Raw genomic sequence first — 144179 nt, forward strand, 5'->3', positions numbered from 1 at the left:
TGATAATGTATAATATAGTTTGCCCCTTTGTTAAGTCTAATTTCTTTGGTATTGGTATGCAGACTGGCTTTGTCCAATCTGTTGGCCACTGGGTCATTCTTCAGATGTGCCGGCAGAACTTGGTTCAAATCTTTACTAACTCTTCTTTTGCTTGCTGTGTTCCTGTGGGTAGTTCCTGTAGCTTTCCAACTTGATAATGTCTGAAGTACTGATCTAATTTCGTCGTCCAGTACCAGAGGTTGTTATAAGTAAGGAATATATTCTAAGATACTTTGGACGTTGGCATCTATTATGCAGTATTTCAGTCAGTATAATCTTTCCATCTTTGATCTTTCAACCGGCAACCACTTGTTCAGTGTAATATATAAATTTAATTGAATTAATTGAACTCAATTCTAAGTTCAGAGATCTTTCAGAAGACTTTCCTCATTTTTCCATGTCTGTTTTCATCTTCAATGTCTTTACAGGTGTTGTTATACTGTTTCTTTTCCAACAGTTCTCTGACATTAAGTTCCTTCATGACATATTTGCCTTTCTCAGTTTTGGCTTCCCTTTTTTTCTTGGCAGTTTGCATGGTTTGTTCTGACATCCAGCTTGCTTTTGTCTTCTTCATTAGCTTACTTTGGATGTTGTGCTTGAGCAGTTCATGAACAGTTCCACAGCCAGCACCTGGCTATGATTTGTATAGCCTGGCTGTAGCTCTAATTGAGCTCCTCCATTTCCTTTCAGCAATAATATAAATTTGATTTCTGTGTACTCCATAGGGCGAGGTGCCCTCCAGTATTTGGAGTCCTAGATAATATGGCATGTCTATTTTGTTCCAAGTAGATAATGATTATCCTGAAGTGTCACAGGGGTCTCACGTAGCAATAATTTGACCCAGAATTTGCTCTTGTCTCAATCATATATGATCATATTTCCAATTATCAAGCTGTGTTCAGGTCACAATGCGATACCACTAAGATATCCCTTAGAAGTTTAGACTGGCTCTTTTCTTCATGCTTTAAAAATCTGTTAGTCACATAGTTAGGAGTCATAAAGCAGTCATGCCTGAAAACAAGAAAATAAATAAGAGCTCTCACTGTGCAAAAGAATTTAAGAATGGCTGATATGCAGTTGTGTGCATAACTAGTTACATCCTCTGAATCAGTATTTGCACTATATCACATATCTCAAATGGTATTTGCTACTATTTTCCAATTGTATGAATTATTGATAGATATATTATGGTTTGTCGCACAGTCAGGCAGATGTTTAGACTGGTTTTGACCTTTTTGTCCACTTATCAATGTGTGTGTGTGTGTGTGTGTGTGTGTGTGTGTGTAAAACTTATATATAACAATACTTCTTCAGGCAAGACAATTTGCCACATACAGAAAAGACACTTTAGGTCAATGTAAGACCTCATTTTGTTTTGTTAGCTTCTACTTGTGTAGGATGAGACTCTAGAGCAGAGGTATCAAACATGCGACCCGGGAGGCAAATGTGTCACGCGCTGGCCACACTCACACCCAGTTTAGCAAAGGGGGGAAAAGTTGTGATACGTCATATGATGACAATGTGTCATTACAAGTTTGACAGCCCTGCTCTAGAGGAAGTGAAGAGAAGCAATGTTGATCAAGCAGTTTTTGATAAATAGTCTGAATCAACTTTGTGAAACTGAAACACTTCTTTGAAGTTTTGTCCAACCCAACTATTAGAGGTTATCAGATTTGTTCAAAGATAAATCCTGAATTCCAGAAATTCAGACCAAGGATGTTAATGACATCCCCAATACCACAATAGAGTTGAATAATACAATTACTACTAGCAATCAGAGGGAGGAATTATAAATAGGAAGTATTCCTGTTAAATATGGCACTTAGGATACATTCATACAACATACTACAGTGGGTTAAAATGAAGTTCGGAAGCGTCTGACAATTCCTACATCATATTCTTGTCCTTGGTGTTAAAGGATAAAACATGCATTTATAGGTAAACCTTGACTTGCAACTATTCATTTAAAAATGATTCAAAGTTATGACAGCCTTAGAAAAAGTGTTTAATGACCTGTACATGTACACATGACTATTATACCAAACTGATGGTCACATGATTGCAATTTGGGCACCTGGAAACTGGCTTGCATTTGTACTGATTGCAGTATCCTGTGATCACATAATTGCAAATTGTAACTTTTTAATCCGTTTCTGGGTGGGGAAATTCATTTGGAAAACTGGATTTGCTTACTGACTATGTGGCTCACAACAACTGCAATGATTCACTTAACAACCATGGAAAAATGGTTGAAAAATCAGGTCCGGACACATGATTTGCTTTATGACTGACCTGATTTTCAATGGAAATTCTAAACCCAATTGTGATCTTAAGTGGACGAAACTACATGTATTTGTGCTACTGTGAGAATTTTATGCTTATTAACCTTACTTTGGAATGGCTTGAGGAAATGCACTTTGTTGTCAGGACTAACCTGAAACAAATTTGTACCCATGTGCTTTATATCTGATGGTAATATTCTTTGTGAAATTAAACTAAAAGTATTTCTATATGTTTTCATAAAAGCACAAGTATTGGATGAAGAATACCAGCAAGTGGCAGTATTTGACAAAAATCAAGACGAAGAGCAGGAATGTTTGAAAGGAAGTCTCATTTGTAGGTAGTATAAAGAAAGTAGCAAGAACAGATTTTTATTTGACAAAAATGCTTTTTTACTGCTCAGAGGTCTTACATTTGATTTATTTGACATTGTTTTAAAAACTAAGAGTCCAAGAGGAAGCATTCATTAGCATTAACGTGATTCTACTGTTTTGTGATACAAAGTAAGGAACATGTTCTGGTCAAGAAGCAAGCCACTCTACTTCAGAGGATTCCTATTTACAAGTCCAGATTTTTCAAAAAATATTTTGACTATAAAATAATAATTAAAAATATTTTTTCTCACCAATGCTCACATTGCAAAAGATACAACTAGCTGTTACCCTAGTTATATTAAAAATTCATCATGTGAATATATTTAACACTGTTGACTGATCATCTGCTCTGTTCCAAAGGTTGGATATTATTTGTATACTTAATGATAGGATCCAAGATTCCTGCTGCTACTTAGATAAAAATGTTGTATTTCTACTTTGTATATCTGATCTACTATGGCCACAACTTGCTTAAGTTTGAAGACAGCAGTGATAGTGATGGAAAATGATATCATAAAAGATTCTCTGAAAGCAAGAGAATCATCCCTTGTCACTCTTTTTGCCAATTTCTACCAATGTCTTTGAGTAATAGTAATAAATCTTTTTGGCCCAAAACATGTCTGCTCCATTTCTTCTAGTTCTGGATACAACTTTAGACAATTGCAACAACTTCTAGAATGTCTTGGAAAATGTCTGAAAAACAGCTATTTTCCTACTTAGTATTAAATTTTGTTCCAGAAAAATTTAGTTATTTTCGTTAACTCATTGCTTATTAGTATGGGTCAATAATTAGTGGAAAGGCAGAGTGCTTACAGTAACTCTCCAACATTTTGTCATGTCATAAATTTTATTAATTCAGGACATCCTGTTTCAGGCTCAAGATAGTATAAATACAACTCCAGTTGTAAATTAGGCCTTTCCAGTGTTATTATTTAAGATTATTCAGCATAAAAATATATCATGTTGCTTCTTACTCCCACAGGAAACAGGAGCCAACGCCTCCTTGTGCGTTGCCAGCAGATTATATATAAAGTTAATGTAAAACTATAACATCTGCTCAGATTTGTTCAGTATGCTTACAAATAGCACTATTGGCAACCCTGCTTATTGTACAATCATCAGAAGATAAAGTTCGCAATGACACAGCAACAGTATTAGACTTATGGTATTTTGTGCATAATGCAGTATTTTCTGATGAATGAATGAAATGTCACCTAAGCTGGATAAAGGCATTGTTTTGGAAGACAAATGGGACTGGAGCAGCCACAGATATACATGTACAAGCACAGCTTTCAATCTTGCCTTGCAATGGCAGCTGTAGTCTTGGTATAAATCACTGAATGTCTGTGAAAATACTCACAAACCTTCCTACTATTCTGAATGTTGATAAGCTTTGCTTACCAAACTGAATATTCAAAGATGCATCTTTGTTCTATGTGAAGGTTTCTAAAGCAACCAAGTCTATGGTGATTGTTTAAGTGGTTTCCACATTTCCCTTCTTCAGTGTATATGTGGTGCATACAACCTCTGTGTCGCCATGATTTGCATTATAGCTTCAAGTGTTTTTAAAAAAGTTGCCTGGAGTCATCGACGGTGAGTTGGTGCTATATAAATTTGTTTAATAAATAAAATAAATTCTGATAAACCACCCCCACTCCTGAAAAGCAGATACCTTTACCTCAGGGAGTGGATTTATGTTTCTCATGGGAAACTATGGATAATTTTAAGCCATTAAATGTAAATTACATAAAACATGCCATCCCTTTGCTTATGTTTTCTGCCGCCGACATCCATAATTAGATGGATAGTTGGAAGATAAGCTTTGCTATTGCCAGAGATGGGGCAAGACATTAACCATAATTAAATTATTCTGTGAGGGAAAAGTCTACTTCAGACAACTTTGGCTGTTTCAGACTTGCATGTTTTTTTTCCAAGTAATTGATCTAAAAACTGTGAAATGAGAAGTAATAACTGCATAGTATTTTATTGCTGAATGGCCAAAATCATTTCCAAAATTCCAATAAGCATCATTTTTCTTTGTATATCAGGACTTTCAGTTTCTTTGTATGCACTGATCAAAACTTATAAAATACAGGTAGTCCTCGACTTATGACCACAATTGAGTCCAGAATTTATCTTGCTAAGTGAGAAATTTGTTAAGTGAGTTTTGCCCCATTTTACGATCTTTCCTTGCCACAGTTGTTAAATGAATCACTGCAGTTGTGAAATTAGTCACATGGTTAAGTTTATCTGGCTTCCCCATTGACTTTGCTCACCAGAAGTTTGCAAAAGGAAATCACATGAGCCTGGGACACTGATCATCATAAACATGAAACAGTTGCCAAGCAACTGAATGCAAATCATGTGACCCTGAGGATGCTGCAATGGTTGTAAGTGTGAAAAACTGTCATAAGTCACTTTTTTCAGTGTCTCTGTAATTTTGAACAGTCACTAAATGAACTGTTGTAAGTCGAGGACTACCTGTGTTTTTTTTTCCAGAACAAATAATGTTGTCCAAATACTTGTGTAGAGTATACATACTGAGTAAAACATACTAACTCAACCATGTTCCTATGCATAGGAGAACTTCCAGTTCAACATTTTCTTGAAACATCACCTCTCTAATTACTTTGCCACGTACAGTATTTCATTCCCTTAAGATGAATATATGAAAGAAACTTAGCAAATGAATACGCTATGTACCTTGCAACACGTATTCCTACTCAGTTCACAGTAATAGTCTTAGCTAGAGCCAGACTTAAGAAAAATCTGGGTGAATAGTGTAGGGCAGTGATGGCTAACCTTTTTTGGAGGGCGTGCCAAGAGCAGGGGAAGTTCAGGGGAGTCTTGAGCGGGTGTGCCCACACCCATAATGCTATGTGTGCGACTCCAGCGTGCATGTGCAAGCTTCCCCCGTGTGCATGCACAGCGCGACAAGTACTCCCCCCACTCTTTTGGCATGCTTTTTTCACCCTCCCCAGGCTCTAGAGGCTTTCTAGGAGCCTGGGGAGGGCGAAAACAGCCTCCCCTGCCCCCCCCCCCCCGAGGCCCTCCAGAGGCTTCAGGAGCTTCCCTGAAGCTTCTGGAGGGCGAAAAATGGCCAAAAAAGAAGGCTGAAGTGGAGCTTACAGGCCAACGCCTGGCATGCCCTAACAAATGGCTACGGGTGCCACCTGTGGTATGCATGCCATAGTTTCGCCATCACGGGTGTAGGGAAACCAGCAGGTCCAGTTTGTTGTTGCATAAAAGTAATGCATGAATAAGCATTTTTCTTTTGCACATATGGGATTTGGAAAGCATGCAATACTTGAAAATGCTGCCACTGGAGTCTTTTCTATTTATTCCCAGAATACCTGCTTCACAGCTACCTTCAAAGACTGGGCAGCTTCAAAACTAGGATGTTTTCTATACCAATGTAGAGATATCCAACTCTCTTTCGGAAAGTAAAGCCAATGGTAGAAGCTGACACTTTGCATTTTCTGGCATATCTCAAGAGAAACATATGATCAGTTCTGCCCACACCACCTGACTGCTTATTCTTGCTCCTGAGGAATCAGGAGGAAGTTCTTCAATAGCTCAAAAGCTACCAACTTTTTCCTCAAATATGAGCTGAGAAATACATAATCCATGGGTTATGAGTGTTTCCTTAGCGAACATTCAAAGTTATGTGATAAGCGCCCCTACCGTTTGTGAACAAGGCCCGAAACTACGAATCTTGCAGCACCACAGCAGTTGTTCGCCTTATGAACAGCCACAGAGGTTCTGCAACATTTGTCCTCCACATTGCTGGCCGATACGGATCCGCCCCTCAGAAACTCAATTTGGGCATCCAGAGGCCTCCCCTGGCATGTTGCCGGCTGAAATGGGACTTCTGAGGGCCTGATCCTGCCCTTCAAGACTCTGTTCAGCCATTTGTGGACCTCCCCTGGCCCGTTATAGGCCATAATGGAGATTCTGGGGGCCGGATCCGGGCCTCAGATGCTTTGTCAGAGTGTTCAGAGCCTCCCCTGGCCTGTTGCTGACTGAAATGGAGCTTCTGAGGGCAGATCTGGCCCTCGGAGGCTCTGTTCAGCCCTCTGCAGGCCTCCCCTGGGTCTTTGCCCATTGAAATGGAGCTTCTGAGGGGCAGATCCCTGGCTCCCGGAGGCTCCATTTCGGCCTGCAATGGACTGGGGGAGGGCAAAACGGATCGTTGGCGAGCCAGATTTGCCCTTAGAAGCTCCATTTCAGCCAGCAACTTGCCGGGTGAGGCCTGTGGAATCCCGAACAGAACTGCAGAGGGGCTCATGTGACTGAGATGCTGGAGACTGCTTGCTAGATCTTCACAAGGTAAGTGACCTGGCATGGCAGGTTGGGGGAGGAAGCTATTGTGGGGAGCATAAGATAATTCAATGAGTCTGGAGCCTTGGGTGGTCTTAGGCAGGTGGCCTGTTCCATCAGTAGGACCCCATGGCTTTCACCTGAAATATATGTTGTTCACTTAATGAGCCTAACATTTGATTAGCAAATGCATGGGTGAAAGGATCCTGTTCAAGGTATGAGATTCACTCCCATGAATCCTTGAGTTCCGAACGACATGGGCAAGCTCCATTACATCGAAGATTACCTGTATTTAGTTATGATCCTCCTGAGTTTATTAACAAATCTTTGTGAACAAGAACAAACAGGGTCCCTATTTGACAAGTGGACAAATCCTAGTTTTGTTGTTTGTTAAATGGGGAACTTTCAGGTCTTTGAACAATCTATGCTATTAAAACTCTCATTGTCATTATCTTTAACAGGGTAAATCAGTGTATCAGTTTTTGAATTTAGTTATTTCAAATGGGCTAACTTATAGAATGTGTTCAAAATCTGGGATTCATGTTTCCTGATTGAAGTTTGGAAGCATGGCTGCTTCAGTGCTACTGGATGCTGCTGCTTTGTTGGATTGCTGCTGGGGTCATGTGATCTTCATTTTCAACATACTATGAGAGTTTCCCAGCCACGCTTGCAATACCTCACTTTCTCCACCACCTAGGATCAAGGAGTTGACTCCTGCAAGATTGGGCATACCAACTGGAAAAATAAAAACAACTTTGACAAGTAGACTCTTTGGTTTTCTGCAGCCACAGCTTTCCTTTTAAGTAATGGAATCATCAAGCAAGGTAGGAGGCCTCCTCAAGTTTACTTTATAAGCAGGAGCCAAAGTCTATGATGTCTGTTTGGCATCAATTTTCATTCCAAGTCCCAAGTTCCAAGAACTGATAAAAAGTTTCCCAAGGAAACCTTTGTGGTATTTACTTTACTTACTTTACTTTATTTGCGCTTATATACCGCCCCCTCTCCCAAAGGGACTCGGGGCGGTGTACAGTCCATACATAGAAATACATAACATGCATAATTAAATAATTAAATAGTTAAATAATTAAATAGTTAAATAATTATGGAGGAGGTTAAAAGAAGAGCTGTACATCTAAGTAAAGTATCTAAAATATAATTTTAAAAACCCTTAAAAATATCCCATAAGTTAAATTAAAAAACAGTTCCCCTAAAATACCAGTTAAGATATATTTGCCAGGAGGTAGAAGTTATGGATGTGCCAGGCCAGCTAATCGGAACAGGTGAGTCTTCAATTTTTGTCGGAAGGAGTGGAAGTCGGTGGTGGTTCTAATGTCGGGGGGGAGGTCATTCCAGAGGGTTGGGCCCATCACAGAGAAGGCCCTACTCCTAGGCGTCGCCCGTTGGTATTGCCTGGTGGACGGCACCAGGAGAAGTCCCTCCCTGTGAGAGCGGATTGGTCGCAGGGATGTGTGTGGCAGGATGCGATCCCGCAGGTAACTAGGTCCTGTGCCATGGAGCGCTTTAAAGATGGTAATCAAAACCTTGAAACGCACCCGAAAAACCACAGGCAGCCAGTGCAGCTCGCGCAGGAGCGGTGTTACGTGGGAGTACCTAGTACTCCCCATGATAGCCTGCGCGGCTGCGTTCTGGACTAGCTGCAGTCTTCGTGCGCGTCCCAAGGGAAGCCCCATGTAGAGAGCATTGCAGTAGTCCAGGAGAGACATCACCAGTGCGTGAGTGACCGTGCGTAGGGCATCCCGGTCCAGTAGTGGGCGCAATTGGCGCACCAGGCGAACCTGGTGGAACGCCCCCCTTGCCACGGCTGCCACATGATCGTCCATTGACAGCCGGGCATCTAGGAGGACGCCCAAATTGCGCGCCCGTTCCCCGGGGGGGCAATTGTTCACCCCCTATGGCCAGTGATGGAGTTAACTGGCTGAACCGAGATGCCGGTAACCACAGCCACTCAGTCTTGGAGGGGTTGAGTTTGAGTCTGTTGTCCCCCATCCAGACCCCGACGGCTTCCAAACATTGGGACATCACTTCGACAGCCTCGTTGGGGTGGTTTGGGGTTGAAATGTACAGCTGGGTATCATAAGCGTACAGCTGATACTCAACCCCAAAACCACGGATGATCTCCCCCAGTGGCTTCACATATGCGTTGAACAGAAGGGGCGAGAGGACCGACCCCTGTGGCACCCCACAAGTGAGTGGCCTCAGGGTCGACCTCTGCCCTCCTGTCAACACACATTGCGTCCGGTCGGAGAGGTAGGAGGCGAACCACCGCAAAACGGTGCCTCCGACTCCCATCCCCTCCAGCCGGGGCAATAAGATACCATTGTCGATGGTATCAAAAGCCGCTGAGAGATCTAATAGGACCAGGATAGAGGAACAGCCTCTATCTCTGGCCCTCCAGAGATCATCAACCAACGCGACCAAGGCCGTCTCCGTGCTGTGGCCGGGTCGAAAGCCGGACTGGCGTGGGTCTAGATATTCGGATTCGTCAAGGTGTCGCAGAAATTGCTGTGCCACCACATTCTCAACAACCTTCGCTAGAAAGGGAAGGTTGGAGACTGGACGGTAATTAGCTAGTTCTGTCGGGTCGAGTGAAGGCCTCTTGAGTAAGGGCCTCACCACCGCCTCTTTCAAGGCAGTTGGTAAGGATCCCTCGCCCAACGAGGCGTTCACCAGGCCCAGAAGCCAGCCTCGTGTCACCTCCCAGGATGCCAGTACCAGCCAGGAGGGACACGGGTCCATTGAACATGTGGTGGGGCGCAGCCGTCCACGTAACCTGTCCAAATCCTCGGGGGCAACAGAGTCAAACTCCTCCCAGAGTGGTCTCACAAGACTCACTGTTGACGGCTCCCCTGGTCCACTGAAGGGGGCCCATCCGCTCCGGATCTGAGCGACTTTGTCCTGCAGATATTCCCCAAACTCCTCTGCTCTGCCCTGCAAGGGGGCTTCCCGCGTCCTCTGCGATAAGAGGGAGTGGGTTACCCTAAACAGGGCGGCAGGGCGGTTATCCGCGGACGCAATAAGAGCGGCACAATGTCTACGTTTGGCCGCTCTTAATGCCACAAGGTAGGTCCGTAAATAGGCTCTTACCTGTGTTCGATCAGATTCGGAGCGTGAGGACCTCCACCTGCTCTCTAGACGTCTCCTATGGCGCTTCATCACCCTCAGCTCCTCGGTATACCAAGGAGCCCGGGTGGGTCGCTGCCGTCGGAGAGGTCGCAAAGGCGCAACCCGGTCCAAGGCCCCAGCCGCCGCCCTATTCCAGGAGGCCACTAGGTCCTCCGACCGAGAGCCGGTCAGGGCTACAGGTAGTGGCCCAAGCTCCGTCTGGAACCTATCCGGTTCCATCAGGTGCCTGGGGCGGTACCAACTTGGACAGTCTGGCTCCGCCTCCTCGCGGTGGGGGGTAGCGCCAGGGAAGTCCAGCCGGAGAGATGAGTGGTCTGACCATGACAGGGGAGTAATAACTAAGTCCCCTATTCCCAGATCACTCGTCCACTGCTCAGATACAAAAACAAGGTCCAGTGTGTGGCCACCTTCGTGTGTGGGGCCCTGAATTAATTGGGTCAGGTCCATGGCTGTCATGGAAACCATGAACTCCCGAGCCACTTCAGATGCTGCTCCCGTCGACGGCAGATTGAAATCCCCCATAACCAAAAGTTTGGGGATCTCAACTGCCGTCTCTGAGATCAGCTCGAGGAGCTCGGGCAGGGCCGCTGATGTATAGCGAGGAGCCAAGTATACAATCAGCAGACCCCACTGCCTCCCTGGGCCCCATTTCACACCTAGGGACTCACACCCGGGTATATGAGGGACAGTGAACTCCCTCGGCTCTAAACATTCCCGTATAACTACCGCCACCCCACCACCCTTACCCAGGGCCCGAGGCTGATGGAATGCACGGAAACCCGGTGGGCACATTTCCACGAGGGGTAAACCACCCTCGTGGCCCAACCAGGTCTCCGTTATCCCTGCAAGGTCCAGCTCCCCCTCAGAGATCAACTCACTAATGAGGGGGGCCTTGTTGGTCACGGACCTTGCATTGCAAAGCATCAGCCGCAGGCCCTGGCTCTGTAGTTCCTGGCCACCTAGACTGCGGGGGTTGGTACAAACGACCGGGCGTAGCCAGCAGCCACGGTCTCCCAACCGACCTTGTGATCTTCTCTTGTCCTCGCATCCCCCCCTCCCTGCGACCGTTGTAATAAAACAACCTCTGTTGGAATAACTTGTTCCCTCCCCCCCCCTCACTTCCCTCCTGGACTCACCTGTCCGTCTGGCACTGGCTCCCCTCCCGGCCTGGTTAACCCATCCCCCCACCCTGGAACCCCCTAACGACGATACAAAACATTTAATTAAAAATCCCCTTAGCTTCCATTTCTTCCACCTCTCGGGGTTCACAAACCCGTCATCAAGGCAGGCCCTTGAGAGAGCCAAGGGCCATGCCTGCGAGAGAGGGGCCTCCCGCAGGCGGAGCAGCTCTGACCTCGAGTAGATTGTTAAAAACCCAGTGGGGTCAGGGAGCTGGTGATGGAAAGTTAGTAGACAGTGGGTCAGGGTCTCAATAGGAAGTAGGAGGCTTCAGTGTCCAGTTAGTACTTGGATGGGGGGGGGGGCGGGAAATGATCGAATATCCCCACATGGTGAAAGATGGCAGAGATGACAAAAAGGTGGGAGGTAGTCCAAGGTGGTCCCAGGTGAGTGTGAGTTCCTTAATGGGTGGGGGGGGGCATTCGTGGCCCAGTCGTTCTTGGCCTAGGTAACCGCTCCGGCCTATCCATGGCCCTGAAACAGGGCCTCCGTTGGCCTCCGATGTTCCAGGCCACCCCCAACCCTTGTCTTGTACCTTCGCCCTCTCTCCTGGCTCCCATCCAGACAGCCCGGTGGGCACACTCCACCTTGGCCCCCACCCGGCGCTCCGAAGTTCTCCAAAGTTCTTGATAAACACTCGGCGTCCTCTGCTGGTGCTGGCAGGGCCCGGGGGCATAAGAGCCGCCAGGAGACGGCAGAAAACCACAGAGGAGTCCCTGGCAGCGGCGTCACTCTTTCCACTCGTCCCGCCGCTGCCGCCGTCCCCATCTGCCTCTCCCGACTGCTCTGATATTGTCAGCCTCGTTCTTAGCCTCGTTCTCCTCACCGGTGCCTCGTTCTTCTCATCGGTGTCTCTCTCTCCGCCAGCGCAATCCTTGCGCCGCCGCCATTACTTCCCAGCTTTCTCCCCCGCCTTCCGCTTACTGCCGTCCTTTCGTCCTTCCCCTCCGATCTCCCCCGACCACCCTGGCGGACCAAAATGAGTCCGAAACAAGCCAGGGTGGTCGAGCTGTCAAACTCTCGGCCCTCCGATGGCATGAGGGCCGGCCGCAGTCCCTTTCCCCCGTCGGGAGCTCCATGGCGTTCTCGGGAGCTCAGGAGGCGACCGCCATCACCGGAAGCTCCTCCTCTTTGTGCTGATAAATAAAGGGAGATATTTGGGCATACCAGGGGTTGTAACACACATACATACATACATACATACATACCGTATTTTTCGCCCTATAAGACGCACTTTTTTACTCCAAAAAAGAGGGTGAAAATCTGGTTGCGTCTTATAGGCCGAATGTAGCCACCTGGGCAGTGGTGGGTTTCTGCTGGTTGGTCAATGAACCTGGAAGCCCCGCCCCTGTAACTCACTCGCAAGTCCATGGCATTTTTTTGCATCGGGGCTCGTCCTTCTTTTTAAGCAGGCAGCTATCAGAGAGAAGAAGGCAGCGCTTGTGCAGCCGAATGGGAATCCTTCCATTGCTGAGTGGGGTGGGGAATCCTTGCTTTCCTCCTCTCAGGGATCTTTTGGGAAGGAAAAAGTGAGGTGGGGAATCCTCCCATTGAAAACAGCGCTGAGTGGGGTGGGGAATCCTTGCTTTCCTCCTCTCAGGGATCTTTTGGGAAGGAAAAAGTGAGGTGGGGAATCCTCCCATTGAAAACAGCACTGAGTGGGATGGGGAATCCTTGCTTTCCTCCTCTCAGGGATCTTTTGGGAAGGAAAAAGTGAGGTGGGGAATCCTCCCATTGAAAACAGCACTGAGTGGGATGGGGAATCCTTGCTTTCCTCCTCTCAGGGATCTTTTGGGAAGGAAAAAGTGAGGTGGGGAATCCTCCCATTGAAAACAAAACTGAGTGGGGTGGGGAATCCTTGCTTTCCTCCTCTCAGGGATCTTTTGGGAAGGAAAAAGTGAGGTGGGGAATCCTCCCATTGAAAACAGCACTGAGTGGGGTGGGGAATCCTTGCTTTCTTCCTCTCAGGGATCTTTTGGGAAGGAAAAAGTGAGGTGGGGAATCCTCCCATTGAAAACAGCACTGAGTGGGGTGGGGAATCCTCCAGTTCCTCCTCTCAGCGATATTTTGCTAAGGGAGGCTTCTCAAAATGGGAGGCCCCCATCTCTTTGCACCCTTCAATCCGTCTCTCTCTCCCTCTGATGTCCCCCAATGGCTCAGTGTGAAAAACTGGGAAAGAGGAAAAGGAGGAGGAAGGAAAGGGGGGAGAGAAACGGGGGGGGGGAGGGAGGGAGACAGAGAATCTCTCCCTTAAAGATCGCCTGCTTAAAGATCGCCTGCTTAAAAAGAAGCCTCGTCCTTTTTAAGCAGGCAGCTATCAGAGAGAAAAAGGGTTTTTCCGGAGCGTCTTATAGGGCGAAAAATACATACATACATCCCTGCCTGTAAGCCGCCTTGAGAGGGGGCCGGGAAAGATATATATATGTATGTATGTATGTACACACGCACATATATACACACACATATATGCACATACATACATACATACATACATACATACATCATACACACACACACACACACACACACACACACACATATATATATAATTTGTGCTGATAAATAAATAAAGGGAGAGCACAAATGCAACACAAATGTAACAAAGGCAACATAAGAAAATGGGAAGCATTATGCTCCCTTCCATATTTGGGCATAGAATGCTGGTCTTGTTGTATTCAGGTCTTTTCCCAAGATTGAGATTGTCTTGGCCTCACTCGCCATCTTCAGGCTGGTTTTTGGGCTTGAAGTGTAATCAGAGCTGCCGTCTTTCTATAAATCTTGGTGTGTGTGTGTGTGTGGAGTGCTGGCTTTGTTTCAGTAAGTGGAATGATTGGTTGTGTGGTTGTATATATATTAAATATATATCTAATAAAAGAAAATAAATAATAAAGTAAACATAAAATAAAGTCCGCCCCATCCCTGTAAGGCAGCGGTTCTCAAATAGTGGGGCGCGCCCCCCAGGGGGGGCGCGAGGCTCCATAAAGGGGGGCGCGAGGCTCCATAAAGGGGGGCGCGAAGGCTCCCTTTCCATCTGGGTGCAAACGAGGGGGCCGCGGCCGCCGGTGCACAAAGAGGTCTTTGTGGCCTCGCTCGCGTCTCCTCTGAGCTAACTGGCGGCGAAGGCGGCAACGGCGGGTCCCATCGGCTCCTCTTCCTTGCCAGGTCGGGGGGAGAGCACGAAAGCCGCCGGGAAATGGGGGTCCGCCCCTCCGCCTCCGCCCTGCTGGCCGAGCAAACAAGCCTCTCGGGGACCGCTTTGGCCACGCCCAGTGGCCGAGCCGCCCAGCGCACGCCCCGCCTTCTTGCCTGCCTGCCTCCGCCCCAGAGGAGCGCTCACTTCGGAGCTCGCAAATACAAACCCAGGAATCGCTCCGTCCAGAACATCGCGGCTGCCGCATTGGGATTTCCCTTGCCCCCCACTCCCAAACCGGGAAGCTTTGTGGGCTGCGGGGAAGCTGGGCCAAGGAGGGCTTGGAGAAGAGGCCATTAGGAAAGGCCAACCTCTTTGCTAGGGCTGGCAAGAAATGGGAAATAAATATTTTTATAATGTTTTTGTTGGAATAGGGTAGGGTGGGGGAAGGAGACAGGAAGGTAAGAGAAAGGGACCTTTGAGGTCTTCTAGTCCAGCCCCCTGCTGGAACATAATACATCTAGTGCTCCTTGTTCAGCTTATTTTCCCTACAACAACCCTGTGAGGTGAGTCGGGTTGAGAGGGGAAATCACCCAGCTGGCTTCCATGCCTCAGCCACTGGACCAGCAAAGTGGATGTTCCACCTCCATCTCAGCTCTGCCAAGAATCTACTACAAGCAGCCTATGAGCTCCAATAAGGTGGTAGTATTTCCAGGGATATTGTAATAATCCTTATTCAGCTCTCCATCCTTTTGATGGGTTGGCCTTCCTTTCTTCTGCGTAGCTTTCAAGCCCTAAAACCATATTTTCTCTTTGTAGTCCATTATCCACTTCACAAAATATGGGAGTTTGGTGGCTGGACATCATCGCAAGGGGTAACCGTCCTTATTGGGATCCATCATGGATTGACAAGGATACAGTGTTATGCAGAGGTGTACTTATAACAATTTTATAGACAAATGATACTATTTACAGTCGTGCGGGGGGGGGGGCGCGAAATGTTTTCTTCTTCCTAGGGGGGGCATGACAGAAAATAATTGAGAACCACTGCTGTAAGGACACATACCCTCCCCCAAGCATCCTTCCATTCAATCAGCGTGAACTTGAGGGACTTACGCACATCTCCACTTTCCGGTACAAAGTAGAAAGCCCAGGAGAGAAATCTTCCAGGCAAGAGCGGGGCCGGGAAAGAAAAAAGAGCCAGCCCTTTTCCACAGCTTTTTTGGGAAAGCTCAAGGGAACAGTTTCCTTCCTGGAGGTTTTGAAGAATAGCCTGGGCAACCATTTGACCGAGATAAGGTCTTCTGCCTTGAGCGAGGGGGCGGGGGGGGGATTGGACTAGAAGACCTCCAATGTCCCTTCCAGAATCTCTGTTCTTCGTCTCAGAGGTCCTCGCTTCAAGCTGCAAGCAAGGGAAAGGGGAGCTACTTTGCGCCGCCTCTCCTCCTCCCGGCGCTCGCTTCCCTCACACTGGCGGGAAAGGAGCAGCAAGGGGGGACTGGCCGGCCTCTTCCGTGCCTTCCGGAGAGACGGGACCGAAAGCAAGGCCAGATCCCCTCAAGGCAGAGAGAGAGAGGAGCGGAGGGGAATCCACGGCAGGGCCAGGCTAGACTGCGGGGCGGTCGCTTCAGCAGCCCCCCCCCCCATCTCCTCCTCCTTCCTCTCCGGGCCGAGCGCTGGGGAGGTGCTCGCTGCTGCAGCCTCTCTGTCCGCGGCTCGCCCAGCCAGCGCTGCGAGCGGGGATAGCCGGACAGCGCGAGGTTTGCCGCCGCCCCTCCTCGCCCCCTGGCAGTCTCGCTGGCGCTGGCTCTGGCTCTCGGCGGCATGGCGGAGAGCCTCCCGGGACTGTGCTGCGGGCTGCTGCTGTTGCTGCTCCTCTTGCCGCTGGCTTCCCCGCAGCAGCCCCCGGCGCCGTCGCCGCCGCTCCAGCGGGGGAGCGTGTGGTGCCCCAGCCGCTGCCTCTGCTTCCGCACCACGGTGCGCTGCATGCATCTCATGCTGGAGAGCGTCCCGGCCGTGGCCCCGCAGACCACCATCCTGTAAGTGGGAGCGGCTCTCGGGGCGGGGGAGAAGGGCGCCGCCGAAGCCGGGGTCGTCCTCGGTGCGGCCCTTTGTTTGCCGCCCGAGGGGCTCTTGCGGGTTGGGGAGGGGAGAGCTCAAAGAGGGGAGCTCAGCTATGGGCTTTCTTTTGTTTGCTCCGGCCGCAACTTTAGTCGTTTGCTCCGAAGAGTTCTTTGGCCGCCATCCACCAGCTCCAAAAGTTGGAAGGCGGGGAAGAGATCCGCGACCCGGCGACGTTAAGTGGCCTTTAAACGGAGTTTTTAGCTGTGGGAAACTCGGAAAGGATTCGAGAGTTGGCGACTTTCCGGATAAAATATAGCCTTGAAAAGTTAACCGTGTTTGTGACTTGCCTGGATTGTTCCCACTGTGTTCAATAATGGCAGGGGCTCCAATTGAATTCGTGGTGGGCTTTTCACTGCACCAGCAGAAAATGCCTTATGTGATTTCGGTTTTCATAGTTGCTTGGTGTAGTCTTTCTTTTCTGAGTGTTTGACCTGTAGCTTAAAGATCTTTTGTCTTTTTTTTTTTTTTTGCACTTACCCACTAAAGCAAGCTTGTGCATCTTTCGCAAAGTCTTTAAAAAGCCTTTGTTGTACAGTAGTGACTTTCCACTTATCTTGAATTCAGAATATGTGTGAAAAGATATGGGATATCCTAAAAATCTTACAACTAGGCACCTTGTAATTTTTATGTACATATGTATTCTCATTATGGGAATGTGACCTTTGTATATATGGTTTGTATTTGGGCCAAGGAGATGGGAGTTTCACATGTGCCTTCAGTGTTTTTGTAAACAAAACAGTCAGACATGAATATTTGTATATGAATTCTACTTTTGCCCCCTTTCCCCGTTATAACCAGTTATGAGATGTTTTAAAACATAAATTTATTTATTTTTTTATTTATTTTATTATTCATATTTATAGACCGCCCCCTCTCCCGAAAGGGACTCGGGGCGGTGTACAGTCACTAAAATACGTTATAAAATACATACAAAACAGTTAAATAATTAAATACGTAGGTGGAGGAGGTTGCAAGACTGTACATAGAATAATAAATATTAAATATAGTATATAGTGTATTAAAAACTTTTTAAAACCCCAAACCCAATTAAAATGAATAAATCCCCGGGAGGTAGAACTAAGAAAGTGCCAGGCCAGCTGATTGAAATAGGTGAGTCTTTAACTTTTGCCGGAAGGAACGGAGGTCGGTGGTAGTTCGAATGTCAGGGGGGAGGTCATTCCAGAGGGTTGGGCCCATCACAGAGAAGGATCTACTCCTAGGTGTCGCCCGCTGGCATTGACTAGCAGACGGCACCAGGAGGAGCCCCTCTCTGTGTGAGCGGATAGGTCGCAGGGACGTGTGTGGTAGGATGCGATCCTGCAGGTAACTAGGTCCACTGCCATGGAGCGCTTTAAAGATGGTGATCAATACCTTGAAACGCACCCGAAAGGCCACAGGTAGCCAGTGCAGCTCGCGCAGGAGAGGTGTTACGTGGGAGTAACGTGTACTTCCCATAATAACCCGCGCGGCTGCGTTCTGAACTAGCTGCAGTCTCCGGACGCGTCCCAAGGGAAGCCCCATGTAGAGAGCATTGCAGTAGTCCAGGCGAGACGTCACCAGCGCATGAGTGACCGTGCGCAGGGCACTCCGGTCCAGTAGGGGGCGCAATTGGCGCACCAGGCGAACCTGGTGGAACGCCCCCCTTGCCACGGCTGCCACATGGTCCTCCATTGACAGCCGGGCATCAAGGAGGACGCCCAAATTGCGCGCCCGCTCCACAGGGGACAATTGTTCGCCCCCTATGGCCAGCGATGGAGTCAGCTGGCTGAACCGAGGCGCCGGTAACCACAGCCACTCGGTCTTGGAGGGGTTGAGTTTAAGTCTGTTGTCCCCCATCCAGACCCCGACGGCTTCCAAACACCGGGACATCACTTCGACAGCCTCGTTGGGGTGGTTTGGGGTTGAAATATACAGCTGAGTATCATCAGCGTAAAGATGGTACTCAACCCCAAAACCACGGATGATCTCACCCAGCGGCTTCACATATGCGTTGAACAGGAGAGGCGAGAGGACCGACCCCTGTGGCACCCCACAAGTGAGTGGCCTCAGGGACGATCTCTGCCCCCCTGTCAACACACATTGCTTCCGGTCGGAGAGGTAGGAGCCGAACCACCGCAAAACGGTGCCTCCGACTCCCATCCCCTCCAACCGGCGCAATAGGATACCATGGTCGATGGTATCAAAAGCCGCCGAGAGGTCTAATAGGACCAGGATAGAGGAGCAACCCCTATCTCTGGCCCTCCAGAGATCATCGACCAACGCGACCAAGGCTGTCTCAGTGCTGTGCCCAGGTCGGAAGCCGGACTGGCGTGGGTCTAGATAGTCGGATTCGTCTAGGTGTCGCGGGAGCTGCTGCGCCACCACATTCTCGACAACCTTCGCCAGAAAGGGGAGGTTGGAGACTGGACGATAGTTAGCTAGCTCCATTGGGTCGAGCGCAGGCCTCTTGAGCAAGGGTCTCACCACCGCCTCTTTCAAGGCGGTTGGTAAGTATCCCTCACTCAGTGAGGCGCTCACCAGGCCCAGGAGCCAGCCTCGTGTCACCTCCCAGGCTGCCAGTACCAGCCAGGAGGGGCACGGGTCCGTTAAACACGTGGTGGGTCGCAGCCGTCCACGCAGCCTGTCCAAATCCTCGGGGGCAACAGAGTCAAACTCCTCCCAGAATGGTCCCTCAAGACTCGCTGTTGGCGGCTCGTCTGGTCCACTGACGGAGGTCCACCCGCTCCGGATCTGATCGATTTTGTCCTGAAGATATTCCCCAAACTCCTCTGCTCTACCCTGTAAGGGTGTCTCCCGCGCCCCCTGCGATAAGAGGGAGCGAGTCACCCTAAACAGGGCGGCAGGGCGGTTATCCGCGGACGCAATAAGAGCAGCACAATGTCTACGTTTGGCCGCTCTTATTGCCACAAGGTAAGTCCGCAAATAGGCTCTTACCTGTGTTCGGTCAGATTCGGAGCGCGAGGATCTCCACCTGCTCTCTAGACGTCTCCTGTGGCGCTTCATCACCCTGAGCTCCTCAGTGAACCAAGGAGCCCGGGTGGGTCGATGCCGCAGGAGAGGTCGCAACGGCGCAACCCGGTCCAAGGCCCCAGTCGTCGCCCTATTCCAGGCAGTCACTAGGTCCTCGGAGCGGGAGCGGGACAAGGCTACAGGTATTGGCCCAAGCTCCGTCAGGAATCTATCAGATTCCATCAGGTGCCTGGGGCGGTACCAGTTTATAGAGTCTGGTTCCGCCTCCTCGCGGTGGGGGATAGCGCCAGGGAAGTCCAGCCGGAGGGATGAGTGGTCTGACCATGACAGGGGCGTGATAACTAAATCCCCTATTCCCAGATCACTCGTCCACTGTTCAGATACAAAAATGAGGTCCAGTGTGTGGCCCCCTTCGTGAGTGGGGCCCTGCACTAATTGGGTCAGGTCCATGGCCGTCATGGAAGCCATGAACTCCCGAGCCACCTCGGAAGCCGCTCCCGTTGACGGCAAGTTGAAGTCCCCCATGACCAGAAGTCTGGGAGTCTCAACTGCCGTCGCTGAGATTAGCTCGAGGAGCTCGGGCAGGGCTGCTGATGCATAGCGAGGAGCCAAGTATACAATCAGCAAGCCCCACTGCCTCCCTGGGCCCCAACTCACACCAAGGGACTCACACCCGGGTATCTGAGGAACAGTGAACTCCCTCGGCTCTAAACATTCCCGCATAACCACCGCCACCCCACCACCCTTACCCAGGGCCCGAGGCTGATGGAATGCTCGAAAACCCGGTGGGCACATTTCCACGAGGGGTAAACCACCTTCGTGGCCCAACCAGGTCTCCGTTATCCCTGCAAGGTCTAGCTCCCCCTCTGAGATCAACTCATTAATGAGGGGGGCCTTGTTGATGACAGACCTTGCGTTGCAAAGCATCAGCCGCAGGCCCTGGCTCTGTAGCACCTGTCCACCTAGGCTGCAGGGGTTGGTACAAGCGACCGGGCGTAACCAGCAGCCACGGTCTCCCAACCGACCTTGGGATCTTATCCTGTCCTCGCATCCCCTCCTCCCCGCGACCGTTGTAATAGGACAACCCTCTGCTATCGTGACCTTTATATTCCCCCCCTCCACCGCATCCCCGTCCTTCCTGGACTCACCCGTCTGTCCGGCTCTGGCCGTCCTCCCGGTCTGATTAACCCTCCCCCCCACCCTGGGACCCCCTAAAAACAGTATAAAACATTTTACTAAAAAGCCCCTCAGCTTCCTCTTCTTCCACCTCTCGGGGTTCACGAACCCGTCATCAAGGCTGGCCCTTGAGAGAGCCAAGGGCCATACCTGCGAGAGAGGGGCCTCCCGCAGGCGAAACAGGTCTGTCCTCGAGTAAATTGGTAGGTTGTTGACCATCCCGATAAGGTAGGGGTGCAGATGATATAAAAGTTAATAGTTGAAAACCAGTGGGCTAGAGTCTCAATGGAGGGCAGAAGATTTTTTTCAATGTCCAGGTGGTACTCAGAACTTGGAGAGAAAGGGGGGGGAGAGCAAGCCATAATTAGATGTCCCAGATGGTAGGGGGAAAGGCGAAGATGGTAAATAGTAAATGGTGGTAAAGGATAGATGATAGTTCCATTCATCTGTTCCATGGTGGATGTAGCCCCCCCGATGGAAGGGGGGGGATTCTTGGCCCAGCTGCTTGGCTCTCAATGTTAGTCTGCTCGAGCCAGCAGGGGCCCGGGAGGGGGGGGAGAGGGAGTAGCCAGAGACAAACAGCCAGGAATAACAAGATGACAAAATATCCCAGGGGGTTCTCTGGCTGCAACTTCCTCCATTCAGCCATCGTCGCAGCCATCTCAATCTTATCAGTGGCTTTAAGTATGACATTTTTAATCAGAGAGGGAAACAATTATGGGGAATACTCCATTGACATGATGGTCTCTCTCTCCCTCTCTCTCTCTCTCTCTCTCTCTCTCTCTCTCTCTCTCTCTCTCTCTCTCTCTCTCTCTCTCTGTGTGTGTGTGTAAAAGTATCTTGTATAAAACCAAGTCTAGTTGAACAGTTAAAATGGTGCAGAATTCTGTTGTAACATCAATGCTTGACTTCATCTGTTTGTATGCAGTTATCTGGAAGTGATCCTATAGTCTCAAAATACTGAAATACATCTGTAATCCATTTCAGAAAAAGATGCATAAACCACCTTCCATTTATCTTTACACTTATATATTGTATAGATGTGAACAAGATAGTTTCACATTTGCTACAAGCCATCATCTAAGTCCTAGTGACTAGTCACTTAAGAAACACATTCATATAGTTAACTTGGCAGCAGTACAGAAATGACTGGTCACTGCCTTCTCTAAGTCTCTTTTGTTGTTTTCCTGTCTAACTTCCAGTCCTGAGATTAAAAACTAAAGACATCTGCTTTTTCATATTGTGGTAATTCTCTCACAAAAAGGCATAGCCTGAATTGACTTTCCCCAGTTCCAAATGGGATGGACTGTGACCCAACATTTTCGGCACCCAGCTATATTGGCTGGGAATTTAAGCTATGTTGTCCACGTATGTCCCAGCATATTTGGACAACAATGGAGAAGGTATTTGTGTACTCCATATGGAGAATTGCTTCAAATTCACAGGAGTAAAGTCTGCAAGAGCCAGTTCCTTAAGGCTGCTACATAAATATTTTAAATTTTCTGGCAGCCAGGTATCTGGGATTTTCCAATAATTGTCTTTTCTTTCACATATATATTGGAAAATCCCAGGTTTTATTTATACATAAATTTGTGCTGATAAATAAATTTATAGATAAATTTATTTATCAGCACAAATACAAAACATATATACATACATAGGCATACCAGGGATTGTAACACAAATACATACCTATTTTCCTGGCCTAGCTGATAAGGAAGAGAGCCTGTGGCTTAGTGGCAATTACATCGGCCTAATATGCAATACAGCCCTGGTTCGATTCCCAGTAAGGGTATGGCTAGCTGATGAGACCTAAATAGGTTGAAATAGATCTATACTAGTCTCCCTTTATTTATTTATCAGCACAAACACAACATATATATAAGTTGGGCATACCAGGGGTTGTAACACAAATACATATACATATACATACATACATACATACATACATACATACATACATACATACATATATATATATATATATGTATGTATGTATGTATGTATTTGTGTTACAACCCCTGGTATGCCTAAATATGGGAGGAAGGTCACTACTCCCTCTTTCTGTCCTTCGGCTTATCACAGAAGACCATGCAGGCAGAAAACCATATTTTTATTTTTTTAATGTTGCCTTTTTATATTTGTGTTGTATTTGTACTGATAAATAAATAAAGGGAGACTAGTATATAAATAAATAAATATGGTTTTCTGCCTGGATGGTTTTCTGTGATGAGCCGAAGGACAGAAAGAGGGAGTAGTGAGCTTCCTCCCATATTTGGGCATACCAGGGGTTGTAACACACACACACACACACACACACACACATACACATATATATACATACATACATACACACACACACACTGTATACAAAACCATTGATTCATGTTCACGTTCTTGTACAGTAACAAGCTCCAATGTTCAACTTTACTTTCAGAAAAGACAATTACTTTTTCATTCTTTATTTAGAAATAATTTGTCTATATGTTTCGGAATAACTTTTCCATATAAATATACTTGGAACTGTGTTTATTTGTGAACGTTATAATAATTAACTATACTGTAACATCTTATAAATCCTAGTTAAAAATTGCTTTTTAGTTTAAATTCCTCTAAAAATATTTTCTTCTGTTTCATAAAACCAAAAAATAAAAAGTGCTATTTTGCCATTGATTGAGCCTTGGCTTAATACATGATCTTTTCATTGGATATTCTTCAAAATTCTACAACAGTTGTTAAATAACTGACTAATGTGGAAAATGGGTGCTTAATGTTTCTTGCATTGCATTGAAAAACTACACTGACAGAGAACTTTTGTATTGCTGAAAACATTCTTTGACATTTCCTGTCATTCCCTTTTGCAAATGAACCTCAATGAGGCTTTATGTTGAAATTTTCTGTCAAGTCAGAAGATTTAAATAGATGTATGAATAATAGTTGATTGATAAAACTACTCATACAGCTAGTCCTTGACTTATGACCCCAATTGACCCTGGAGTTTTGGTTGTGAGTCTTAAGTCATATTCTGTAGATCAAGAATTGACAATCTGGTGGTATTACCTAGATGCTTTGGACAATAACCAACATAATCCTGGATTATAGATCATGCTGACTGAGATTTGTGGGAGATGTAATGCAAAATATTCAGAGGGTATCACATTGCTTACTCCTGATACATAGGACCCATTTGTTGAATAATGAATAAGCAGGATTTGTATGCATATCTGCCCAATAAATCTGAAACACCATTATTTTATCTTCTGTGTTACAATATCATAGTGTCTAAATTTTAATTATAATATGGACTTCATGATAACACGTGTTTTCAATATTAAATTATCACCAGATTTAAAATATATGAATGTCGTAAACTGGGTGTAAAATAATCAGGTTTCCTCTTGTTTCCATACTACATAGAACAGAAGAAATTTTATTTATTTTTCATTCTGTCTAAAGCTTGCTCATGATATTAGATGTCATAGTTCGAAGGCAAATCTCTATGACTGAGATAGGAATGAATCATTGTAAGCATTCCAGCAGAGTGCATCCTGTGAACAAAACCACTGTGTTTTATCTCACGGATTTACAGGATGTTTACAGCAATTTATGGCTTGTTAAGTGAAGTGTTATGTGTGGAAACAGTCTTACAAAATAAAAGTAGGAAATTCTTTGTTTTAAGTCTAGATTGGTATAAAATTGTGCCATCTGTCTTGCAATCTTGAAAATTGAAGGAGTAAAATATAAATGCATTCCTCCTCATATTTTTGTAACTTTCTGCAGTTTGAGTGAATTTTATGCTGATGACCTAAGATTCCTCCTCTTTCTATTCTTTTTTAGTCTCTATAATTGAGAATCGCCAAATCCCAAGTTTTCCCAAAGAAACATGAAGGGGTGATGCATGGGTTGAAGGTTTTCAAAATTCGGAGTTGCTTTGGTTCTCTCTGCACCTCAGATGTCAATAAAATATGGGCACCTTAACAGGAATTAAGAAAAATGCCAAAGTTGAGTTCTGGTTTAATAATTTCATTACAATTTGCAGCATTTTCATTGAGACTATATATGTATATATATATATGTGTGTGTGTGTGTGTGTGTGTGTGTGTGTGTGTGTGTATCTTTATGTATTTGGTCCTGAATATTCTCTGTAATATTATAAGTAAATTGGTCTTTCTAGTAAAGGTTGCACTTTGCTTATTATTGTCAAATCACTAGTAGGGACTTTTATCTTGTTCTGACAACATTTTTCTATTTCTTCATCTTTGGCAATGTCTTTGATATTCATCCTTGATGACTTCTTTAGGTTCATTCCACTGTTCCTCTGGTTCCTGATCAGTAAGGTTCAGGACTTCAGGGTCATTTGTGATGTTCTCTTTGAAAATGATGGTTGTGTGGTTAAGATCATATCCTGGAAACTTTAGCTTAGATTTGATTTTTCCATACTCCATCTGCTGATATCTTTATATATAAGCATCATTTTGGTTGTTTCAATTGCTAGGATAATAATATAAGCAGTACCAGTCACAGTGGTATCCTTCTGGATCAAATTAGGGGAGTAGGAGGAACATTTTTTGGTCTTCCTTTCTCCAGGATTGCTTCCAGGCTGTGTTGGTGCAGGAGGAAAAATCTTTGCTGGATTCCACACACTCCACCTTCTCCTCACTCCTGTTTAATAACTACATGAAGTTCCTGGGTGAGATTGAATGAATTTGAATAAAACGTTCAATAAAAATATGGTATGCAATCTGAAATTTTAAAAGAATGAAAATAATAGAATGAAAATAGCTGTGCATTTATATCACAAGACAAGCTACTCAGAAGAGTTTGGCTAAATTGGCCAAGTGTTCTTTCTTGCTCTTTGTAAAACAGGAATTTATTCAAATGTTGATGGAGAGCAGAAATGGGAAAAAACACCAACTCCTTTATTAAGTGAAGAGCTGTCCAAGCAAACATAAGAGCAACCAAAAAGGAGCAGCCTGTTTTCCTCATCACACAAAGAGAGTTATCTTTTTTATAGAAAAAAATATGTGTATCGGTATATGTGAAGGGATGTTCAATGGCCTATTGTACCCAGGTTGAGAGAAACCCAGGTTGAAGATAAGCAAAACAAAACAAAAAGTTAGGAAAGAAAATAGGCAAAACAATTATTGGAGGGAGCAGAATCACAACATCTTGTAATTGATTCGGAACAAGTGTAACCAGTGTTTTAATTTCTGAAAATGGAAATATTGAGGCTTTAATTTATATAGGTGTCATGCTTACATTATGTCAAGTATGTGCATTTCCATATTATATTTCCATATTAACCATCAAGTTTGTACATTTCTACATATTTGTATTATGAGTCTGCGCCCTGGATCTTTTCAGTAACTAACAATGCTGCTTCTGCATCTTTCTCTATTCTTTCTCTATTCAACCAAATCCTCGGACCGCTGAGCAAACAGATCTAAGGTACAGAGCTTGTCATGTGCTTTGCAAAACTTTTTCCTCATGCAGTTAAAAAAAGGAGTGTGCTCTTATTTATTTATTGGTCTAGAATTCACCAATACCAGATCTCATGGGAGGCATGGTAGTAAATATCAATTATGCAGACACCTCCCTGTATTCTGGAACTTGCTAACAACAGAAATTCACAGGCATGGATAAGATGCTTTATTGCCGACAAGATTTAAACCATATGTATGCAGAAGGTCTGCCTACCATAGAAATAGGAATCTAAATTTATAGGTAGGTTTCTCATTCAATTCTAAGATTTTTGTCTCACCTGTTTCAAAAATGTGGCTGTTCTTTTCCTGGTGTTGAATTGGGAGACACATTATTTAGTATTGCAGTAATATAAAGATGGATCTAATGCAGTGGTTCTCAACCTGTGGGTCGTGACCCCTTTACGGGTCAAACGACCCTTTCAGACCACCTAAGACCATCAAAAAACACATATTTTCTATGGTCTTAGGAACCAAAACACCTGACTGCCAGTGTTTGGAGCCAGGGGAGCGAAGGCAGTGAGCGGCAGCAAGTGCTGCCTTTCAAAAGGGAGGGGCTACTTGACAGGAGCGGCGGCGCGAGGACAACCGGTGCCCAGTCAATTGCAACATAAGAGGCATCGGTGGGCAGATCGGATAGCTGCGCTTGATGAGGGGAGGAGAGTGGAGGAGGGAGAATGCCTGAGTGTCGGTCTCCCAGCAGTGAGGGGAAGGGATGGGACGCCGGGAAGAAGGAGCCAAGAACCAAGGCAGGAAGGATGGCAATGATGTCTCTTCAGTCCGCAGCTGCCGCCTCCTCGGAGACTTGGAAGTTCACACAGGCGTTCTGCAACAGCTGGTTCAGTTTTCCCTTTTCTGTAAAAACTTCCGTCCATTCACAAGGAGACCCGCCTTCGTTTCCTTCCTGCAATATCTACGAATGAATGAGTGGTAGAAAACTTGGGAGCGAGAGGATTCCAGGAATTTAGGGGCGGATGGGAAAAAAGATAGCCATCACAAAACATCTTCAGCAGCCGCTTTGAAAAAAAATAACACTACATCTTTTTAGTTTTAAGTTTTAAGCTTCCATGCTTAGAATGGAATGGAATTGAATAGGAAAATGGGAATAGGAATGAAATAGGAATGGAATGGAATGGAATAGAATAGAATAGAATAGAATAGAATAGAATAGAATAGAATAGAATGAAATAGGAATAGAAATGTTTATTGGTGAAGTGATAAGACACACAAAGAATTTATCTCCAGTGCACCAACTCAGTGTACATATAAACAGCAAGTAATAGGTCATAGGTCATAATAATAGTTACAATCATTAGTTACAAACAACAATTGATCAATCATAAAGAACCAGTAGGACAAGATGAAAAATAGGAGGGGATATCCAACCTACTACTGTATTTCTCTTTGACTCATTTTTTTTTACTGACTGTCATCTCCGTTGTTTTTTTGTTTTTTTTGTTACCAACTGAAATGTTTCATGGACTTTTTGTAACAAGGTTAGAAGTTATATTATATACATTATTTTCATTAGCAAACAATTACACAATATATAATTACATATTGTTTTTGTGATTAATCACTATGCTTTAATTATGTTCAATTTGTAATAATGAAAGTAGATCCTGCATATCAGATATTTACATTGCGATTCATAACAGTAGCAAAATTACAGTTATGAAGTAGCAACGAAAATAATTTTATGGTTGGGGGTTACAACAACATGAGGAACTGTATTAAAGGGTCGCGGCATGGGAAGGTTGAGAACCACTGATCTAATGCTATATCACAATTTCTTTTCAGCATTGTAAATGCTATTTTCTAGATGCTGCTATTTTATCAGTAGGATTTTGCTATTTTTCCTGATTCTTATTCTTCATGTTACATGTATGTCTGATTTCTCAGGGAGCTTATTGTGTAAATCAAATAAATTCCTGGATGAAAAATGGGGTATAAATTTAATAGTGAATAAAAATCTAATTTACATGAATACTATTCATTATATCTACGTATGTACATGGATAGATCCAAACTCAGAGATGTTAGTAGTAGAATCCATTTTACATCCATGTTACACACACACACTTGTATGTGTCTGTGCGTATATTATATATTAATAAAGTACACTCATTAATTCATACACTTTGATTGTCTGCAGAGGAATTTCTAACCTTAACATATATTTAAATAAAATTTGATTTTGTGTCTGCATTGATTGTTTTAATTGTAAATTTTCAAAAAATTATTTTTTGACATAATTTTTGATTCCGCCCCCCACCTCCACCCTGGTTCTACATCGGAGCACTTGGACAGATAGGAGCTGGAATTGATCATGCCTCACATATAGGGGTGGTGCTACTCATAAGCATTACAGACCTAAAGTTAAGTACCGTATTTTCCGGCGTATAAGGCGACTGGGTGTATAAGACAACCCCCTACTTTTCCTGTTAAAATATAGGGTTTGGTCTATACTCGCCGTATAAGACTACCCTTCTGAGGCACACCAAATAAAAATAAAAAACAGATAATAAGATAATTTTAATTCAAGTGTTTATGACATATAGGTATTTAGCAGGAAAACTGTCACTTGTAAAGGCAGTTTGTCATCAAACATGTAATATAAAACATTGCAAGTGGATTAAACTTTTCCTAATTCACTCTAAAGTTGAAAGAAAGGATAAGATGATAAACCCAGGTGGTTGCCATGCGGTTTGTTTTCTAAGCTGTCAACCAAACTGGAACTGATGATGATAGGGGGAAGATGAGAAACAATAGAGACGGACTTCCGGCGGATGCCACCAGGGCAAAGGACGCTCCCTTTAGAGCGTCCGATCTACAGCTGATTGTTTCGCCGATTCCCAGGGGCGAAAATCCTCTGCTTCGGGCAAAGAGGCGGAGGAGAGCTTTTTCGGGCTGGGTTGAGCCCGTTTGGACCCTCCAGGAAGGAATTCCTGGAGGTAGAAGCGGTGCTCCCCAGGTAGCCCGAGAGGAAGCTCCAACAGCTGGATCCCCCTGCTTTGCAGGGCAAGCTCTGGAAGGCACGTCTCCGTTTATATTGTTGATTGGTGCTGAATTGTAACGGACAGACTGAGACTGAAGCGGTGGCTGCAAGTATTTTTGGGGTTTTTTTTTCTGCTTTCTCTTATTATTCTACAGCTTTATAACAAAGACTTTCACTTTGAGGGAAAAAAACGGAGAACTTTTTCCTTTTAAAATGGCTACTTTTCTTTCTCTGCTTGTTCTCCTTAATTGACTCTTACTGAAACCTTATACAACAGTGCCATCTGGTGGTTGGAATTGAAAAAGAGGGGGGGAAAAAAGAAAAGAGGATTTTCCTTTTTTTTTTTTTTTTTTGACTTGCTTGGCGCCTTGGCAAGTTATGGCTGCACAGAGAGGTACCAAGCCTAAGGGCACTTCCTCTCCTTTACAACAATCTCAGCTGTCCTTGTTGGCACAACCTCAATCTCAATCCCAAAATCCACCACCTGCAGCAATTACCAATAAAGAAATATTGGATACTTTGAACATTAAGTTTGGTAATATGGAGAAAAATATGTTGGATTTGAAACAACAAATGAGAAGCCAACAGGACCAAATGGATCAAATGAACCAAACTATGGAAGAGATGAGGGATCAGGCAGCTCGGGCTAATCAAGATATTAGAAATGATGTTGTTTCTGCCCTTTCTGGACTGGCTGTAAATTTGGAATTCCTGGATGATGCGGTTAAAGAGACTCAGAAGGATGTTGGAAAATTGGAATACCGGGCAGACAAGTTGGAAGAGAGGGCGGATAGAATTGAGCTTGAGCAGTTGCTATTCCAGTACAAGCAGTTAGAGGCTGTTTTGCGGGTAAGGGGTTTGCCAGAGGATAAAGACAGCGGGAAAGGAGAAGATTTGAGGGTGATTTGCGCGGAGGCTTTTGCCTCCCTTCTACAAGTGGATCCAAAAGAGATTCTCCAACAGATTGAGAAAGCCTACAGAGTTAACTCCTGGTATGCAAGACAGCGAAATTTGCCAAGAGACGTGGTGGTTCATCTGGAAAGGAGATACCTGCGTAATGAGATTGTACAGGCTGCATATCATCAGAGATGTACTGTGCGAGATCAGGAGGTGAAAGTTTTGAAAGAAATACCATTGAAAATGCTTAGGCTGCGCAAAGAGTTTAAATTTTTGACGGATGAGCTGAAGAAACGTAACCTGCAATTTAGATGGGAGTTGCCAATTGGCGTTACTTTGATTTACTCTGGGAAAAGATATCGATTGGATTCTACTCAGAAGGCCAGAGACTTTTATTCCAAGGTTCTGAATGCTGGCGAGCCAGGATGGGAATCGGAAAAGATCCAGTCTGTTCAGCAGGAGCCAATAGAGATAGCAGCCTCGGCACTTGCGTCAGTTGATAAACAGCTTGTGGAGAGACTGGAAGAAGCAGTAGGCTTGGGATTGGAATTTAAAGAACAGAGAATTACTAGAGCAACGGCAAAGAAAATGGAGAAGACTATACAGCAAACTTCGAGTATCTCTGTTGATGTACCTACACAATCTGAAGCCATGGGAGGAGCAAGGCCTAAGAGATTTCCTACTGATATGAGGGCTATGCTTCAGAAGCTTCAAACTAAGCTTGACGATGGTCAGGCTGCTGACCTGGAATGTTAATGGACTTAATTCCCCACAAAAAAGAAGAAAGGTTTTTTATTATTTGAAACAGCATAAAAATGATGTAATTTGCCTTCAGGAGACGCATATTAAGTCTAGTGATCAAAAATTTTTGGACAATTGGAAATTGGGACAATGCTTTGTAGCCTCAGCTCCTGAAAAAAAGAATGGTTTGGTGCTGTATGTTAATAAAAACTTGTCAGCTAATTTATTGGAAGCAGATCTGCAAGGGAGATATATTTTAGTGGAACTTATGGTACTGGATCAGAAAATATTACTTGTTGGGATTTATGCCCCTAATCAACAGCAGATGAAGTACTTTAAGGATTTGCAGAGGAGAATATCGGATTTGGACTACAAATCATTTGTTTTTATGGGGGATTGGAATGGGGTTATAGACACACAGATGGATAGATCTGGAGCTTCAACCTCAACTTGTAGAGGGCGGTTGCCTTCAGCTTTTTTTGATCTGAAGGATGAATTGGAATTAATGGATGTCTGGAGGCTCCGCAATGAGAAGGAAAGAGACTATACGTTTTTCTCGGACAGACATCAGTCTTTTTCTAGAATTGATTTTATGTTAATATCAAATGATTTGCTTTCTAGGATTAAAGATGTTAAGATTTTCCCGAGAACTATTTCAGACCACAGCCCGGTGATGATGGAGATACAGGACTTGATGACTCAACAAAGATCTTGGAGGCTTAATGAGGGATTATTTAAATATGATGTGAATGTGTTGGAGTGTAAGAAACAATTGAAAGAATTTTTTGTGCTTAACATGGATAAAGACACCTCAACAGAGATGGTTTGGGACGCTAGTAAGGCTTATATGAGGGGCATATTGATCTATTTGAATAATAAGATTAAAAGGGATAGAGAAGCTAAATTGAAAGAATTGGAGAAGGAGATTAAGATTAAAGAGAAATTGCTGATATCAAGCCCTCAAGATAGGTCAATTTATACTACTATTAAATTGTTGAAAGGGCAGCTGAACATGTTAGTGGCAGAACGGACTACAATACAGTTGAGATACCTTAAGCATAATACATTCTGTAATGCCAATAAGCCTGGGAGGTGGCTAGCTTATCATCTACGGAAAAGGAGAACTCAAAATATCATAGATAAGGTTGAGGATAAGGGTAAAATGGTTTATCTACAAAAAGATATTCAGAGGGTGTTCGTAGATTTTTATTCTAAGTTATATGCTAAGGATAAGATTACATTATCTGGTATAGTTAATTATTTAGGACGGGTTAAAGTTCCACAACTTACATTAGAACAGAAGGAAGGGTTAGACCAGCCAATAACAACTGAGGAGATAAGGGAGGCTATTACTCAATTGAAGACTGGGAAGGCACCTGGGACGGATGGTCTTACAGCTGTTTACTACAAGACCTTAATGGCAGAGATGGTGGAACCTCTTAAAAAACTTTTTATGGAAGTGATGGTCAATGGAAAGATTCCCCCATCTTGGAAAACAACTTTTATTTCTCTGATACCTAAAGAAGGTCAGGAGGGATCACAACCAAAGAATTATAGACCTATTTCTTTACTTAATGTAGACTATAAGATATTTGCAAAGGTATTGGCTAATAGATTAATGCCGATACTACAGCAAATTATTCATCCAGACCAGACTGGATTTATATCAGGTAGATTTATGAAGTATAATGTAAGATATGTACTGGACCTTATGGAATATTTAGAAAAGAATAGTCAATACCCAGCGGCTTTGATATTTTTGGATGCTGAAAAAGCTTTTGATCAAGTACACTGGCAATTTTTGATTGAGGTATTGAAGAAGATGGGTATGGGTAGGTATTTTTTACAAGCTATTAGAGCTATATATCAAGAACAGACAGCTCGGTTGATAATAAATAATACTTTAACTACAGATTGTAAAATAGAGAAAGGAACTAGACAAGGATGTCCCCTATCTCCACTTATATTTGTATTAGTATTGGAAATATTGTTGAATAGGATATGTCAATCTACAGAGATTCAAGGTGTTCGGATTAGGCATCATGAATATAAATTGAGAGCTTTTGCTGATGACTTAGTTCTTACTATCTCGAAACCTATACAATCTATTGAACCGTTATTACATGAGATTTTGGATTATGGGGCGGTTTCGGGGTTTAAGGTGAATTATTCTAAGACAAAAATGTTGCTTAAGAATATGTCTAGTACTCAAGCTGAACGACTCCAGCAGTTATCGGGTTTTGAAGTAGTTAAAAAAGTTAAATATCTGGGGGTTTATTTAACAAACTCTAATACAAAACTTTATAAAAATAATTATGAGCTGCTTTGGCATAAGGTTCAACAAGAAATGGCCTCGTGGAGGAAATTGAAGCTGTCTTTCTTAGGAAGGATAGCTGCGGTTAAGATGAATATACTACCAAGGTTTTTATTTTTGTTCCAGATGATACCAATAATTAAAAGAGAGGCTACCTTGTTAGAGTGGCAAGGGGATATAAATAAGTTTATATGGGATGGGAAAAAACCCAGAGTTAAGTTGAAGATTATACAAGATGTGCGGGAGAGAAGAGGATTGAAAATGCCTAACCTGATGTTGTATTATGATGCAGCTGTCCTGGGAGCAATTAGTAACTGGATAAATATGACGGAGGAGAGAATTCTTAATCTAGAAGGATATGATCTGCTTTATGGTTGGCATGCGTATTTAATGTATGGTAAAAAGCAGGATTTTGCTTTTAGAACGCATATATACAGGTCTGCGTTGTTAAGAGTCTGGAAGAAGTATCAGCCAAATATGCAATGTAAGATTCCTGACTGGGTAATACCAAGGCATATAATAGAAAATATTAGTATAACACAGAGGCATGATGAAACTACATATGCCCAACTGTTGGATTGGGTAGATAATCATTGGGAGCTAAAGTTGATAGATGAACTAAAAGATAAAAAGATTGTTCAGACTTGGTTTCAATATCAACAGTTACAATTTAGGTTTAAGGAAGATATGAGGATAGGTATTGAGAATACGTATGATGAGTTGACTGAGCAAATTAGGGACCAAGGACAATTTCATATTAAAAGAATATATAATATTTTGATAAAGAGAGACTCTGCTTATTAGTTAGTTAAGGATTGTATGTTAAAGTGGGCACAGAATATAGAGGAGCCTATAATCCTAGATACATGGGAGAAGATTTGGATTAGAAATGTGAAGTTTACGCAAGCCCAGAATTTAAGGGAAAATTTTTACAAGATGTTTTATAGATGGCATTTAGATCCAGCTAAGCTGTCTAAAATGTATCCAAATCACAATCCTAAGTGCTGGAGGTGTGACTGTTCAAACGCTTCTTACTTTCATATTTGGTGGTCCTGTAAGAAAGTTAAGGCTTTATGGATTAAAATATGGTGGATAATGCAGAAGAAGATTCTTAAAAGAAAAATTAAATTTGCTCCCCAATTTTTTCTATTGGGCATAGTACATGACTGCACTGTTGCTGAAACTAAATTAATATTGTATATGATTACAGCAGCTAGACTGCTGGTAGCACAATATTGGAAGAAAGCAGAATTATGCTCTATAGAAGAATGGATACTTAAGGTAGCAAATCTTGCCGAAATGGATAAAATTTCTGTATATCTAAAAGATCACTCTTACGATAAGTATATTATAGATTGGTATCCCTGGATTGATTTTGTAAAATTAAGGTACGGTTCAAAGGAAGTGTCTATGGGATTTGGTTGAGAAATGTTTCATAAATATGTAGTAATGGTTTTGGAAAGGAGGTTATGATGGTTTTTCTCCTTTTTTGTCTTTTTTGTATTATCTTGTTCTTATTCTGATATATGCATATTATTATTGGGATATTTGTTTTTCAGATTTGCTGGTAACTGTGCTTCTGTCTCTATCTGGGAAGTCAGGGGTTGGGTTAGGGAGGTTTAGGGTGGGGAAATGGGTGGGTGGGTGGGGGGAGGGGGAGGGGAGGGAGAAAATGTTTTAAAAATTTTTGTTTTGTTTTGTGTAAAACTTTTCAATAATAAAAATTTAATCGGGAAAAAAAATAAAAAATAAAAAAAAATAAAAAAAAATAATAATAACGAGAAACAATAGAGACGGAGAGCAACTCCCTGGTGAGTCAGCGACGCCATCGTAGGCCCTCCCAGGCCCCCCGCAACTCAATTGTTGCCTGCATTGAGTTCTTCCCAGCCTCTTTCAACTTGCATAGTTTGCACTGGACCTCCCAAGCCCTCTCTGGCCTTCTCAGTTGCACCCCCCCCCCCATTCTTTATCTGGAACTACCACCACTTCTCATTTAATGACTTATATGTCTTGGGGTTACAACAGCAACCTGGATTTGCTGTTGCTAAGCAATGTGGTCACATGATGCCATTTTTTTATGACCACATTCAATCCCTGTCCCAATTCCACTTATAACCCGAGGATTCTTTGCCTAAATAATAAATTTATTCTGTCATGCTTTTTGTTTCCTTTGAATTCAGTGTTAACAGTTGCTATTTAGCTATATCTGTGTCTATACAGTGGGGCAAAAAATATTTAGTCAACTACTAATTGTGCAAGTTCTCCCACTTAAAAAGATGAGAGAGGCCTGTAATTGGCATCATAGGTAGACCTCAACTATATGAGACAAAATATAAAAAAAAAGACCAAACAATCACATTGGCTGATTTGGAAAGAATTTATTTGTAAAGTATGGTGGAAAATAAGTATTTGGTCACCTACAAACAAGCAAGATTTCTGGCTCTCACAGACCTGTACCTTCTTCTTTAGAAGGCTCCTCTGTCCTGCACTCATTACCTGTATCAATGGCAACTGTTTGAACTTGTTATCAGTATAAAAGACACCTGTCCACAACCTCAAACAGTCACACTCCAAACTCCACTATGATGAAGACCAAAGAGCTGTCAAAGGACACCAGAAACAAAATTGTAGACCTGCACCAGGCTGGGAAGACTGAATCTGAATAGGCAAGCAGCTTGGTGTGAACAAATCAACTGTGGGAGCAATAATTAGAAAATGGAAGACATACAAGACCACTGATAATCTCCCTCGATCTGGGGCTCCACGCAAGATCTCACCCCGTGGGGTCAAAATGATCCCAAGAACGGTGAGCAAAAATCCCAGGATCACACGGGGGGACCTAGTGAATGACCTGCAGAGAGCTGGGACCAATGTAACAAAGGCTACCATCAGTAACACACTACGCCGCCAGGGACTCAGATCCTGCAGTGCCAGACGTGTCCCCCTGCTTAAGCCAGTCTATGTCCAGGCCCATCTGAAGTTTGCTAGAGAGCATTTGGATGATCCAGAAGAGGATTGGGAGAATGTCATATGATCAGATGAAACTAAAATAGAACTGTTTGGTAGAAACACAACTCGTCGTGTTTGGAGGAGAGAGAATGCTGAGTTGCATCCAAAGAACACCATACCTACTGTGAAGCATGGGAGTGGCAACATCATGCTTTGGGGCTGTTTCTCTGCAAAGGGACCAGGACGACTGATCCGTGTACAGGACAGAATGAATGGGGCCATGTATCATGAGATTTTGAGTGCAAACCTCCTTCCATCAGCAAGGGCATTGAAGATGAAACGTGGCTGGGTCTTTCAACATGACAATGATTCCAAACATACCGCCCGGGCAACGAAGGAGTGGCTTCGTAAGAAGCATTTCAAGGTCCTGGAGTGGCCTAGCCAGTCTCCAGATCTCAACCCCATAGAAAACCTTTGGAGGGAGTTGAAAGTCCGTGTTGCCCAGCGACAGCCCCAAAACATCACTGCTCTAGAGGAGATCTGCATGGAGGAATGGGCCAACATACCAGCAACAGTGTGTGCCAACCTTGTGAAGACTTACAGAAAACGTTTGACCTCTGTCATTGCCAACAAAGGATATATAACGAAATATTGAGATGAACTTTTGATATTGACCAAATACTTATTTTCCACCATAATTTACAAATAAATTATTTCCAAATCAGCCAATGTGATAGTTTGGTTTTTTTTTTTTTTTACATTTTGTCTCTCATGGTTGAGGTCTACCTATGATGCCAATTACAGGCCTCTCTCATCTTTTTAAGTGGGAGAACTTGCACAATTGGTCGCTGACTAAATACTTTTTTGCCCCACTGTAGCTATAAGGCGGCTTCTTGTTTTAAAACAGGGGTGTCCAAACTTGGCAACTTTAAGACTTTAAGCTCTGCTGGCTGGGGAATTCTGGGAGTTGAAGTCCACAAGTCTTAAAGTTGCCAAGTTTGGACATCCCTGTTTTAAAATATAAACTTCAGAGCGAGAGAGAAAAAGGCAAAGTCTAGTTAGGATCCAAGGCTAGGAGGAGAAGCTTCAGAAATTTTCTGTTTCCGGCAATATTTACCTCAGGAAAGATTGGTAAAACATGTCTAGTTAGCAATATTGCATAATATTTTTTTTTATTCTGGAATGTGTGTTAGGCCTAATTTCTGATGTCTATCGTCCCTCATATTTGTCTCTCTGCACATACTCAGTAAAAGGTGTGATTTTTATACATCTTGGCACCCTGTTTTATCAGATACTTTCTTTATTGGCAGAGCTGTCATCTTCTGCCTGCCAAGAACGTTATCTTCTCCTTGAAGGTTTTCTGTGGAAGATTCCATTAAGATTCTGGCTGTGATTTTTATTTCCCTTACTACTGGATATTTTACCTTTGACTACTTAAAAATAAAAAAGGATTTTCTTGCCTTTTTAAAAAAAAATGAAGTAATTTTACTGATTGCTTGTAAGATTGCTCTATCTCCAAAAGAAAGGGGGCTGTTTTCCCCATCATATGCTACAAGGATGGTATCATAAAAATTATTTCATTTTAATCATTTTTGGGGGGGAGGATACTTGTCTCTAAGGCTATGGGTTATGGGACTCTTATTTGTTTGACATGCTGGTGTTAGGGGAAGGACAGCAGTTAAAGATATCCCTTGACAAGGGATATCTAGATAATGGCCGCAGTAAATACCACGTACATAGGAAAAAGCAGGGCTAAGATGTGTAAAACCCAGAGTATTTTGGGAAAGGGGAACTGAGAGCTCCCAGTATTCACTCTGCTCCTACAAATGTGTATGTTCACAAACAAGTGCACACATATGCATATAGTCATATACTGTTTCTTCACCTTGTACATTTATCTGGGCGAGATGAGGTCAATTGAAAAGAACATTTCTGAGTGAGCATGGGACATCTCTTGGTGCAAACTAAAACGTTGTGCCAATCAATGTGCACAAACATGATGCTATAGCATCGCTGTAGTAAAGCCCTCCACCCAATGACAAGGCCCTGTTATCATGATTTCAGTTAGGCATAAGAGAAAGTGGGGAAAATATCATGATGGCCATAAATTCCAAGGTGGTTCCAAGCAAAAGCAAAATTAATCCTGGCCCAGCAGGAATGGAATGTGTCGGATGTTGAGGGAGAAGGCTCCTCATAGGCTACCAACTTTGGATTCTTCTTGTTCTGGGTTTTTTGTTGCTGGGAGCAGTTGATTCCTTTCAAAAGAGAGCTGAGCTAAATAAAGGACTAAGACCCAACCGGAGAGATGAAGAAAGCCTGCAGACTTTCTTTCATTTAGACAGCTGCGACACTACAGTTGTTGCAGTCACCTATTTATCTTCTGCTAACATTCTTCTAATTTGAGGGAAAGTTATTTTTCATCAAGTAGTGCATATAACATATATAATTCTGCTAGAAAGCCTAGAATGGAAGAGAATTGCATGGTGTTGAAAGGTAGGGAAAAATAGTATTAATAACTGCAGTGCATTAACTTTATATTGTTATTGACTACTGTTAGGTTTCAGTGCAAAGAACCTATTTAGGTTACTGAGCATGATTCCTATGTTAGAATAGCTTGCTTTGAAATTTAAAGTTGGGGAAAACTCAATCCACTAAAGTCTGCCTCTTGTCACATTAGAAATAGTGCTGTAGAAAGGGTCACTTGTGCTAACATAAGCCTCCCTTATGTGTACACAGAAGGAGTGATGCTATCGGGTCAGAACAAGAGGCAGAGATGAGCTTCATTCTGCAAAAGGAACAGTATATGGACTCCAGGTGTTCCAGAAATCACTTGCCACATTAATGTGGTAAATCCCCTACATGACCATTACATCTAGAATTTAAAAAATACATAATGCTACTACAGTTTGCCACCTGCTTGCCTAAACAACTTCTGATTGTAGCTTTACTTACTGATGAGATCTGTTAATAACCTTCTATTGTCAGATCTATTTGTTAAGCTTCATTGCTAAAATACAGTGAGTAATATCAACAGTACCTATCTGCTGACTGAACTTCATCTGCCAAAGAATGGATTCTTTCACCCCTTTGTTGATGAAATCTTCAGATTTACTGTGACTCTGATGTCAGCAAAGGGAAAGCGGGGTGAGGAGACGTTTGGAAAGTCTTTTATGAAGGTAACCTAGGGACTCCTTTACATTATTTGTAAATGCCCCATTTGTATCCATTCTGGCTGTTCCATTTGCCAACCTGAAGCTGCATTTATCAGAGGATCTAAGCCAGTGTTTCTCAACCTTGGCAACTTGAAGATGTCTGGACTTCAACTCCCAGAATTTCCCAGCCAGCATTCGCTGACTGGGGAGTTCTGGGAGTTGAAGTCCAGACATCTTCAAGTTGCCAAGGTTGAGAAATACTGATCTAAGCTCTCTCCCAGCTTTGAGCCACTGGATCTTAATGGGCTGTGATCCAACCACATGGCAAGCAAGTTGCAGGAGCTTGCCTTCATCTATTGTCACTGGTATAAGAGGTTGATCAAATACCGGAGGAGGAGGAGCTTCCAATGATGATGGCAGGCGTCTCCTGAGCTCCAAGAACACCATGGAGCTCCCGCCCGATTAAGGGTTGCTGCCGGCCCCCGTATCATCCGAGGGGGCCGAGAGTTCGATAGCCCGACCACCCAGGCATGTTTCGGGCTTGTTTTGGCCCGCCAGGGTGGTCGGTAAAGACCGGAGGGAGGAGAGGACTGGAGGGCTGCAAACGGCTTCAAACGGCCACCGGCAGGAAAAAGCAATGGCTGCGCCGGCGGGAAATGCTGAGAAACACCAAGAATAGAAGAGAAACACCGAAAAACCCTAAAAGAGCCGGAAAAGAGCCGGAAAAGCCGGAAAAGCTGAAGGAGAGTGAGAAGAAGGGGGTGAGAGGCCCCGGAGGCATTGGAGGCATTGGAGGCACCGGAGAGATCCCTGAAACATCAAAGGACCCGAGGGAGAGAAACAGGAAACATCTGATAGGTGAGAAGGACTGGGAGGCAGCCGGAGGCTGCTGGAAGAGACAAGGGGAGATGACTGCGACGATGGTTGAATGGAGGAAGTTGCAGCCAGGGACCCCTTGGGATATTTTGTCATCTTGTCATTCCTGGCTACTTGCTTCTGGCTACTCCCATTCCCCCCCCTCCCGGACCCCTGCTGGCTCGAGCGGACTAACATTGGGAGCCTAGCAGCTGGGCCAAGAATGCCCCCCCATCCAGCGGGGGGGCCACATACACCATGAAACAGATGAATGGAACTATCACCTATCCTGTGCCTACATTTTCCATTTACCACCTTTGCCTTTCCCCCCACCATCTGGGATATTCAATCATGGCTTGCTCCCCCCCCCTTTCCAAGTTCTAAGTACCACCTGGACATTGAAAAACCCTCTGCCCTCCATTGAGACTCTAGCCCACTGGTTTTTAACTATTAACTTTTATATCATCTGCACCCCTACCCTATCGGGATGGTCAACAACCTACCAATTTACTCGAGGACAGACCTGCTTCGCCTGCGGGAGGCCCCTCTCTCGCAGGTATGGCCCTTGGCTCTCTCAAGGGCCAGCCTTGATGACGGGTTCGTGAACCCCGAGAGGTGGAAGAAGAGGAAGCTGAGGGGCTTTTTAGCAAAATGTTTTATACTGTTTTTAGGGGGTTCTGGGAAGGGGGGGGATAACCAGGCCAGGAGGGAAGCCAGTGCCACATGAACAGGTGAGTCCAGGAGGGAAGTGAGCGGAGTGGGGGGGAGAGGGAACAAACTATTCCAGTAGAGGGTTGTTTTATTGCAACGGTCGCGGGGAGGGGGGGATGCGAGGACAAGAGAAGATCACAAGGTCGGTTGGGAGACCGTGGCTGCTGGCTACGCCCGGTCGTTTGTACCAACCCCCGCAACCTAGGTGGTCGGGATCTACAGAGACAGGGCCTGCGGCTGATGCTTTGCAATGCAAGGTCCGTGACCAACAAGGCCCCCCTCATTAATGAGTTGATCTCTGAGGGGGAGCTGGACCTTGCAGGAATAACAGAGACCTGGTTGGGTCACGAGGGTGGTTTGCCCCTCGTGGAAATGTGCCCACCAGGTTTCCATGCATTTCATCAGCCCCGGGCCCTGGGTAAGGGTGGAGGGGTGGCGGTGGTTATACGGGATGGTCTAGAGCCGAGGGAGTTCACTGTTTCTCAGATACCCGGGTGTGAGTCACTTGGTGTGAAATGGGGCCCAGGGAGGCAGTGAGGTCTGCTGATTGTATACTTGGCTCCTCGCTATACGTCAGCAGCCCTGCCCGAGCTCCTCGAGCTGATCTCGGAGACGGCGGTGGAGATCCCCAAACTTTTGGTTATGGGGGATTTCAACCTGCCGTCGACGGGAGCAGCATCCGAGGTGGCTCGGGAGTTCATGGCTTCCATGACAGCCATGGGCCTGACCCAACTAATTCAGGGCCCCACACTGGCGCTACCCCCCACCGTGAGGAGGCGGAACCAGTTTGTCCAAGCTGGTACCGCCCCAAGCATCTGATGGAACCTGATAGGTTCCAGTCGGAGCTTGGGCCGCTACCTGTAGCCCTGACCCGTGCTCGGTCGGAGGACCTAGTGGCCGCCTGGAATAGGGCGACGGCTGGGGCCTTGGACCGGGTTGCGCCTTTGCGACCTCTCCTACGGCAGCGACCCACCCGGGCTCCCTGGTATACCGAGGAGCTGAGGGTGATGAAGCGCCAGAGGAGACGTCTAGAGAGCAGGTGGAGGTCCTCACGCTCCGAGTCTGACCGAACACAGGTAAGAGTCTATTTACGGACTTACCTTGTGCCATTGAGAGCGGCCAAACGTAGACATTGTGCCGCTCTTATTGCGTCTGCGGATAACCGCCCTGCCGCCCTGTTTAGGGTAACCCACTCCCTCTTGGTGCAAAAGACGCGGGGGGCACCCTTACAGGGTAGAGCAGAGGAGTTTGGAGAATATCTGCAGAACAAAGTCGCTCAGATCCGGAGCGGATGGGCCCCCTCCAGTGGTCTGGACGGGCCGTCAACAGTGAGTCTTGTGAGTCCACTCTGGGAGGAGTTTGTCTCTGTTGCCCCCGAGGATTTAGACAGGTTGCGTGGAAGGCTGCGACCCACCACATGTTCATTGGACCCGTGTCCCTCCTGGCTGGTACTGGCATCCTGGGAGGTGACACGAGGCTGGCTTCTGGGCCTGGGGAACGCCTCGTTGGGTGAGGGATCCTTACCTACCGTCTTGAAAGAGGCGGTGGTGAGGCCCTTACTCAAGAGGCCTTCACTCGACCAAATGGAGCTAGCTAATTATCGTCCAGTCTCCAACCTCCCTTTTTTGGCGAAGGTTGTTGAGAATGTGGTGGCGCAGCAGTTTCCGCGTCACCTCGATGAATCCGATTATCTAGACCCACGCCAGTTCGGCTTCCGACCCGGGCACAGCACTGAGACAGCCTTGGTCGCGTTGGTTGATGATCTCTGGAGGGCCAGAGATAGAGGTTGTTCTTCTATCCTGGTCCTATTAGATCTCTCAGCGGCTTTTGATACCATCGACCATGGTATCCTTCTGCGCCGGCTGGAGGGGATGGGAGTCGGAGGCACTGTGTTACGGTGGTTCGACTCTTACCTCTCCGGCCGGATGCAATATGTGTTGACAGGGGGGCAGAGATCGACCCCGAGGCCACTCTCTTGTGGGGTGCCGCAGGGGTCGGTTCTCTCGCCCCTTCTGTTCAATGCATACGTGAAGCCGCTGGGCGAGATCATCCGTGGTTTTGGGGTTGAATACCATCTGTACGCTGATGATACGCAGCTGTACATTTCAACCCCAAACCACCCCAACGAGGCTGTTGCAGTGATGTCCCGGTGTCTGGAAGCTGTCGGGGTCTGGATGGGGGACAACAGACTCAAACTCAACCCCTCCAAGACTGAGTGGCTATGGCTTCCGGCACCTCGGTTCAGCCAGCTGACTCCATCGCTGGCCATAGGGGACGAGCTACTGCCCCCTGTGGAACGGGCACGCAATTTGGGCGTCCTCCTAGATGCCTGGCTGTCAATGGATGACCATGTGGCAGCCGTGGCAAGGGGGGGCGTTCCACCAGGTTCGCCTGGTGTGCCAATTGCGCCCCCTACTGGACCGAGATGCCCTACGCACAGTCACTCATGCGCTGGTGACGTCTCGCCTAGATTACTGTAATGCTCTCTACATGGGGCTTCCCTTGGGACGCGCCCGGAGACTGCAGCTAGTCCAGAACGCAGCCGCGCGGGTTATCATGGGGAGGTCTAGATACTCCCACGTAACACCGCTCCTGCGCGAGCTGCACTGGGTACCTGTGGTTTTTCGGGTGCGTTTCAAGGTCCTGATTACTATCTTTAAAGCGCTCCATGGCTCAGGACCTAGTTACTTGCGGGATCGCATCCTCCCACATACATCCCTGCGTCCAATCCGCTCTCACAGAGAGGGCCTTCTCCAAGTGCCGTCCACTAGGCAATGCCAGCGGGCGGCGCCGAGGAGTAGAGCCTTCTCTGTGATGGGCCCAACCCTCTGGAATGACCTCCCCCCCGACATTAGAACCACCTCGGACTTCCGCTCCTTCCGTCAAAAATTGAAGACTCACCTGTTCCGACTAGCTGGCCTGGCATGATTATAAATGTTACATCTATGAACTCCTGGTAGTATATTCTCATCTGGTTATTTTAAGGGTAATGTTTTAGTTTTAATTGTTTTTAGGGCTTTTAGCCTCATATTTATTTATTCGTCTGTACAGGACTCTTAATTTTAACCTCCTCCACATACATACATACATATATTTATAGCCCTATTTATATTTGTATTTTATCTGTGATTTATTGTGGACTGTACACCGCCCCGAGTCCCTTTTTGGGAGAGGGGGCGGTTTAGAAATGTGAATAAATGAAATGAAATGAATGAATACCGGAGGCTTTTTAGGTTCTGAAATGTGATAACATTAAGAAAGCAAGAGGAGGAAACTAGTTAGAATATCATTCATCTTAATTTTTTTGAAAAGTACATGTCAAGCTAAGAGCAATGAATTAATTCCATTTTCTCAGTATATTTTTTTTTTATAGGAAAAAGAATTTTCTGTTTGGTATCATGGAATTCCGATATTTAGTGAGCATGTTTTAAGATGATATACAAAATGTTTGATATACAATATCCACTACCTATTTTATGCTAAATGTAACATGAATATTGTCAAGATGAAGGTCATTTTAAATGTGGAAAAAATTGTAGATGGATGAATTCTTCTAGCTGGATCATAGATGGGAGACAGTGAAATGAATGTACATTTTATTGGCATACTTTTAACTGTAGATGCAGATGCTGGTGAGTGATAAAAATTGCATGCATGTATGTATGTATGTAGGAATTCTGGGATTTGAAGTCCACAAGTCTTAAAGCTGTCAAGTTTGCACACCCCTGGGTTTTTTTTTCTAAAGGATTAGGGATGCAAGGGTCTTGTAATTTGACAGCTTTAAGACTTGCGTGCTTCAAATGCCAAAGTTTCCAAGCCAACATTTAGGTTACTAAGCAAGAGCGTTGTTAAGTGAGTTTCACCACATTTTGCAAGTTGGCCATGCCCACTCAGTCACATGATTGCCAAGCCACTCCCACCCGGTCACATGACCACCAAGCCACTCCTACAAAACAGGTTGCACCTACAGAAGTTCTAAAAAAAATTGAAACCCACCACTGCCCTTGACTCACAACTTTTATTGAGCTACTGCATTTCACAGTTCTGCACTCGGGTTTTGTTTTCTTCATAGCCAGAAGCTTTAGTTTTATCTTCCACTTTTCTTTTTCTGTAACAACCATTCAGCTTTAAAGTTTATGTCTGGTGAAACAGCTGCATCATTCTGATATATGAAGTATTCTTCTATTCTACAAAATTAGCAACTTGCATATTTGCATTTAATTCTAATTTTAGAATATGAATGTTTGCATCTGTTTTTGACCTTTTGCCAGGACACAATTTGTACTGTTGAGCTGCATGTTCTAATTTGCACTCAGGCACAGTGGATTAATAGGCTCAGGCTGTTAACAAACATATGAGACTAAGAAAACAATCTTGGAAATGGCAGACATAGCAGTGGAATTTGCAGGAGTCATATTTTCCCTCTGGCTTTTTCTGGGGGAGAATATTCTGGGCAGATTGAGAAAGTAATGAGAAAGAAGAGCCTTTGTGTAGCACTGAATTGTTCATTGCTTACAGTTCTAATGGAAGTGGGATATTTCAAATGCGGGAACTTTGAGCTACTGTATATTCTATCAAAATGCTCCAATTAAATGACACTCCAGCCATCTTTAATAATATCTTTAGATAGACTAGCCACGTTTATATTAATAATACATTAAAATGATTTGAAGCTTTTTATATAAAGCAGTGATGAACGTTCTTAATTTTTTAAAAAGATGAGAAGTTTATCTGAATACCACAGCAAAATACTGTCTTGGAAATAAGAAAAGGGCTTATCTTGATTTTTTTTAAAAAAAATATTTATCCATCTCACCAGAAGATACAAAGCAAATGTACTCTCTGGTATTGTTCATTCAACAAAGGAGACACTGTATTAAGGCTAAACGTATCCGTTCAGATGAGAAATTAATAATAGTGATATAAAATTAATTTGAGAATTATTAACACTTCTATAAAGATTTTGACTGGTTTCTTTAAATTCTGGAACTAAAAAAACTATATTTCTTAACCTACTGGTGATGTCTGTTTGTCTTTTATAGAGAACTTGTACCGTGGAAGAACTCTCTTGACTTGCATTTATTTCTTATTTTGATAGATTTTATAATTTGATGAAATTGTAGTCCACCAAGAGTCTTTTCATTATCATTATAATTAAATAAATTATTTAATGGATGAGTGGGCAGATGAATGAATGAATGAATGAATAGATTGATTGATTGATTATTGTTTGACTGTGTGCCAAAAAGTCATTTTCAATTCCTAGTGATCCTATAGACTTTCTTCAAAAAATAAAAATATGGGAACACTTGCTTGGGAAAGTCATTATATTTTCAAATGTTCAGAACTTTTTACTTTTCCTAGTACTTGAGGTACATAATCTAGTAAAAGTATGGATTATTGCACATACAAGATTATTGGAGGTTTGTGCTAATCATGCTGCCTTTCTGCAGAATCCAGAGCTGTAGACCCAAAATGTCAGATAGGAGGAACAATGGAAGAAGATTATCCTCAGGCTCTGCAGGAGAACTTCTTAGATGACTCTGGAGTTTTTGATATCAGGCAAAATCAACAGTAGGTGCAGAGGCAGTATGTTTGTGACTCTGACTTTTCAAAAAATAAATAGTGATCTTTTGCTCAGTGTAAAATATCCTACTAGCTAGGTAGATAAGACAATGCTAGACTAACAAAGATTCTTGGTCCTGAGGTTAGTGAAAAATAAATAGTTGTGAGTAGATATTCCTGACAGATGTTGGTGATTATAATTATTCATGGTTCATGTTATGTGTGCAAGAGAAACATGTTATGTTTTTATGCATGAGAAAGAGAGAGAAATGCTACACTGATTAATGTATTCTCCCTTTGGTTCCCAATTTTAATATAGGAAGGAGATTAAATCTACTCTATTTGATTCTTTCAGGACTCCAATGCTTGATAACTTAAGTTTGGGTGGTACTCAGCTTTATTTCACATATTCAGGGGCTAGAAATTACATTGATGTGGAAACTTTTCTTGGGAATATCTGTTTCCAGATGATGTATACTTGGGTTAGATAAAATTTATTTGTCCTGGCGTTTTCCTCTCAATTAGCTATGGGCATCGGTTAGTGATGACAGTGATACAAACGGGAAACTTGCTTTGTGTCTGGAGAAACAACACAGCTGTCTATATAATTGAACAACTTTATTTGCAGCTGGTTATGGGATATTAGCTCTTTTGTGTTCTGCAGCTTGGGTTCCATGGAATTAATAAAAGAATAAAAAGTGAAGTCCTCCCCCAAACTAAGTTTGGTTTCTGGGGTCTATATATAGCAGTGGTTCTCAACCTGTGGGTCGGGACTCCTTTGGAGGTCGAACGACCCTTTCACAGGGGTCACCTAAGACCATCGGAAAACACATTTTCGATGGTCTTAGGAACTGAGACACCAATTTTATGGTTAGGGGTCACCACAACATGAGGATGTATTAAAGGGTCGCGGCATTGGGAAGGCTGAGAACCACTGATATGTAGAGATTTATATGATCTTTTTGGCAACAATATGGAAATGGTTTCTGATTGCCTTCTTCTGACATATTTTTCAACTTTGCAGGCTAGGCATTTGGGATTTCCTGCTAATGTCCCAAGTTGATCTAAACTTATTTAATTTCATATCAACCCAGATAGGCTAGATGATGTGACATAATAATCTCTATTGCAGTACAAACATATTTCTGTGCTGCCATGGCCCTGCTATAATGTCTCTTTCATTATAATTTCTGGGACTTCTAGGAACAAGTACAGGTATTCCTCACTTAACAATCTCAATTATAACTGGCGACAATGACACAACAGTTAAGTGAGACAACAGGAGACAGTGACATACAGCGTCGTGGTCATTAAACTGCCATGGTCATTAGAGGAATAACTAGATTATTGAGACATCATCACATGAGTGCAACTTGTGATTTTACTGTCTTTATTGACTCCCCCTAGCAGAAGCATCTGTGAAGCATGCAAATGATGAACATGTGAACATGGGACACTGGAACAGTTATAAATGCCTACTGGTTGGGAAGTCCGAATATCAATTACATGACCATAAGTGGGAGCACCAGTTGCAAAGTTATTTTTCAGCAATTTTTTCATTTGTAACTTCAAATGGTGGCTAAACGGGGCAGTTTTAACTACAGACTACTTGTAATATAGTTTTACATTTGTGGAACCTTTAGAAATTATGTCATTGACTTGCTTCATAATCCAAAATTTCTTTAAGATGCCCAGAATGTTAGTAGTATTTAGTGGTAATCTGAAGACTTTGAATTCTACAAACATGTTGTTTTTCATTATCTCATTGATTTAGTATTGACTTCTTATGCCAAAAAGTTGAATTTAAATGTTTAAAAGGAGCCAACTAAGTATTCTCCAAATTTCCTTTACTGACAAACTTTTGTGGAATATTTTAGAAAAGAATTAATGAACAAACAAACAAACAAACAAACAAACAAATTAGTTGCAGACTACATCTAAACTCTCTTGGCATATGCTGATGTGGTGCTTTATGATTACAGTATTGGCAATGTTTCTCCAATGCACCAAATCTATGCTGCCTCAATTTTTATAGGCCTATATTTGTTTTTCTGCACCTGTGTCCTGTTTCCATAACAGTTAAAAAAAGAGATTCTGTTGACAAGAATTACATTCTTCCCCCTTCCCTTGAGCATTTGGTACATTGTTGTCCAAAATCCTTTTTTATTTTTGTTAATTTTATTTTGTGAGATTTATGTGTGATCCAATAATGAATCACCTAGCCCAGTGGTGGGCAACCTTTTTTTTCAACTGAGCCAAATCTTGCCAAAACCACGATTGAAATTTATTTTGAGAGCCACATTTTTAAAACCGAAAATACATAGGATGGTACACTGTTTTTAGTTTCAATAAACTCTGGCATTTGAAGCACGCAAGTCTTAAAGCTGTCAAGTTACAAGATCCTTGCACCCCTAACCCTTTAGAAAAAAAAAACCCAGGGGTCTTCAAACCTGACAGCTTGAAGACTTGTGGACTTCAACTCCCAGAATTCTGAGAATTGAAGTCCACCAAGGGCATCAATCATATTAGCCCAGGGATCTGCAAAATTGGCTCTTAAGACTGGTGGACTTCAATTCCCAGAATTCTGAGAATCGAAGTCCACCAGTCTTAAAACAGCCAAGTTTGCAGACCCCTGTAAGTTAGCCCAAAGCCTGGTGCTGGGCCTTGCTCCCCCATTGGTGGAGCCCCAAGAAGCGAGGAGGGAGAAAAAGAGACGGAGGCCAAGGAGCTTCCCCCCCCCAGCAAAAATCTAACCGGGGAGCCGGGCAGTAGCAAATTAGCCAATCAGGCGAGGAAAGCGAGGTGTGACCGGGTGGGCAGCGAAACTCCAGGGCTCTCTGTTCTAATTCCCCGTGAAAACTGTTGCCTCTGAAGCGTTTGCTCTACTGTTTGAACCTTTAAGCGTCCCTTTCCTTTTTCTTTTCAACCCACAATGATTAGGGAGGATCCTGAAGTCGGGTGGGGACAAGAAGCGAGGAGGCAGAAAAAGAAACGGAGCCTCCTCACTTCTCGTCCCCGCCCGACTTCAGGATCCTCCCTAATCATTGTGGGTTGAAAAGAAAAAAGGGAAAGGGACGCTTAAAGGTTCAAACAGTAGAGCAAACGCTTTAGAGGCAACAGTTTTCACGGGGAATTAGAACAGAGAGCCCTGGAGTTTCGCTGCCCACCCGGTCAGAACTCGCTTTTCTCGCATGATTGGCTAATTTGCTACTGCCCGGCTCCCCGGTTAGATTTTTGCTGGGAGGGGGCGGGGGGGAAGCTCCTTAGCCTGCGTTTCTTTTTCTGCCTCCTCGCTTCTCGTCCCCGCCCGACTTCAGGATCCTCCCTAATCATTGTGGGTCGAAAAGAAAAAAGGGAAAGGGGCGCTTGTTTTGAAGTGCCCGAGAGGAGGGAGGGGAGCAGGCGCTTCAAAACAAGCGCCCCTTTCCCTTTTTTCTTTTCAACCCACAATGATTAGGGAGGATAATAATCCGGCACACAGAAGAGCCACATTAAAATGTGTAAAGAGCCGCTTGTGGCTCGCGAGCCGCGGCTTGCCGACCACTGACCTAGCCTATATAGCTTTTTTTCTAATTTAATTTTTCTTAAAATTAAATTGGAATAAAATAAATTGAAGCATCAATACTACTGACAGAGGGAATATTTGTATGTAGAATTCTTGTGGCAAAAGAACACTTTACATTTACGTTATTGTAGGGAAATGTCTATAGCTGAGAAAGTCTTGCATACCTATATTGGATATGAGGGAGAAGTAAGACTGTTCCTTGTTATTGTAAAAGGGAAATAACTCTGTAATCAGTGAGACAAAATAAGAGGAAGGACACTTAGGAATAGGAATGTAAGGAGCATAAGGATGCCAGGTCAGAACATCTGGCCTCTTGAAGCCCTAAAAATTCCTCTCAGAAGAATTCCTAGATCCCGTCCACAACCTCTTGTTTGTTAAGCACTTCTTTTAGGCGTCTCCCTTCCACCCAGAATGATTGTGGAACTGCTGTCTTGTGATGCTTTGCAAACGTTGCTTGGAATTGGAGAGGATTATTAAGAACATGAAAGCTAACAGAAGAAGGTGTAAGCTAAATTAACATTACACAAATGCTTGTTATGTCTTAAAGATTTTTTTGCTAGAAGAATTCTAAAGTATGTTTTAGATAAAAGCTAAAGGCACCTTGAGAGCAGATCTGTTCTTGTTAATGACTACATCTGTACTGTTTTCTTAGCAGCATTGCAGAAGTGGTATATTATTGCCATCCTCTGTGATTGATTATTGACTGATATCCATTCAGTAGCCTTGGAACACCTAGGCCAGGGGTGGGGAACAATGGTCCTTTTATGACTTGTGGACTCCCAGAACTCCTGAGCCAGCTATAATGGTCATAGTTGTCCACCTCTGACTTAGGCAGTCTTCCATCCAAGTATTAGCCAGGGCTGAGTCTATTTAGTATTTGAGAGCAGCCAAGGTTGGTTAAGTGCTACCATATTATATGGGCCTCCCTATTGCATTAGTGTATTTTTGTGTGAAGCCACAAAAGCTCAAGTCCATAAATTTAATAACATTTCCAATTGCTGGAAAATTTAATATGCAAATCATCTGTGCAAATATTGTATGTAGTTTCTTGAAAGTAGTAGAGTAATATGCTAAAACAAACTTTTAGAAGGAATAAATGAAATAAACTGAACACAGGTTTAGAAACCAGAATTACAATGCAACCAGGGTTAAGTAGACTTTTCTTGAGGAATATATTGACAGTAATCAAAGTTGCTTGTGTTACGAATCAGAAGTAGCGCAATTCAAGGACTGAAGAAGGTTACTTTAATGGGAAAAAAACTTGGATATATCAACTAGGCCTAGGAAAAGGTAAAACCAAATGTCTGAGCTGGTAGAATACTGGCTGAAATTTTCAGACTATCAGAAAGATCTGTATTTTCAAATGCAGAATGTAAGTTCTATCAGTTGGTAATGAAGCTATAAAGCTATCAAATAAAGGAGAATATTTGTAGCTCATGATTACCTGAGGGGCCCTTGGTGTTCTCTGAGCTTGTTTTGTTTTCTTGCAGATGTTTCATTATCCAAACTAGTGCTAGTAAGGAAACTACTAGCACTGATGATGTTACCTAGTTTGGGTAATGAAATATCTGCAAGAAAACAAGCAAGCTCAGAGAGCACCAAGTACCACTCAAAGGTATCAAAATCTAGGTATACACAACATTATACATTCACATTGGCACAAAACAGTTTATGCTGGCCTATGACTAAAATGAAGACCTGACTTGACATTTAACCAAAGTAGAACATTCTAAGGTATTTCTGTTACTGGTATTTAAAATGTGTTTGTGTGTGTGTGTGTGTGTGTGTATGTATTAGAAACTGTAAGTCTTGTTAACATTCTTTAAAACTATAACATATACTTTCAAAGTAGCTCATCAAATCTAGCATACTGACATCATGTAGTTATGTTGACTTGGTTGTATAACTTTCTTTGTCTGGTTTTACATGCACTGTTCTGAGTCTTGTTTTTTACTATACTCATGTCTGTTTTTCATTTCCTGCCTCAATGTCCTTGAATAAAAGAATAAGCATACATAAGCAATGTAGACTTGCTGTCTGGGAGCTGGAGATCTTTTATCATTCACTGCAGAAACACAGCGAAGACATAGTGAGTACATTGGAAGGAGGGAAAAAACGCTTTTTTTAATGTTGACATTATTTTTAGTTGTTTTTTCTTTCATTCACTTCCTCAAAAGGCAAATTATTTAATCTTTCTTCCTAGGAAGGCTATGCTGCAGGGGTGGGTTTCAGCGAGTACGGGCGAACTGGTTGGGGAAATTTAGCATGCCATCACTGAGAACTTCACTGGCAGCCACTTCTTGCCATCACCGCCACGCTGGATTGCTTGGGGAGGGGAGAGCCAGAACTGACAGCACCAGATTGTGCTTCAGCCGCCGCTGTGGAAATGTCTGTTTTGCCAGCCACAGGAGGGAAGGAAAGAAGCTGGTCTTTGGAAAGAACCTTTCCTCCCCCTCCAGAGAGCCCATGCCGGGATTGGGGGGGGTTGGGCTGGTTTGAATGCGGGCGAGCGGGTGGTTTGGGGCTGGCCGCCCGAGCTTCCTTTGCTCGTTCGGACAGGCAGAGAAAGAAAGGGTGTGTGTGATAAAGCACCCCCACCACCAATGGTGAAGGGGATCACCTTCACCCTTGGCTATCGCATGCTTCCTTTCTTTCTTCGCCCACCCGAACAAGCAAAGAAGGCAGGCCACTAAACTGCCCGCTTGCCCGCATTCAAACCAGCCTGCCCCTTCCTCTCTTTTGGCATGGACTCTCTGGAGGGGGAGGGAATCCCTTCCAAGACCTTGCATGTCCTGGCAGCACCCCAGCAATAGCAGCTGAGCGAGGGAAGGAAGAATTCTGGGAGTTGAAGTCCACAACTGGACTTTCTGCCTGAATGCTGGAACTGACTACCCGGGATTGTGTTTCAGCCGCCTCAACTACTTCTGCTGCTGCTGCATTGCAGCCACTAGAGACTTCTTCCTCGCCGCCACTTTGTTTTGGGCTGAGAGGCGGAAAATCTCCCCTCGCACTTTCCTCAGCCTATGTGCTATTCGGGGGATGGGGGAAAGTGCCCCTTGGCTGCCCCTCTAGGAGGACCACTGCATATCCTCCACGGATGGAAGGTTGAAGGGGCGACAGCAGGTGAAGAGCGCTGAGGGGTTTTGGCAGTGTGAGAAATTTGAAATACTTCAAAGTCAGTGGAGTGGTGTGTGGCTGGTGTGCCGTTCCAACTTTCCTCGGGTGCAAAATGCTTTAAAAATTAAAGTTTTAGGTTTTGGGGGAGAGGGGGTTGTAAAGGGTTAGTGGTGCAAGGGACTTGTAACTTGACAGCTTTAAGTCCTGCACACTTCAAATGCCAGAGTTCCTCAGCCAACATGACTGGAGGAGGAATTGTGGGAGTTGAAGTCCACAAGTCTTAAAGTTGTCAAGTTTGAACTCCCCTGGGGGTTTTTTCTAAAGGGTTAGGGGTGCAAAGGTCTTTTAACTTGACAGCTTTAAGACTTGTGTGCTTCAAATGCCAGAGTTTCTGAACCAAGATTTTGGTTGCTAAGCAAGAGCGTTGTTAAGTGATTTTTACCACATTTTACAAGTTGGCCGTGCCCACCCGTTCACATGACTGCCAGGCCACTCCCACCCGAACACATGTTCACCAAGCCACTCCCACCCAGTCACATGACCGCCAAGCCACTCCCACAAAACAGGCCACACCTACAGAATAGGTTCTAAAACAATTTGAAACCCACCACTGCTATGCTGTAAGATATAATATCACTATGGTTAATGTATATAATATACCGTAGTTAATATAACCTAACCCTTGAAACTTGCAGTGTTATTATTTTAGGATGCAGTTTTGAATTTTTCCAGCTAAAAGTATTTGGTTCATGTGAAAGAGAGGGATTGGCAAATTGGCATTTTTGATATAGGGGGATTGGCATTTTTAAATAGCTTGTTTTGATTAAGAGATGGTGATAGTGATAGTGTCGTCTTCTTATTTCTTACAAAAATAGATGAATGTCAAAAATGCCCGCAATCAATATTTTAACCTTAGCTTTACAGTTGTGTAGCACAGTTTTAAGGCATTGAACACCAGCTATTTTGACTGATGAGTGCCAAAGTAATCAAAGTAGTTAGAAATGCAAAAATCATATTGTATTAAAGAATAATTCAGTAGCATGAAAAAAGAAAATATTGAAAATATTGGCTGGATGGATATTTTTAGATTGAATTGCAGTCCTAATTTGTTCTGCCTTGTTATGAAGAATTAATTTGGGGACATTTGAGCAAATAAACATTTGGGGAAAGCATGTTTGTGTGCATGCATAGATTTAATACTTGTTAAATTTATATTGGGAGGAAGTTTTTTGAAGGGATATGAAAAAATGACTAAAAAACAAGCTGGCAATGGCAGCAGGGAGCCAGCTTGGGGGCATGGCCAGCCTGCCGTCCCTACAGGTTTGGCAACCCTGTCCCAATTTCCACTGCCGGTTTGCCCGAACAGGTGTGAACTGGTAGCAACCCATCTCTGGAGACATTTGTTAATTGAGTTTTGCCCCATTTTATGACCTTTCTTGCCACAGTTGTTAAGTGAATCATTGCAGTTGATAAATTAGTATTCCGGTTGTTAAGTGAATCTGGTTTCCCCATTGAGTTTGCTTGTCAGAAGGTTGCAAAATGGGATTATGTGACCTTGGGACATTGAAACGGTCATAAGTATGAGTCCGTTGTCAAGCTTCTGAATTTTGATCACATGAACATAGGGATGCTGGAAAGGTCGTAAGTGTGGAAATGGTCATAAGTAACACTTTTCAATGCCATTGTAACTTTGAATGGTGACTAAATGAACTGTTGTAAGTTGAGGACAACCTGTATTTCACTTCCCAGACTTCTGAGTGGAATATATGTTCCCAGTCTCTGTGTAAAATGTTGTTATTTGGTTCTGATAACTGATAATCGTTGAAGTATCTTTAATTAAATGCAGTGGAAAGTCAAGATAATTTTCTATTACATATTATTTAAAAAATTTGCATTTTGCTGTCAGGAATCTCCAGAGCTGTGAACTGAAGAGTACACCATGAGGAAGAATTAAGGGACAGTCAGTCCTGAAAGAGCATTGTTCCCTTTATTTTTGGAAATAAGGTTGGTTGTCTGCTGTAAAGTAGGATTGGGGAAAGACAGAGACAAAAGAAGCACACGTATTCAAATTGGGTTTGTCAACTTTTATGATTTAGCACCTTATATCTTATTATAATGTAGGAATGTGACGCTATGTCTTACGATCAAGATCTTTATTATAGCATCATCCTTATTGACTTCCATCTTCTTCATTTCACCATTCAATCCATCATCATCATCAAATCAATCAATTTTTATTCAGTCACAGACCAGCAAACACTATTAAATTCTGCACAGGAAGCAATGAAACCATTGAATGTGAAGCTAGAACTGTGTTCAAGAGCTACTGCTTTCTTCTCATTGACTCAGTCCTCTTTCCCCTGAACACAGAATATTATCTTTATGACAGGAAGCAGGAGAAATAGCTCGAGATGGTATAGCTTTAAGAAGAAAAGAGAAGGGAAAACAGATGGCTTTTAAAATTATCCAGAAGTAAGACGTAGGAATTGCAAACTTAGTCATAGCTCTTTTGTATCCTGGGAGGGGGAACATTTCAGTCTGGTGACATACAACAGACATAGCTGGGTACAATCCTTCATGTAACCTTTCCTAATTTGGACAACCTGCAGATTTCAATTCTTAATATCCTCAAGAAGGATCATGTTATCTGGTGAATTCTGGAAGGTGAAGTCATACACCAAGGAGCAGGGAGGAGGAGGGGGGAGAGGATACCATTCCTATACAGGGCTCCTTGATTCCAACGGTCGTAGGGAGGGGCAGATACGAGGACAGATTAACAACTCGCAGTCGGTTGGGAGACCGTGGGTGCTGGTTACACCCGGTCGCTTGTACCAACCCCCGCGTTCTAGGTGGTCAGGATTTGCAGGCCCAGGGCCTGAGGCTGCTGTTATGCAATGCGAGGTCCGTTATCAATAAGGCCCCCCTCATTCATGATCTAATTTTGGAGGGGGAGCCGGACCTCGCGGGAATAACGGAAACCTGGTTGGGCCACGAGGGAGGGTTACCCCTCGTGGAAATGTGCCCACCAGGTTACCAAGCATTTCACCAGCCCCGGGCCCGGGGAAGGGGCGGTGGGGTAGCAGTGATTATCCGGGAGGACTTAGAGCCGAGGGAGTCCACTGTGCCACAGACGTCCGGATGTGAATCCCTTGTTGTGAAATGGGGCCCTGGGAGGCAGTTGGGCCTGCTGATAGTATACCTGGCTCCCCGCCATACATCAGCGACCCTGCCTGAGCTCCTCGAGCTAATCTCATCGGTGGCGGTTGAGACCCCCAAACTTTTAGTGATGGGGGATTTTAACCTGCCGTCGGTGGGAGAAGCATCAGAGGGGGTTCGGGAGTTCATGGCTTCCATGACAGCCATGGACCTGACTCAAATGATTCAGGGCCCGACACACGAGGGAGGTCACACCTTGGACCTCGTTTTTGTCTCTCGCCAGTGGTTGAGTGATCTGGGAGGAGTGAATTTAACCATCACTCCTCTATCATGGTCAGATCACTCACTCCTCCGACTTGACTTCCCTGGTGCTACCCCTCGCTGCGGGGAGGCGGAACCGGAAAACACTAGATGGTTCCGCCCCAGGCGCTTGATGGAACCAGACAGGTTCCAGATGGAGCTTGGGCCACCTCCTGCAGCCCTGACCCGCCCTCGGGTAGAGGACTTGGTGGCCACGTGGAATAATGTGACTACCGGGGCCTTGAACCGGGTGGCGCCTTTGCGGCCTCTCCGGCGGCAACGATCCACCCTGGCTCCTTGGTTCACTGAGGAGCTAAGGGTGATGAAGCGCCGCAAGAGATGCCTAGAGAGTCGTTGGAGATCCTTCTGATCCGAATTGGACCGAGCGCAGGTACGAGCCCATTTAAGGACGTACCTAGTGGCATTGAGAACGGCCAAACGTCGATATTGTGCCGCTCTCATTGCATCCGCAGAGAACCGCCCTGCCGCCCTGTTTCGGGTGTCCCGCTCCCTTCTGTTTCAGAGGCCGCGGGAGGCCCCTCTACAGGGTAGAGCAGAGGAGTTTGGGAAATATCTGCTGGATAAAGTCGCTCAAATCCGGAAGGATTGGGTCCCCTTCAGTGGCCCAGTCGAGACGCCAGTGGCGAGTCTTGAGAAACCTTTTTGGGAGGAGTTTGACTTGGTTGCCATCGAGGATTTGGACAGATTGCGTGGACGACTGCGACCTACCACATGTTTGCTGGACCCGTGTCCCTCCTGGCTTGTACTGGCTTCCTGGGAGGTTACACGTGACTGGCTCCTGGGCCTAGTGAACGCTTCGTTGAGTGAGGGGTCTCTCCCGGCCGCCTTGAAAGAGGCGGTGGTGAGACCCTTGCTCAAGAAGCCTTCCCTGGACCCTATGGAGCTGGCCAATTATCGTCCTGTCTCCAACCTTCCCTTTTTGGCGAAGGTTGTAGAGAGTGTGGTGGCTTCTCAGTTCCCACGACATCTGGAGGAGAATGATTATCTAGACCCGCGCCAGTCCGGCTTTCGCCCTGGGCACAGCACAGAGACGGCCTTGGTCGCATTGGTAGATGATCTCTGGAGGGCCAGAGATAGGGGTTGCTCCTCTATCCTGGTCCTATTAGACCTCTCGGCGGCTTCTGATACCATCAACCATGGTATCCTGTTGCACCGACTGGAGGGGTTGGGGGTCCGGGGCACCGTTTTGCGGTGGTTCGGCTCCTACCTCTCCGGCCGGACGCAACGTGTGTTGGCAGGGGAGCAGAGGTCGACCCTAACCCCCCTTACTTGTGGGGTGCCACAGGGGTCGGTCCTCTCGCCGCTCCTGTTCAACACATACATGAAGCCGCTGGGTGAGATCATCCGTGGTTTCGGGGTGGGATATCATCTGTACACTGATGATACTCAGCTGTACATTTCCACCCCGAACCACCCCAACGAGGCCGTCGAAGTGATGTCCCGGTGTGTGGAAGCCGTACGGGTCTGGATGGATGACAACCGACTCAGGCTCAACCCTTCCAAGACGGAGTGGCTGTGGGTTCCGCCCCCCCGGTTCAACCAGATAATTCCATCTCTGGCCATTGGGGGCATTCAACTTGCCCCCGTGGAGCGGGCGCGCAATTTGGGCGTCCTCCTGGATGCCAGGCTGTCCATGGATGAACATGTGACAGCCGTGGCCAGGGGGGCGTTCCACCAGGTTCGCCTGGTGCGCCAATTGCGCCCCCTATTGGACCGGGACGCCTTACGCACAGTCACCCATGCGCTGGTGACGTCTCGCCTGGACTACTGTAACGCTCTCTACATGGGGCTTCCCTTGAAATGCACTCGGAGACTGCAGTTGGTCCAGAATGCGGCCGCGCGGGTGATTATGGGGAGTACCAAGTACTCCCATGTGACACCTCTCCTGCGCGAGCTGCACTGACTTCCTGTGGTCTATCGAGTGCGTTTCAAGGTTTTGATTACGATCTTTAAAGCGCTCCATGGCTCAAGACCTAGTTACCTGGATTCTGCCCCATACATCCCTACGACCCATCCGCTCGCACAGAGAGGGACTTGTCCAGGTGCCATCTACCAGACAGTGCCATGGGGCGGCGCCTAGGAGCAGAGCCTTCTCTGTGGCGGGCCCAGCCCTGTGGAATGACCTCCCCCCGGATATTAGGACTACTACTGACCTCCGCTCCTTCCGTGTCAAGCTCAAGACCCACCTTTTCCAAATAGCCGGCCTGGCTCGACCATAACTTCGTAACGCTCCTGATGGGTTTTTTAATTTGGTAATTTTATTAGGGGATTTTAAATTGTATTTTTAATTGTCTTTCACTTAAGTCAATCCTCCTCCATGCACATATGTATATGTCTTTGTTCTTTTGTATATATGTTTGTCTTATGTGTATTTTTTATCCGTTTGATTGTACGCCGCCCCGAGTCCTTCGGGAGAGGGTTGCGGCTAATCAAATAAAATTATTATTATTATTATTATTAAATTATTATTATACATCAGGAAGCCACCATCTTGAGAAGGACTGCTCTAATTCAACCATAACATCTATTTCCTGTGGAGAAAACAAATTAGACAGTAGGGCTCCCACATGCTTCAGATTCAAATGAAAACAATTGGAGGAATACCTGTCAGCAGCTTCTTTAAACAGCTGCTGATTTTTCCTAGGACCAGACAAGTGCCTTCTATGACTGTAGTACAGAGGGGAGGGACAAGAGGAGGAATTGCTTTAAGAAGTTGCCCACACACTTCCCAAAGCACCTTTTTTCCTTTAAGTTAAAAATACAGTACTCCACAGTGCTATTTTGCAGTCAGGCAAACATGCTGAGCTAAATATAGTTTTGACATATCTTGGAGAGACATCACACACTAGTAAAGCATACACCTCTGACACAGAGGGTCTAAAGTTGAATCTCTGGCATCTTCAGGTAGGGCTGGAGGAATTGTTACCTATAATCCTACAGTGCTACAGGTACTTACGGTATCTTTCAAATGAGGATCAAAATCTGACTTTGTTTGACTTTGTGAATTCTTGGTGTTTTTAGTCTGCATGAGGGGTGGGCTGCTGGGGGTTCGCAGGGGTTTGGGAGAACCTCTAGCTAAGATTCTGTGCCATTCGATGAACCCCCAAATCCCACTCCTGGCTAGCCCCTCCCATCCTGCCCCTCCTCTCCCAGGAGTCCCCACATAGCCCGTTTTGGATGCAGGTAAATGAAGGGCTTGTGCGGAGGCTTGGGGAGGGCAAAAAAAGGGCTACCAGAAGTTCAGGAACGCCAGAAACGGGCCTGCTTCCACCCTCCAGAGGGCCCCCGGAGCCCATTTTCGTCTTCCCAGAGGCTTGAGGAAAGCCTCCAGAGGCCGGGTAGGGCAAAAACACCCCCCCCCCCATGGTGCAGGAAGCTGACTAGGCCATGCCTAACATGGCCACGCCCACCCAGCAACCCAGCAAAGAATCCCTTGCTAAAATTTTTGAAGCCCACCCCTGGTCTGCATGTGGTAATTTTCTGCCTTGCTATGTTCTCCAGGTATGCTGCTCCATTGTCCCAGGCCATTCTACCCAGAAAGTTAGAAAGTTTTAGAGGGTTTTGTCCACGTGCTGCAATTTATTTTTGATTTAAAGCAGGAAGAGAAGCAAGAGGCTGTACAGTAATGTATTGCAAAATTCAAGCCTTCTGTAAAATTTCTAGCTCAAGATTAAATTGAAATAGAAATGGTATTCCTCTGGGAATGAAGATAAAAGCGTTGTTTCCTTTCTCTGGTAATGCAGTTTAAACCTTTTTTTTTAAAGGATAAATTTTGAGAGATGTATTCATTGACTATGTTCTTCCAAATAAGGTTTGGGTATAACTCTGGTTTTATGAAACTAATATGAGAAATAAAGAAGGTTAAAGAGGGAAGAGTTTGTGTTTGTAACCAGGATATAGTGTAGATCAGGGGTGTTAAACTCACATCGTCATAATGGCATCACTTGATCTATTGGGACTTTTCCCCCTTCCCTAAACGGGGTGTGGGTGTGGCCAGCGCGCAATACATCTGGCCCGCGGGCTGCGGGTTTAACAGCCCTGTTGTAGATTAAACTAGCCTTTCTCAACAAATCTTGTTAATGTGATAGTATATTGGATAGGTACCAAGAGTTTATCTTTAAAACCCCTTAATGACCTTTCTTTAATTTCAGTTCTGTACAGAGATTTTGCTTTTTTCTTTTGAAGGAAGTTTTTTTCATGCTACTGTGACTCTTGAAAGAAATATCCTGGACTCAATCCATTTTGAAGTAATAAATGCTATAAGTGTTTGTCTTAAAATTTGCTCTGAGTAAAGTTAGTAACATATTTTCCAGGGCGCTGCTCTGGAGAGTCCAAAGAAGGGTTAAACACAGCCAATCTACCCAGAACTGAATTGAAAACTTTAAGCCACGCCTCTGGTGCTGACTATCCTCAGATTTTTTCAATTCAGCTAGCCCAGTGGACGCGCTTTAAGATTTTCTCCAGTTCTAAGATTGATTCCTTGGACTCTCCAGAGGAAGAATAATTTTTTAAAACAGTATATTTAAGGATTTTTAGAGCAGGCTGGTGAGTTTAAATTTAAGTTTGTTTTTTTCCCTTTTTAATTGGGTTTTTCTCACCCTTTCGGCTCTTCTGGAGTCCGGGGCTTTGCTCTGGCTCCTAGAAGCCGCAGGCAGCTGTTGGGGGAAGCGCGTGGGTCGGAGTGCCGACGCCAGCGCTGTTGGGGCACCCCTACTAGGGGCTGATTCCCGCTGGAAGCCCTCCGTTGCAATTTGTGCTTCTAGCAAGTCAAATTGCGGCGCGGGCTTCCAGGGCAGCCATTTTGGCTTCTTCCCTCTTCAAATTTGGCGCGCAAAGCAGCAGTGAGTTCCGGCCGCCATTTTGGATTGCGCAATCTTCCGGCTTTACTTTTAAAAGTTTTTTGCCGCAGCTGCCTGGTGCCTGGCTCTTTGCAGGAACCGCGTGGAGTCAGACTTGCCCGGTGTGACCGGCGACCTGGGCCCCAATCCAAGCAAGTGATAGCGGCGTGGGATCGTGGCCTGCTGGGTCGCCTCCCTTACTCTCCTGCAGGCGCTGGGAGCGAATTCTGCTCGCGCCTAAGAAATTCCAAGCTACTTCAGGCCTTGCAGTTTCTCTGTCTCCTCAGGAGCATCGTGCTGCGGTGGGCTTTCTGGAGGTGGTGAGTGGTGGTTTTCCCATCCCCCTACTGTCCCATCCAGTGATTGTTACCATGGCAGATCAGGCCCCTGAGAGTTCTGAGGGTGTCTCTTCCAGAGCCCCTGTAAGACAGGCCGGGAAAGCTGCCAGGGAGGCCATTAGAGGGAGTAAGCCTTACTCCAGGCATGGGCCCAAGCAGGGCTCAGGCCTAGACAAAGATGCATTAAGGCGCCAGAAGGCCTTAGAAAAACAATTTTCCAAAGCCCAACAGCAGGCCCAATCTTCCCTTTCGGTGTCTCCTGGGGAGCCCTCCAGGGAAATTCCTCCAGCCCAGGGAGGCCCCATTTCTGATAGTGAAGAGGAAGGTGATTCCTTGGCCATGGCAACTTCTCCAGGCCATTCCATGGCTGATCAGGCTGATCTCTTTGCCTGTCCCTCTGATATGGAGGAGGGACCAGCTCCAATGGGGCCCTTAGCCCCTCAACAGCCGAGCTCCGGGCCCACTCAAGGGGTTCGCCCCATTGAGGACCAAGGGCCTAACCTATCCACTGAAATGCAGGAAATAATTAACAGGGCCATTTCCCAGGGCATTGAGGCAGGCATGCGAAAAGGTGGCAAGCGCACTCGCAAGACCCACCATTTGCAACCCCAGGAGGATCCCAGAGAGATGACTCCTAGCCTTCCACCCCTGTCCCTGCATTCTTCAGTGGCCTCCGATGAGTCAGACTGGGAGGAAGAAGAGGAATTTCTTCCTAGGCAGGAAGCTGAATTCTCTGGGGATGAGGCAAGCCCCGCCAAAAAGCCGGCCTTTTCAGGCTTATTTAATTTGGATAATTTCAAAACCATTTTAGATAAGGCTAAGATCTCAACTCACATGGGGTCCACCCCCCCAGCTCAGGTGGTTGTAGACCCTGATGATCTATCTGGGGATCTCTTTGAGGAACCCATTTTGGTCCAGGAAATAGTTCCTGTACCCAAGATGTTCCTCAATTTAGTTCAAAGACAGTGGGCGCAGCCAGCTACCATGGCTACCCCCAGCAGCCATGACAAGAAGCTATATACGGTGGATGCCAGCCTGGAGGAGCTGCTCAAGCTCCCTCCTATCGATCCCCCTGTAGCGGCTCTTACCTCCTCTTCTGTGCTCCCTCCTGACCTGTTGGAGGGGCTCAAGGCTGAGGACAAGAGAACCGAAACTGCTTGTCACAAGACCCATCAGGCAGCTGCATGGGCCATTAAGTCCTCCGCTTCGGCCTCCTTTTTCTCCAGGGCGGCTCTCCTGTGGCTGAGGCAGTTGTTGAGGAAGATACCTGCCAAGGATGTTAAAGTCAGGCAGGATATCAATAAAATCATGGCAGCCACAGAGTACACTGCTGATGCCACTCTGAATGCTGCTAAGTTTGCCTCGCGTGCCCTAGCGTCTAATGTTACTTCCAGATGCCTCCTGTGGCTTAGGCACTGGAATGTGGATATGCGCTCCAAATGGAAGCTTGTTACTGCCCCCTTTAAAGGAGACAAGCTGTTTGGTGAGGTCCTTGATCCAGTCCATGTGGAAAACAAGGACAAAAAGAAAGTGATGCCATCAGTCACCAAGAAGCCTGATCGTAAAGGTCCTGGCTCTTACAGGAGGCAGGCCTTTCGGAGCAATGAGCCCTCCACCAGCTCCGCCCCCTATCATAGGGCGTATCCCCAGCAAGGTGAGCGGTCTCAGGACCGTCAGTCCTTTCGAGACAGAGGTCGCCAGCAGCCCTTCTCCAAGCGGCCATTTCGGGGGGGCTCCGGCTCCCGACCCTTTAGGAGGTATAAATGACCATCACAGGTCAGCTCCCATAGGAGGGCGGTTGCAGTTCCACGCCAAATGGGAGCAGACCACGTCGGACCAGTGGGTTCTTCAAACGGTCCGCATGGGTCTCACTTTAGAATTCTGGTCCCCCCCTCCCCGCCACTTCACCCGGTGTCCAGTTCCCTCAGGGTTAGTCAAAAGATCCCTCATGGAACAGGAGATAAGGCACCTCGAGATCAGGGCCATAGAACCTGTCCCAGCAGGCCAGGAAGGAAGAGGGTTTTACTCCATCCTGTTTCTGGTCCCCAAAAACTCAGGAGAGTGGAGGGGGATATTAGATCTAAAGAGGTTCAATCACCACGTGACATATCACAGGTTCAAGATGCAGTCCCTCCAGTCCATCTTGGGGTGCATCAGGCCAGGCGATATACTAACATCCATAGACCTCAAAGAGGCCTACCTCCACATCCCTATCCGCAAAGCCCACCGCAAGTTCCTGAGGTTCTCTTACGCGGGCCTCCATTACCAGTGCCGGGCAATGCCATTCGGCCTGTCATCGGCGCCCAGGACATTCACAAAGGTTCTCGCAGCCGTGGCGGCTTTTCTACGGTCACGTCCGGTCAGACTCCACTGTTACCTGGACGATGTGCTCATTCTGTCATCATCGAATCAACAAGCGGTCAGCGACCTAGAACACACCATGCAGGCGCTCCGGGACCACGGGTTCACCATCAACCTGGAAAAAAGTCATCTCGTTCCCACGACCAGACTGAAGCATCTAGGGGCCGTCATCGACACCACCTCGTGCACGGTATCCCTGTCCCCGGAAAGGGTGGCCAGCCTTCGGGAGATGGTCGTTCAGGTGCAGCAGTCACGTCTAGTCAAGGTGGTTCAGCTCTCACAGCTCCTCGGCAAGATGATCTCGTGCCTGTCAATCGTGCCTTGGGCGAGACTTCACTCCCGTCCCCTTCAGTGGCTCCTGCTTCCATATCAAAGAACAAACGAAAGCAGCTCAACAAGACTGATTCCAGTTCCAGCAGAGGTACGTCGCTCTCTAAAGTGGTGGTTGTCTCCGGCCCTGTTAAAGGGGTCGCCATTCAAGGAGCCAGTCAGGCTCACCATCACAACGGATGCCAGCCTGTTCGGTTGGGGGCCCCACTGCCACAACCAGCTCGCACAGGGCAGGTGGTCCCCTTCCGAAGCCGCTCACGGCATCAACTGGCTGGAGCTGAGGGCAGTCAGGCTTGCGCTGAAGCGCTTCCAGAGCACCGTTCAGGGCCACCACGCGCGCATCATGACAGACAATGTCGCCACCAAGGCGCACATCAATCGACAGGGGGGAACGCGCTCCAGATCCCTGATGAAGGAGGCGGAGCTCTTGGGTCGATGGGCGGAGAGGTATCTCCTTTCTCTTCAGGCGGAGCACATCTCGGGCACGAGCAACACCCAGGCGGACTGGCTGAGCAGATCCACAGTCGACCACTCGGAGTGGCGTCTACATCCGCTGCTGTTCCAGCAACTGTCCCAGAGGTTCGGCCTCCCGCTGGTGGACCTGTTCGCCACCGCGGCCAACGCGCATCTTCCACGGTTCTTCACAAGGTTCCACGACCCGAGGGCGGAAGGAGTCAACGCGCTGCACGGCCCGTGGCCGAAAGGTCTGCTTTACGCTTTCCCCCCGCTACCTCTTCTTCCCAGAGTCATCAGGAAGATCCTAGCAGAGGAGGCGGAGGTGCTGCTGGTAGCACCGTACTGGCCCAGGAGAACCTGGTTTGCAGACTTGGTGAGTCTTTCGATCACACCACCGTGGCGGATTCCTCCACAGGACATCTCTCTCAGCCAGGGGGCCCTTCAACATCCAGAACCCCAGTGGCTGCAGCTGGCCATCTGGCACTTGAGAGGGATCTCCTAAGCAGAGGCAAGTTGTCAGACAAGGTGATTGGCACCATCCAAGCGTCACGACGGCAGTCCACGACGCGCATCTACGACGCCACTTGGAAATCCTTCGCCAGCTGGTGCACGGCTCATGGTACGTCTGCGCCCCTTGCTTCGGTTCCTGTCATCCTGGACTTCCTGCAGGAAGGTTTGGACAAGGGCCTGGCACCTAACACCCTGAGGCGCCAGGCGGCAGCCCTGTCAACCATCCTCTCAGTTGAGGGCTACGCATCTCTTGGCCGGAATCCGACCATCCACAGTTTTCTCAGGGGAGCGACCAACCTGAGACCCCCAGTGGTCCACAGATACCCATCTTGGGATCTCAATGTAGTGTTGCGGTCCCTCATCGGGCCCCCGTTTGAGCCCCTTAAGACGGCCAGTCTCAGACACCTCACATTCAAGACGGTTTTTCTGGTCGCTATCACGTCTGCTCGTCGCATATCGGAACTGGCTGCCTTGTCAGTCAGAGAGGACTTGTGTCTCATTCGTAACGACAGAGTAATCCTGAGGCTGGATCCTTCCTTCATTCCAAAGGTCAATTCCTGGTTTCATCGGGCGCAGGAGGTGGTCCTTCCGGATTTTTGTCCGCATCCTCGGCACCCGAGGGACAAACGCTGGCACATGCTGGATGTGCGCAGGACTATTCGCAGATACATCAAGCGCACGGCCAGTTTTCGGAAATCCGAATCTCTATTCGTCTCCTTTCAACCAGCTTCTCAAGGCAAGAAGGTCTCTTCATCTACCATCGGCGGATGGCTGCGAGCCTGCATTGCGCTTGCCCACGTTTTACAGTCCGTTCCTGTGCCTCGCAATATCACAGCACATTCGACTAGAAGCGCCGCCACCACAGCTGCCTGGTCTACACAGGCACCGATTGAAGAGATCTGTCCGAAATTACAAACTGGACAGTTTTGCATCGGCGGAAGGGGCCTTTGGGAGGCGTGTTCTTCAGGACATCCATACCAGCGGAGCGACCCTGATGGCTGAGCCTTCCCGCCCTAGTGACAGTTAGCTTGGGCATGTCCCTTCTTTGGACTCTCCAGAGCAGCGCCCTGGAAAATGACCATTGTCTTACCTGAAGGGTCCTTTTCAGGGCGCTGCAACGGAGAGTCCACCCCGCCCTGGGGTCTATTCTCCGCTGGTGTTTGTGAAGTCACAGTGTTGTTTGTTGTTTCTGTTATTGTTGTTTGGACTATTTTTGACTTGTTCCATATTAGACTTCCAGTTGAAGTTTCAGCGCGCAACTGTTCCACGTCTTCATTGAATAAATCTGAGGATAGTCAGCACCAGAGGCGTGGCTTAAAGTTTTCAATTCAGTTCTGGGCAGATTGGCTGTGTTTAACCCTTCTTTGGACTCTCCGTTGCAGCGCCCTGAAAAGGACCCTTCAGGTAAGACAATGGTCATTCTGGATTGCTTTTGTTCTGACCTGCCAGGAATAGAAGAATAACTTAAAACAAGTGATTATACATCATGCCTGAAACTTGGCATACCGTTGGAGATAAGTTTGTCCTCCAGGCATTTTCTTTATTGGAAGAACAAAGAATGTAGGGGTGGGGGGAGAGATAAGATCCCTGATTATTTCCAAGATTTGGAGATACCATTATCTGGAAAATATGTTGGTGCATTCCAGATTTTCTTGCCAAAAAAACCATTTGTTTACTGATATTTATTGTTACTCTTACACTAATAGCAATGTCTAAAAATACTCATTCATTTCATGCATGGTGAAAAAAGGTGATGGAAAATATGGTTGTGTTGCAGCACCAGAGGACCCAGGATGAAATAGATTATCTGGAACCTTTTCAGTCAGGTTTCAGACCAGGCTATAGGGAAAAAACATCTTTGGTAGATAAACTCTGGGAAGAGTGGGATAGGTGTAGTGCATCCTTCTTAGCCCTTATTGACCTCTTGGTAGTTTTTTATATCATTGACCACTGTATCTGTTGGGGCCAGCTATAAGATTTGGGACTGGATGGGCATTTTTGTGCGGGTTTGGCTCCTTTCTCTGAGGCTGGTCTCAATTCTTGTATTTAGGAAGCAAGAAGTCCACCCCATGACTGCTGCTTTGTAATGTACCACAGGGCTCAGGGCTTTCTCTTTTTGCTCATTTTTAACATCTACATGAAACCACTAGGTGAGGTCATATGACAACACAGAATGAGGTATCATCAACTCTGCATCTCCATCCCAGGTGATTCAAGTGTTGCTGTGCCTTTTCGCTGTGCCTGGAGGCTTGGGGGGTGGGGGGTGGGAGGGTGTCTAACCCTAACCCCAACAGGCTTCATCTTGAGCCGTGGGAAGATGGAGTGGTTGTGGATCCATGGAGTTTATCCTCTTTGATCTTTGATAGGCTTGCACTACCTGAGGTTTCTCACAACTCCTACTCAAAGAGCAGGTGGCAGTCATGTCTAGGAGAGCCTTCATTTAATTTTGTGTTGTGTGTCAATTGCTCCATTTCCTAGGTCATGAGGCCCTGCACTTAGTCATTCATGTTTTGGTCATCTCTTGTTGGATTATTGTAAAGAACTCTGCATGGGGCTATCCTTGAAGCCACAGTGCAGCTCTGCAGATGCTTCTGAAGGCTTCTGGGGTGGTGCATGTAATACCAATGTTATACGAGCTGCACTGGTTGCTGTTTGTTTCCAGGACCAATTCAAGGTGTTGGTTATTAGAAAACCTTTTGTGGCATTGGACTAGGTAATTTGAGGAATGGTCTTGCCCCAGTGGGTTTGGCCCATTCCACCCAGTCAAGGAATTGGGTTATCGGGGTTGAGGAGAAAAGCTTTGTCTGCCACGGCTCCTGCCCTCTGGAACATCTTGCAGCTAGAGGTGAGAGTCCTTTCCAGCCTTCTGGAAAGTCCTTAAAACCAGGCTGTGCCAGTGACTTGGGGCCCAGATGATGGATTGCTATGCTAGTTGGCTGAATAAGAGACAAAAACCCACCCCCTTACTTACTGTCTGTGATTTTGTTTCTCAACCTTTATTTTAATGGTTAATTTTAATGCTTTTACTTTTTTTATGTTTATGTTTTTATGCCATTGTAAGCTGCTCAGAGTCAGTTTGGATAGTGAGATTTGGGGTGAGGTGTATAAATTTGGTAAATAATTACATGTAATTCTTAACTTTGTTTTTCCCATTTTTTTTGTTCTACTTACCTAAAATACACATTGTTTCCCATCCACCAAGAGATGATTGCTTTCAGCCAGATATGTGTGAAATAACTCCTTTTAAAATATATTGAGAAGCATATATGTACAACTCACATTTTAGAATCCAAAGTTCACTATATTGAAAAGTATTTATGTATATAGGTGGGAAAACGTTTGCAAGGTATATACTACTATGTCACAATGTAGAATATAATCAAATACAATTTATTTTTTTCATAAAAATAACATGGATAAGCAAAAAACTATACAATCCCATCCAAGGCAGGTTGGATTCTAATTGTCTAATCTATCAATTGTCAATCAGGAATAATTTTGTCATCTTTGCACTGTTTCTCTCAATTAGTTGGATAATGACATCATACACTGCTTTAAACTGGGTTATTTTTTTAAAAAAATTAGATGGAAAAGAGATGTAGAGTTAGGTGTCATTAGGCAGTAAACAAACCCTAAGAATCCATTTATCCCCCCCCCAAAAAAAAAAACAGTGTATATGTTAAATAGGATATGAATGATAGAAACCCTTCAGTGGGTTGGCACCAAAACCATTGGACTATCCTCAGAACAGGGCATATGGAAGAAAAATAGAATAATCTAGAATTCCAGATAATTTTTTTTGTCATATCACACTACTCCCCCCCTTTCTTTTCTTTTGGCTTTAATTAGAGAGAAATGCCATTGAAAAGGATGTAATACAGTTATTACCCCGTGTTTATTTTCAGCTTGTTGAAATGTTAACCATAAAAGATATGACAGTAATCAAGGAATTTTTTTCTCCCTTCCCTAACAGAGATCTTCGGTTCAATCGAATTAAAGACATCCAGCCTGGTGCATTTAGAAGGCTTAAAAATTTGAACACATTGTAAGTTTTATCCCTCTTATACCTTTTTCTTTTCCTTTTGTAAGCTGTTAACCATTTTTATTTGTATTTCCATTTGTATTTTGTCTCATTAAGACTTGTAACACTTGTTTCAATGTACATTAAGTTTTCCTTATGTAGATTTCTGACTAGAGTTTTAAAGATTTTAAATTTAATCAGTGCTTTGTGTAATCCACATGAAAGAACATAAGAAATCTGCCCATCTGTAATTTGTGTTGACTTCCATATAAATTTATCTAATTTGCAATCATGTAAAAGAATTGACAGCCACTGGTCCACCAACAGATATGCTAGGGATCCACCATAATCTATCCATCTCTTAGCACTTTTACCTAAACCAAAAAGTGCAATATATTTTTGAATATTTTTAATTTTTGAAAATATTAATGTAGTATTTCCACATAGGCTTTTCTAAAGATAGCAGAAATAGTTTATATTCTCATTCCTATTGTTAGTTCCATAAAGACGTATCAGAACTTGCTCATCTAATTCATAGTACTGGTAATCCTCAACTTCCAAAGTTCATTTAGTGACTATTAAAGTTACAGTGACACTGAAAAAAGTGACTTATGACAATGTTTCACACTTACAACCATTGCAGCATCCCCATGGTCTCGTGACCAAAATTCGGATACTTGGCAACTGACTCATATTTATGAGGGTTGCAGTGTCTTGGGGGTGGTGGTGTCATGTGATCACATTTTGTAAACTTCTGACAAGCAAAGTCAATGAGAAATACCAGATTCACTTAACAATGATGTTAACTGATTTAACAACTGCAATGATTCATTTAACAGCTGTGGCAAGAAAGGTCATACAATGGGGCAAAACTCACTCAACAGATGTCTCACTTAGCAACAGAAATTTTGGGCTCAATTGTGGTCATAACTCGAGGACTACTGCATTGATAGATATTATTTCAGCTTTCCCTCTCTGGTGTCCTCCAGATTTGTTGGGGCAGCAACTATTTGAAGTCCAAGCCACCATATATACATTTCAGCCACAGTAAGCAATATTAATAGAAATCACAATGGCCAAAATAGAAAGCATATTTAAATTAATCCAACCAAATGGCTACTAATAAGTGAGCAAGCTTTTCAATTTTCCAATATTCCCATCAGATGATAATAATATTCAGAGAGCAATAGTAGTAATTTTGCCATTGAATGTAACAGCATACTTTGAATATTGGACCTACTCTAGTTATCTTTCTGAAAAAGAGGTGTCGAGATTGATATTTTGGAATAAAGTATCTGGTCCATATTTCTTTTTTTCAATACATCATTTTAAGAAAATCCTGTTACTGTTATTTTGTAATTAATTATTACAGTTCTTCAGTGGAAAAAATACCTCTTTTTGTTTTCTATCCTAGACTCCTCAACAATAATCATATTAAAAGAATACCAACTGGAGCATTTGAAGACCTTGAAAATCTAAAATATCTGTAAGTACAAACATATTCTCAGAGATATATTGATATAAAATGTGTGTTGTGCACTAGGTCTGTGCATGTTGACTATTGTTTGCTTAATCAAGGATTGTTTGGTTTCTTTTAAGCTTCCTCTTTGTCTTTGCTGTAGCCAGAAGTACTACAGATGGCAACCTCTTCTTAGCACTTCTAAATGTTTTCCCAAGCTGGAGGAAGCTTCTGTGTAAGAGCTGTGTACATCCAGAAGTCTCTTGGCTTTTGAAACTTATTGGAATGCTGAGGATGGTTTGCAAAGCAATACCTCTTCACTTTTACTAGTACCATCTATGCTGTTTTGTGAATTAGCTTCAAGGAAGAAGTTGACCCAAATCTTCACAAAAGCAAAATGCACCTCAGAATTTCCACAGACCAATTACACAGTGTGAAAACCCCAAAGAGCTTTAGATGACAAAAAAAAGGCTAGGATTACTATAGACTTCTTAATTTTTCTGCAGATTTTTCTATTAATAAAGATTAGTATTTAGGATTGTTTCTTAAGGCCTTAAAATAATGTTTGTAGCATAGTATTTTCAAAGCATCGTAAAGGCTTTATTTACATCATAGTAAAAAGTAATAGCTAAGTGTATATATTAATATTAATGTTAGCATGATATCATAGCAACCCCAAACTATGTTATGTGAGTTTCTGAGTTTTCCATTTATGGTTTTTAAGTTAGGGTATGAGAGTAGTTTATTCTCCTTCAATGATGCCATTGCAAAGACAAAAATTAGATATCGGCTCCATGGCCAGAATATATGAAAGAAAACAAATCTTACATTTGAATGTAAATAAAATTATTTGCATGATGAGGGACCCTAAGAAAAAAGTAAGCAGTAAATTGGATAAAACTTCCCATTAGATCTCCCTGCTCAACATGGGAGAGCTGGGAATGAAGTAGTTGGATGATTGTGCCTGTGGGAAGTAGATTCTTCAGAAATGAAATGCCTGCATAAAAAGACAAGTTCTTATCTATGGTTATATAAAAACTAGTAAACACAAGTTTCCAAGTATTCAGCAGAAGTTAGAGCATGGGAAAAGGAGAAGGAAGCTTGATTTATGACTAAAGGAGAAATCCTGGAATTAGTATGCTTAAATTAAAAGCATGGCTGGGTGAAGGAGCTTTAGCGAATTTGAAGGTTGCTCAGTCCCCTCCCCAGGAAAATAGGAATGCTGTCCTGTATACAGAAGATGGGTTCCAATGTGCTATTTCTGCTGATTAACCCTCTCAGAACCTGAGGACTTCTATGGTGGCCTGAGCAAGATTTTCAGGATTTTTCCTGTTAATTCTTTCCCTACAATTTTGGTTACTTGTCTGCATCATTTGTCTATGGTCTACTCTTCCTTCTATTTTCAAAGGTGGCTTGTTTAAATATGAGCTGGTTAATAACCTCCTTACACAGACACACTGATTTTGTTACCTGTATCACATTTGTCTGGATAGCTTGCAGTTTCACATTTTAAAGAAACTTCCATTTATCTTGAATTTCATTCTCCTTGATATATATATATATCTGTTGGTCTAGGAAAAAATCATTAATATCTCAGCTTTTTATTTTCTTAATATCCTAAATCTTAAGGTGAAATGTTCACTTCAGACAAAAGTCTCCACTACTTTCCACCCAATTATTTCATATTAGCGACATAAATTTTGTGATAGCTGATATTCCGGTTTATTGGCCTACCTGCAAAAAGGTGAATTTGTTAGCAGATCAAATCAGAAATTTACTAGTTCCTCTATATTTTCAACAGAATAATGGAAATCTCTTGTGTTTATCATGCTTTCCCATTGCAGAAATTGGTAATCTGACTTTGGAAAGTATAATACTAATCTTCTGTCTTGTGTGGTACTCTATGGCAAATGCATGGAATTATATAGCATTTATTCTTTTCTTTTCCTTTTCTTTTCGTACAAATATACAAAAAATCTGTTTGCTGTTCTCTTACTCTGATGTGACTTGGTGTACTATCATGGATATGGTTCTGAATATATGTGCATTTACAAAGGATATTCAAAATGAGTACTTTTTTTCCTTTTCAACATCTGATAACGATGTATCATACTTTCTGTCCCATCTCTTAGCAGCAGATGACCACATCTCTTCATTGGGGTGCTTCAAGTCCATTTCTGTAGAACATTAATTGGAATAAAATGCCCTTGGGACTCCACTTGTGTATCCACTCCTATTACTGTACCTAGTTTATATTTTTGTAAGAAAATATAGTAAGAAATGAATTACCGATTGACCAAAAAACCTGTGTAATGGTAAATTGGCTAGATAATTTCACAATTGGTTCAATCTCTTCCATAGAATAGTAATAGAACAACAGCATCTTGGAGAGAAATATCAAGTGAAGTACCATATGGCTCTGTCTGGGCACTGTTCAGTTCCATACTTTTATAAACTACTTAGCGAATTTGGAACTCTGCTATCAAATCTGCAGAGTTAATACAGTTCTAAAGCTAGGAGTGGTGGCTAATACTTCAGAGGAGAGAAAATTTAAATGTAGATGTACAACATTAGGCTGAAAAGAATATGATCAAATTTAACAAGGAGAAACATTAAGTTGTGTTACCTGGGTAGGAAAAATAGAAGACGTAAGTGGAGAATGGGGAAAACAAAGTTTGTCACGGTATAGAAAGAGATCTGGATGTCCTTGTAAGACCATAAGTTAAATAAGAGCCAGTAACATGATGCAGCTATCCCATACACATAAGAGCCTCATAGGAAATAGTTGTTCCATTCAGACTCCACTTACTGTAGAATGCAGTAGCCAGTTCTGGGCATCCCATTTCAGAATAACAGAGTTGAAGGGGACCTTGCAATCAATCACCTGATCAACCAGGAGATCCCCTTCCATTCAAAGTGGAGGTCTGTCAAGTTGATGAGAGTTTATGAAGAACAAGTAAAGAATCTAGGTGTATTTAGTCTATAGACGATATTATTGGTGGGAGATGGGATAGCAATATTTACATATCTGTATATAAGATATGTGACATAAAAGTCATGTCACAAAGTTGTTAAGTTCTAAAAAATTGTAGAGAGCTAGGGAAAGATCCCTAGAATCTTTAGAAGTATTGCACAATACTTGTTTAATTAATTGGTATTTTTAACTATTTAAATGCTGAATCTTAGATACTAGATTACAATCAAATTATAATAATTAAAAGAAATGGCATAATGTTTTTTTAACTGCATATAATAGAATTTTCCCTTTAGAATAAGTTTTCAAACATTTAAATCCAATATGACAATAATATAAATGTTTTTATTCTTGTTTCTAAATATTCCTTTTCTTCCCTGAAAATTCTTCTATTTCTACAGTGTATCTGAACCTGGTTTCCAGCAGGATATTTGAATTAAATTGGTTGAATTGAAAATACAAAAGTGTACAAAAATATTTTAAATACCAGGAAATGTATTTCTAATCTTTCTTGGTTTATAGCCTATTTCCTCAGATTTTTCAGTTGTTAACCTGAGAAAGAAAGAGTTTTTCAACTTGCAGATTAATGAATAATAACATTATAGGGAAATGAAATCCATAAAGTATATAATGTTATATAAAAACAGTTGTTATTCATAAAACATTAGGTGTGATAGCGATATTAGACAACTGATTAACACATATACTATGATAAAAATCTCTGTTTAATCTGTTTTACTTTCCAGAAGCTGAATAGAACTTCTACCTCTCCAGCCATTCCTCTTGACTGCTGTTTTTCTTCTAAATAGAATATTAATATTACATCATTTTATATATCATTGTCCTGATGGTACTAATTAGGAAAATGCTATAGTCTGCAAAAGTCATAAAACACTGTAATGAATCTTTTAGATAAATGTATTTATATAAACTTGGAATTGAGTTTTTCAGACAGAAGAACAGCCTCAGTATGTAATTAACTATTTTGAGTTGGAAATATTTTAATCCTATCCCAGTTGTTTAATAATTCTGTGAGCAGGAAAGAATTTTTTTTACAATTCTACGAAAAAACCCACCCCAAGCATAATTACCAACATGCTTTAAAACAATAAAGAAGCTAGACTTGATAACAAACAAATCTTTCATTTCTGGAAACCACTGTGCTGTTATATTTATTTAGCATTAAATTATCTGTAAATTATTTTATTGATATGATTGAACAATCAGTCTAGTTAATAAATACAAAAGGGTTGTGATTGTGCCCACCGTTAACTGTTTTCACTGTGCTTCTTGTGATATCTATTTATTTTTTATTTGTATTATCATATTTTATATCATGTCAGAGGTTTTCATGCACTCCTATGGTAAAGTTGTACTCTATTAATAATCAGACTCTTGTACAATTACATTTGTTAGTCTACTTCCTAAATTCTCTCCAATGACATTTTTTGTTCTGTGACTTCTTTAACTTTTAAGATTAAAAGTTAATTATTTTGATAGAATTGTTATGCTACATATCTGATAATGTATTTATTTAAACTTTTCAAACTATTAATGTTTTGAAGAGAAACAATTAGTTCAAGGAAAATTCATTCTCCGTATTGAACAGTACTAGAATCACGATTACAAGAGATGGACATAAATTACCTTAGTCCTATGAATTTGTGTACGTACCTCTGTAATCACACAGATGGAAGCTTTAGTCATCATTATCTTAGTTCTATGTCAAGATAATTCCCAGGCCTGTTCTGAAGCTGTCTTCTCCAATAGAATTGAAAGCTACTTGGTGATTACATTTGAAGTCCAGCAAAGTTTTCTGTTTGTACCCTAAAGCTTCTGACCAACACTCTCAAATAAAAAATGTTCTGTTGTGTATACATGTCTCGTTTTGTTGCTTTCCATTGTGTATTTGAAAAACTGTCCTCACATTTCAACTTAATTCCTTCACACATTAATGTAACACTTGTTTGTGTATACTAATATTACTGATTATTTCTTGTTTCAGCTATTTGTACAAGAATGAAATCCAGTCAATTGACAGGCAAGCATTTAAAGGACTTGCCTCTCTAGAACAACTGTAAGTGCCTTTTCTCTACTGTGCTGTCATCTGTTTGGTTGCCTCAGAGAAAAAGTGCACGTTTTCCAGTATTTCCTGTCTGCATGCCTTCTTGCATGATTGCACGGAATGGGTTTATGGTCCAGTGTGGTTGCAATCACTGGCATGCAGAAAAGCGTATTTGTCAAGTATGTCATTTCTGTGTTTACATTTTATTTGATATATTATTTTTATTTCAAGACAATCATGTGGCGGTTTCCAAGGGCAAGCATAATTTTAGCATCAAACATAAATGTTTCTACAAACAATTTATAGTTTTGATAAATAGAGTATAGAGAATAGATACATAAATGAGCAAAATTCAGACAAATACTCCACTGTCTACGGCTTACATATTTGGCTTATTCCATTAGTCATTCAAATGGTTGAACTGTTTCTGGATATCGAGGGAGTAGAAACCTGTGTTGAAAAGATAATTATACCCTGTAATTTTTATATTTGATGATAGATTCAATTATAATATTGCAAATAATTAGCTTAGAAAAAAAGCAGGCCAACAATATTACCTTCCTACCTCAAGATAACAGGTAATAGGAATAGCAGTTTGCACACACAATTCTTTAGAGTTCATTAAAAGGACTTGATTCCACATTGCTGATTTCTGTCATTTAGTGCCACCCCAATAAAAAATGTTTAACTTAATAATATATAGTATATATGATGCTTATTTGAATGAACTCCTGCTTCAAGGAAGACTTTGCTTTTGAAGTGTCCATATTAGTGAGCATAAGCAAACCCCCGTATATTTTTTGGCTTTTATTGAAAAAAAGAGAGCTATGATTCTAAGGGTCTGGTAGAAGCTACAGTGACATCATGAACATCATAACATTTTTGAGCAAGTCATTACATCATTTAGAAAAATAAATTTTAGAGCCTGCTGAATATATTGTACCCAATTAGCTGTATTTTAAAATGGTTCCATTTACATTGATTGGTACTTCTAATTCTGATCACTTCGACATAGTAAGAGCAATGGATGGTCAGAATTTGTATATCATAAAATTGACCAGGTTTCATTCTAATCCATCCCAATCACTCTGAAAATAAGCAGGCACATTCCCAGATTTTCCGTCTATCTTCCATCTTCTGGTTGCTAAACCAGCCAAGGAATAATCATAGATATTTCATTTGGAAATTATACCCAAAACCATTTTGGGGGGTATACTTTTTTACATTACTGTTATTTCTTAAAACATGTGGACACATTTTGCACAAAATAGGATTGTTATTACCATCATTGTCATTATCAAAATAGCATATGTGTTTTGAAGAGTTTCATAGTTTGCATAGGACTTATGTGCATTTTAATAAACTCTATTATGGTGCAGACATCCTATTTTTTCTTGCTTGGATCCATCCAGTAGCATGATCAATAAACCGTCTATTGCTTAACATATTTATCCTACTGTAGCATCCTTTTAAACTCTCTTTGCAAGCTAGAATCATAAATTTGATCCTTTGCTGACAAACCATGGATTTTTGGGAGCCATAAAGCAGGGCTTGGCATGAGTTGTAGCAAGCAATTTCCTTTTCCTTGTGCATTCTCCAAAAGAGACAAATAAGAATGATTCCTTGTAATACCGCATGCAAATGTATCGCACAATGTAAATTGAAGAAATATTCCAGCATTAAAGTCTTCCTAAATTTGGTATAGTTTATGGATATAAAACATATTGTTAATAGTTAACAGAATGGCCATGAATATGTTTTTAAGCACGAGTGGTTTAACTCCAGTGACATTCTCATGAGGTTGATCTCAGATCTATCAACCTCATTTTCTTTGTAATATAATCTCAGACATTTAATTCTGGCATCAAACTAAGTTTGATACTTAGTTTAAAGGAAAATGCAGTGTATGCTTTTTGCTAGACTTGAAAAATATGCTCGTTACTCAAACTAAATCCCTTTTTTTCTCCATTTGGATTTTTTCAGGTTTTGGGAAATAATAATGCAATCTTTAAATATGCATGATAGTACTTTAAATTGCATGTAAGAGCTTAATAGAAAGTTTCAGAAACAGCATTGATAGAATCTGTCTTTATTCTGTTGAATATTTACTGCCCAAGGAATGTTTTGATAGTCATTGTTTTCAATTATTACAAAACTTCCTTCCTGAGTTTATTCACTTTCATTTAATAATCATGGAATAAATGAAGTAAATGCATAAATGAGGTTGATTGTAAAGGCAAATGTTCTTCATGAATCTTTTGTTTTCAAAGTGTCTGAATTCAAAACTTTACCATAAGAAAGTTGCTGCTTATTTTGACCTCTTCATCATTCCTTCCCTCCTACAATTTTCAGGAAGATGCCAATGAAGAAGCCAAATTGAAATTAATATAATATATCACTTTTCTTCCCCTCTGTCACAGCAGCTTTATATGGTAACAGGAATTTAATGATATATTTTGAATCTCATCCTCAGTTCAGAAGTGTGCAAATATTTGTTTCCTAACATGTACCTCAGGTTGTGGTTTCTGATCTTAAGGCCTGTTTAATAAACCCTCAATTTCCCCTTACATCTTCTACACTTCAGGTGTAGCTATGGTGGAACTCAAATAAAGAAACTAGTAAAAAAAACCTGGTAAATCTGAATCTAATTTCAGAATTAATATAGAGATGACAAAAAATGTTGTGTCACATGGAGGACTTTATTAAGATTACACCAGACCACCCCATCTACTTCACTGAGTACGTATTTTTTATTAAAATAGAAGGTATTTCTGTTGTGGAACTTCTGCTTGCAGCCTGATGAAGTACTATCTTGGTTTGCCAGAGAAGTTGGCTGAGACGTACCTCTTATAATAGTTATGGCAGGATACAACAGGCAGAAGGGAACTGCAAGCTGACCTTTCCATGTCCCCTGTGGAAACTTGCACATTCTCCATCAGTAGCAAGCCCTGAAGAAAAATGATTAACTAGTAATGTAGATGTAAAGATTGAATGGAAGTAATTAAACATCCTTTTTAGACTTTGCTTCTGTAAGCATCCCTGAATTCGTGTTATTTTCAGCCACACAGATTTGGAAATAGATATTTGCTGAGGATAACGTTTAGTTCACTCTTTTGCATATCTTTCCTTACTGTTAGCACATTTTCATTATATTTTTCTACTTTGGGTTTACCTTTTTCGCTCTTCTGAGGAGAGAAAACTAATATCTACCAGACTTGCAGCCAATATCACTTAAGTGACAGTACTAGGAAGAGACTTTTGAAGGCTAAACAATGCTCCTCTTTTACCTGTTCAGGTGTTCCATAGATGTGGTATGTTCATTTCAGCTTCTTTTCCTAGACGTTTGGACTTCCTCACAGTGAATAGAAAGAGTTGGGATTTTATATCTGATTGTTTAAATGCAAGAAGACTCCTAAGGGGATTCTGGTTCCTACTAGCTAAGAACCTCTGAATTCTGTAGCAACCTAGGGTAAATGGGAACACAATTGCCTTTTAGACATTAGTGTTCAACCTAGTGAGATTGGGAACAAGAAAAGCAGAGCTTAAAACATTTGGGGGTGGGACAAGTTATTGACCCTCCCCTTCCATGCTTTCTCCACATATTTTCCCATCTTGTCTGGGTATAATATCTAAAATTATCATCATAGCCACCAAAATAGGAACATAGCTCTTCATCCCATAGAGCTGAACTGCAATTCATACCTTATATTCCATATTCTGCTTTATAGCATAGCCATAGCACTTAGACTTATATATACCACTTCATAGTGCTTTAATGCACTCTCTGAGCAGTTTCAATGGCAGCCTATTGTCCCCAACAACCTCGCTCCTCATTTTACCGACCTCGGAAGGATGGAAGGCTTTGAGCCGGTCAGGATTGAACTCCTGGCCATGGGCGGAGTTCACTTGCAGTACTGCATTGTAATCATTGTACCACCATGGCTCGTACTATTTTCCTATAGTTGATTATTTTTTCTTGTTTTGAATATGTAAATCTTTCTTATGTATAATTCACGTTCTATTCAATGAAGAATTGGGTTTATATATCTAAACATATTTAAGCTGAAACTTTCTGACTAGAGAAGAAATGTACACCTGGTTCACTCTTAGTTGGTTTTGGCTTAGCACTTTATGGAAAGCAGCCAGTTGTAATTTGAAAACCATGGTTTCATGGCTTAGCGCCCTGTTGCATTAACTCAACTAATTGGACTTTATTCAATAATAATTAAGCAAACACCGATAATGTGATATGAAATCCCAGTCATACAATTAAATTTCTTATTTGTTTATCTCTATTTTTAAAAATAAGCTGGGGATAGAAATCCCAATGGGCAGAATATATTTATCAATCATTAAAATTATTCTTACATAGTATATAAACTGCTAATATAACTATATGTTAACTTTTACCATTATTTTTAGTGTGTAAGCTATTGGTAATGTTTGTTAATTATAATACATTTGTGCGGAATGATATAAATATGAGGTAGTCTATATTTTATCACTGATTTTCAGGCAAAAGCTGAGGCTAGAATCTAACTATTTGAACATTCTTAAAAATAGGTTTTAATTTGCATTATTATCATCATCATATTATTTGTTTTTTCTATATCCAATTATTTTTTCTCTCTCTAACTTTTTAACAGATATCTGCACTTTAACCAGATTGAAACATTGGAGCCAGAATCATTCACTCATCTTCCCAAACTTGAAAGATTGTAAGTGTTTTTCTTTTTCATTTTCTTTCACCCATATGTTACCTTTGTTTTTGTTTTTTTTACCAAGTAGCGGTATTTCCATATAACACTTAAAACATTATTAAAATTTCTGTTCAAACTTGGCTTAGATCTAAGCTTTCAGGATCTATGCAGATGTATTTTAATAGTAATTTTATTAAAGATTACAATTAAAAAAACAAAAACTTATAGAAACTGAAAATTTAGATGAATAAAAAGAAAACTAAAATATGTGGAAAAGAAAGAAATTAGAAAGAGAACAAGAAAAGAAAGAAAAATAAGAACAAGTTAAAGAAAAAGGAAATATATAAAAACGACTTTTCCCCTTCATCACAAGTGTAAACAATTTTAATAGTATATCATCATCTGTTAAAATATAGCAATTGATCTCTTCTTTCCATATCCCATCTCTTTATGTATAAACAAATCTTGCATCCTCAGATTTCAGTCCTGATGTCCAGTTTAGCCTTGATCAAATTCAACAACTGTATAGTCCTTTCTTTTACTTCCAACAATCTTAATCTCTATTAATTTAGTATTATTATTTATTAAAATTTTATACCATCCGTCTTCCCTATAAGGTGACTCTGGGCAGCTTACAGATTATAAAAAGATAAATAGAAAAGTAATAAAAATATGACTATGCAAAATTTTGACCCTGTACAATAAAATGGGACCAAGAGATGGACAGCACAAGGATGATGCCTCCTCAGCTAGTCAAAGACCTCCCGTGGTGAGCGCCCCAGAGAACCCTAAGCCAACCAGTAAAACCAAATTTTGATACCCTTCCGGAAGGCCAAAACAGTGGGAGCAGTTCTCACTTCTGGTTCTATTATTAGAATCTCTTATTTATATACCAAAAATAATAACATAGATATTGTGGATTAAACCAATACTCCTAATCATTCAAAATATCCATTAAATTTCACACCAGAAGGAACTACCTATTAACCGTAATCAAACACTGTTCCCATTTTTTCTTCCACCCAGCAATCATTAAACCCCATACCATAGAATTCTAAAATTTGCTTTCTCTCAAAACCCTTGTCACTGTTATCTAATTTTATCACTTGTAGTTTTAATCTAGCCTCACCAGTCAATCTCTTATTTTAGTTTACATAAATAATCCATATAATGTTATAGAACTTGCTATCTTTTTATCCCTTCTCAAAAAATTCTGCAAAACTTTAAAAAGTCTCTTTTGTAAATTATTTAGAACACTCTTGGTTTGTTGTTTGTGTATCCCTTTTAATTATAAAGACATCAGCCGATTCTATTGTATGTCTAGTGTAACATGTTTTTCCATGTCATTTTTGTAGCCTGTCATTTTTGAATCCACTTTGAATTCCATTGCAATCTTGTTAGGTAGAACATGTTCTTCTTCCATAACATCTTTCAGACACAGTCTCACCATAGAGACAGATGCTATTAAAATTAACTTCTAAAATATCCTTCAATGTGTTCAATGTTAAAATATTTTACTTCATTCTGTAATTGTAAATTGAGTAAGTATTCTTCTTCTTTAATTATAATCTTTACTCCCTCTAGTTCCCTCCAACATTTAAAATGTTACTTAAAAAAAAGTTAAAAACAAAAGCATTTTCCCATAGGAAGCTTTCTTTATAATTAATTCCAAAATTTCATTTCAAATTTATCACAATGCTTAGACTGTTTGCAACTTTCTGAAATCAAAGTTTTAATTGCTCTTTTGCTGTTTATTAAAATTAAATTAAAGACCTTAAACTTGTATTTAAAACTAAAGTAAGGATCACAGAAAACTCAGCTAGTAATGTAAAATGTGTCAATCTAAAGGTTTCTAATAGCTGAAAAGTTGTTAGCAAGCAGTTTCCAAAAGTGATTTAAAAAGGAAGTATGCGAATTTAGTATCCTTTCAAAGAGATGACTGCATTTTTACCACAATGGGTATTCTATTGTCTCCCAGAGCTCTAAACCTGCCAGAGACTGATGTCTTGTGGTCTTGTCCAGGGGAGCAACTCTCTGGAGCACTTGTGGCTGATCTCAGTTCCTCCCTTTGTTCCAAGAGGAATTATTAAAGAGATGGTCTACTCGCCATCTCATCATTCTTCTGCAGTCATCTGCTTTTTGCTGCACCATCTTCAGTCCTCCAGTTCTTTCCCAGAAACTCTTATTCTATTTGGATCTAGATCTACCCTTACTTGAGTGAAAGATAGTGATGTAAAGTGCAAAGTTTCACTTAAAGCATCCATTGCTGATTACTGCTGTCTTATGATACCATCTGGGTAACTATATAATTTAATATAGTACTAAACATTCATGAGTTTGGACTAAGCAGCACTTTTATTTTGCATTAATAGCATTCTGCTGAATATGTGTGTGTATGTATGTATGTATGTATATATATATATATATATATATATATATATATATATATATATATATATATATGTATATATGTATATATGTATATATGTATATATGTGTATATATGTATATATATGTATATATATGTATATATATGTATATATATGTATATATATGTATATATATGTATATATATGTATATATATGTATATATATGTATATATATATATATATATATATATATATATATATATATATATACACATACATACATCATACATACATATCAGCACAAATACAACATAGATAGATAGATAGATAGATAGATAGATAGATAGATAGATGATAGATAGATAGATAGATAGATAGATAGATAGATAGATAGATAGATGATAGATATAGATTATAGATTAGCAGGAATTCTTATTATTAGCATAACAGTTTAAGCAGGAAGGTAGGTTCCTTGTTTATATGAATGTGATCCTATATAACAAGAGACCTTGGTTTTCTTTAGTATTATAAGATCAAATTTTTCATAATAAATTCATTTTTTTCAACAGATTTTTACACAACAATAGAATCTCTCATTTAATTCCTGGGTCATTTAGTAATTTGGAATCCATGAAACGACTGTGAGTAAACAAAAATCTTTAAACTTTGCACTTGGTATTTTGAACATTTGTTTTATGAAACATCGGATTTTGTTTTCCTTATCATCTATTATTCACTCAAAGTTCCTGATAATTTTGGAATTGGTCATGTTTGTTCTATTGCCTCTGAACAAGCAGCTTTTTCTGGAGTTCACGGTTACACGCATTTCAAATAGTTGGATTGAACAGAAGCATCCTAGCTATAAACATGTTTCCCACGTTTGTTTATAACATATATGAATATTCTCCTTTTTTTTGTTTAGGATGATCTGTTCAAAAATATTTCAACAAGGAAGACATTTCCAACCTTGAAGCCTTATTTTGAACTTGCTGGATGTGTTCCAAAAAATGGAAGAAGCATTTCAGTTTTATTCCAAATTTGTTTTGTTTTGATTTTATAAGATCATGAAACAGTGGTAAAAATTGTCAGGTTTGAATAGGGTGGAATGTCTCAGCCTCAGTAGGATTTTCACAGCTCTGATCATGAAATGTAAATGGTAGGGATGAGATTATTTTATTTATTTTCTTTTTTCAGTATGATTCAATTCAATTTAGATGCTGCCTGATTCCAGACAGACTTTGGGCAGCCCACAATAAACAGATATGAAAAAGACGTGTAAACAAAAGGAGATCTGGCCACTTGGCATCAAACCATATGCCTAGTACATCCACCACGAGGTCCATCCATTCTAATACAAATCCTTGGAGAATATCCAGCTCTTCAAAGCCTTCTGGAACATCATCTTGATGAGAGCCAGATGGGCTCCAGAGTGATCTTTATTCCAGAGGGCGTGTGCCATAACAGAGATGGCACACCTCCTAAGTTCCTTCTCTCCTTTCCTGAAGTTTGGAAAGTGACTGAAAATTTCCTTGGGGTAGCATTTACTACCTGCACACATATTTTAATATGGCACAGGCTTTACTTTTTAATATCCCAAATCCTAATTCAGAAAAGAAAGCCACAACCAAAGGAATTGGATTCCGTTTTCACATGCATCTGATTTGTAAGCTGACTTAAGTCTTTTGGGACTTGGCAGCATACAAACACAATAAAGTAACTACATTTTGTACGTCCTGGCTTTTGAGTTTTTCTGTTCTTCAATGACTAGGAGGTATTGTAATGTGGTTAATAATATGACCGCATCTCATAGTTTTCTAAACAAGAGTCATAGAACAAACATGTGCTGATCCTTGTAAGTAGAAACAGTGATGATTTCTTGTTTTATCCAGACGTCTGGATTCCAATGCACTTCACTGTGACTGTGAAATATTATGGCTGGCAGAGCTGTTAAAAACATACGCTGAATCTGGTCATGCGCAGGCTGCAGCCACATGTGAATATCCAAGGAGGATCCAGGGAAGGTCTGTGGCCACAATAACACCAGAAGAACTTAACTGTGGTGAGATTGCTTTAAAGTTATGGGTATGCTTTCTCCGTATTTTATGAAAGAGATTATATATTTTAGAGCAGGGATCTGCAACCTTCACAACGTTTAAGACTTGTGAACTTCAACTCCCAGAATTCCTCAGCCAGGAAGTCCACAAGTCTTAAAAGTTGCCACGGTTTTAGACCATTGTTTTAGAGCCTGTCTTTACTGTAAAATGCAAGTTATACATATATAACATGTATGTGTGTGAATAAATAAATATAAGAATCAGCAACTCATTAAGTCTTTTGATGCAAGATGGGAGAAGAATACTGAATGTCTTTTGGGCAAGGTAAGTCCTTGCTTAGTTATCATAATTGAGACCAGAAGCTCTGTTGCTAAGTAGACCATGATGGGCTTAAAAACATCACTTCCTATTCAGTTGTTAAACAGATCCCACAGTCGTTAAGTGAGACATCACTGCCAACTTCTCTGTTGACTCTGCTTCTCAGAAACTGGTTTTGAAGTAAGCAGTTGTAATCCTGAGTCTGCAGGACACTGTAGCAGCCAGAAATGCAAGGACTGGCTGCAAATCTTGTCGGTTTTTTTTACACTTTGAATGGTCACAGCAGTTGATAAGCGAGGACTACCAGTATAAAGGAAAGGGAAAGGAAGGCATTTTTCTAGAGGAGGTTTGCTGCTTGTGTTTTAAACTGTTTACACTACATTTTACTATGATAGCAGCTTTTAACATTAAAAAGTCATAATAATTCAGAAGTGCTTAGGGCAGAGAAAATTCCAAGCACCATAGGTTGTCATTTTTGCATTAAGTGGTTGCTTTTGGAATCTGGTGATAGAAGAGTGATGTTTTCTCTTTCTCTTTTAACTTCTGAACAGTGTTTTTATATTATGAAAACATTCCATTGTGCCTTGTACAAGCTCATTCTCAGCAGCGATATCATTAAAGAAGAAATAATGTGATGAAAAATCGAGAATTGTTGAGTGGTTTCCCCCCCCCCAACCTTTAATACTAAAAATAAATATTTTGTTACAATGTGTCATATGATGAAGAGGCATGTCAAAAAAAGGGATCCTAAAGAAATGGTGCAAGTGTTATATACAGTTATATATATATTATAATCTCCTTTGCTATTTTAATCATAAAATTATGATTTATTCTATAAAGCTAAGTACTCATCTAGGGCCAGAAGCTCTGATAATATTCAAAGATTACAGAAAATCTGAAATTGGACAATTGGACACTTTTCTACGGAATTGTATAATTGGCATATTCCAATGTTTATATTAATTATCACACCAATGAGAAACAGTGATTGGTACCCTATTTTAAAATTAAGAACTAAACTGTTTTTAAATCCCAATTTTATAGAGCTTTCTTTTCATATGCTTTGTTGATAAATCCAGAGAGGCCAAGAATTACATCAGAGCCTCAGGATGTGGACGTAACCTCAGGGAATACCGTCTACTTCACTTGCAGAGCTGAAGGAAATCCCAAACCAGAAATCATTTGGCTTCGCAACAAGTAAGATTGTTTTAAAAAGTTTGTGTAAAATAATGGTTCTGATACTGTATTTGCGTGGCGCCTTCTGGACAAAACTGTTTTCATCTTTTTTTCTCGGTTTGAACATATCTGTTACTGAAAAGTGGTAATGCTACGCTCACGTTTCTTTCTCCATAGTAATGAACTCAGTATGAAAGCAGATTCTCGATTAAACTTGCTTGATGATGGGACTTTAATGATTCAGAATACACAAGAGACAGATCAAGGCATTTACCAGTGCATGGCAAAAAATGTAGCCGGAGAAGTTAAAACTCAAGAAGTAACTCTGCGCTACTTTGGTTCACCAGGTAGGAAGATTTAATAATGCCAACCTTTTTTTTTAAAAAAAAAAACTGTGTTTCTTGTTCAAAAGAGCTGTTTGCTACTTCTGCATTTATTTAGATTTTTCTCCCACTTTTTTTTTAAAAAAATGTTTCATCGAGGCAGTGTACATATTTTTTTCTCACATAACAAACTGTGGGGTTGGATTATGTGAAAGAGAATGTCCTGAGTCAGCCAGATGGCTTTCATACCCAAGGGAAGATTGGAACTCAGACTCCCAGTTTCTCTCTAATCACCTTATCCCCACTCTACTATCCTGGCATTGCATGTGCTAGTATAATAGGCCTACAGATAAATTGTGAGATATTTCAAGACAGCAAGCAAAAGAGATATTTTATTGTAATGTCCTTATGAATCATAGAACCCCTATAATGGTACTTAAGACCAATTAAATTAAGATACAAGGAGGAACAAATACCTTTGCTTTAATTGTGAAATAAGTTCTCCTTTTCTTTTTACTCTTACATTACTTTTACTGGATTTGAGTCAGATACAAAGGAATACCTTTAGAGAAAATTGTAATAGAAGTAAGAGATCATCTTATTTCTTCTGCCAAACTACAGTATATCACACTGCTGAGTTCCTTGTGCATGATAAGCAAACCTAATATGCATTCCATAATGTTGTAGTAAATGCAGTTGTTATTTTAAAACATTTCCCTTTTTTGATGCTCTGTTTAGTGTGGCAAAAATAACTGTACTTGTGCAGAGTTTCCTAACCTTGGGAACTTTAAGGAGTGTGGACTTCAACTCCCAGAATTCCCTAGCCATCTTAAGTTTGATAAATAATACATCAATGGAAAGTATTATAGACATGCTCTCTTTTTAAACAGCTCGGCCAAGTTTTGTGATTCATCCACAAAACACAGAAGTTCTGGTTGGAGAAAGTGTCACCCTGGAATGTAGTGCAGCTGGGCACCCCCAACCACGCATCACATGGACAAAAGGTGACAGAACACCTCTGCCGAATGATTCACGGATCACCATCACTCCATCAGGAGGGCTTTATATCCAAAATGTGGAGCAGGAAGAGGCTGGCGAATATACCTGCTTTGCAACCAACAGTCTCGATAGCATCCATGCAACTGCCTTCATTATTGTGCAAGGTAGGCAGAACTTTAAAAGGTAATTTGGGTTTGAAGTTTATTCTGACCTGTAAATCATTTAAAATTTTTAAAGGATACAAACAGGATTTTCCCCAAATGGAGTTCGTATTTCCAATGTCATCCCATATTAATCAGCTAATATTTGGAAAGTAGAATTGCATGTTAACGGCTTTGATAATGACCTAATGCTTCTTTGAATGATTGATAAGTATTTCATATACCATTATTATCTTACAAATAGATTTGTATATTATCTGTGTGGGCTGTCAAGCTGGTTGTGATTATGTTGTTTTCTTCATAATATAATTTGACTTTTAAAAAAATAAAAGAAGGCGAGGTATTATGAATCCAAAGAAGAGTTCTACTCTGTTGAATCATACCTTTACTTTGGATTTTTGTTTTCATTTATTTTTCATCCAAAGTCCCAGGTGGTCTAATAATCATGGATGGTTGCAAGTCTGCATGTGTTTAGCCAGGAACCAAAGATCTGTAATGGAAGTGGTTCTCACTCCATAGTTCAAACAATACAAAATAAAATATGTTTGTGGTATATATGGTCTAAATTGCTTTAATTATTTGTCTCTCTTTTACACAGCTGTACCTCAGTTTACTGTGACCCCTCAAGACAGAAGCGTGATTGAAGGGCAGACTGTCGATTTCCCTTGTGAGGCACAAGGATATCCACAACCAGTCATTGCATGGACTAAAGGAGGTCAGAATTTAGATTACAATAAAACACGAGGCTCAAAAAACAACATAGTAGTTTATCACCGCATGGAAATGTTGAAGTGATTTCTCTGATAGAGCAAAGTTGTGAATATTTATTTTCCCTGCTATTGCTATTAGCTTGGTGTGACTGAATCTAACCAAAATATTCACTATTACTCTGTGAATAAGTGAGAGATTGATTAGTAAGAGAGATTCAGAGGTTCGTAACTCTTTTGAAGTATTTGAAGAACCTTTGGAGTTTTGCTCAGGATAATATTGCTGCCCACTACATTTACTTTATGAGATGAACTAGTTTTCTCCAAGATTATTCCGCATGTTCTCTTTATCACACACTTTGTTCCTATCTTCAGGTTAACCATGACAATTTCTGAAATGAATAGAAGAAAAATAAACACATGCAGCTTGTGTCTCAGTTTACTAACACTTACATGCTACATTATGCTGCATGCGAAATAGATTTTATTTAAGTACTGTATGTATTGCTTACTTGGCACAGATTCTTGGCAATACATATCCATGTTATTAATTTGATGGCATCAATTTTCAACAAACCTGAATTTCATGCTCATAAGTCGGTAAGCTGGAGGATACCGATCCTCTCATATGCAGATGATACTCTGGTCTAGCTCAGAAGAGTATGAATCTGTCATCCCGGGTAGGAAATATCTCCTGCCCAATTATAAAGAAATCCAAAATCATGGCTTGGAGTAAAAATACGAATAGAAAATCTAGATTTCAAAGGATCTGTAAGTTCCTTGAAGTGTAAAGGGAAACACATTGTATGTCTCAGGCAGCATAATGATAGTTTAACATTCGACACTTCTTTTTCTTCAGGGGCAGGATGATCCCTGCCAGTCTCTTAAAATATATATTTTAAAAAATATTTAAGCCCAAATACTTACTTCTGACCTTATAAGGAGTCCAGGTAGAAATCTGTGTCACAAATAATACCATGGAAACAGTACAAATGAAATTTGAAAGCTGTTCTTACTGCCCCAGCATTTATAGCTAATCTCTTATCTGAGGTGGGCATGCCTAAAAATATGTTATATCTCAGTGATGGTGAACCTTTTAGGTACCGAGTGCCCAAAGTGCGTGCATGTGTGGCAGAGACCCAAAACAGAGCTGGGGCGACGGCACACATGCCACAGCGAGGGCTCTGCATGCCACAGGTTCACCACCACTGTTATATCTCATGATTAGTTTTTGGCTGAAGATCCTGTTGTTTTTTCACCAACCTATTACCCCTTGTATTGGCAGAGAACAATTATACAAGCCTTGAGCTCTAGGCTCATTAGAATTACTCAACCGCTTTTGGAATGCACCCCCACACACCGCCTCCCCACAACTCAGATGCCTTCATTGATTTATCACTAGTTGATGTGATAACCATCAGTCTATATTATATATGTGCAAATATATTGTAGGAAAAGTATGTCAGAATGTGTGTATGAGAGTGAGAGGGAGGGAAGGCGAGAAAGGTTGTATTGATAACACCTCCTTCAGAAAATATTTGAAAGTAAATAGAGGAGGGAGATATTCACTTGGGTTATAACTGTTTTAGACCTATTGGTGACTTGGAGAGGATTGGGAGGGGATTCTTATTCTCTCTGCGTTCATCTCTTCCAATTGAGATAAAGAGAGAGCTTTGTAGGCCAATCTTCACAAGCTTCCTACTTATCTCTTATGGAATATGGGGGAAATCCTTGTGTCCTTGGCACATTGCAATTAAGCTGTGGCTATTTACAAGGTCAGAAATCTCCACTTGGAGGCAGGTTTCTCTATCTGCTCTGTCTTGCAGCAGGAGTTGTGAAGGTTTAAAAACTTATTTAGAAGTAATAAACAAGTTGGCCAAGAAAACTTCTCCTTGCTGTAGCATTAGTGGGATAAATTGTCTGAAAGTAAGGGAGAATCCTTTAGTCCATTAGGAATCTAACTTATTGTTCTTAGGTCCATAGCTTCCTATTTAAAAAATTATCAAATTTTAGGGGAATTAGTTGCCTTCTGCCTAATCAGTGATCTTTATTGATGGAATTAGGTTTGGTATGTGAACAGTCTTGAATGGTTTGGATGCATTATTTATTGGAATAGAGGACACAATCCCATGTTGATTTCTCCAGTGATCACATTGCTGACACCTTTCTCAGAAAGTACTTGAATGTTACTAGGGAAGGCGTTTTTCTCCAATATCCTTGCAGAAAACTTAAACAAAGTCTTCTGAATATTAATAGAACTTTTTTTCCCATTCCCTCTTGTTTTCTTTCTTTCTCTTTCTTTGTTGTAAACAAAAGAATACGAACATGAGTTTGTCTGTTGAATATGCGGTTCATGATTTCATTCTAAAAATTCTTCTATCAGGTAGTCAGCTGTCTGTAGATAGAAGACACTTAGTTTTGTCTTCTGGAACTCTGAGGATTTCCGCAGTGGCGTTACATGATCAAGGACAATATGAATGTCAAGCTGTCAACATTGTAGGATCTCAAAGAGTTGCTGTCCATCTGAATGTACAACCAAGAGGTAAACTTGCATACGCCAATTTGCTTGCTATTATTTCTTCACAGTTTTGAGTATTTAAATTTTAAACTGTTTTTAAATGTTTCCTCTTCTTTTGCTAGAGCAGTGATATAATTCTATTTTAAAAAGTACTTTTAATCTTTGCTTTCTGTGGCTTACTTATATTTGCCATACTGTAACTATGTTGATTGAGTGGTAGTTCAGTTGTTTCAAAGATCTAGCATTTCTTAATTTGTTGTATAACTACTTAGTATCCCATGACTATCACTAAGTGTTGTATTTTATGATTTATGATGAATGTATTTTTATGATGACTATGATCATTATTTATCACATATAGCAGTGATGGTGAACATTTGTCTGCTCAGGTGCAAAAGGGCGCACGTGCAATAGTGCACGTATGTGTGCCCATACCCATAATACAATGCCCTCCCCCCACGCTCCCCTCATGCATGGGCGCAGGCCTCACTGATGTTTCTGGACTTCCGGTAGGCCCGTTGGGCCGTTTTTCACCCTCCCCAGGCTTCAGGAAAGCCTCTGAAGCCTGTGGATGGCAAAAAATGGGCCCCAGTTTGGAAATGACCCCCCATTGCCCTCCAGAACAGCTGGCCAGCGCACGCACTGGAGCTGACATAGGGCAACACCTCATGTGCCCTCAGATATGGCTCCGCATGCCACAGGTTCGCCATCACGGATTTATAGTTTTTATGTACACTGAGAGCTTATGCACTGAAGATAAATTCCTTGTGTGTCCAATCACACTCGGCCAGTAGAATTCTATTTTATTCATTGTTTTCTCACAAACAAAAATCAGTATTTTGTTTACTGAAATGAATTGACTAAACTAAATATGCTCTAGGGAAGGGTCCACTAAAATGGATGAGGACAATTGTGGAGGGGATACAAGAGGGTTAATATCTCATCCCCATAAATTTCTTATTAGTACTCTGATCTGAGCCAGGTCCCCAAGCTTCCTTTTGAATACAATAATGGTATTTTTACTGATTTCATGTTTTAAAAAAACTTTGCTGAAATCCAAAATTCAGCTGTTACTGGGTGGATAGAGAACTGAGGAGCAGAGAAGATTATATGTCGGAAAAATAGGAACTTCATAGCTGTTAAAGCATAACGATGCATTTAGTCCTCGTATTAGGGAAGGAATGTTAGCATGAAGAGTTGGAAAAAAAATGGCTAAGAAACTAAATTAAAAAGTCCTCATCCTGAATCAAGTCTTTGGAATGAACTCAGGTTCATGTTTTATATTTATTAGAAGTTTATTAGAAATTTATTTAATCCTCAATTTTAGATAAATTATATTCTGTACTATATGAATAGCATGATGTTAGGCTGAAAACTAGGTGATTATGATATGAATAAAAATCGCTTATTTAAAAAAAATTATCAGCTTGATATTTCCTTCTGGGAATCTTTATTTTAGTAACTCCTGTGTTTGCTAATGTTCCAAGTGACATGACAGTGGAAGTGGGTACAAATGTACAGATTCCATGCAGTTCTCAAGGAGAACCAGAGCCAGTAATAACATGGAATAAGGTACTGCATGCCAGTTTAATATTTCCTAACTTCCTGCAGAGTTTAGTCTGTAAAAAGAATATGTTTGCTTCTTCTCTGTGTAACATTATCTTTCCTTTGCTTGAAACCACCTATTGTAGAGGCTACTCAAAAGGCAGTGAGATGTTAATTAACAGGCTACTTTGATTAGAGTGTAAAGTCTTACACTGAAAATCTAATTCTTTCCAATTACAGGTAATCCTAAACTATGACTACAATTGAGCCCAAAATTTCTGTTGCTAAGTCAGACAGTTGTTAAGTGAGTTTTGCCCCATTTTATAACCCTTCTTGCCACAATTGCTAAGTGAATCATTGCAGCTAAGTTAGTGACACAGTTTTTAAGTGAATTTGGCTTCCCCATTGACTTTGCTTGTCAGAAAGTCACAAAGACTGATCACATAACCCCAGGATACGGCAACCTTCATAAATATGAGCCAGTTACCAAACATCTGGATTTTGATAACATGACCATGGAGATGCTGCAACTGTCGTGTGAAAAACAATCATAAGTCACTTTTCAGAGCTGTTGTATCTATGAATTGTTGTAAGTCGAGGGTTGCCTGTATACACAGGATCTACACAATCCTGTTAAATTTCAGTAAAGCATTAGGAAACATTGTGGGTACTCCCAGGTAGATCTGGAAAAAATGTTCAAAGAAATACAACATTAAAATACAGTTTTTATTCTATGGTGATTGTGGTGGAAAGCTTGAAGTTAAAGCACATATGCCTTTCAAATTATATACAGATAGTCCTGGTTTATAACAGACTTGGAAAGAGTTGCTTCCAGCTGCCATAAAACATGCCATTCCCATCTCCCCATGGTTACATTTTGGTTGCTTGGCAACTAGCTCACATTTATGACTGGTTGCCAAGGTCCTTACAAGCAGAAGGGATGGAGTGAAGCTGGACTCCTTTCTCAGCCCCCTAAAGGATTTCATCTCCGTGCAGCACAGAAGGGAGTTGAAATCCTTTGGTGGGCCGAAGGAACAGAACTGGAATTTTTAGAATTTCAGCTCCATTCACCTAAAATTTTGAAGATTCCAGCTCTGTTCCTGAAGCCCCCCAAAGGATTTCCCTTTCAAGCATGGAAGGGAGCTGAAATCCTTCAATGGGCTGCAAGAACAGCTGATGGGGGACAGGAGGGAGGACTGAAATCTTTTCGTTTACTGAGGAAACATTTGAAAGTGAAAGGGCTGCCTGCCAGTAGGATTTCAGCTCCATGTCGCACTGAAATCCTCCCAACAGACAGACAGATCTTTTGCTCTCTCCACTTAATGACCCAAGATATTGCTTAACAATTGAAACAGAGAGAGTGCTGGATTGTGGTCATTGAGCAGAGCAGTCATGTGCTTCTTAATCAAACGCTGAGATTCAGATTTCATAATTTGCATAATTTAATAACCATCAAGTCAAATGTAAGTTTTCAGCAACTTTTGAGTCTCTTTATAAACTCTTAAAAGTTGAGTCCAAGCTTAGTTCTGCCTAGGATAAATTTTCTAAAGGCAAACTGATTCAGTCAGAGATAACTTTGACCATTAACTTAAATGAGTCTCCTCTAAGCATTATTAAATCTGGATGCAAAGCACTGAGTAGAAACCAAGAAGTCTGCTCATATGATAGTATTTTTTTTTCCTTTTCTCTCCTTCCTCCACCATTTTCTTACATTTGGTTCATCTGCTGTAGAACATTTTCTCCTAAAGGAGCATATTTGGAGGGCATATTCTGGAGTGCAGGAAGAAGGAATCACATTTTTCTGTTTTGCAGAAGAGGTAGTCCCATCAGTGGTGTTTACTGTTTTCGTGGGAGACCTTACAGTAGTCTTTCTTAAATTGTTTAACTCAATTACAACTTTTCTAGTCTTCAATAATATAATTACATCCCCCCCAAAATAAAACAGATTCTTTTTCACAAACTTCTCAGCAGTGGCAGTCCCAAACTGGATCCTAAATAACAATTTGAAATTGCTTCATTAACCCCAGGATATATCCAAATTACCCCACGTTTAAAAAACACTGCCTTAGAACAAGGCTAGGCTTTGAAAAGACAGTTTATGTATATGAATCAAGAATTCCTTACCTGTTAGAGTTGGGAATTTAAATTTAAATTTTCCTTTGACACAATTTAAAAAACACACAACAAACACCTTCAAAAAAAGTCAGTTCTTCTAAAACACTGCCTAAGTTATGGAATAACTTGGCCTTTTAATTGCTACAGGATGGTGTTCAGGTGACAGAAAGCGGGAAATTCCATGTTAACTCTGAAGGATTTCTTACTATTCGCGATGTTGGCCCGGCAGATCAAGGCCGTTATGAATGCGTAGCAAGGAATACGATTGGATATTCCTCAGTTAGCATGGTATTAACAGTGAACGGTAAGATTTATACATGAGAATAGACAACTACAGATCAAATATTGTGTGCATTGAGTTAAATTATTAAAAGTTATCAGTGTAATGCATCAGTATTTTGGAAGAATTATGAAATTTGACTTTAATAATCACCTCTCCTTTAGTAACTTTTATTTAATAAAACGGCACTGAGCAACATGTTTGCTGGTTGCAAATTTAAATTAAGGACAGATAGTCTAAAACTTAAATAATTGTGTAATGGAGAATTATTTAATGTTCAGTGTAATAGTTTATTTAAAAAGCTTTGGGGAAATTATACTTATCAGTGGACACAAAAATACCAAGAGGAGTTTTGTTGGCAGAAAAAGTCTCATTTTCATCATATTCCTTTATCTTTCCCCCTTTTTTTGTACTTTCTTTTGTTTAGAGCATGGGTGTCAAACTTGTCGCGTCATGATGATGTCATGTGTTGTATTGCAACGTTTTTTTTTCTTTTGCAAGCTGGGTGGGTGTGGCCTGAATGTGACACATCTGGGCCACGGATTGACACCCGTAGTCTCTAGAGCAAGGGGTTATTAAACTCCATGGATATATTTCATGGAGTCCATATTCATGAATGGGAGAAATGTCCCAGCTTTATTTTCACTACTTCACTAACTGAAATTTAGTTTCAATAGTCTTGTTGTTGATTTAAAGGATTTTTAAAAAGCACATATATTGCTATATTGCATATTTACTATTTTTTATATTTTGATCTTTTACTTAAGAATAATTAGTTTCCTTTGTAGTACAATCTAGGGCAATATATTTTATTTTATGTTTTTGGATATATTTTTATGAGAATGGATTAGTGGGTTTAATCAGATGCTCAGAGGTGGCATGATACAAAAGGTTTTTCTAGACATAAAATCTATAAGTTCTTCCCATGTTAGGGCCATGATGGGGATAATGGCTGCAATTATTTTTCTTTTTTTAATAATGGCAACAAATTACAAAAAGGGAGGAAAACAAGTACACTATACTATTGAACAATATATCTTATATTATTTATCTAATAGTATATCAGATAATAATATTGCCATACAACAAAAGTTGTCGTTCATACTTTCACCTAAAATGAGCACTCCTGTTCAGCGTTCCTCATCCATCATTCTTTTGAAGGGAATTGCAGTCACATTGCATATTCTGTAGCTTACTCATTTTGATGTTCTAAATATTTTTTTTCTGAAAAAAATGGAAATATATTTTTAAATAGTGGTTGTGAAAGAGTAATTTTGTAGTTTTATAACATTTCCATCAGATGAGTAATTTTACAGAAAATAGTAAACAGAATTTTATTTTTAATACCAAAATAATGTTATGTCTAGACTTTGCTTATCTGTTTAACTCTGAAAAAATGTTTAAGTTCCCCTTTTTTCTTTTTAGTTCCTGATGTGAGTCGAACTGGAGATCCATTTGTAGCAAGCTCAATTGTTGAAGCTATTGCTACTGTTGACAGAGCAATAAACTCCACACGCACACATTTGTTTGATAGGTATTGTATATAATTGGAAGGATTTGTTTATATCATAATAATATATTGGTTGTCTCTTAATTACTTGATTACTTTACTTGAACTTGACTTGGAATTGCAATACCCTAATTCTTATAATTATTTTAGTTGGTTCTTTTCCAGTTTCCTATCCTTTCACAAATATACCTGTTAGGTATTTGTGTAACATAGTAGATGACAGTAGTCTATTTTCCCATTGGGTGCTGGAACTTTCCTCCTTTATGTCTTCTGGGTATTTCCATTGGGTCATACCAATTGAAGGGGAGACCAGTTTAAAGTGAAGCCTGTAAACATTGGAAATGGAACTTAATATTATTCCTTGATGGCTTAACAAAAGATTCCTCTTAGCAGCTGTCAAATGCTAATTTTTTAAAAATCTTTTTTATTGGCTTGCAGTACTGGATAATTACTTGAGGTATGTACTTGTAAATTGTTTACAGATGTTTTATATATATATATATATATATATATATATATATATATATATATATATATATATATATATATATATATATATATATATATATATATATATATATATATATATGCATGCTGGTTTTGTTGTATTCGGGTCTTTTCCCGTGTAAGATGTAAGAAAATATATATATATATATATAGTCACAGACCAAAAACACAAGTACTACAAAGAGACATAAGAGAATTGATCATAGCAATCAGTCACCAGAAGGTTAAATAAGGAAAGTTACAGCATTCTCCTCTAATGGTTACAGCTCTTAAGAAAAATTTGGAAACCTGAGAGGAGCCATCTCCAAGGCAATATTCAAACAAATTACAGCCATTAGGTCTAGAAGGGACGATTTCAAGAAGAGACAGTAACTTGGATCTATCTGTGTTATACATGGGACAAAACAGAAGGACGTGCTCCACAGTTTCAACCTCCGCTCTGTCACAAGGGCATAGCCGCTCGTTAATCGGGAGCCTCTTAAAACGACCATCCAAAAGTGCTGAGGGCAAGACATTAAAGTGAGCTAGGGAAAAAGCTCTTCTATACTTAGGAATGGTTAAAGTATAAAAATAGGAAGCCATCCTCAATCCATAATTATTAAGTTGGTTAAAAATCAGGGGGGAGCAAGTTTTGTTGGCTCTGGCTTGTAGATATGGTAAATCAATGTCCACAAGCCGTTGGACTACCCTAAATTGGGCGTCCTTAAGTGCGTAGTTTCCCAAGGCATCCTCCGTGAAACCTAGCAGATGAAGTTTCTTCAGCAGCTCTTTCTCCCAGCGAGAAATATGGGAGTCCGCAAACGCCAGGGAGAGGTAGCTGCCAGGAACTGCCAGAAAGAGCACCCAAAACCACCATTTAAAGGTGTTAATCCAGGCCATACATTCCACCGATTGAATGCCCGGTTCCAGGTACATCGGGGCAAAAGCAACACAAGGGGGAAGACCCAGAAGTTTTCTAAGAAAAACTGCCTGGGTTCTTTCAATGCAATCCTTGAAGCCCGTATCCATGTTTAATATAAGCATTATTACTAATCTTGAATAGTGTTAGGATTAAAACTAGAGTTAAGCTAATCTTATTCTTCTAGACACTATGTTTATTTTTTGTCTTTTTCTTGTTAATTTATTAGTCGCCCTCGATCGCCAAATGATTTACTAGCCCTATTTCGATACCCAAGAGATCCTTACACTATTGAACAAGCAAGAGCTGGAGAAATATTTGAAAGGACACTACAACTAATTCAGGAACATGTACAAGATGGTTTAATGGTTGACCTTAATGGAACAAGTGAGTGTTTTTCTTTTGCATACTGTAGGAGTGCATGACATGAGGCCAGAGTATTTAACCTCTTACCACCTCTCTTCTTCTGAATTGTTGCGTCTCTGTTGTGACTGTATACACAAGGTTTGATTTCCTGTGATCAGAGCCAGATTCCAATATATTCTGTGGCCCATTGTGTTATGTCCTGGCAAATCTTTTACACATTGTGTGACAACAGGTATGTATGCAGTTTAATGTCTTTTTTTCCCCTCCTCTCCACTGAATACAGTGAGAGAAATATGTTATCCAGCAGTTCTTTTTCCATAAAATTCTGCCATCAAATGCACAGCCATAAGGGAATGGGATACATGATTTTGCATAAACAGCTTTTTCCCTGTTTCCATTCTTGTCTCTTCTCATTTTTGTATCTGATGAGATTACTGTGTCATCTTTAACTTTTTGTAACATGTCGGTCTCAGTTGCATCTGCCAAATAACCATTTTCTGTTTCATGTTCCATTGCATCTGCACTCTATCTCTAATGTCAGTCAGCAGATCCTGAATACAGAATTGTTCTGTAAAATAAGTAGAAGTCAAAATAGATTTCTAAAAAAATTGAGTGAATCATAGATTTTCTGTGATTGAAACCACTGGGTAAAAAGAAGGGGCCAGCTGCTTTCACTTTCCTTAAAACTGGCGGATAAAATTATAAATACCAGTGCAATTAGAAACACAAGGGAAGAGAGAAGGGGGAGAGCAAGATGAAACTACAGAAAATAACCAGAAGCAAGGATTGTGGTCTTCAAGATTAGGATCACACAATTGATGATGATGTTAATCTCAAATGAAAGAAAATAAATCAATCTTTCTTAAATCTGTCATGCCATTTTATTGGGAAAGTCCAAATAAAAATAGATGCTTTGGTATTTATAAAAGCAATGTCAGTTTTTTTCTTGGTGTTATTTACAAGTATCCAGTGTTTCAAAAACTAAGCCTTGCTTCATGTCAAATAGAATCTCTAGGGTGAGCCTAATTTGGATTTTTCTGCTTAATTCTAGAAGCAGCAGAAGTTAAAATTAAAAAGCAATTATTTAGTCATTCTTCCATTATCTGGCTGTTATCTATATTTCTGAGAGAAGTTGCAAAGAATTTGATTTAGATTAAAATGTTAGAGAAGCTAAATGAAAGGGAGTTAATAAACAGTCTAGTATTATTAACCAGATTTATTAGGTGAAAAGAAGTATCTTTTGCTTAGCATATTTCTTGTGTTTTGACTGTTTCTACAACTTAAAACCTAACTTCAGATTCTAGATTAGGAAATGTACAAGATTTGTGAGCATCTGCTTTGTCAATTTGGAACATCACCAGATTGAGTAATATAAGCTTCCCAAGGATGTCTGCAGCTGAACAGATCATTTATGCAGCTATTTATCACATGATTTCATATACAAATACCAAAGCCAAATTGTTAGAATGTATTTGACTTGTTAAAATCAAATAAATGCATCTTTAGCAGCGCTATTTGTGTTTTTTTTTTAAAAATTATAAATTAATGCAATTTCCTTATTAAACATTATTGATGTTAATGTGTACTAAAAGATAATACACAAGTGATCCTGGTAAAAACTGATTTCAGGTTTAATGCTGTTCATTTATTATCTCATGATAGCTAGATTTTAAATTCTTCTTCACTCTTTATCAGTATGCATACCCAAGCACAGTATAAGGAGCCTCATAACAAGGCTTGCTTGGCAATAGGGTTATTAACTCCAGGCAGAAATCCTTTACATATAAGTAAATTTGTGGATCAGAAAATATCTCGCCTATTTTTACAAGGGGGTGGGGCAGCATTCTGTCCAGGAATCTTTACATTTGCAACATTTCCTAACACATTCTTCCAGTAATTTACTTAAGAGTCAATAAATTAATCATCCCTGCAAAAATATTTTTGAATCCCTTCTTTCTCGAGAATTTCATATCATTTTTTGAATAGACTTAGCAGAGTAGCAATTTTGTAGGGTACCATTTTTACTTTGATTGTCAGCTAGTTAAAGAATTTTGATTGAACAGCCATAGTTTTTGAACCAATGATTGGATTACATTAAGTAATGCCTTTCGGAATATCATCGGAAGTAGAAATTAAATTTCAGCATTTTCATACTGGTTTCCATACTTAACTTACACACCAAAATATTTTTAATTTTTCTCCCTCATTTCCTGTTATTGTACAATCTATAGAACTAAAAGACCTTAAAATACAGAATGCCTGCTGAAGGTGATCTTTAGCCAGTTATTCTGTCTGCTTAATAAACTGATTAAAAAGGCATGCTGATCGTATTTGAGGTTTTTCTTTACTACTTCACCAGCATTTCATGATTGATTTGCTTTTTATCCTGCCTTTATTACTTTATGAGTAACTTATTTTTCTCTCTCTTATCTGTTTCAGGCTATCACTATAATGATCTGGTATCCCCGCAGTATTTGAATCTGATTGCTAACCTGTCAGGCTGCACTGCCCATAGGCGCGTGAATAATTGTTCAGACATGTGCTACCATCAGAAATACAGAACACACGATGGGACATGCAATAATCTTCAGCATCCAATGTGGGGAGCCTCTCTAACGGCCTTTGAACGACTGCTGAAATCAGTCTATGAAAATGGTTTTAATTTGCCAAGGGGCATCGGATCTAATCGACATTACAATGGATATACGCTCCCAATGCCACGTTTGGTATCAACTACGTTAATAGGGACTGAAACAATAACTCCAGATGACCAGTTCAGTCATATGCTAATGCAGTGGGGCCAATTCCTGGATCATGACCTTGACTCCACAGTGGCTGCCCTAAGCGAAGCCAGATTTTCAGACGGTCAGCATTGTAGTTCAGTTTGTACCAATGACCCTCCGTGTTTCTCTATCATGATCCCACCTAATGATCCTCGGGTCAGAAATGGAGCACGGTGCATGTTTTTTGTACGTTCCAGTCCCGTGTGTGGAAGTGGCATGACCTCCCTTCTCATGAACTCCGTCTACCCACGAGAGCAGATCAATCAGTTGACCTCATACATTGATGCATCCAATGTATACGGCAGTTCAGAGCATGAAGCACAAGAGGTCAGGGACTTGGCAAGCCACCGGGGCCTCCTGAGGCAGGGTATTGTGCAGAGATCCGGAAAGCCTCTCCTTCCATTTGCGACTGGCCCTCCAACAGAGTGTATGAGGGATGAGAACGAGAGCCCAATTCCCTGCTTCTTAGCTGGAGACCATCGAGCCAACGAACAGCTGGGACTCACCAGTATGCACACACTGTGGTTTCGGGAACACAACAGGATTGCTACTGAATTACTGAAGCTGAACCCACATTGGGATGGCGATACAATATATCACGAAACACGTAAAATCGTTGGTGCGGAGATGCAGCATATAACCTACAGCCACTGGCTGCCCAAAATCCTGGGAGTGGTAGGCTTGAAGATGCTCGGTGAATATAAAGGTTATGATCCCAACGTTAATTCTGGCATAACAAACGAATTTGCAACTGCAGCTTTTAGGTTTGGACACACATTGATCAACCCTGTCCTCTATCGATTGGATGAGAATTTCGAAACTATTCCGCAGGGCCACATCTCTCTCCATAAAGCTTTCTTTTCCCCATTCCGGATTGTAAATGAAGGAGGCATCGATCCGCTCCTTCGAGGGTTATTTGGCACTGCCGGTAAGATGCGTGTGACTTCTCAGTTGTTGAACACTGAACTGACGGAGAGACTTTTCTCCATGGCACGAGCTGTAGCTCTAGATTTGGCTGCGATGAATATTCAGAGAGGGAGAGATCATGGAATCCCACCATACCACGAATTTAGAGTTTTTTGTAATCTGTCTTCCACACACACATTTGAAGATCTAAAAAATGAAATAAAGAATCCTGAAATCAGAGAAAAACTCGAACGGTAAGTTCCCAATGTCAATGTTATTTTTATTGGTAAGTTATTGAGGTGTTCTAACAGAAAGGATAAGCTATTCATTGCCAGAACTGTATGATGTATATGTGAAACTTCCCATATATTGGTTTCATACATATATTTCAGAAGGAGATCCAAATCCATTTTTTCTAATATTGGGAGAAGGTTTTAATCTTCTCATGTACAGATAGTCCTTGATTTATGATCACAACTAAGCCCAAAAGTTCCATTGCTAAGCAAGACATTTGTTCAGTGAGTTTTGCCCCATTTTATGACCTTTCTTCCCCCAGTTGTTAAGCAAATCACTGCAGTTGTTAAGTTAGTAGCACAGTTGTTGTGTGAATAAGACTTGCCTACTGACTTTGCTTGTCAGAAGATCCCAAAAGATGACCACATGATCCTGGGACACTGCAATCATCATAAATACATGCTAATTTCCAAGAGGCTGAATTTTGATCACGCAATGGTTGTAAGTGTGAAAATCAGTCATACATTACTTTTTTCAGTACCGTGGTAATTTGTTGTTGTTGTTAGTTGCGAAGTCGTGTCTGACCCATCGCGACCCCATGGACAATGTTCCTCCAGGCCTTCCTCTCCTCTACCATCCCCCGGAGCCCATTTAAGCTCATGCCTACTGCTTTGGTGACTCCATCCAGCCACCTCATTCTTTGTTGTCCCATTCTTCTTTTGCCCTCAATCTTTCCCACCATTAGGCTCTTCTCCAGTGAGTCCTTCCTTCTCATTAGGTGGCCAAAGAATTTGAGTTTCGTCTTCAGGATCTGGCCTTCTAAAGAGAAGTCAGGCTTGATATCCTTTAGGAATGACTGGTTTGATTACCTTGCAGCCCAAGGGACTCACATGAGTCTTCTCCAACACCATAGTTCAAAAGCCTCAATTCTTTGGCGCTCAGCCTTCTTTATGGTCCAACTTTCACAGCCATACATTACAACTGGGAAAACAGTAGCGTTGACTATACGCACTTTTGTTGGCAGGGTGACGTCTCTGCTACCATGGTAATGTCAGTCACTAAATGAATGGCTGTAAATGAATACCTGTATTATAAAAGCGAAGAGGTAACTTCTCTGTTTTCTGAGCTGCATTGTTTACCAGTAAATTTCTATGTTTGAGCTTGGTTATTACTTATAAAGCCTTACATTGTTTGGTGTGATTCTTTGCAGGACTGTCTGTTTCCTGTAGTATTTGCCTGTCCTATATAAGATAGACTTGATCCCAGTAATTAAACATGTCACCTAGATGGACCCAGGGAGCAGATCTGCAATGTCTGTCCCCCTAAACAGCACCCCTATCCAGAGATTAGTTTGGTCTCTACCCGCCTCTCCTTCAAGTTAACATTAAAAACATGGGTCTTTCCTCAGGCCCTGGGTAGCATGTCTGGTGTATCCCTCTAGGTTGGGGGTGATGTGGGGAGGGGGATTGGTAATTTCACTGTTCTCTTGGACAATTTTCTTTCTTCTGTAACATTTTTCCTGTTTGGAGTTTAATGAAGCTATTCCGAGTCCTTTTGGGAGTTGGGTGGCCTAGAAATTGGACAGATAAATAAGTAAACCGTGCAATTCCTGAAGAAGAGGTTGCACTGCTGGTCTCCTCCCCCACCACCCCATCATGTCCTTGACCTTTCCAAGGGATCGAGGAAATATTAACATTTGCAGTTGGAGGGCCTATGAATATAAATGTCTCTGTATGCAAGCTGTCAGTTTTCTTTCAGAAGGCTGAATACAAACATTTAAGTGGCCCAGAAATCCATGAAGTTATGTTAAGTAGAATTTATTACTGAGCAGCTAAGAAGTCATGATGAAAAAATTCTAATAACTGCCAAATGTCCAGTGCAAGTGTGGCTCATTAAAAAAATGGTCGGATTCCTTAGGCCTGTTTCTCCTCCTCCTCCTCCTCTCTGTGCATAGGATTACATGACATTTATCTTAGTTAAACGTCTCTGAGACGAAGACTCTCTTCTCCTTTGGAGATAACTGTTTTTTGTTTTGGTAACAACAACATCTAGACAAGGATTCTCCAACTTGGCCACTTTAAGACGTGTGGACTTCAACTCTCAGAATTCCCCAGCCAGGGTGACTGGGGAATTTTAGGTGTAAGTCCACACCTCTTAAAATGGGCAAGGTTGGAGACCCCTGCTCTAGACATCCAATTGTTTACCTTTAACCATGTAAGAAATAAATTTCAGATAAGCTTTCACATAACGGATGTTTACCCTAAAATTAAGGACCTTAATTCATGGTCAATGGGAGATGTAGATAATCCACTCATTCTTCATTGTAGCTCTTTTCTCTAGTTTTCATAATTATTCCCTGGATTTGAAGGAATTCAGTTTTTTATGCCAAAGTAGAGTATTGTTTTGTTACTTATTGTCTTATACATGAAGACTTCTTGTCTTATACACGAAGACTTCTCACATCCATATATTATTATAAAATCATTTTTGAAAGTTTTAAAAAAATCTAAACTATTTCCTGGCATTCTAAATGAAAAATAGTATGCAGTTCATAGCGTATTCACATTTGGATGCCTATATAGTATGCAAGCTTTACATATGGAGGAATGGTAGCGTACAGATTTTGCCAAATGTTTTCCTAGATGAAGTAAGCTACCTACAGAGAAAGTTCCTTGAACCAACCAAAGTTTACTATGGTGGATATCATATTCTGTACCAGATGTAAAGAACCATGTTTTGGAAATCAGCTAATACTGCATAAGATTGATGTTTCTTTACCTTTTAAAAAATATTTTTAAAAAGCTAGAGAGCCTATTTTTTCTGCCAGTATGCAGTTAATCTTTTTCTTTGAAGACAGTTGCATTGTACACAGGTTCAAATATAGTCTTTCTGTAATATGTGAAGAAAACACTGACTGCTTGTTGTGACTGCTTGTTTTGAAATTTGTAGATTCAGAACTAAATCCAGTGAGCACTCTTTCAAATTAACACATGGTAAATGTGGCAAGTAAAAATTGAGCAAAAAGATATAACAAATCCAAAATAATTCCTTTTAGTTTTAGTTTTTAAGATTCAATATAACACCGAATTCCTACTTTGGGTCAACTGCAATCATTTATTTTTCTTGTATAGATTATATGGTTCACCACTGAACATAGATTTATTTCCTGCTCTTATACTAGAAGATCTAGTTCCTGGAAGCAGGTTGGGACCTACACTGATGTGTCTGTTGAGCACACAGTTTAAACGTCTCCGAGATGGAGACAGGTAAGTTTGGTATAAAACTAGTCATACTACACTTCGAAGAGTTCCAGTCAGAAGATAACAACCTAGAACCAAACATGCAGCAACAGTGAGCAATCCTTCTCTTTGCAACTCACTCTATCATTTGTGAAGAGCCATTTCTTAACATGTATGCCACAGGAATCGGCAGCAGGGAAGTCTTAATGTTTAGAAGTATATACTTTACTGTGTGAAGTGAATAGCAATAGCATTAGCAATAGCACTTTAACTTATATACCGCTTCACAGTGCTTTACAGCCCTCTCTAAGCTGTTTACAGAGTCAACCTATTGCCCCCCTGAGTCCTCATTTAACTGACCTTGGAAAGATGGAAGTCTGACTCAAACTTGAGCTAGTCAGGATCAAACTCTTGGCAGTGAGCAAAATTAGCCTGCAATACTGCATTCTAACCACGTGCCACCCACACTGTGTGTGCAGGATTTAGGATTGCAAGGAAGCTTTTGCACGCAAAGCTCTTGTCAAGGATTCCTTGTTACATGCCATTATATTGCCATTATGGACATCGATGCTTTGCTGCTTGAAAGATTGATAGAAGGCATAGAGGGGCTTTGCAGCTCATTTGAGTTATCCATAATGAGTTTAGATTTGTTCAGATGATACCAAAAAGAATGTCTCTTTTTATGTTTTATGGTATGTTTTTCTAAAAATAATTTAGAACACTTTTTCAAGAACTATCAGAAACAGTAATGACGTAGAGAAAGAGAAAGTCAGTGTAATGAGTAATTCTGCCATTAAATATAACCATGCTTTAAATGTTGTGTTAATGTGAATATATTCCTTCCTTTTCTTAGTACTGAATCCTTTTCTGTTACCCTGAATGCTGACTAAGAGTTTATTCTTACTTCACGTGAGACTACAGGTTATGGTATGAGAACCCAGGTGTGTTTACTCCAGCTCAGTTGACTCAGATCAAGCAGTCGTCCCTTGCAAGAGTTCTCTGTGACAATGGGGACAACATCACCAGAGTTCAACGTGATGTTTTTAGAGTGGCTGAGTTCCCACATGGCTACGGAAGCTGTGCTGAAGTTCCCAAAGTGGATCTCAGGATGTGGCAAGACTGCTGTGAAGGTACAGCCATATATATTTCACCCCTCCCTCTTTTTCTCCTCCTCTGAAAAAGCAAGGCTTACAGGTCTCAAATAAAATAACATCGTGAAATGCAGGAAGTCCTCGACTTACGACAGTTTATTTAGTGAATGTCCCAAGTTACAACAGCACTGGGAAAAAGTGACTTACGACCGTTTTTCACACGACCAGTGCCGTGTCCTCATGGTCCCATGATGAAAATTCAGATGCTTGGCAACCGATCCATATTCATGACAGTTGCACTCATGGTGGTCATGCGATCCCCTTTTGAGACTTTCTGACAAGCAGAGTCAATGGGGAAGCCAGATTCATTGAGCTACCCTGTTACTAACTTAACTGCAGTGATTCACTTAACAACAGTGGCAAGAAATGCTGTAAAATGGGGCAAAACTCACTTAATAAAGATCTCGCTTAACAACAGAAATTTGGGACTCAATTGTCGTACGTTGAGGACTATCTGTACTTAGCGTCCTGTGTAAGCAAGTCTGATAAAATTAGCCATAAAATTGTTCTTCCCATTAACTGTCAGACTTCTACTCTCCATGCACAGATCTCATTGAATGTTCCTGTCTTAGAGGAGACCTGATTTCACGTCTCCCTTGAAGGTCCCTGGGAGACCTCCTGGATGATGTATTATAATTGCTATGTAAACCACTCATTGTATGATGTAGATGTTTCCTAGGCGTTGTGCATGAGCTGCCCATACTTTGTAAACAATGTTAAGGCCACATGTTAGTTCCCATCGCCTTGCTCTTTAAACTTCAGCAAGTTTACATTTCTGAGATAGAAACACCTAGGGCCTGGCAGATTGTATCAGCCAAACCTAGTAACAAATAATCTGGCAGGAGTTTGTATGAAATTGGGTCCTTGACCTAGAAGTTAACCTCTCAAATGAAAACTGTAAAAGCCTTTATCATTAAGAACTTAGAGGGCAACCAGTGAAGAGTATTGAATAGAGGTAGGATAGTAGTCTAAGGCTGCTTATTAAAAGACAAATGAAGTTCTTGATCCAAAAATGATAGTTAATATGTAAAGACATTGTCCTATTTTCTGCCTCTGCGGTTTCTGAGGTAGAAGAGACTTTAAATCTTGTGATTCCACAACTTCTCAACATTTCTCAAGAGCCTCATTTCCTAGGAAAGATTGACCAATGTTGTTGCTTACTTCGTCTTTAGTAAGCGTTCTCCATCATTATGGGGGAGGTTTGTTTTGATGTTCCCCGGGTGGGATAAAGTTATGGGACATGGAGCAGAATCATAGCAGAGGTAAAGACACCCCTCCCCCTTTTGAACAAGGTCTGAATTAGAAGAGGTGTGAACCAGGGGTGGGTTTCGGCAGGCACTAATGCCGGTTCCCTTGTGGGCACACTGCATGTGCGCTTGATGTGCGCTGCATGAGCAGTGCAATATAAATTGTTCTGTGCAGAAGCAAAAAACAAGATGGCAGCGCCATAGGCGCTACCCAGAGAACCAGTTCAGGGGCCTGGCAGGCAGCGACCAGGCCGCTAAACCACTACCGCTTCGGCCAAGCCAGTCCAAACCGGTAGGAACCCACCACTGGTGTGAACTCAGTTTAAAAAGCAGCCAGATTCCTTGAACTGGGAAAGTTTTAGAGTGTTTTAAATTTGCTAGTTAGATTTGTTTCTGGTGGCTTTGGTTTGTTCTTTGGCGATCGGTAAAAACTACTCACCATTATGAGATGAAGGAAATACAGTCTAATGTACAGCTAACTGTTGTGTAATGACCAGCACTTGGTTTGGGAGTGCGTATGTGCATCTATAGCAGTGGTGGGTTGCAGGCTATACGCCCCGGTACGGGCCTACCGGAGTTGCCCGAAGCACCGGATACCGTTCCGGTACTGTGCTCCGGAGGGCCCACCCGCCTGCCTGAGCTCCTTACCGGTCTTTTAAGTCATCTGCGCTTCCGTGCACATGCACGGCGTGTACAGCGCCTGGGCAATGCTCCTCTGAGCAGCTGAAGAGTCGCGGAGGCTTGCACAGGTGCTAAGATGCATGCACCTGCTGTGCGCATGTGCGTGCATGCTGTGCGCGTGTGTGCGCATGCTGTGCATGTGTGCGCATGTGCTGCGCACATCCATGTGGACACTGCCGGATCCCACCACTGATCTATAGCTGTGACGTATCTTCTACCTATCTATCTTTGCCCTATTGCAGGGGTGTGACACTTGCAGCCTGCGGACCGAATACATCACATGCTGGCCACACCTACCTCCGGTTTAGCAAAGGTGTAAAAAGTAATGATGTGTCAAGTGATGACAACGTGATGCTGCAAGTTTGATACCCCTGCACTATTGGAACAATACATTTTTGATGAAAATTGCTAGCCATCGTTCCAGATTTGTGTATGAAAATATACTATGGTACAAATTTCTGTGAACAAGCACTTCTTAGTTTGGTATAATTCAAATTCCACAGTTTATTCAGTTATTCCATATTTTTTCTTGTGTTTGTAAAGTATCTGTTTTTATTATTTCCTGTTTTTTTACTCTTAAATATTTTTCCAGGTTCTGTATGCCTTTGGGAAAAGCACCTTTGGGACTGTGGAATTATAATTGCAATAGGATGAAGAAATTGACATCCAATCCTATCTTTTGAACACATTCTCATTAGTAAAAATTGAGCATTATACTACAATGCCTTCAATGTACAAAGTTGCTGCAGAAAGGGCAATAGTATCAAAAGCCATTGAAGAGACATTTGCAATTGGCATATCACTCTTCCTACAAATATCATTGGTCATATAAAAAGCAATCCAATATGATTCAGTTCCAGAGCCATGCCTGAACTAATAGTGGAATGTGTCCATTTCTTCCAAGATCTTCCTGACCATCCTTACCAGGACAATAGCAATTAAATTATAGTTATTAATATCAAAGGGAGCCAGAAAATGTTTTGTAAAGAATCCTATGCTATCATCTTTTCCAACCTATTCCTCATTCAACAATGCATTTACCATACTCTGAACCCATAATTTTCTTTCTTCCTTGCTTTCCAGCATCAGTAAGTAGTTTTGCTTGCAAACCTATACAAAGCAATGCAATATATTTTATCTAGACTAGTTGATTACTTCTATTCATAGTAGACTCTTCTCAAAAAATGCATGAAGTTTCACTGAAAAAACGGAAAGGATATATTTCAATTTTCCAATACAATAGTTTCTATTCTGGAAGAAACATTATTTGTTCATGTCTTAGCAAAGTTTGAGATCTTCTGTTTAATTTCAGATTGCAGAACTAGAGGACAATTCAATGCATTTTCTTACCACTTCCGAGGAAGGCGCTCTCTTGATTATAGTTTTCGGGAAGATAAGCCTTCAAAATATCTAAAAATTCCAAGAGCATCAAGGTACACAGTTTTGTTTACTTGTTACTTTTAACATTTATTGTACTGCTTAAGATTTAGTTGCCCGAAGGATAGAACCCAAAGCATCCCAGCAAGTGTTTTTTTAAAATGTGATCTATGTCCAAGTTTTTATTTCAATCAACTTGATTTTTCCCCCTCCAACACATCAATTTTGGGGAAATGCTATAGCTTGCCAACCTGTTCGATAAATCAAAAAAATACTTCAAAAACAATTCCTAGTTAGGTGCAATATTACAACTAATTTTCCAGATTCCAATGAGAAATTCCAGGGAGTAATTTTAAAAACTGCCTACAACCCTTTTTAGAAAAAGGCTTAATAGAGATGCACCCATAGAGATGCATTTTAGAATCTCCTTTTCTGGCATTCATGGCTCTAATTTTAAAACTCTACAAAATTAAAAAGCATGTTTGGGCTATTATTTATTTCACAATGCACAAATATGTTTTGCTTCCCAAATACAGCACAACCTAGGCTTCTGTTAATTATTCACTTAGTGTTAATTTGAATCCATTTAGGATTATGGCTAGATTTGGATTAAGCAGTCTAGGGTTGTCATTTTTCTTGATTTGGCTCAACACATTAGGAGAAATTTTAGCCCCCTCAGAGAAGGCTCGCAATCTGGGAGTCCTCCTGGATACACGGCTTAGTTTAGAAGAACACCTGACGGCCTTGACCAGGGGGGCCTTTTATCAGGTTCGCCTGGTACGTCAGTTGCGCCCCTTCCTGGATCGGGATGCTCTGTGCACAGTCACTCATGCCCTCGTCCTTTTTCACCTGGACTACTGCAACGCTCTCTACATGGGGCTGCCCTTGAAGAGCACCCGGAGGCTTCAGCTGGTCCAGAATGCGGCCTCGTGGGTTATCATGGGGGTACCTAGGTACTCCCATGTTACACCCCTTTTAGGCGGCCTGCACTGGTTGCCGGTTGTTTTCTGGGTGCGATTCAAGGTATTAATTATGACCTTTAAAGCGCTCCATGGCTTAGGCCCAGGGTACCTGCAAGACCACCTACTGCCACCAGTAGCCTCCCACCGTCCAGTACGATCCCACAGAGTTGGCCTCTTCAGGGTGCCGTCGGCCAGACAGTGTCGGCTGGTGACCCCCAGGGGGAGAGCCTTCTCTGTGGGAGCGCCTTCCCTCTGGAATGAGCTGCCCCCGGAGCTTCGCATAATCCCTGACCTCCGGTCCTTCCGACACGCCCTAAAAAGTTGGCTTTTCCAGCAAGCCGGCCTGTTAATTTTAACTTATTTTAAATGTATTGTCTTTTAAATTCGGTTTGTTTTTTTGGATATGTATTTAATTTTTTTTTAACTTTTGGGATGTGTGTTTTTTTAATGTTGTATGCTGCCCTGAGTCCTTTTGGAGAAGGGCGGCATATAAATACAAACAAACAAACAAGCAAACAAACAAACAGGTCTAGTAGGAGTTGTGATTTTGTGACTCTTCCATTATGTGGGAGGAGTTATGGATGTCGTTATCCACTCAGGATCATGACCTGGCGATGGCTGTATCACATGGAGTTGTTTGCTTTGATGGCATCACTGATTGCATTGCACTTGTGTCAGAAGCACCTAGATGCTCCCAGATTGAAAGGATTAGCAGTGACATCACCATTGCCTGGGGAATGCCCAGTTGTGGGTTCCTTTCATGTCTTTGGTATGAGTTGGAGTGAAGGACAGGAGCTCACCTCATTCCATGGCAGCACTTGGGTCTCAAACGCAGGCCAACCTAGCATCCCAACCACGCAAACCATGTGTTCTCACATCACTGATTGAACAAACAGTTAAGGCATCTCATAGTTAGTATATATGTATTCCTCAGTTTATGACCACGAAGGTCAAAATTTCCAGTTGTTAAATGGTTTTTGCCCCTGTTTTATAAGCTGTCTTGCCACAATTGTTAAATGAATCACTGCAATTGTTAAGTTAGTAAAATTCAAAGTGCCATTAATGGATTTCTTGCAACCCAGCTTCCTAACTCTATGTCCCAGGCATTGAGTTCTTCATCATTCCCAGATTTATTCCAAAAAGCATCAGAATTCTCCAGAAGAGATTTTGAAATGGCTAGCCAATCTGTAATAAAAGAAATAGACAAGGCCATTTGAACTGGGTAGAAACCACTGGTTTTTTAGACTGGTAAAAGTCTCTTCTCAGGAAGTATTTATCCTGCACAATGGGGATCTATTTCAGGGATGGAGTCTCAGAAGCAGTGAGCTATACTAGATTCAACAGTACTCCAAGAAAAAACATTTGAGTTCATTCTGATAATTTAAAGATCTTTGATGTACTTCATTAATCCTGATTAAGAAAGTAGTCATAATTCCATGAACAAGTACAATTTATATAGTTTAAATCACTGCAACTTCTGTTGCAGTGGTTTAAACTATGCTGATATTCAAATTTCTCAACCAGCAAATTGGGTGCAATAACACATTAAAGATAGCCTGTTTGATAACAAGCTAGACAATCAGATTTGTTCAAATCAACAATGCCTCTTCTGCACAATATATAACTTATTTTTCTTATTCCAGTTTTACAAGAGGGAATACATTCTTTAACAGCACTACTTCATCCTTTAATGAGCACAAGAAATCTCCCATAATGAATGATTTCAAAGAATTTGTTGGAGATATGCAAAAAACAATTACAGACCTCAGAAAACAGGTGAGCGTGAAAAGTTCTTCAAATAACATTAAACACTAAAATATTTTTGCAGTAAATTTAAGAGTTGAAGGGATACTCCAGGTAGAGTAGGAGGGTGGCAACTTTCACTTATTCCCCATGCCACCAAAATGTGTTTGAGGCAATTTGTGAACACACTATGCATCCTTAAAGGTAATGTAGAATTGTGCAAAATCAGTAGAAATGTTTGTTATATCACCATCTCTTCATGAACGAATTCTGATTATAATTTGCATGCTTTAGGAAAACGTATTTGTGTAATAATTAATTGCTTAATGTTTTCATTCAAGCCAGGTATTATTTTGAAATGCACTGAGGTCAAATATTATCCTGGATTAGGATTTGGGATTCTCAGGTTTAAGTTTACCTCATTCATGAAAGCTCACTTGTATCTTGGTTTCGAAGTGTAAGGAGACTGTAGACTAGTTTACAGGGTTGTGTGGGGGAAGTTGGAGAAAGGACTATTAATATATAAACTGACTTGAGTTCCTAGGAGAGACATGTCATATACATCTAGAAAACCCATTACTGTGGTGCAGAAATTATCATTTGGTTTGACCCAGGAAAATCCAGATTCATATTAGCTTTGAAAAGCTCTATGAATGACCTTAGATCAGTTGCCTTCCAAACAGAAATGTGTAAGGATAAAGTTGAGAGACAAATTGCACTAAAAAAGGAGAAGAAAAAACATCCAAGGAATCCTTTGTCTTTTCTTCCTCGTGCATTTCTGGTCTACAATCTCCTTACACTTTGAAACCAAGATACATGTATGACATGCAGAACTGAATCTGACCAATAGTTCTTACATGATTAAATGATTATCACTGTGTGTCTCCATCACATCCTTCTGGTTCTCCTCTAACTCTTAGTTTAATTAACGGAGAAGCAAAATTCTTCCCAAATCAGCCTGGTTGGACTCTTATTTCTTCTTTTTAAGGATGGAGTGGTGAAACAGGTTTATATCCTAAATGATATTTTTTCCCAGGCAAGGAACAGATGGAGGGGGTTATTTTAATGCACAAAATGTCAAAGTAATTCCAAAGGGGTCTTGTGATTTTTTAGCTTCTGAATCCTGCCCTTTCTTATTCATCGCCGTGCAAAGCAACTTTAGCATCTCATGTATCATATGTTGCCATCTTAGTACAGAATTTCCCAGTAAAACGAACGTGACATGCCATGAGAATTTTGAAGGGTGTTCTATGACTTTCTTGCATTGCACATAAAAGGAAACAGAAATCCTTTTGGCACTGATGGATAAACAACGTGTCTCCTTTCCAGATAAAGAAACTTGAGTCACGGCTCAGTAGAACCGAATGTACTGATGAAAATGGCAAATCTTACTCTAGTAATGAGACATGGAAAAAAGACCCCTGCACCACATGTGAATGCAAGGTGAGTTTAACATGCTTTTAGGCACACATGCATGCATGTGTTCTTGGCCATTTGTCTCCTGGCATTTAGTGAATCTTGCTGATAAATTTGTAGAGGACTGCAACTTTCTACATTTATCCTCAGGAGCTTCTTTTTGCTCGTTTGAAAATGTTATTGTTATCATAGTTCCACAGTGTTTGGGCTCTGTCGCTTTGACTGCCAAAGAGACAAGCTGCTGCTGTTCAACTGATTATATTGTCTCCTTGCCAAAGGAGTTGCTGCCAGAGAATGCAGAATTGGCAAATTGGACTTCCTGAACAATCTCAACTACTGCTACTTTTTAAAAAAATTCTTAGAAAACTACAGCAGGTTTCTAGCCCATTTGGCTATGAAGCTAATCTTACACACACACACAAACACACAGGGATAGTTTAGCTCATAGTATTATGTTCTCCCCTGGGGTTACCACACACTTCGGTGCTTGAATTGTTTCTTGTCCTTTTAATGGTGAGTAAAACCAAAATGGGACGTTGTGGCTTAGTGGCTAAGATTCTGAGCTTGTCAATCAGAAGGTCGGTTGTTCAAATCCCTAGCACCACGTAATCGAGTGAATTACTTGTCCCAGCTTCTGCCAACCTAGCAGTTCGAAAGCACGTAAAAATGCAAGTAGAAAAATAGGAACCACCTTTGGTGGGAAGGTAACAGAGTTCCATGCGCCTTTGGCGTTTAGTCATGCCAGCCACATGACCACGGAGACTTCTTCGGGCAGCACTGGCACTTCGACTTCGAAACTGAGATAAGCACCACCCCCTGGAGTTGGGAAAGACTAACACATGTGTGCGAGGGGAACCTTTATCTTTAAAACCAAAATAAATGGTTTTGAATCAGGATAAAGTTGGGCAGTTTGCAGAACTTTTATCCTATTAAATTTAACCAATCTTCAAGACAACAAATTCTGAATTACTGCCTTTATATTTTCTGTACCCACTCGAGTTTGTTTATTTGAAGGGGAAATCTCTTAAGATTGCAGTCCTGCTCAGAACGACTTGGAAATAAGTCTCATCCAACCTTATATGACTCACTTCTAAGAAGACCCCATAAAAATGCACTGCTTGTCTGTTAGTGCACAGTCGTATTTGAAAGTTTGAGACAATCCAGCTGTGGCCTGTATAAAACTGCCTTCTCTGTGTGTTTAGCGAGGAGCTTGTGATCCATAAAAATTTACGCATTGTGAAATTTGTTTCAAGTTTTTAAAATGCCTTATGCCTTGGAGGCACAGTAGTGCATGTGCTGCTTCAAGAAATTAAAACAACTAGTCCCTGGAAATTTTCTGGAGCCCTGACATCAGGAACATTTAATAACATGATGTTATATCTAGGACTTAGTAATGTAAATATTTCAATTTATGAGATTAATGTTCATTTTGTTTTGGTCTGCCAAATATGTATATGTTGCTGGGTTCAGAATTTCATCATGCAGCTTGGTGCTTCCATTCATGCAAATAATTGAAAATTTGGAGAAACCCTCCTGGTTCAGAGCAAAGGTCCATGGAATTAAATATTTTGTCTCACGCAGCAGCCTACCAAAGACATTGAAAAAAATCCAAGCAGAAGAGCATGAAAGTCCTCAGACAAAAGTGCAAAATGTGTTTTTAACAAATTCCTGACTTTTATAAAACCGTGAAGTACCCAATGGAAATAGCCTCTACAAGATTGTCTGCCTGTCTTATCAAGAGATGGCTAGCAGTCATTGAACAAGCTTGCTTATTAATATGTGTTGGGGTTACAGTTTTATCATCATTGTTACTCCAGTTTATACCTTATCTTCCTGGATAATGGCATTTAAGGAACAGAGGTCTCCATGATATATAAATGGAGTAAAATCTCTTTGTCTTTAGATATTCTGTTTGATCAAAAGATTGATTAATTTCAAGAAAACAGTGACCCGCTCTAGTTACAAACAATTACTACAAAGATGTTTCCCAATTTATCAAGCAATATGAAGCTTTCACCACTCTTTGTCTGTTGATTTATGCATACATATTTTCATTCAGAATTCAGCAAGCAAATTAAAGTTAAAATATTTAGATAGCCTGTACTATATCCGCAATACAGGTCCAAATCCCTAATGTACATTCTTCAGTAATTCACGTGTTCATCTTTCTCTTTTCTTCTTGTTGTTCTTTTTTTTTAAGTAGCTAAACTGTCACTATGCCTTTTCAAATGCAGGTTGGCCAGGTCACCTGTTACGTGGAATCGTGTCCGTCACTTGACTGTGCTACACCTGTGAAGCTGAAGGGCATTTGCTGTCCGGTGTGCCTAAAACAAACTGTTAGCAAGGGAAATGCACCCTAAGTCCCAATTGTCACATGTCACGTCATATTGATATCGGCCGATGGCAAATACAGGTAACAGTAGGCTTTAAACCACAATAGAGAACCATGATGTTAAAGGAGAATAGCATTCAGATGATGAGGTAACAGTGTAAGAAAATCTATTTTACTTTCTTATCCATTGGAAAACCACAAGGTGAAAGTATTGAAAGGGAATACACAGTGTTAGTCAAGATAATTTTATGTTGAAACTTCTCAGGTTCAAGAGACTAAAAACTGGTGCTATTTTTTAAAAGCATTTGTTTAGTTTTTTTAGGCTCCCAGGTTGATTTTTCTTTCTTTGCACACTGGTAGGAAATCAGGTGCCATTGGGGGAAATTAGGTCCACGTAACATAACACCTGGGTTTACATATTGTATTATGTGGTTCTGTAAACCATGGCTTAGTGCTAGGTGTATTTTTACAACCATTATAGCTTAGTGAATGCGCCATGGTAAAATCATGGCTTAGTGCAATATATGAACACAGATATTGCCTGCATTCATATATCATTCAATTGATACTTGACCATGTCATACTGAATAAACCACAGTTGGCTGAATTCAGACAATGTTAGGTCTGCCATGCCTGGGCTGCAGAACTCTGGAATACCACTAGATGGCAGCAAAGGATGTATGAGAAAATAATATTTGGATTTTTGGATTCCAGTTCTGTGGCACTGAATAATATGCTAAGCTATAAACAAAGTTTTTCAAAGACCAGGGTGGCTGGTTTCACATAATTCAGTAATTAGAACTAAACAAACCAAAGCAAATGTTTTAGTATGATACAAACACTAGGTCATACTTGAAAGATACAGGTATTTGACTTAAAATCATGCCAGAATATCATTACCACAATAACAAAATCGTATTTAACTTGCAGTATTAATTCTAATTGAGTCCAAGAATAAATAAAAAAACAACCTTAATTTTGGCATCTGGTTTTTACACCCCTGTAGTATTAAATCTTTCCCTATCTGATGCCTGCATCTATCATCATTTAACTTCCAGTGTAATACAAAGTTTCCCAAGTTTGCAAACTTCCATGTTTTTATGAACTTCAGAGCTGGAATTCCTTGGCCAGATTGGCCTTTACTGATCATTCTTGGAGAGGAAGTCCAGACCAATGGAAGTTGACAGGCTTGGAAAATTAAGATAACATATTCGTGCGTTTGTGGTACATCAAGCTTCTGGCTCCCCACCATACCTTGCTAGGGGGGAATGGCTGTAACATAAGCATCAATAACATAATTCACAAGTCTATGTATGCATGAGGGGGGAAAAAAGACACTGATGGAAAATAAAAATCATATCACATTCTCATACTTTTAGCCTTTTGAAAAAAAAACTGTACTTCTTGGTTTAAAGGGCAATTTGCTCAGCTGCTTTGCATTTTTCACCTGTGTTATGTTTCCCCGCTTATTCTTGAGATGTTCAGGCTATCTGTACTTCTATTTCCCATCTAAATTCATCTTTCTTATGTATAGTACTGCAAACTTGCTCGAGTTGTCCAAGAAATCAGCCACGTCAGAATTTAATTTATAGATGTGTGATAATCCCAGAATTCAAATCTGTCTGGGAACTCTAATCCTTATGATGTGGATATTGTCTGTATCCATTCAATGATAATATTTGACCTTGCCCTTTATTTCCATACCTTCCAAGGCTGAGCCTCCCATTGAAAAAGGTTGTGAGGATTGTTTCTTGGGTTGTTCATGTTTCATATTAATTCTGGCCCCCATAAATATTCAGCATCTGCTGTTTTAGGCATCCATTATTCATTTTCTACAAACATATAGATTCTTATTTTCCTACTTTATATCTTAGTAATGCTAAGATATAATGTTATATTTGTGCTGAGAAATAAACCATTATGGAAGACTCCTTTATCATAATAAACCTTTGGCACAGAATGATGACTGAAGGGGTTGGAGGCATTATGCTTTTCTGGAAAATATGTAGTAATAGAGAAATTAATCAAACGGGAATTAAGAACCATCTTGGGAATATTATGTTTGCATATGCCACAATAATTGTTGAAATCTATTATCTCTTCTAGCACCTTTCTGACATGTAACATACTTTCATTGCTGAGTGCATTCTGACCTTCGAGAATCCATTTTGATTTTTCCTAATAGATTAGGACTATCAGATCAGCATTTCTGTGTTACCATTTAGTGGTTATCTGAATTCTAGCATCCCAAATCCGATTTTAAATAGTCTTAAATATGTTCATGTCCTCTTAAAAAAATGCTCCAAGATAGTGTTTTACAAACTTGGCAAATGTAGGATGTGTGGACTTCAACTCCCAGAATTCCCCACCAATGCATCAGTTACACTCATCTTAACATGGTCAAGATTGAATACATTGTCAAAGAGCAATGATGTCTTAATCAATTGTTCCAGAATGTCAGGTTCAACAAAATTGCTCTTTGTATGACCCAGATCCTACAGTTTTAGAAACAGATACAGTTATAGATGTAGATAACAGCATTTTTGGCCTGAGTACCAGGAAGGTTTAAACTATGATTCTGCAATATGCTTTTCCCCTGAGAAAATACCTTGAAAATGTGAACATTAAAAGCCCCAGTAGGTGAGGGTTTCAGGAAAAGATGACAAACATCACACTAGTTAAGTGTACAGTTTTCCAGGAAAAGACATTCCAAATTATATCCGCCTTCTGACCTAAATTATTATGTAGCCTGAAAACAAATGTCATGCATTCATCAGTATATAAAAGGCACCAACCTTTAATGAAAATGCTGCTAAAGCTCCTCTAAAATACTTTGTGAACAAATGAGATGTACTAAAGCAGTGTGCATAGAGAAGCACCTAAACTCTATTGATCCTAGATAGATTGTTGCATGATTTTGAACTAAAATCTATTAGTGTGAAGGAACCAAACATTTCAAAGTCTTTGATCACATGGCACCTGTTTTCCCTACTTAATACTTGTGTCAAAATCATGTTAAACGTTACTGTTTGTGAATCTCTATGCCCAGATACGTGTTTTAAGGACTGTTGTTATTATGTCTACATTAATATACCACTGTTTACCTTTATTTTCAATATTGCCTTTTTTTTATAACCAGCATGTATTGTTACAGTCAGAGAAGAAAAGCTCTCATACCTCATTTGACCGATGTGTTTGTCTTCATGACTGGTTCTTCAATTCATGATGCAAATCATTAATTTGTAGAATTTAGCTATCTTCTGAAGTGACATTAATCAGTTTTCAGGGATGAAAGCGATATCACACAGTTTTAAAAAGAGGAATTAAAAGGAGGAATTTGTTTAGTAAATACTCTACGAGCGTCTGTTAGTAGCTGCTTTAGAAAAGTATTTTGAGAATACATAGTAACTGACAAACAAATTTTACAGAACTGTTCAAAGGGTACTATCTTAAACATTTTTACTTAAAACAAGCCCAAACTTAGTAGGACTTACAACCAGATAAACAGGCACAGGGTGGAACTCAAAAGCAAATTCTTAGATAAAGATTTGACTTTGATGCCAATGAAGTGAATACATACTTTACAAATTGTACTTTATTTTAAGGATTACCTCTTAGGCCTTTCAGTACCTCAATAAATTCTCTATTTCACAATCCAGATCATGTTTTTTTTCTGTAGGGTTTTTGCTAGAATTCTTTCATATTTCTGCAAATTAGCAAATCATGATAGATAACCATAACTGAAGCATGTTTCTGCAGGTATAAGACAAGGTGAAATCTTAACAAATTACTAATGACCATTTATTTAGGTGCTGCAGCTACACTAAAAAAAAAAACACAGCTCAGGTATTTTGCAATACAGGCATCTGCAAGTCTATTCAAACTAAATCATATTAAATATCTGTGTGTGGGGGGGTGTCTATATCCAAATAAAGGGGTATAGGATTGCATCATGGTATATTGTCCAAGAATCCATAACCAAAGAACTCTGGCTTCCTATATTGAAATAAAACAAATATTTGATCAGTAGGGTTAGGGTTATCTCCATGAAAAAGATCCAGTGAGTCATTGAAGAGAAGGTTTGCTGTCCATTTCTGTTAACACTATAATCAGTATTGTTCAAATAGTATGTAAAATGATGTAACTTCCAGCATTTATAGCTAAACAAATAGCAGGAAATGTTTGATGTTAAACCAAATTAGGAAATAGACCTAATTCTATAATTATCACGTAAATCAAATATTATAAAATGATTTTTTTTTACGTTTTTGCCAATTAAAAATTCATGTAGCATTTTTTGAGACAGTGGCCGATGGCTGAATGATCATTTTTCTCAGTATTTTGTTGGTGGCAATTGTTCCATATTTATTTACTTTGTTAAAATTCCTACCGAAAATCAAAATTTTACTGTACTTACTTTCTTGTACTTAATAAATCTACCAAAGAATTGTTTGCACTGTTATGAATGCTTTTCATTTACAATAAACAGGTCATGTTTTTTAAGTTGGCGTCACGATACATTATTTCAAATGATTTAATCACATCATGAGCTGCAGTGGTGAAATACATAGACAGTAACAGAAGCATTGTGGGGAATTCAAATGACAGGTGTTGCTAACACCATCCAACCTAACCTTTTCTAAATGCTGCCTGTATCTAGTTTATCTAGTTTAATGAAAAGAAGGACTAGGGGAGACATGATAGTAATGTTCCAATATCTCAGAGGTTGCCACAAAGAAGAGGAAGATATTCTCCAAAGCACCTGAGGGTAGGACAAGAAGCAATGAGTGGAAACTAATCAAGGACAGAAACAACTTAGAACTAAGGAGAAATCTATTCACAGTTAGAACAATTAATCAGTGAACAGCTTGCCTCCAGAATTTGTGAATGGTCCAAAACTGGAACTTTTTACAAAGACGTTGGATAACCATTTGTCTGAAGTGGCGTAGGGTTTCCTGCCTAAGCAGGGGGTTGGACCAGAAGACACCCCCCCCCCCAAGGTCTCTTCCAACTCTATTCTATCTAATGTCTGTAAAAAGAACTTACATCATCAAGACAATGCAAACTACTAGGTTGAGAACAAGAAGATCAGTCACTAGGAGAAAAGGCTTTTCTGAAAAGCCATTTCCAGAAGTTGCTAATATAACACTTACATAGCCACACAATTACAATTTTGACCAGCAGTGTTTGCAGCAAGCCACAGAGAAATCAAAACCACAATACTAACACAATGATAAAGGTAAAGGTCCAGTCGGGTCTGACTCTAGGAGGCAATGTTCATTTCCATTTCTTGGCCGAGGGAGACAGTGTTGTAGGAAGACAATTTCCATGGTCATGTGGCCAGCATGACTATATGCCAAAGGCGCATGGAATGCTGTTACCTTCCAACCAAAGTGGTACCTATTTATCTACTCACATGTGCATGCTTTTGAACTGCTTAGGTGGGCAGCAACTGGGGCAAGGAACAGGTGGTCACCCTGTTACACAGCACACGGGTCTCAAACCCGGGCTGTCAAGTTTCCAGCTGATAAGCTCAGCGTCTAATTGCTGAGCCACTGCGCCTCCCTCAACATGATACCATTGCACAAACGCCACCACTACATAACTTGTGTTCTTACATCTGATGTGTTTGTACATTGCAACAGTTGTGTGGTGTCACCATGCATATATCGTTTGCTCTCCCCATCTCCAAGCACCCATGCTTGTGAGCAGACGTAGTGAGATTCCACTTTCTATAGTTTGAGGCACATTTTCCTGATCAGCTGTCAGGTTATGTGAAAGGGTAAGTCTTTATTCCATGAACTCTTTGCCATCTTTCGGATTGTGGACTCCTGTTTGAGTGACTATGTTGGCCTGTGGGAGCTCTGGTTGGGTCTTCATGTATGGCTATACCCATATTGTTTCTCAATCAGAGCAATTTGCCAAGATTTTTCTTTTCTCCTCCCACTCTAGCCTAAGAAGTTCACAACCTTGGTTTTTCATGTGGGTTTCTCATTCAAATATTAAGCAGGGCTAGGATTAATATTTGTATTAACTTTGAGAAGATGGGATAGAAAAACTTGGTCAGATGACAAGATGGGATTGTGGCTTTACAATGTGCAAACTACTGGAAAAAAAGTTCTTTAAGATCTAACCCTAATATAATTACTACATGCACAATCAGTCAGCTTCATTTCAATTTAGAATCTATAAAAGCAGATGATCTCTGCTAGCTGGAGGCTGTGTGATTTCATTTCGCATTCCAAATGTGGACTATCTTCCCATTTTTATATTTTCATCTAATTTATTACAAAGGTCCAGGTGAGCCAGTTGTTTTGCACCATTTTGCAAACCAGAAATTAGGACTTTTTTTGAAATTACTGAACACCTCAGTTGTTATTGTGGAAGACAAGTGTCTGCCCTGCTTTGTTTGTACTTTAGGTTAGTTAAAATGAGTACCTCTTTCCCCCCCTTTGCTCTCTTTCTTTCCTGTTTTCTTAAGAGCTCAAGGCAGTAAACACGAGAATTTATCTTGATTTTTTACCCCATAACAAGCAGTGGAGGTCGGTTGCATGGAGACAATCAACCAGTGATTTCTATTTTTTAAAAAAATAGATTGCTGTATGTGTTGGGATTTGCTTTAGATCTGGCAAAAAAGAAAAAAGAAACTTCAAAGCTCCCCTCCTACCTACCTTCAGGATCTGATGTGACCTTTCAGTATCACTGCTTTTGTTTGTTTTCTTAGCTTCTAAGCTTTCCAAAAAGAGCCTGGTTATCATCATCTAACTTGCAGTTCAAAATGCTGTCTATTTCAAGGGCCATCCCTGGAAATTCATGTTTCCCTCAAACTACAAAAAGTACTAACTACTCATTTTAAATACCAGTGTTAGACTTCAAAGCAGTTCTCCCAGGGTAGCTTACAACTCTAAAATGTTTACCATTTAAACAGTAAAAATACAGGTAGCAGAACCTGAATGTATAAGTATTACATATCATAGGATCAGGGGTGCGGTGGATCAGTGGCTAAGACGGTGAGCTTGTTGATCAGAAAGGTCAACAGTTCAGTGGTTCGAATCCCTAGCGCTGCATAACAGAGTGAGCTCTCGTTACTTGTCCCAGCTTCTGCCAACCTAGCAGTTTGAAAGCACATAAAAAATGCAAGTAGAAAAATAGGAACCACTTTGGTGGGAAGGTAACAGCGCTCCGTGCGCCTTCGGTGTTTAGTCATGCCGACTACATGACTAAACTACAAAGATGTCTTTGGACAACGTTGGCTCTTCGGCTGTGAAATGAAGATGTGCACCTCCTCATAGAGTCAGGAACGACTAGCACATATGTGCAAGGGGAACCTTTACTTATCATAGGATCAGTCCCTCTGCAAGGGATGGTTCAGAAAATCAACTCCACAGAAAGGCTAAAACTACTTTTATTAAGATAGACTACAATAACAGATTCATGCAAGTCTCATTTAATTTAGTAAATTAAGGAGGTGCTTCTGAAGTTATTGCTCTGGCCTTGGGGCGGCGGCGGGGGGGGGGGAATATTTCAGCCACTTTTGTCTTGGTAACAGTTTATTCATGCCTCTGCCAAGGTCATGCTCCGTACTTTCTTCATCCAGTTAACCCAGTGAAAAGGTTTGAGAGAATGAATATCAATTTGTCCAGGGGGTGAAAAAGATGTCAGATTGGCCTCATAACTGTGGAAAGGAGGTGTGTTGTTCAAGGTGTTGTCCCTGGTATGTATTTGGATGCTTTGCCAAATTTGACCAATGGTGGATGTCCTCGCCTGGCTTGTTCTGGTTGAGATGTTCTGAAGGAATACAGCTGTCCTGCCGTTCCTCTTCCTGAAGATCTGGATGGAGAATCCCAAAAGCAGATTTCTTTTCTTGTCAGCAACCTCTCTCATGCCGAGTTCCCTCAGATCTGCCAGATGTATTTCATTTTAATGCAAGTGAACCCAGAACATTACTCAAGTGGCTGTCTGGGGAATAAATGCTAGCTAAAAGCCATTAAATCAACATTATAGAATAGGAGAATACAAAAGTCATGGTTTATGCTCACCTTTCAGCTGGGTTATTAGCTTAAGCAGAGCCACACCTTCAAACAGAGAGACTCCATTTTGAATACATATATGCATTTGGAGCTCTCTGTCGAGCGACCAAAAATATGTTTATATCTTAATTCTTTGATGCTTAATTCCCAAAATATTTACTGATTTCAAACATGGTAGCTTATTGTTTGAAATGCTTGGGTTAAAGAAGAAAAAAAAGGGGGAGAGCTTTAAAACACTGTACATGCCATTGCAGAGGAAAATAGTTTATTTTCTTTTGAGGAAGTAAGAGCAGGCTTTCTTCTTACTTAAAGAGTACTTACTTTTCTGCCAAAGCAGAAAGCGTGAAACAGAAAACAAAGGAGAGTTGACAGAATTCATTTTTATATTATTTATTTTTAAAAAATTGGCTGCTCATCTTAAACAACATTGGGCAGCTTTTTTGTTTATTGATTTAAAAGATTTACGAAGCCGCCCATCTTACTGAGGTTGTTTCATTCCTACAGCAGCCTGGGGGGTGTTTAAAAATGCAATGGAAGACATCACTGCAGTGAGTGAAAGGTCAAGGAAGTTTAGGCAAAAGAAAGAAAATGTAGGGAAATGTGGCTTTCTAGGAATAGACAAGAAACAATCATTTAAAAACTTCCCACACAGTGGCTCATTCCTTACAGTGGGAGATTTATATTACCTGAATTAATACACCATCATTTATCCATGTAAACAATAAACCAAGAAATTGGCAACCCCTTGTCAAAAATGGTGTTGGGTCTCCTGCTGAAAAATGGTGGGTTTTTTCCCCCTTCCCGAATTTGGTGAAGGTGTCAAGAGTAACTAAGAGAAGGAAGAGGAGATTGGCTAATTGATCTGTTTTGATACTATAATAGTTGGAGGGAGGGAGGGAGGGAGGGAGGGAGGGAGGGAGGGAGGGAGGGAGAGAGAGAGAGAGAGAGAGAGAGAGAGAGGTAAGTACTGTTTACTTATTTACCATACTTGTAGAACACTCCAGTAGCCTAGTTGCCACTTTATGTCCCATTGACTGCTCCGGAATAATCTCCAAAAGTAACCCCATGTATTAAACTGTGGAGAGCAGTCTCATGGAGTCTGCAGGGCCTGTCAACAGAATGGAAACCATCTGAAAGTAAGCAATGCAGAGCAGATCCTGGGGAGCGCTGGGCCGTGGGGGCAACTGTGTTCTTCCCCAAGCCTTGCGCACCTTGGGGAATGGTGAGAGGTGATCTTTTTTGAGTGGAAAAGATGACATTAGTGGTGAAGTCAAGGCCTAACCTCCATGCTGCTGCCCAATGCCAGTGTTCAAGGTGGCCTAGATGGGGGAAGAGGACATAAATGTTTCTCTTGTGTGTGCATGACAACCAACAGACACAAATTATGGGATGCTTGGTTGCTCTCTGAACGTGGTTATTTTCTTGGAAATATTTTGTTACCAAAGCAGGTAACCTCATCAGCACGAATGTTACCTAGTTGGGTAATGAGATCTGCAAGAAAACCTCCATGCTCACCCCAAGCTAAGATATTGCAAAGGACCCTGCAATTCAACCCTAAGCTATACCTATTCTCTTCTATCGGAGTCAAATTAGGCATTTTCTGAATTTTGGACACACCAGGTTGAAAAAATTAACCATCACTGGTCTAAAGGAACAAGCGCCCTGCTGCTAAAGTACAGTAGAGCCACTGCATTGGTTTTGGAAATGCTTTGTGGGTAGACTTTTGTGGGGCTAGCCTCTATCAAGCAAACCTCTATCCACCCCATCACCAAGCTGCTGCCAATATTTTCCATTTCTTTTCTTAGTGGATTGTTCAATCTCCCAATCTAACCAGGGGTGGGTTCCGGCAGTGGCTACTCCTGGTTTGTTCATGACTGCACCGCGTACACTTAGTGTGCCCTTGATGCGTGCTGTGCATGCATGCACAGTCCAATAAAAATTGCTTTGTGCATGTGCAGAAGCAAAAAACAAGATGGCAGCACCTATGGGGTCACCCAGAGAACCGGTTCGGGGGTGTGGCAGGCCTGGGTCACTTCCAGTTCCAGTGACCCAGGCCGCCAAAACACTACCGGTTCAGCTGAACTGGTAGGAACCCACCACTGAATCTTATCCTCTCCAGCTTTAGAAATATTCAGAATCATTGTTCTGTCTTTCTAAGTCATGTTTAACTGATTGTGGTTTCCCAAATAGGACTGGACTTCTTGTTCTAGTAGTAGTTTTCTCCATTGTGCCGAATAAGTAAAACTACACCTGAAGAATCATACTGAACATCTGAGAAGGACATAAATATTTTTTTCCTTTTCTCTTAAAAAGTATCTATGAATCTGAATGAATAATACTTTTATTCAAGGCCAATTAAATGGCCTGAGAATGTGCAAACTTCTCCAAACTTCTTCATTAAGAAAGATGTGGGGAGGGGGAGCAGGAGGTGGGGAAAGGTTCCCAAATCATCCCAGATGTTCTCAAAACAAATGCCAAAAATAATATACTTACACTCCACAGTCATCTCTTGACATTCCTTTTTTAAAAATCTCCAGTGCCGGTGCTTATCTTGGATAATTTTATCGTGTATGCATGAGGATGGCAGTTTGGCACAAAACAAACGATTCATTAGAAATCCACTTAATTTCTACTGAAGGACTGAAAACGAGAATTGGAAAATACTGCTAGGTTTGGTTTGATTTTTAACACGAATTATGAGTAGCTTTCTGAAACCTAGGAAAAGTTTGGTTCTCAGGTTTCCTGCTGAAGGTTTATAAAAGGGATTTCCAAGTTTGGTCTCCTTGAGAACTTTCCAGAAACATCAAGGAGAGATCATAGCTACATTCCTGTTTATGGAAACTGAAAATTGCCAGGACAAATATCTTTGAAGATATGAAAATAATTAGGCAGGAAATACTTGTGGCATTTGGGAAGTGTAGTAGTTAGTCTTTGTTCCAGCTACTCCACATTTAATGTTTGAACAGTTGTCGCTTAACAACACACACACACACACACAGTCACTTTAAAAAGACTTTTTATAACTTTTGCCTACTGTACTGTAAAGCTAAACCAGGTGGTCAAAGGCTAGCGAGAGTGTGGATTGTTGTGTTTTTGTCAATGAATGTGAGTGCAGAACCAAGAGAGAGAATACCATATATTCCAGATTCATTCTGGAAATATCTGATTAGAGAAGAGACAATATTTCATTTATTTATTTTATTTTTATCCAACCTTTATTATTTTTATAAATAACTCAAAGCATATGCAACACACTTTCCTCCTCCTGTTTCTCCCCAACAACAACCCTGTGAGGTGGGTTGGCCCAAGAGAGTAATTGGCCAGAAGTTCACCCAGCCACCTTTCATTGGCTAAGGTGGGACTTGAACTGATGGTCTCCCGCTTTCTAGTCCAGTGCCTTAACCACTAGACCAAACTATGTACATTTTTTGATGACTGGAAACCCCTTATGAACTTTGGGAAAAATGAATTTACAATCTATGATTTTGAGAGGATAGATTATACCAAAAAAAGAATCATGATGTAACTTTAAAGAAAGAGATAAATTTACAATTGTACTTGTTAACAGCTGCAAAGAAGATTGGACACTACTTTTTATATCTTTCTTTTCTATTTTTCTTCCACTTTTTTCTTTTTACACTTATTTTCTTTTTTATTTCCTCATTTTTTACCTTTTTATTTCTTACTTGATTTCAATTTGTGTTCATTGTTAATTAGTTTGTGTTAATTTTTCCTATGTGTTTAAAGCTTTTAATAACCTACATATTTAAAAAAATTAGACTAACTGGCATTGCAGGAACTGAATGCTGGATTAGATATATTTTTGTCCCGATTCCACACATTACTACATTTTTCTGAAGAGCAATGGGGAAAACGTGTTTAACAGTTGAAGGAAGCTGTGCTACAGAGGCATATTTGGTCCTTATGTTTGTTGTCTTCTCCATCTTATTATATTCTAATAGGTTGAGACATTTTAAGCCTGAAAATCTTAGGCTGAGTTTTAGGAATATGAGAATCTTTTAGGTTTCTTTTATCTTTTAGGTAAACATTAAGTCACAAACATTGGAATACTGTCTTCATCAGATCTTTTTCACTGCATTGAGCGAAGGGAGGGTGTTAGTGTACCCCTGCTGTCAAAAAGCAATCAAAAGAAGCTGTTGATGGTTTTCTGCATAAGTTAATTCCAGTTGAAAACTATGCTCTGGAAAGGCAGTATTTACAAGCCTACACACCTACACCAAGTTAGATCACAGATTGCAAAGGAAGCATTGAGAGTATTTATTCCCTGTAGATGGGGAAGATAGTCTGGAATGCTATGAGTCAGAGCTACTGTTAAACAAATGTGCCCTCCAGGAAATGCATTCTTTCTTATACAATGAAAACTTGGCAGATATCAGCAATTAAAGATTGGGATAAGGCTAGGTCACTGGAACAGATCATACCGTGCTTTCAAGAGGCACCTAAAATATGCTGCCTCTTTCTCTTTGTAAAAACGCATTACAGAAGAAAAATGGCATCACAAATTAGAACCATGGGCCTTAAAAATGGGATACATCTTCTGTGATTGCAACAGATTAATTTAAAATGCCATAAAGTAAGCTAAATTAATAGATACAGTATGATTTCTTTACCACAAAAAAACAGAGACTATAAAACTGCGGTCAGTGAGTGAATAGCATATTTTCCTGTCTATGTTACATGAACTGAGTACATCTGGATTTTTGTGTCCATAAAAGTGCAGACAAAAGAGTGTGTCCAGCTGGAACTCAGTGCTATGAGGAACTTTTAAACCTTATAGGAACTTTGTGTGCAATTTTCAAATGCAAATTTTGGAGTAGGTAGTTGGAGATAATTTTGGAAATATCGATTCTTTCAATGCTTTTGAGGATGTGAATAAGAGATATGGAAAATGGAGGTCAGATGACCCTTGCTCCTCCTGGCTAATTAAATTGACCAGGTCAATATTTGCCCCAACGTTGAAATAAATGAATGCCATCTTGCGTGAGGATGTGTTCCTACTTGCTTAAATAAGGTGAACTTTATAACAGAAGGTATGTGTAATCTCTGGTTACTAAATTTGTGATGGTGCAGTGGTTAGAATGCAGTACTTCAGGCTACTTCTGCTGACTGCCAGCTGTCAGCAGTTCAGCAGTTCAAGTCTCACTGGCTCAAGGTTGACTCAGCCTTTCATCCTTCTGAGATCGATAAAATGGCGACCCAGATTATTGGGGGCAATAGGCTGACTCTGTAAACTACTCAGAGAGGGTTGCAAAGCACTGTAAAACAGTATATAAGTCTAAAGTGCTATTGCTATTCCATTTTGGGGTAAAGTGATTGAGAAGATGGTAGCTTCCAGATGTTTCTGGATTATCTAGACAGAGATCCATTTTACTGGGATATGGGACTAGCAATTCTTTGGTGACCTTGGTGGGTGGCCTACACCAGTTATTAGGCAAAGTGTGACCTTGTTAGTTCTTCTAGATCTATTGGTAATTTTCAGTTCCAATCATCTCAGCATCCTTCTAGGCCTGTGATGGCGAACCTATGGCACTCGTGCCACAGGTGGCATGCAGAACACTCTCTGAGAGCACGCAAGCCGTTGCACTAGTTCAGCTCCACCACACATGTGCGTGCCCTCCTGCCAGCCAGCTGGTTTTCGTGTCTCTGCTGTCCATGTGCAGGGGCGGGGCTCATGTGGGGAGGGCGTAAATGCATGTGTGGGGTGAGGAGGAGCAGCGGGGTGCAGGGGGGTGCCCATGTGCAGGGGCAGGAGAGCACAAGGGGCTCATGCACGAATATACAGGGGGCGGGGTGCACACATGGGGGTCACATAACCAGGCATGGGGGCAGGGTGTGCAGGGGGGTGTCATGAATGCATTGCATTATGGGTGTGCATGCATTTTCAGCACTCAGCAACAAAATGGTTAGCCATCACTGTTCTAGGCTCTTTGTTAGAGTCAAACTGGGGTTGACTTTATTGTTTTTTATAAGTAAGTAGCTGATAACCCGGCGCTGCCTGGCTATTTATTTATCCCAACCCTCCTTCCATGAACATGGCTGCAATTTCTAATGCTGGATTTTCCCCCTTACCAGAGGGAGCCCCCTTGTGGAGTACTGTGAAGCTGTTAGCATGGCAACTCCACAGCGCTGTACAGTAGAAGGCATTTTAAGGCAGTATGGTAGAAGCCATTTTAAGGCACAACAGGGTGTATCTTAATAGAATACCCCCCTCCCAAGATGAGTTAGGACTGTCTTACTCCCACAGTATTTGTCTCCAGAGAGTAAGTCATCTGTGTACCAAGTTTGGTTGAAATTGCTCAAGGCATTCCAGAGTTATGCTGGAACACACACACACACACACACACACACACACACACACACAGATTCAAGGTGGCAAACATACCTAATACTCCTTCCTCCTCCTATTTTCCCTTAAACAAAACCATGTGGGTTGGGGTGAGACAGAGTGACTGGCCCAAAGTCACTCAATCAGCTTTCATGCCTAAAGCAGGAGTAGCCTTCATGATATCTTGCTTTCTAGCCTGTCATCAGAAACGCTAAAGAAAGGCAAAAGCGGCAAACAAGAGTTGCAACAGAACGAGGGCAAGCAAAGTGTAGCATCTCTTTCCCAGGTCTCCAGAACACAAACATGTAAGGCAGTCTTTAGTAATCTGGAAGAGCTGGTTGTCCTTGCCTTTATGGTTCAGTTATGATTCAAGAGGATGATGCTGGAAAACAAAACTGAAAGTCACTTTTGGACAAATCCTAGGTCTTTTATTTTAAATTTAAATATTGTGTAAGGGATTACCTTTCCCCCCCCTAAAAGAACAGAAGGTCCGCTCACTATGCTGAGCATAAGCGCAGCAAAATAAAAATAATATAAGCCGCAACAAACTTTCAGCTTGTATCCTTTGTGGTCTCCAGCCTGAAATGGGCGTTCTTAAAGTATCCCCTTCCTTTGTCCTAAGCGGAAAAGCATCCTCATTCACAACGTGAAGAAAAGACTTGCAAACGATTGGAATAAATATAGTGTAATTATAATGTATAATGTATGTCTGCATACACGCATATCATATGATGTGTGATAGTATTGCTAGTGTAGTGTTTTTCAGTGCCGTGCACTTAATTAGCTGCAGATAGGGATCTGGGGTGCCTCAAAAGAGGACAAAGCAAGACTTCCCTTTGAAGGCTCAGTTCAGAGTGATTGCAATGCTTTGATCCAGACTCTGAAAGTGGCTTCTGCGCATGCACTCTATATTCATAGAGTGAAGCACCTGGCTGAACAATCGCTTCCCACTGAGTCATTGGTGGAGAAACTTAATTTTCTAAGTCGAAACGTCTCGAATCGGTTCACTGCAATGGGCTGGGTTTAAGGAATGCCTTGATGTGGAAGAGCATGCTTTGTGCAGTCTTAGTCAGCATCTTAAAACATTGAACAATAAGGTAATTTGTTCCTTTAGAACCACAGTCAAACAGAGGATTAGTTGGGTTTACATGCCTTTCAAGCAATGCCTGCTTTGTGTCAGATGATCACCAATGGATTTCAAAGCAAGAACAATCTTCGTATGAGTTGGCTAGATTTGCCAACTAAGTCTGACTGTGGTCCTTCTTTTCATTATTGCTTTATTTCTATCATACTCTCCCTTTAGGAGCTCTAACTGGTGCATGTGAAGGACTCTCTCGGGCTCAAATTTCTAGTCTACAAATACTCAGAACACCTCTAATTGCAGCAAAGAGATAAGGACCATCTAGTTCTTGGCTGTCATTGTGATTTTTGCAGCCTAAATCTGGTAATCCTAGATCTGCACTCATTTTACCTTCCAAACTACAAACATTATCCAATGAGCATCATCCATATTACAGAGGAGACTTGAATCTGGCTCCCCCTTAAGCATAGCTCAACATCTTAACCAATAACCATTACATGTCTACGGAGATTCTCAGACATCCAGGTCATGGATGTCCCAAAGGGGCTTTTTCAAGAGACAGACGGACTTTCTGGTTTTTCTTTGAAGACGTTTCGCTTCTCATCCAAGAAGCTTCTTCAGCTTTGATCCAAGCTTACAATACAATACAATACAATAGTAGAGTTGGAAGGGACCTTGGAGGTCTTCTAGTCCAACCCCCTGCCTAGGCAGGAAACCCTATACCGTTCCAGACAAATGGCTATCCAACATCTTCTTAAAGACTTCCAGTGTTGGGGCATTCACAACTTCTGGAGGCAAGCTGTTCCACTGATTAATTGTTCTAACTGTCAGGAAGTTTCTCCTCAGTTCTAAGTTGCTTCTCTCCTTGGTTAGTTTCCACCCATTACTTCTTGTTCTGTCCTCAGGTGCCTTGGAGAATAGCTTGACTCCCTCTTCTTTGTGGCAACCCCTGAGATATTGGAACACTGCTATCATGTCTCCCCTAGTCCTTCTTTCTCTTAAGCTAGACATACCTAGTTCCTGCAACCGTTCTTCATATGTTTTAGTCTCCAGTCCCCTAATCATCTTTGTTGCTCTTCTCTACACTCTTTCTAGAGTCTCCACATCTTTTTTACATCGTGGCGACCAGAACTGAATGCAGTATTCCAAGTGTGGCCTTACCAAGGCATTATAAAGTGGTATTAACACTTCACGTGATCTTGATTCTATCCCTCTGTTGATGCAGCCTAGAACTGTGTTGGCTTTTTTGGCAGCTGCTGCACACTGCTGGCTCATATTTAAATGGTTGTCCACTAGAACTCCAAGATCCTTCTCACAGTTACTACTATTGAGCACGGTACCACCTAAACTGTACCTGTGCATTCCGTTTTTGTTGCCTAAATGTAGAACCTTACTCTTTTCACCATTGAATTTCATTTTGTTAGATAGTGCCCAATGTTCAAGTTTGTCAAGATCCTTCTATATCTTAAGCCTATCTTCTGGAGTGTTGGCTATTCCTGCCAGCTTGGTGTCATCTGCAAATTTGATGAGTTCCCCATTTATTCCCTCATCCAAATCATTGATGAAGATGTTGAAGAGTACTGGGCCCAAAACAGAGCCTTGGGGTACTCCACTGCATACTTCCCTCCATGATTCATCCTTCTTGAATGAGAAGCGAAATGTCTTCAAAGGAAAACCAGAAAATCCGGTTGCCTCTTGAAAAAGCACCTTTGGGACAATAACCATTACAGTATCTTGGCTTGCTTGAATGATCCCCATTTCCTGGATTAATTTGACCCATTGAACCCATCATAAAGGAACTGCAGAGTTAAAAAGTAACTGTGAGTTTGTGGTTAAGTGTGTCCTATGATCATGGCTGGCAATCTCTCCCCACACCTTGCAAAAAAGATTACTGGCTACAGGTTTAATGTGGAACAGCCCTGGCAGAGGAATCTGTTGAAATTGAGATGAGAGGAATTCTTAAGCTCTAAAGGAAGTTCAAAAGGCTCCTCCTAGGATCTGATGCTGCTAGTAGGAGTGTTTGTGACTGAAAAATATGACAAACAAACACAAATATTATAACATTAAACACACTGCAGCAATCCGGAACATCAGAAAAGAACAAACAAGTCATCTGTAATCTTCTTAAAAAATCAATACCCACGAAACTTTACCAAAAAGTGTCTGGCCAGCACAATCTATGAAAAGGATAATACTGCCAAAAATCAAAAACATCTCACAAACAGGTCTAGCTAATGAACTATTACAACCACCTGGCATCACTGTAGAACACAAATCAACCAAAGCCTTCCGAAGCATCTTAAATAAACCAAAAGGCCCAATAGTCCACAAAGGAAAAAAGAGGAGTCATATACAGCATATAGGGTAAGGACTGTAAAAGGCACAATGTAGAACAGAAAGGCAGAAGACTAGTAGGATGCATCCATGAACGTCATGAACATCCATCAACTAGCAGTCAGAAGACATTATGAAAACACCTTAATTTCACAACAGATGGACAGATTTAACCATAGTTTCAACTTGGAAATTGTAAGCATCCTAGATCAAGCTAAATCCAAAAAAGCTGGGAATTTTTAGAACCTTGGCACCTAAACAAATCAGCTATCATCAGGCACATAGAGATAAACTGCATTTACACACCATTCAAAAAAGACAAAAAAAAAAAGCTAAAAAGGAAACAAAAAGATCAGAACACTTCTTTGCCAGCAATCAACACACATAAAATCAGGGATTAACACCACGGACAACATCAGAGAAACAACTGAGCAGTGAACTAGTCAAGGGATTATCAAGGAGAAAACCACACCCCATTAACAGTTACTATATATAAACAGAGCAAAACCCCACTCCTAACACTTAAGATTTTACTGAAAGTCTGCATGAAAACAACTAGGCTGAGAGAGCACCAAGAACTCCATATGCCAGAAACCGTTTATGAACCTCTCCTTCAAAGATAATAAGAACCAGGTTATGGGTTATATATTTCTTGCTCAAGGAAGTTGCAGTTCATTCAGGGAACTTTTTATAGCCACAAAAGCAAAATGTGATCTATATGTCAAAGAAAAGATCAATACGTGAATGTGAGTAGCATGTTGAAAGCTACTACACGTCTGAAATTAGACTGAGTTAATCAGGTTCCTTTTCAGCCATTACCTCAATACTGCACTGAAGTTGCATTTCTGTATTAGAAAGACCATCCTGGAATGAGATGGTTAATTCACTATTCTTTCAAAAGCCTCTGAATTCTTCATTTCTATTTCCAAATGCTCATCGCTGAGAGTTGTTTGTCTCTGATGAATCCAGGGCAGGCTAAATTAGAATTCCTATTCATGTTCTTGGCAATCCATTCCCAACTGGCTGCACTTGTGGTGGTGGGCGGCGGGGCATTATACAAAAGGAAATACCCTTCCTCTTGGGTGATTTATTCCTGCTCAAATGTCTGAGAATGAATTTTAGCAATCTCTCTCTTCCAGATGAATGCCAATAACTCCAAAACCAACCCAAACAAAGCTGGTAGTTGCGCTCCATTGTTCCAGTAAACAAAATGCCAAGTATCTTAAGAATTAACTGATTTAGCATGGTATGGATCTTTATGCAATTCAATCCGTTTGTTGGTGGTCTAAATTAGCATATGCACACATGCCTTTATGTGCATACGAGGGCAGAAACATGATGCCCTTAGAGGCAAAGAGTTCTACAGTATCACCTAATTATGCTGTTATTTCCCCCAAATTTAAAAACAGCAAAAAAAAAAAAGACATCTGAAAAAGAGCTACTATCTCACAAACTTACCAAATCACTCATATTTTTGTTGCCCTTAGCTTCTTTCTTATGAAATTAAGGATTTCAGTATTTTCCTGTGACAACTCATTATGGAGAAGGTTTATCTATGTGGTTGATAAGAGTTGATACCAACCGTGGGCACACAATCAAGGTGGCCAGAAATTTTTGAATTGAAACAAAGCCTGGACAGGACAAATAGGGCAAAGTTGGTTGGTGCATCTCCTTTCTCCAGCCTACAACTCCAAGTACATTCCCACCAGTTGTGCAACCCTATCATAAAATCAACCTTCCTTCCTTCCTTCTTTCTTTCCTTCCTTCCTTCCTTCCTTCCTTCCTTCCTTCCTTCCTTCCTTCCTTCCTTCCTTCCTTCCTTCCTTCCCTCCCTCCCTCCCTCCCTCCCTCCCACTCCTGGCAACAAACAGTATATCTGTCAAATGCAAAGGATCAGGGCCATATGTTAAGTTGCAGTTGAAAAGATTTACGGTATTGTTCAAGCCTATACACAAGAATCTACTCAACTAAAGTTCAGTACTAAAATGGCACCAGATCAATCAATCAATCAATCAATCAAACTTTTATTTATAAACCGCGCCCTTTCCTAAGCAGGACTCGGGGTGGTGTACAGTCATTATTAAAAACCATATACATATCAAAATAGAATACATATACATAAACATAGACATAGACGGAGGAGGTAGAAAATATACTGTACTATATTTAATTAAAATACAAATAAGATTAAAATTCCCTTAAAAATTCCACAATAAGATGTTTGCCAGGAGGTGAAAGATGGAGCTATAAATCGGCTAAGCCAGCTAATTGGAACAGATGGGTCTTAAGCTTCTGTCGGAAGGAGCGGAGGTCGTTAATAGTTCTAATATTGGGGGGGGGAGGTCATTCCAGAGGGTTGGGCCCATCACAGAGAAGGCTCTACTCCTAGGCGCCACCCGTTGGCACTGCTTGGCGGATGGCACCTGGAGGAGTCCCTCCCTGTGAGAGCGAATAGGTCATAGAGATGTGTGAGGTGAGATGCGATCCCTCAGGTAACTAGGTCCCATGCCATGGAGCACTTTAAAGATAGTAACCAACACCTTGAAACGCACCCGAAAAACCACAGGCAGCCAGTGCAGCTTGCGCAGGAGTGGTGTTATATGGGAGTATCTTGTTCCTCCCATGATGGCCTGCGCGGCCGCATTCTGAACTAGCTGTAGTCTTCGGGTGCATCTCAAGGGGAGCCCCATGTAGAGAGCATTGCAATAGTCCAGGCGGGACGTCACCAGCGCATGAGTGACTGTGCGTAGGACGTGCCGATCCAATAGGGGGTGCAATTGGCGCACCAGGCGAACCTGGTGGAACGCCCCCCTCGCCACGGCTGTCACATGGTCATCCATCGACAGCCGGGCATCAAGGAGGACGCCCAAATTGCGCGCCCATTCCACGGGGGGCAGTTGTTCGCCCCCTATGGCCAGCGATGGCATCCACTGGTTGAACCGGGGTGCCAGTAGCCACAGCCACTCAGTCTTGGAGGGGTTGAGTTTAAGTCTGTTGTCCCCCATCCAGACCCGGACGGCTTCCAAACACCGGGACATCATTTCGACGGCCTCGTTGGGGTGGTTTGGGGTGGAAATGTACAGCTGCGTGTCATCAGCGTACAGATGGTATCCAACCCCAAAACCACGGATGATCTCACCCAGCGGCTTCATGTATGTGTTGAACAGGAGGGGCGAGAGGACCGATCCCTGTGGCACCCCACAGGTGAGTGGCCTCAGGGTCGACCTCTGCTCCCCTGCCAACACACACTGCGTCCGGTCGGAGAGGTAGGAGCAGAACCACCGCAAAACGGTGCCCCCTACGCCCACCTCTTCCAGCCGGCGCAATAAGATACCATGGTCGATGGTATCGAAAGCCGCTGATAGATCTAATAGGACCAGGATAGAGGAACAACCCCTATCTCTGGCCCTCCAGAGACCATCTACCAACGCGACCAAGCCGTCTCTGTGCTGTGACCGGGTCGAAAGCCGGACTGGCGCGGGTCTAGATAGTCTGCTTCCTCCAGGTGACGTGGGAACTGTTGTGCCACCAGACTCTCTACAACCTTCGCTAAAAAGGGAAGGTTGGAGACGGGACGGTAATTAGCTAGCTCCTCCAGATCCAGGGAAGGCCTCTTGAGCAGGGGCCTCCCTCTTTCAAGGCGGCCGGCAAGGACCCCTCCTCAAGTGAAGCGTTCACCAGACCCAGGAGCCAGCCTCGTGTAACCTCCCAGGTTGCCAGTACAAGCCAGGAGGGACACGGGTCCAGTAAAAATGAGGTGGCTCGCAGTCGCCCACGTAACCTGTCCAAATCCTTGGGAGCAACAGAGTCAAACCCCTCCCAGCGTGGTGTCTCAAGACTTGCTTCCGACATCTCCCCTGGTCCACTGAAGGGGGCCCATCCACTCCGGATCTGATCGATTTTGTCCTGCAGATATTCCCCAAACTCCTCTGCTCTACCCTGCAAAGGGACTTCCCGCGGCCTCTGTGATAAGAGGGAGCGGGTCACCCGAAACAGGGCGGCAGGGCGGTTATCCGCAGATGCAATAAGAGCGGCACAGTGTCTACGTTTGGCCGCTCTTAGTGCCACAAGGTAGGTCCGTAAATAGGCTCTTACCTGTGTTCGGTCAGATTCAGAGCATGAGGACCTCCACCTGCTTTCTAGGCGTCTCTTGTGGCGTTTCATCACCCTCAGCTCCTCGGTAAACCAAGGAGCCAGGGTGGTTCGTTGCTGCAGGAGAGGCCGCAAAGGCGCTACCCGGTCCAAGGCCCCAGCAGCCGCTCTATTCCCAGCGGCCACTAGGTCCTCCGTCCGGGAGCGGGTCAGGACTACAGGAAGTGGCCCAAGCTCCGTCTGGAACCTATCCTGTTCCATCAGTCGCCTGGGGCGGAACCATCTGGGACAATCAGGTTCCGCCTCCCCGCGGTGGGGGATAGCACCGGGGAAGTCGAGCCGGAGAGATGAGTGGTCTGACCATGACAGGGGTGTAATAACTAGATCCCCTATTCCCAGATCACTCGTCCACTGTCCAGATACAAAAACAAGGTCCAGTGTGTGCCCACCTTCGTGTGTGGGGCCCTGAATTAATTGGGTCAGGTCCATGGCTGTCATGGAAGCCATGAACTCCGGAGCCACCTCGGATGCTTCGCCTGTCGACGGCAGGTTGAAATCCCCCATAACCACAAGTTTGGGGGTATCAACTGCCGTCTCCGCGATCAGCTCGAGGAGCTCAGGCAGGGCCGCTGATACATAGCGAGGAGTCAAGTATACAATCAGCAAGCCCAACTGCCTCCCTGGGCCCCATTTCACACCAAGGGACTCACACCCGGAGATCTGTAGCACAGTGAACTCCCTCGGTTCCAGACTCTCCCGTATAATTACCGCCACTCCACCACCCTTACCCAGGGCCCGCGGCTGATGAAATGCACGGTAACCTGGCGGGCACATCTCCACGAGGGGCAAACTACCCTCGTGGCCCAACCAGGTCTCCGTTATCCCTGCAAGGTCCGCCTCCCCCTCTGAGATCAACTCATTAATGAGGGGGGCTAACAACGGACCTTGCATTGCAGAGCATCAGCTTCAGGCCCTGGCTCTGTAGGTCCTGGCCACCTAGGCTGCGGGGGTTGGTACAAGCGACCGGGCGTGTCCAACAGCCACGGTCTCCCAACCGACTATGAGATTTTGTTCGGTCCTCACACCCACCCCTCCCCACGACCGTTGGAATAAAACAACCCTCTGTAGGAATGTCATTTTCCCTCCCCCTCCCCACTCAGCTCACTCCCTCCTTGACCTCACCTGTTTGCCTGGCTAAAGTCCTCCTCCTGGCCTGATCCCTCCCACCCACCCTGGAACCCCCTAAAATGGATAAAAAACATCTAGTTAAAAACCCCCTAAGTCTTCGCTTCCTCCACCTCTCGGGGTTAACAAACCCGTCATTAAGGTGGGCCCTTGAAAGGGCAAAGGGCCATATCTGCGAGAGGGGGGACTCCCGCAGCTGGAGCAAGTCTGACCTCGAGTATATACTAGAAGCGCTGTAACCAGGGCCAGGGTGCTATAGATGTTAAAATGAGTCAGCAAGCCAGGTCCCACATCAGATGATAAATAAGGGGATGATGAGAAGACAGTAACTAGATGGAAAGTAGGTGGTAGGAAGATGGTAGAAAGATAATGTCAACAGAATTTAAAAGAGGTTGGACTTGGTTCATTTGTGGGAATGAACTCTAAGATAATGAAGTGCTTAACTCCACCCCTCCCCAGTTCTACCTGCTCTTCTCCTACAATATCTCACTAGTTCCAATATCCCTACCACTGTTTCTTCTCTCTATTCTTTGCCTCTCCCAGCAATGAATGTTCTTGTTCTTTGCTTTTGTCTATAGTTCATCCTATCCCTTCATCCTCGAACAAAGCATCCCTATTTTATTCTATGCATGGATCAAAACAAGAGGAACAGGTTTATGGTTGGGTTCAGGCGTGGCCCACCAGAAACCAATATAATCCCCTACAGTACATGTGAGAGAGAGAGGGAGGGAGGGAGATATAGAGGGAGAGGGAGCAGAGGAGAGAGAGAGAGAGAGAGAGAGAGAGAGAGAGAGAGAGAGAGAGAGAGAGAGAGAGAGAGAGAGAGAGAGAGAGAGACGGATGAGGCACAAGACTGAAGAATGAATTGGGGAAGGGCCATTTATTGGCCCTTCCACCTGAGAATGACAAGATCTATATACTTCAATGAGATCCCTGCTTTGAAAGACTGAAACACCATTCGGGAACACTGGTGCATGCAGTGTGGCTGAGTTCTAATACTGTAGAGATAACCTGCCATATCATTCTCTGGAAAATGCAGGTCCTTATCTCAGGCTCAAAGCAGGGAACAGGGAAATTGCCCAGTGCCAAAACCCAATTACTAATCAGGAATCTGGACTAATGTTACAGAGCAGCCAAATAACTACATTAAATCTTGTGGTTTGAGACTTTGACATCTTCTGTTAGCTCAGAAGCAAAATATTCCTGATGGCAGAAAAACCAGTTGGGTTTGTAGAGCACACTGGATTAGATTACAAATAAATCAATTACCTTTTAGCCTAGCATGTTATATGAATGCATCAGAGGTGGGTTGCTGCTGGTTCAGCCCAGATCGGCCGAACCAGCAGTAGTGGCAGCTGGAGGCTATGCCCACCCGCCCAGACACTTCTGCACATGCACAGAAGGGGTGCGAGTGCAAGCGCACCCCCGAACCAGTAGTTAAGAAGTTGGCAACCCACCTCTGGAATGCATCCTATGTGGTTGCAGTAGTTTATGGTTTGTTGCATTGTACAATTCTCCCGTCTCTCTCCCCCAAAAAACATCCCGTGTCAGCTGAGACAAGTGTGGTTAAGTTAACAAAAGAAATGTGGTGTGAACACAGTCCCTGGATAAATCACAACGTCGCAACACAGATCCCTTGGGAAGCTGGCAGTTCTTCCAGTTGCTAAGCAACATCCAAGCAGACACTTAGGTCTTTTACTAGTTGATCCAGTTAATATATTTTTAAGGCAGAAGAAAAGTTAATCGTTGGCTTGGACTCTGTTAATATCTGATGTGTCCGCAATCCCAGTAAAGGCCCCCGGGCCTTGTTTCTTTCATCAGCCCCTTGAAGTCTGAGGAGTTGTATTTGGCTAGTTCCTTCTTAGTGGATAAATGTTCATCCATGTAGGTTAATGGTGGGTCTTGGGGATTTTGTTATTGCTACTGAGATGTTTGTATATTATGATAATCTTATTGCTAGGTGTATGTGCTGCTCATAGTCAGCTCTACTTGGAATAACATACAAGCCAGAGAAAAAGAGAGAGAGATTAAAGTTAGTAACAGTGAATTCAGACAATGAAGCTCTATTACATACCTTCTTCTCCAAGACAAGGGATACCAGTGGCAATTTCTAGATGGCAGCAAAGAGCTATAGAAAAATCTAAAGCTATTCTGCCATCTAGCTACTGTTTGGAGTTTTGCAACCCAGATCAGGTTATTCTACGCCAGGGGTGTCAAACTTGATTTCATTGTGGGCCGCAGCAGGGTTGGGTTTGACTTTGGGGGGCCAGGGTGGGAGTGGCCAGGATGTGTGTGGCCAGCTTGACATCACTCATGTCGGGGGTGCATATGGTGACCCAAAGCTCTACCAGCGAAAATGGGCTCCTGAGCTCCGTTTTCAGCTGCAACGGCCTCCTGCAAACCTCTGCCAGTGAAAAAGGAGCTCGGGAGGACCTCTGTTTTTGCTCGCAGAGGCACTGCAGGCCGGTCCTTTGCTGCTTTCAGGGCAGCCTTGCAGGCCAGATCTAAGCACCCCAAAGGCTGGATCGGCGTCCCGGGCCTTGGGTTTGATACTCCTGCTCTACACCAAAATCAGTCCAATGGGGAAAAAGTAGTGTGCGCCTACTTCTCAGTGCCTGCATAAACCCCAATACATATTAACGTACAGTTGTTTGAAACAGAAAACAGGTCTAGCATATTTATATATTGCACACTAGAGTTTGAATTCACAAGAAGATTGAAAATAATGAAGCTACCTGCTGATTGCATAGATGTTAAAGTTGTATATCAGACAATGGTTTTTGTCATTTCCAGATCCTGGGCATCTGGCATGCATTAACATATCCACCCAAACTGGAGCTCCCAGCCTCTGTTTATGCAGAAATTCAGCTTCAGGGCTAATTCAGTTCATTGTGATGTTGAATCATTTGGATGTATATAGTTTTGCCATTTGAAGCTGCAATCCAATACTGATCTCATAAGAGTAGGGCTGGTTCCATTCAAGGGGGCCGGTTTCTGAATAGCTCTCCATGTATCTGAACAGTAAGATGTTTGGTGCCTGCTTAAACAATTTTAGCCAAGAAATTAAAAATTGCTCCTGAGGAGGAAAGCTATGGCAAATCTAGGCAGCATACTAAAAAGCAGAGAAATCACCCTCCAACAAAAGTGTGTATACTCAAGGCTATGGTTTTCCCAGTTACAATGTATGGCTGTGAAAGTTGGACCACAAGAAAGGCTGAGTGCCAAAAAATTGAGGCCTTTGAGCTATGGTTCTGGAGATGACTCCTGCAAGTCCCTTGGACTGCAAGGCCATCAAACCAGTCAGTCCTAGAGGAGAGCAACCCTGACTGCTCTTTAGAAAGCCAGATCCTGAAGATGAAACTCAAATACTTTGGCCACCTAATGAGAAGGAAGGACTCACCGGAGAAGAGCCTAATGCTGGGAAAGATTGAGGGCAAAAGAAGAAGGGGACAACAGAGAATGAGGTAGCTGGATGGAGTCACTGAAGCAATAGGCGTCAGCTTAAATGGAATCCAGAGGATGGTAGAGGACAGGAAAGCCTGGAGGAACATTGTCCATGGGGTCGCGATGGGTCGGACACTACTTTGCAACTAACAGCAACAACAAAACAATTTTATTCAAAGCATTTCCACCTTTTCTCAATTATTAAAGTCAACAAATCAAAATTGATTCATGATACTATCAAAAATCAACATTCTCAATCAGCTTGATAATCATTGTTGCAAATGTGTCCCACTCTCAGCTGCCTGATGAACAGTTCTTAAACTTGAAACTTGTAATGACTTAGACTAGTGAGCCTAATAAAAGTTTATTACATCACGTGGAATCCCCCCCCCCCTTACAGTCAACACAACTACTATCACTTTATTTGGGAGGGTTGGGGGTAGGATTTATAGATCAACAAAGTCAGTCTTTCTACTGTAGGGTAGAAGAAGTCTTTATATTAGCATGCTAGTATTATTACTTGAGAATCTGTCCAGTCCCCCATAAGCAAATGGAAAGCCTCATTCACCTTCAACTTGACACCTTTGAAAAAAAAAAGCTCCATGGCATTCTCTTGGCAGAGAATATGGAAGTGTTTTGCCCATTGTCTTATTTGGATATGGCTTTTTGAACTTCCCAAACAAAACTGCAAATTAATTTTCCAAAATAAATCCCATCAAAGTACTAACCAAGCATGAAGCTGCTTAGCTTTTGATCCTCGGCAAGGACAACCACATGTTGCTGTTTGACTTCGATTGACTTCTGATTGAGTTGAGATGAACAACTCAAAAGCTATCAAGCTTGGCCAAGATTAAAAGCTGCAGTTGATTTTTCCCTTCCATGAGCCAAGTGATTAATTACCTTGATAAGAAATAGTTTCAATGTTATCAAATGGATTTTTTAAAATACTTGGAACAATACAGATATTATAAATGTATATTTATATGCCGGAAAGCTTCTCTATTACACTGTCTAGCCAAGTAGGATGGTTCAGGGAATGGCTCTTATACTGATGCTAAAGGATTATCTTTAGGATAAATTCATTTATTGAAAAAGTATAGGTTCCAGAAATTTGAGATAATTTCAGTCTGCCTCTCCAGA

At 41.7% G+C, this 144179-nt stretch overlaps 1 protein-coding gene and 1 long non-coding RNA gene across 4 annotated transcripts; one reads left to right on the forward strand and one right to left on the reverse strand.

Annotated features, from left to right (window-relative positions):
* Positions 1-15835: 15835 nt before the first annotated feature.
* Positions 15836-121030, forward strand: PXDN (peroxidasin). Of its 3 annotated transcripts, none has more exons than XM_081942185.1 (23): positions 15836-16505; positions 69364-69435; positions 70826-70897; positions 75850-75921; positions 80556-80627; positions 83549-83620; positions 84869-85038; positions 86431-86548; positions 86705-86874; positions 87741-88013; positions 88609-88725; positions 91101-91259; positions 92695-92807; positions 95043-95199; positions 96601-96709; positions 98320-98477; positions 100896-102399; positions 105511-105645; positions 106540-106748; positions 110010-110130; positions 112680-112812; positions 114109-114222; positions 116430-121030. In XM_081942185.1, exons 1-23 carry the CDS (start codon positions 16291-16293, stop codon positions 116553-116555), a joined length of 4461 nt encoding a protein of 1486 aa, XP_081798311.1. In that variant the 5' UTR covers positions 15836-16290; the 3' UTR covers positions 116556-121030. The 3 variants fall into 3 exon arrangements, with proteins under 3 accessions (XP_081798311.1, XP_081798312.1, XP_081798313.1); XM_081942187.1 differs by lacking the exon at positions 15836-16505 and adding an exon at positions 60013-60058; XM_081942186.1 differs by lacking the exon at positions 75850-75921.
* A 2668-nt stretch (positions 121031-123698) lies between these two features.
* Positions 123699-141191, reverse strand: LOC309387918. Its single transcript, XR_014174691.1, has 3 exons — positions 141053-141191; positions 127051-127197; positions 123699-124428 (listed from the first exon to the last, which is right to left on the reverse strand). It is a non-coding gene; the product is annotated as an uncharacterized lncRNA (long non-coding RNA).
* Between the last annotated feature and the right edge of the window lie 2988 nt (positions 141192-144179).

The sequence above is a fragment of the Natrix helvetica genome (assembly GCF_964273705.1).
Source record: "Natrix helvetica genome assembly, chromosome: 2".
Classification (NCBI taxonomy): Eukaryota; Metazoa; Chordata; class Lepidosauria; order Squamata; family Natricidae; genus Natrix; species Natrix helvetica.

Coding starts and splice junctions, on each gene's coding strand:
- PXDN (XM_081942185.1), top strand. CDS start 16,291: ATGGCGGAGAGCCTCCCGGGACTGTGCTGCGGGCTGCTGCTGTTGCTG. Junction 75,922..80,555: donor CTTGCCTCTCTAGAACAACT/GTAAGTGCCTTT, acceptor ACTTTTTAACAG/ATATCTGCACTTTAACCAGA. Junction 96,710..98,319: donor CGCACACATTTGTTTGATAG/GTATTGTATATA, acceptor TTAATTTATTAG/TCGCCCTCGATCGCCAAATG.